The 139,218-nt window shown below is 59.0% G+C and overlaps 2 protein-coding genes across 3 annotated transcripts; both read left to right on the plus strand.

Annotated features, from left to right (window-relative positions):
- Positions 1–10,921: 10,921 nt before the first annotated feature.
- Positions 10,922–98,827, plus strand: PAX7 (paired box 7; the record flags this gene model as incomplete). 2 transcript variants are annotated; one of them, XM_079147153.1, is made up of 9 exons in its annotated part: positions 10,922–11,006; positions 13,514–13,749; positions 14,314–14,443; positions 15,273–15,407; positions 58,672–58,871; positions 64,512–64,677; positions 65,486–65,685; positions 91,876–92,122; positions 98,596–98,827. In XM_079147153.1, 9 exons carry the CDS (start codon positions 10,922–10,924, stop codon positions 98,709–98,711), a joined length of 1,515 nt encoding a protein of 504 aa, XP_079003279.1. In that variant the 3' UTR covers positions 98,712–98,827. The 2 variants fall into 2 exon arrangements, with proteins under 2 accessions (XP_079003279.1, XP_079003280.1); XM_079147154.1 differs by having other exon boundaries at positions 15,279–15,407.
- A 20,127-nt stretch (positions 98,828–118,954) lies between these two features.
- On the plus strand, positions 118,955–119,455 carry LOC306641592 (mitochondrial import inner membrane translocase subunit Tim8 B-like). Its single transcript, XM_079106735.1, has one exon. The coding sequence runs from the start codon at positions 118,977–118,979 to the stop codon at positions 119,226–119,228; it is 252 nt and encodes an 83-aa protein (XP_078962861.1). The 5' UTR covers positions 118,955–118,976; the 3' UTR covers positions 119,229–119,455.
- Positions 119,456–139,218: the final 19,763 nt, after the last annotated feature.

Consider the following 139,218-nt stretch of genomic DNA (forward strand, 5'->3'; position numbering starts at 1 on the left):
AGAGCTGGGGATGTGGCCCAGTGGTAAAATGCCCTGGATTCAATCCCTGATACCAAAAAAAAAAAGAAAAGAAAAAGAAAAAAACCCAGCCCCTAGGGTTGGGCTAGGTGCAGCTCAGAGGTAGAGCATTTGCTGAGCATGTGCAGGGCCTTGGATTCCATCCCCAGCACTGGAAATAAAAAAGAAAGGAAGGAAGGAAAAAGAAAGAAAGGTAAAGAAACAAGAACACAGACCCTGGAGCCAGCCGTCCTGACCTTGGTTTCTGCCAGTTTCTCGTTCAGGGCTGAGACGTGTTCCTTAACCTCTCAATGCCTGGGTCTTCCTCCAGACGATTAGGATGACAGCATCGTGCTCCTCTCCATCGGCGGTGGGGGTGTTGAGCTAACCTGATAGGGCGTTCAGGACGTTTCCAGTGTCTCGAGAGGCTGAGGCAGGAGGGTCTGGAGTTCAAAACCAGCCTCAGCAACTTAGCAAGACCCTGTCTCTAAATAAAATATTAAAAAATATCTGGGGATGTTGCTTGGTGGTTAGGCACCCCTGGGTTCAATCCCTGGTACCAAAAAATAAGAAAGAAAGAAATGTTTATCTTATCCAGTTTTCCCTACTACCAAAACAAAATCATGACGCACTTATACCCTGGCACTTTTGCGTGACAGATTCCTAGACACACAAAACAAGATGCCAAGGATGGTTCCAAACATTTCTACAGCTCTTGAAAAATACTTTCCAAATTGCCCTTCAGAAAGCTGGTCCCAATTTACTCTGCCACAAATGGTACACACGAGTCAAAGTTTCCAGAACCCTCAGCAATTCCGATGGTATCGTTTTCCCCCTGTGACTTCCACTCTGATGACTGACCATCATTAGATTTTCTTAGATGTCTAATAAGACTGAGTTTTTCATATGCCTCCGGGTCCCAGTACATCTCTCCTAATTGCCTGTCCATGCACTTGGCCCCGCAGGCGTTGGTCGTCCTTATTGATTTGTGAGAGCTCTTTACATAGCGAGGATGGTAATTCTTTGCAGCAGAGATATTGAAAGTGTTTTCTCCAATTTGCAGTTTGCTCTCTGTTTTGTTTTTGGCGGGCTTCTTTCCCCTTGCATGCCACTCTCAGGACCCTTTGGTAACCCAGCAAGGGAGCCTCCTCCCATCCCAGCCTCCATCCTGCCCGCTCCACCAGCCAGGGGCCCCTTTCAGTTCCCAGCCTGGGGCACTCCCTTTGATTTACTGCCCCCTGCTTATGAAAAGCTCCCGACTGGAAAGTGGTCTATCAGGTCTTTCCAGAAGTCTGAAATAACCCCAGGTCCACTGGACTCCTACCCCTGCTGGCTGCCTCACAGGCCACAGGTCACAGGTCATTACGCCCCAGTGACCCCCCCAAAGGAATAACTCAAGCCCCCTGGTGATAGCAGTCGATGCCAGCCAACTGGTTTGGCTGCTTGCTTCTCTACGTTTCCCTGATAATTTTTGGAGGAATGTAGGTTATAGCCCAGGACTGCAGGGAGGAAATAATACTCAATTGAGGAGACGTGATAAGAGCCGCCCTCTCTGCGCCCTGTGAAGTGCCGGCCGCTGTCCATGCATTATCTCTCCGGCAATTCCCACCGTTGCTTTTAAAAGAGGAAATGGAAGTTCAGAGAGGTTAAGTGACTTGCCCCAGGAAACCCAGCTCCTGAGGATGGAAACCAAGATTAATATTTAGCTTGTCAGGTTTCCCAGCCCGAGCCCTCGGGCTGAGCCCCGCTCACTGGGTTTAACCCTCCCCCGGCTTTGCTCTGAGGCACCAGAAAACCTCTTTGTGACTCCAGTCTCCAGTTTTCCTTCACGGGGAAATAATCATAGCCAACACCATGTGGAGGCCAGAATCAAGTTTTTAGAAGATGGACCTGCGGCGCTGGATGGAAGGGCAGATTCGCAGAAGGTGGCCACTCACTTGTGCTCACCTCCGCACGTGTCAATCACGCTGGCAGGATGGATGGGCACCCCTGCCTGCCTCCCCACCTCGCTCATCCACCTAACAAGTGATCAGCTTTCTGGCCCCAGGGGGGCGGGGTGGTGTCTGTGACCTCAGGGAGCTCACGCTAATGCACACGCGAGCACACGCGTGCACATGTGAGCCCACGCGTGCATTCCGTTCCCTTTGAGCGTCTTTACTTCTTGACTTGTAACCTCTTGACTCTCCAGGTTTCAGAGACACAAGGCCCCCAGGCTCATGTGAAGCCAGGTCCCCAGCAAATCTGCATCACCTGGTCCTGGTGGGCAAGCGCATGGCCCTGCCCTTTCAGAATGTGGCAGCCAGAGCTGCCTCCCTGACTCCCCCCAGAGCACTCTGCAGAGGCAAAACATGCCCACCACGATTCACCCGGATCTGCCCTGCAAATCAGACCCTCAGCCAGCCCTCGCTGGGTCAGTGAGGACGAATCTTGCAACTGTTATGTTGGGCAAGCAAGCGTGTAAATATGTAGTCAAAATGCAGAAGCAGGTCCGTTAGCCTCCCATGTCGGCTGTAATGAATTATGACAAACCTGGTGGCTTCAAACAACAGAACCCAGCTGGGTATGGTGGCCCACACCTGTCATCCCAGCCACTCGGGAGGCTGAGGCAGGAGGATTGAAAGTTGGAGGCCAGCCTCAGCAACTTAGCGAGACTGTCTTGAAGTAAAAGGAGTTGGTGATGCAGGTCAGTGGAAGACTGTGCAAGGCCCTGGGCTCAATCCCAATGCTGAAAAAAAAAAAAAAACTAATAATAATAGCAATAGTAATAATAATAATAATAAATGAAATGGAGGTCGGAAGTCCTGGGTTACTACCGCTGGGTCAAAATCGAGGTGCGGGCGGGTGACCTCTCCCGGCAGTCCTCTCCTCTTTGGCCTCTGGTGGCGCTGGCGTTGCTGCATGGAGGGCCAGCTCCCTCCAGGCTCATCCACGGACACAGCACCGCTCGCCCGCTGTGTGCGACACGTCCCTTTCTCTCTGAGGAAGGCACCCGTGGTGGCACGCAGGGCCACCCAACGTGCATGACCACCCGTGCGATCCGTGACCCAGTCCCACGTGTGATCACACTTCTGCATCTCAAGGGAACAGTTACACGCTCCAGAGATGAAGACCTGATATTTTAGGACACGTTTTCGGCCACTACCGAATATGCAGAAGGGCTGGCTGCCAAGTCAGGGGTCACAGTTGCTCCTGGGAGAAGAGAGACCACCTGGGGGCGGGGACATCACTGTGTGGATAAATCCTTAATAATCTTGGAACATTATTGAAATAAATCAGTAACTCTGGGGCGCTGGGGATTGGACCCAGGGCCTGAGCGCATGCTACACCACTGAGCCACATCCTCCGGTCCCTAATTTCTGTCTCCCCCCCCCCTTTTTTTTTTATTTTAAGACCTGCCCCCTCCTAGTTGTATGAACCTAGGCAATTGCTTCACACCTCTGGACCTTTATCTTTTTTTGTTTGTTTGTTTTTGGTACCAGGTATCGAACCCAAGGGCACTCACTCCACCACCGAGCCACATCCCCGGCCCTTATGTTTTTTTATTTTGAGATAGGGTCTGGCTAAGTTGCCTACAGCCTCACTAAGTTGCTGAGGCTGGCCTTGAACTTGTGATCCTCCTGCCTCGGCCTCCAGGCGTGCGCCCTGTGCCGGGCTAGGGACCTTTATCATCTGATCCCTAATAGGGATACTGGTTCCTACTTCACATGAGGATCAAATAATAAGAGGCAGGTACAGAAGCTTGCGGAGGCTCTGGCTCGTTGAAAATGCTGACTCGCCACTATTACTATCGAAACTGTCACGGCTACCTCTTTGGAAGTGAGGAGCGTCTTGTGCAATGCATGGCGTGTGCCCATGTGCACACACACGCCCTTACACCCTTCCTGGGCGGTAGGACTCAGTGTCCCAGCTCCAGAGTCCTGGTTTCTGAAACTCAGCCTGGAGAGGGGGTGAAGACGACAATGGGGGGGGGGGGGGCTCTGCAAGGGCACTTTTGATCTGCTCTAACTACCACTATAGAGAATTAGATGGAATTCATTTTATGATGAAGGAATTAATGGTTATGGAGAGAATCGGGTCCAGGTGGAAGACCTGAATCCAAAGAAGGGAATAAAGCCTTGAAATTCAAATGAAAAATTACTATATAAGCATAAAGGAAACCTATTTTACACCTGTAAGACTGAATGTATAAATATGAACCAGCAGTTCCCTCTGGGAAATGGGGATTGTGCTTTTAATTCACCTAGACAAATATGCGCTGGCTTCTCCCTGCCGCCCATACATTTCAATGAAGACCTGACCTGCCAGGAGCTCCCGAGCTCCCTCCCACGGCCCCTTCCCCGGGGCTATGCACCCTGGCCAGGCGAAAGTCCCCGGGGATGGCCAGAACCCCCAGAAAGCAGGGGCCCCCCTGAAGCTGCAAACTCTAAAAGAGGTCATTTCAAAGGCTCTCTCCCTCCCCGCTCCCCACACTGACACTCTCTGGTCCTAGATCCCCCTCCCCAGGACTCCTGTGGCACAGCAGAGACTCCCACTGTCCTGGCCCCCCTCAGTTTCATCCCTTCATTCAGCAGCCCCTCCTGAGCGCCCACCAGGTGCCAGTCTCTGTGCCAAGGGGAACCAAGGCTCTTTGCAAGAGAAGAAAGAGGGCAGGCTTTGGAGTCAGAGAGGCCTGTGCCCAAGCCCTTCCCGTCATCTGACTGCATTCTGAGCTCAGTCGGGTCAGCCCCTGCGCCTCCCAGGTCAGCCGGGTCTCTCCTCTGCAGCACAGCGGGCGACAGGCACTTCCAACGGTACAGGTCAAAGAGGAGGGTGGTCAGCCAACAGGGCTCTTTCCTGAGCACCTCTTCGTTCTATAGCTGAGGACAGCCCTGGCACTGCAGAGGTGAGTGGCCAGGCTCAGTGCCCCCCGCAGAAAAGCACAAAGCAGCGCAGCACGTGCATGCGAGCAACGCCAACTGCCGGCCAGGCGCTAGGCTGGATGTTTTCACACCCTCTGTGAAGACAGTACTGACTCCATGTTTGGGGTTCTGTTTGAGCCTGCCAGTAACCTTGGCCCCCAGAGGACACACAAAGGTTCACACAGCAAACTGCTGCCGAGCCCAGGTCTTCCCTCCTTTTCCCAAATCCAGATATGCGTTTATGCTGGGACCACTCACTATTTCTCGCCGGCGAACATTTATTGAGCATCTACTAGGGCACTTAGGGCACAGTGATGAACGCAGAATGAGCATCCTTGTCCTTTGCTCCAGTGCCCTCCCTACCGAGTGGTCCGTGACCGAGAAGGGGCAGGAGCAGGAGCCCTGGGGACCAACTGGAACCCAATTCCATCAGCTTCCCCTTGACAGCGAGCCAATCTGAGGTGGAGAGCAGGCAGCGTTTGATCTTTTCATCCTCATTCCAGTCCCGCCCCACGCCCCAGAGAAGCCTGGGGGGCTGGAGGGAAGTTCGTCCGGGCTTGTGGGACTTTCCTGGAACTTGTGCACAGCCTGAGCGGCAGGCCTGCGGGTGCTGGGCACCTGTGGCCCGCTTTGATTCCTTTAATGAACACGCTGCCGGTTCCGTAGATGCTCTGCTGTGATAAAGCGCCGTCCAAGGGCAACGCGAAGAACCCGTGAGTGCTGCTGGACTCGGTGCAGATAGAACTTGGACTGTGATCTAACGGGCGGAGCAGCAGCCTTGTGGGATGTGACACTTGGTCTACTGTGCCGCTGCGGGAGTCTGGGAGGAGGCCTCCCTCAGGGCTCTGAAGGGCAAGGGCGCCAAGAAACTGAAACCCCACTGCACACGCCCCACCTAGGCTGGAGCTCACCAGCCCGCTGCTGTGTGCACGCCCATGCGTGTAGACACGCTCGCACGTGGCCTCGAGGTGCCCCTGCACACAGTTGCCTGCATCCTGCCCCGTTCTCTTTAGGCTGCTGGGACCAGATGGGGCCACTCTCCTGTTCCTGAGAAGGCCTTTTCCCGCTCCAGACAGGAAGGGAGGGAAGGAAAACCAGGCTCGGGCAGAGAAGAAAGATGTGCACAGATACTGGGGACCTCCTGCAAAGCAGCCTGGACCCCGGCTCTGAAAACCAGGCAGAGCAGTGAGCCAGAGAGGGAAGAACTCAGGAGGAGGAGGTCGGCAGTCCCCCAAGGCCCAGGTGGGCAGGAGAGGCTTCCTGGCACCTCCTGGTTCCCCTCAAAGACTCAGCACCCCTCACCCTTATTTCTAGAAACCCAGGAGGCAAAAGGGCCAGTCTGAGAACAAGGAGGAGGAGTAAAAAATGGAAGAGAACACTGAGGGAGGAAGGGGAAGAGGGGGAAGGAGGAGAGGGGGAGGACGTTCAGGAGGAGAAAGAAGAGGGAAGAAAAGAAAGGGACGAGGAGGAGGGAGCGGGAGGAGGGAGGAGAGTGGAGAGAGAGCAGGAGGGGAGGCGGGAGGCCAGGAAGAAAGAGGAAATGGAAGAGGAGGAAGAGAAAGGCCCAGGAGAGGCGAAGGAGGAGAGCAGTCAGGGCGGAGGAGGCCGGAGTGGGGGGCCTGCGCCCTGGCCTTCTCCACCTGGAGACCTGGGGCCCCAAGAGCACCACTTTATTTTTCTGGGAAAGATAAAAATGTCAAGAGAGAAAACCACTCTCTCCCTTTCCTTCCCGCTCAGGTCTGGGCAGGTATTTGGAAGCCCCTCTTGGAGAGTCCCACCTCCTCCTAGGGGAAGGGAGCGGGCCGGGGTCTTACTGGAGGACACCTCTCCCACCGCAGCCTGGGACTCCCGCCGGAGGACTCGCAGGAGCCTGCAGAGGGCTCTTTGTTCGTGGATAGTCCTCTCTCGGCCACTCCACCCCCTGCTCTGGCCTTATCAAACATTTGAGGACTGAACTGTCCATTTGTCCAACGCCCAGCCCCTCCCAGCAGAGCAGAGCTGGCCAGAACCTCAGAAAATGCAAAAAAACAAACAAACAAAAAAAAAACAAAAAAACCCCCTGGTGCTCAAAGTGGATTTATCGACTTTAAAGAAAGATTTATTGGAGAATTGCTTTCAAAAAGTGCTCACTGCCCAGGGTCTGGAGTGGACTGTTCTCTCCCTTGGGCAGGGGTGGAGGCCCTCGCCACTTGGGGGCAGGGAGAAGGGAGCCCCTTTGGCCTCCTACCCACGCACAACCTGGGAGGGAGCCGCAGAGGCCAGGTCTCCCCAGCTGGACTCAGCCTGGCGTCTGGCTCGCCAATCCCGGGCCTGTTCCCGCCGCCTCTTCCCTTTAATTGGGGTTGGAGGACCCCACTGGGAAACTTGGGGAGAAGACTTTCTGTCAGTGCTGTTTCTTTTTAAAAAGAGAAAAGGTGTGTGTGTGCGCAAGATTTCACACCAGCCCAGGAAAAGTGGAGGCACACCTGAAGGGTCAAGCCAGGCAGCACTGGCAGGGCAGGGATGCGGGGGGCCGGGCAACCTGGCAGCCCAGAGACGTGCCTGCGGAGCAGGGCGAGTGGAGGAGGACCTGTCCTGAGGTCTCTGCCCCACCCCAGCTGAACCCAAGGACTGTCCCGGGGATTCAGCTCTGAGTTCCAGCCCACAGAGCAATGGCGGCCTGAAATACCTCAGGAAACCATGGAGATGGGGAGGCGGCAGAGGAGGCTGCCAGAGAGCACGGGCTGGGGAGGAAAGAGGAGACCACAGACAGACTTTGGGGGGCAAAGAAGGAAAAAGGCAGAGAAGGAAAAAGAGTGTGTGAGACGCAGAAAGGGAGGGAGGGGGGCGGGCGGGACACAGATGGACAGAGGGAGGGAGCGCAGGGGGCCGGAGGGGCAGCTTCCCCAGCAGGTCCGCTCACAGCCCAGGCAGAAGCCCCTCGGAGCCTCAGGGGCGGCTGGAGGCTCGGGAGTTGATTGATGGCCCTGTGGGGAGAGGGTTTGGGCAGGCGGGCCAGGGAGGGCCACTGTGGGGGAGCGCCTCCCCAGCCGGCTGCAGGCCCGTCCCCAGGTGAACCCCCCTTTCCCCTGCGGGATGTGAAATCGCCATTTCACCCGCCACACTTCTTAATTGTTGCAAAAATCATTTGTGAAATTGGTCTCCAACAGGCGAGAACCGCCACGCTCATTCCGACAGACAAGCCCGCTTCCTCCCCCTGCCCAGGGCCCGGAGCCCCAGCCGCCGAACGCAGGGCCGCGAGGCCAGCGCGGGCCCAGGAGTCTGCCCCTGGCCTGGGTCGCCACAGGGCCCGGCGCCGTTCCCTCTGCGGAAGGAGGGGGATCTCCTCGAGGGCCAGGTGACCTGGGCGCAAGAGAGTTCCGAGGACCCTGTACCAGGGACCCGAGGTGCGCACGCCACTGGGAGCCGCGCTGGCCACCGCCAGCACAGGGAACGGAGCCTCCAGGTGCACTCGCCAGGCCCTTCTGCTGACAAACTGGTCAAAACACACACTCACACCTTGCTTTTCAACCCAGGCAGAAGCAACCCGGATGTGACCCCAGAACGCAAACACAGAGTCTCACTGAGAAACCCACATTGACTCAGACGGACCCCAAACAGACCTAGTAAACCCATCTGCCCCCGACACGCCCCTGCAGAAGCCGCACTGCCCACAAGCCCAGGGCCACTCCACAATGGAGCAGGTGCCTTAAACGTGCCAGGCAGGCAGGGAGCCGGAGCTGGGCAGCTGGGCGGATGGCTATGAGATGTGGTACTGGAGGGTATTCTGGGTACGGATACATTGTACATGTGCAGGTGCCCACGTGTGTCTGCATAAGCAAATCCACCTCTACTGGCAAGGCCAGCCCCCCAGTAAGTTCCCATCCTCCCTGACGCATTAGGGCTTCAAGCTTTCTCTGCATCCCCATAACTCAGGCAGCCCCCTAAGCAAAACACCCTGGCGACCCCTGTTCAGTTCTGAGAGCTTGAGTTCAACAAGTATTTTTGAGCAGGGTCCTATTCCCAGGAAGCCCCCCCAAAGTCTGAGAAGCCCCTAGTGCGAGGAAAAGGGGCCTGTCACTTGCTGAGAGGGGCAAAGGTCACAGGTGAGGAGAGGGAAGGGGAAGAGAGGGCTCTGGGCCAGCCTATAGAGAGCCCCCAGGCCAAGACGAAGCTGACCCCACGGCGGGAGAGGGCAGGCGGGGCGAGTTCCAGGGCGGGGTTATTTTTTTGCACATGGCCTCCAGCGCTGGGCCAGAGACGCTTTTCCCCTGGGAGACAAAAGGACTGCATTTGTGGCGTCCTGCCCTGCTGGGAGGGCGTTTCCCCCCATCCATGTCCTGAGGCTGGGGCCACTGGTCACTCAGGCCTCAGAGAGTGCAGAACTGTGGGGCCTCTGGTCACTTCTCCAACTCTGGACCATCTACTCGCGGCTCGCCCCCAACCCCCCAGCAGAGGAGCTCAGAGTTGGTACCAAGTTCTGACGTTCCCTCCCCGGCATCCCACCCCGTTTGGAGTCCCAGATCCACAGCACAGCCATACTGCACAACCTGGGAACACCGGATGAACTGCCCACTCTAAAGAGATCCTAGGTTGTGGTCTGGGGGTTTAAGGAGGAGGGTAGGTCCTCCCAGCCCCCCCACGGGTATGGGCCAGGTTGAAGAGGAAGAGATTCGTCCCCAACTCTGGGCAGACCCAGTTTTTCAAGCATTAAACCCAGATACAGTCACTGGGCTTCTTAGAGACGCAGCAGCCAGGCAAGGACTGGGCACCAGGGCTCTGACATTATTTTTCACAGAGTCATAATCCCTCCCTTGATGACACCCGAGCTATTTCCCAGTAAGTCCAACTCGAGGAAATTTCAGAGCGTGTAAGATGAGGAAGGAGACATGAAATACAGCGGACTCTACCCTGTGAGGCCAGAGTAAAGGAGACAATCCAGGGAAGCGCCCAACCGGAGGCGCGTTCCCATAGAGCCAGGACCGCAGAAAGCAGCGGTGGGCGACCAGAGGCTGGGGACCCGGCCGATCCGGCCCATTCATCAAAGGGAGACACTTGGACAAAGTTGCCCCCTCCCCTTTCCCCCAACCCCCAGCTCCCCGGGCTCTGCTCTGTTTTCACGGGCAGTTCAAATTCTCCCCCCAAAATGAGGTCGAGTCGAGGATTAGAAGAGAGAAAAAAATATTCGTTGGCGATTTCTTTTCGTTATTGGTCCTCCACTGCCTTCCGTCCTGGCCCCCTTCGCTCCTCATGAATAAAAGAAAAGTCCGAACCTATCAGATCTGTCGGCGGCCTTTCCTCCTCCTCCTCCTCCTCCTCCTCCTCCTCCTCCTCCAGTTGAGCACTTTGGCACAACTTACCCAGCTGATCACTCGCGCCCCCTCGCTTTTCTTCTTCTAGTCCCCGACCCCGTCACTCCCGGTCGCCTCCCCTCAAGCCCCGAGACCCGGGGGGCGCTAGCTCTCTCCTCAAGTCTTCCCGGGGACCGGAGCGCGAGGGAGCCCGTGCGCAGGGGGTGGAGAAAGGCACGGGGAGGCGGGAGGGAGCCGGGGAGAGCAGAACTATATAAATAAATAGGAAAGAGAAATCCACTCCGCAGCCTCTGGGCTCAGGAACTTTGGCGCCCCCGAGCGCGAGAGCCGGTCGCTGGCCAGTCCGAGGCCGGGGCCCGGGATCCGGCCGCGTCCCCCAGTCCCCTCCGCCGCCGGGCCTGGTCGCCCAGTTCTGCCTGGCGCATCGGCGCGCACAACTTCTGGCCGAGCCTCGCCGGCGGAGGCGGACTTGGGGTTGGAGTGTTTGTTTGTTTGAACTTCCTCGTCGCCACCTTCCTCCCCAGCCTCCGCCCCCACCGCGCCCCCCTCCCCAGCTTCGGGACGCGGCGGGCTGCAGCGGGGTGGGGGGCGGGGTGGGGAGCGTGCGGAGGGAGGAGGAAGAGGTTAAAAAAAAAGGAGGAGGAGGAGGAGGGAAGAAAGATCGCAGCAGGGGTAAAGGGAGCGGACGGGAAGCGATTTTTGCCGACTCTGGATTCGTCCCCGGCGTGCGCAAGAATGGCGGCCCTTCCCGGCGCGGTACCCAGGATGATGCGACCGGCTCCGGGGCAGAACTATCCCCGCACCGGCTTCCCTCTGGAAGGTAAGAGCGCCCGGGCTTGCCTGGCCTGCCTCCTCTGCCCGCAACTCAAGCTCCTTGGAGGTGGCAGTCTCCTGGGGGTGGCGGCGGCGCGGGCAGGAGCAGGGGCTCCGCTCCCCGTCTGGGTTCAAGTCGGGGCGCGGGACCCAGGAAGTTTCGGGGGCTGACACTTGTCGGTTTCTGCGTGGGTCTCACTGACCCGCGGCCTGGGCTTCACAGGGTCGCGGACGGCCGGCCTTTACCCGCAGGGTGGGACTCCCGGTGGATCTCAGCCCCTTGTAACTTCGGGGCTCCGGAGACTGCAGGGCTTGCCGCCCGCTTGCCACTCTTCGGACACTGCTTGCCCGGGAGTTTTCCAGCTCTCGGCGCCGCCGGCCCCGGTTTTCTACTCTCGTTTTCAATTGTCCCTTCCGCTACCGGGACGGTCTTCCAATCCCTTTTATTTCGAAATGCCAACAACGTGCGGTACTTGGTGTCCCCGCGGAGGCTCTCCGCTTCTTCCAAAGCAACTCTTCGGCACTCCTGCTTTGGGGCCTGCCAACCAATTAATTTGAGCTCATAAATAGTAACGCTATTTTCTCCCCAAAACTTTTCACTCGGGCTTCCGAACTCTGCAAATCTCCCGGGAGAGAACCTCAAGACAGCGAGCCGGCGCGGCCATGCGCGGCCCGGGGCAAAGTGCTCATTTCCAACGTGCCCTTCCCGACTCCATCCAGCCGCCGGGGAGAGCCGAGAGGATGGGCGGCGACGGGGCTCCCGGCTGAGAAAGGGCTGGGGGCGCCCGGCGGAGGCCCTTCTCCGCATTTTTTGTTCTGTCCTTTTTAAACTAAGGAAGAGCTTCAACCTGTCACTGGGGGATCATTTGGCTCCTGGGGGTGGGCAGCCCAGGGTGTCTTAGGGAAGTCGTTAGACGCACGGGCGACTTTTATTTTTTAATCACTCTTCCTGTGATTGTATGAGCCCCTTGTGCGTGAGGAAGGGGAGAGCAGGCAGGGAGCGGGTGGGCGGGCGGGCAGCCTGCGATCTGGGGAGGGGGGCCCCTCGGGCAGAGAGAAGGCGCCGGGGCCCTGAATTAGACCGAGGCGAAGAGAGCGGCTCCGTGATCAAGTGCGCGCGAGCAGCCACGCAGGCGGGAGGGCGCGCCAGCCCGGGGATTTGCCGCGGCACTCTGCTGTAGCGAATGCAAGTAAAACAGGCTGCCGCGGACGCGCGGCGGATTAGAACAATATTTGCCCAACATGACGCAGAATACTGAGAAGAGCCGAGTGCCGGTCGCTAAAGAGGCTCTTGAATATAAAGTTGGGCGCTCGAGAGCTCTCCAGCGCTAATGGCATATCCCGCCACGGAGACCGAGTGACTCTGACTTGGCGACGCACGATTTCTGATTAAATCCGAGGGTGGCTTCAGACACCTACTTTTACAAAGAGAGGTGGGGGGCCCGGGAGAGCGAGGGAGGGGGCGGTAGGAACAGCCCTGCAGCCGGGCCTCTCCTCGCCCCCTCCCTTCCAATTATACCGTCAGCTCCCTCCACTCCGGCGGCTGTGAAATCGTTCTAATCTTCCAGATCTCCGCAGCCGCCGAGTCCCCAAATTGGGGGGATCGAGGCCGGATTAGTGCACCGGGTGTCCCCCAACCTTCTGTGAGAAAATCGTGTAGACTTTGCATTAAGGCGACCCGTGCCTGCCGTTCTCCTTCCCCAGAACACGCGGGGGTGTCTGCCTTGCTGGTTCCCAAAGTCACCCGCACCCTTGGGACTGTGGCCCATCTGTGTTCAGGCAGAGTCTGCAGGAACAGTTCATGGGTTTCTGAGACCAAGTGGGATATTCTGGCTCTTGCTGGCAGTGGCGGGTGTCCCCAAACAAGGGGAATCCCCCAAGGGACAGCCAGGTGCCTCTGGAGCCAGAACCTACCGCACTGTGTCATAGCCCCTGGGCTGCTCAGCCAGGGGTAGGGCAGGTTGCTGCCCAGCTGTAAATGCTGGTCATCAACCAGCCCTTCTAACCGCCAATAAAGTGGCTCAGTCATGACTCCTGGGAGCACAGAACTGATCCGATGGCCACAGCTCATCAGTTACTGGCCTCTCTGAGAGGAAGGCAGACCAGTGGCCCAAGCCATGGCCTGGGGGATAGAGAGCCATTGCCCCAGAGATCCCTAGAGGGCCACCAGGCTTATTCCTCTGCAGTCCCTCTGCCTCTCTGGGCTCCTCAGGGGCAGTCAAACTGGCCAGGTGTGTCTCATTCCCTTCGGCCGAGGCTGGAGTGTGTGGGGGACACAGCGTTATGGAGGCACTTGCAGTCGTGACCCCTGCCTCCATCCCTGCAGGTCCCCCCTCAGCTTCATGACAGCTCTTTCCCCACCTCCAGGCCACCTGAGCTGCTCTGAATGTGAGGGGATCCCGGGTCAGGGGTCTTGGGCGCAAGCAACCCTGCGTCCTTTGGGGAGTGCGGTTGGGCTCGGCTCCTCCCTGTCCTCACCAGGGTCTCTGTGTTCTCATCTCCCTCCTTCTCCAGTGTCCACCCCGCTTGGCCAAGGCCGAGTCAATCAGCTTGGTGGGGTCTTCATCAACGGGCGACCCCTGCCTAACCACATCCGCCACAAGATTGTGGAGATGGCCCATCACGGCATCCGGCCCTGTGTCATCTCCCGCCAGCTGCGCGTCTCCCATGGCTGTGTCTCCAAGATTCTCTGCCGCTACCAGGAGACCGGGTCCATCAGGCCTGGGGCCATCGGCGGCAGCAAGCCCAGAGTGAGTGTCTGTGCCACAGAGGCTGGCAGCGGGCCTTCCCATGGCCCGGGACCCTGGCTGCCACCCCTCGCAGTACTCAAGTGTGACATCCAGCAGCCTCTGTGCTTCCCCTGGGAAGTACGGTGGGAGAGTGTCCCCAGCCCCCAGCCAAGTCCCCATTATTTCCCCATTATTTGAATTTCTCGGGGGTGGGAATAACTGTGGTCTAGATTGTCCCAGACTTTGAGGCTAATAAGCTATCTCTGGACTGTCCCTGCAACTGACCCAAGTCTCTGCTGGCACCCCAAACCAGGGGACATCTCTCAGTCTTTCTGAGATGGTGAGGGGAGGTCCTGGGGGTCCTAATTAGGTTCTGTTCTATTACCTCTCCCTGCCCCCCCGCCCCAGCTGCCATTCTGGGAGCCAGGAACTAATTTCTTGAAAGAATAGAGCCAGTCTTTGAAGGGGAACATGGTGACCAAAGCCACCAGCCTGGCCTGGGGCTCTTGGGAGGTTGGTATTAAAAGTCTCTCCCCTCCCCCACCCCATCTGTCCACTCCTGCTCTCCCACCTCCACCTCTGAAGCAGGTGGCGACTCCGGATGTGGAGAAAAAGATCGAGGAGTACAAGAGGGAGAACCCGGGCATGTTCAGCTGGGAGATCCGGGACCGGCTGCTGAAGGACGGCCACTGTGACCGCAGCACCGTGCCCTCAGGTGAGAAGGCAGCTGAGCCGGCAGACCTTGCCCTCAGTCATGCGTGGGGACAAGGAGAGAAAGAGCAGGGAGTGATGGTTCCCAGGGACCTTTGAGCAGAGTCGGGAGTAAGAGGGAGCAAGAAGGCAGAGGAGAGCAACGAGGAGCCCGACAGAAAGGAGCTGAGCAGAGGAGAAAGTTAGGAGAGGAGAGAGGGAAGGAAGAAAGCGAGGAAGGAGAAGGAAAGGCAGGCAGGCAGGTGGGGAGGGAGGGAGGGGGGAGAGAGGGCCAGAAGTTAACCCCGGGAGCTCCCTTGGCACTTTCTGGAAGTGGCCCAGAGGAGAGACCTACCCCAGGAGGGTTGATGTCCAAGGTCTTTCCTGGACTCCTTTCCCCAAAGCATTTCCATTCTGTTGCTGCCACCAACCACCAGTGACTCCCACATTCAGAGGCCCCAAACCATCATAACAGGGAAAGTTGGTGTGTGTGTGTGTGTGTGTGTGTGTGTGTGTCCATGTGCATTCAGGCATGCAGCGCCAGGACACACCTGAACCTGGGCAAAGCAGCAGCAGGGGTTGGGGACACTCCACGGAGGCCCTGTGGCAATGGGTGTGGACTGGAGTGCATCCAGGGTGTGCAGTAGGGTGGGATGTGTATGGGAAGGCACCCGCTGGCTGCCTCAGGTGTGGCAAGGGTCCCTAAGTGGGTGGTTCTTTGAGTGGGTGCAAATGCTAACTGCCTTCTGGAGGGGTGTGTGAGTGAGGGGGTCCCCGACTTCTCCCAGGTCAGGCCCCGCAGCCTCCTTTGCCCCAACAACTTATACTCGCTCTTTGGCCTTTGAATTTCTGAGGTTTAGTGAGTTCGATTAGCCGCGTGCTCAGAATCAAGTTCGGGAAGAAAGAGGAGGAGGACGAAGGGGACAAGAAGGAGGACGATGGCGAGAAGAAGGCCAAACACAGTATCGATGGCATTCTGGGCGACAAAGGTAGGAAACCGCCAGGGCTTCGCGACACCGGAGCCGCATTTTCCCACGCTCCTCATGCGGGCTCCTGGCTCGCTCCCGCTGCCCCCGGTACCGCGGACACAACTCGTGCAGTCGGCAGCCCGGGCCTTTCGTGCTGTGCGGAGAGCGCCCCCTCCGTGCGCCCCCGGGCCGGGCGGGTTGCAGAGCCCGCGTCTCCTCCGCCAGGCACCGGGCTGCTGGCAGGAGCGCCGTGCGCCGCGTCTGTGCAGCCCCTGCGCGCGGGGTCTGCCCTGGTCGGTCGGTGCGTCCTCCGGGGCCGGTGTTTGGGCTGCTAGTCCCGGTGTTGATCAATTATTTATAGGAAACTTGGGGAAGGCGGGGAGGGGCGAGGAAGGAGGAGCTGGCCCGCGGCTCCCTAAATGAATTTGTTAACCAGACCCGCACACGTCTCTAAACGGTCCCTTGAAACCCCGCCTGACAGTTGACTGACCGCTGCAATCAATAAAAATTAGCGAGGGCGGCCGCCTGACTCAGCCTGCGTCGCCAAGGCACAGTGGCGGGCGCAAGGGTGCTTTCCTCTCCGGCGTTCGCGGGTGGGGCGGGGAGTTGAGGCCAAGTTCCCAGATGTCCTCCCGGGCGGGGGCATTCAGGCGCCGCACACCCTCTCCCCACCTTGGCAAGACTTGGGCGCGGGCTGGAGTCTGCACAGCGCCCAGCGTTGCCCTGCGATCCGCGGAAGGCGTTTTCTCTTTCAAGCGCCTGCACTCCCGGGGAAGGGGATTGTGCTTTTGTTACTGAAGGGAGAAGTTTCCGAGGAGGAAGGGACAGACTGCCCGGCGCCCCCTCCCTCGCAGTCCTCCGGGAGACTCGGTCTGTGTGCATGGAGAGGGGCGGAGGGAGAAGTGGAAATGGAAGACCCAGAGCCACAAAGACTGATCTGGGGGAAGAAGGGGCCCCCAAACACACGCAGGGAGTCGCAGGCAGAGAATCGGAAAGACAGTGGTCGGAGGAACCTGCGAAACCAGCCTCTGGGAAAAGTGGGCGAGCAGTTTTGTGGCGTCTCCTTCCACAGGTTTCTGCCGGGCGCCCCTCTCGGCGCCTTCCGGGCGCTCCAGGCCCAGGCCTCCCTCCAGTTCTTGTTGTCCCTCCCAACCTTGAAGATGAACTTCACAAAGCCCGCTTCCAAAGACAACTCCCAGCGAGGGAGGCCCAGCCCCCACCGGCCCAGGCCTAGGGGGAAGGATTGGGGGGCGGGCAGCCCGTGTGAGAGCTTCTGTGCCGGGGAAGGGGCGGGCTATTGACATTCAGGGCCCCGAGTGGAGCCGCAGTCCCGCCCGGGACAAAGGGCGAGGGAAGAAAGGGAGCGAGCTGAGCGCGGCACCCCGCTGCGCCGGGCCTGCCGAGGGGCCCGGATCTGCCGGAGAAGGCAGCCCTGCACTCTAAGTAGCCCCTGGCTTGACAAGACCCCCGCCCCAGACCCCTAGGACCCCTGCGGGGGGGGGGACCCCGTGCTTACTTTAGTTCCTTTTGGAAAGACTATTTGGACCTTTTTACAGGAGTGGGGGTCTGGGGAATGGTCCTTCCCAAATATCCCACCCCTGACACTTCTCTGAGAGTCATCCCAGGGAGAAGTGGAGGGGGGGTCTGGATTTATCTGGAAAGACTTCAGGGGCCGGGTCTGTCTGTGTCTGTCAGGGGTATTTCCAATTCAGTCTGTGAGGAAGTACAAATAGGTAAATTTTCTCTGAGAGAGAAGGAAAAAAGGAAAGGGGAAAGAGAGAGAAGGGGAAGGGACCCATGGGGTTCCTTGGACCCCAGGGAATCTGGGGACTTCCAGAGCTGGTCTGGGCTTATGAAACCAGTGAGCAGGCCACTTCGCTGGAGAGAGGTTTTCCCGTAGAAAAGCCAGGAAACTCTGAGTCTCCAGGGGTCACAAGAACAGCCTGGTGGCTCCAGATGGGGAGGCTGAGGACACAGGTGCGGCGTCTCAGAGGAGCTGCCCAAGCGGAATGACCTCACGGGGCGGGCCTGCGTCCAGAAAGCCCTCAGTGTTTGAGTGATGATGGGCGCGGGAGACACTGTGATGTGCTGGATGGTCCCCGAGCCTCTGCATCTCTCTCCATGTGACTGTTCATCCGCCCACGTTGGGGTCCAAATGCCTTGGCGCTTGTGTCTGTGCCAGTGGGTTCTACCGGTGTGCAGGGTGACCTACACGGTGTCCATGGGCTTTTGATGGAGCAGAGGAGAGGCCACTGTCTATCCATCTCTGGACAAATTGTATCGGTTTCCTGTTCGAGTGTGGGGTGGTCAGCAGGCATCCTGACGCACCCCTCGCCTCCCTCCCAGACCCTCGACATCAGTGTCATGGCCAAGTTAAAGGTGGGGAAAAAAAAAAAAAAAAAAAAAAAAAAACCAGCCTCTACCCCAGCTGTCCAGGGCAAGAGAGGCAGAGAGTCCCCACGGGCAGAGCAGGGGGAGGGGTGCACACCCACAACTTTGTTTTTTGGCTTCTTGGTCTTGACAAATGCTTTCTCCGGGGGTTGCCCCTCTCGTGGCAGGGAGCCGCCAAAGAAGGGGTTTAAGAGCTCTCTTCTTTAAGCGCTAAAGAGAGATCCCTCCCTGAGTCCGTTTTTCCCTATCGTCCGCTTGGCATTTAATAATGTTAAGACTTATTAGAGCTGGTAATGAAAACTGGGGCTGTTGAATAGGAAACTGTGTTGGAGAGGGGTGTAATAGCTTCCAGGCATGGTAAGAAACTATTTATCCGCAATCAGTCCTCACTCTCAGAGTTTGAAGCACAAACGTTAAGTTGAAGGGTTTTAAAGCAGATTAAATTGAGCTTTTATTTCTGTGCACTTTCATCTCTGAACGGCTCACTCCTGCTCCCCTTGGGCTGATATTCATGAGACTGCTCATGTTTTTTTTTTTTTTTTTTTTTTCCTTTTTGCTCTCATCCTTGTTAAGACTAAGTTATTAGGATTGTTGCTTGTGTGAATTCTCAGACCACTGCCGATAGGTGCTCCGGCCCAGTTCTGCTCACCTGTACCCTACCTCCTCCCTGCCCCCATCCACTTAGGCTTGCTCCTCTGCACCCCTTTCTCCAAGGATCAGGGGGTAGGCAGGCCAGGGAGCCAACAGGAAGAAGGTCTGAGGAGCAAAGAGGCAGAAAAAAAAAAAAAAAAATCCTAGAATCTGGTCTGGAGAGATTCTAGTGAGGAACTTGATAGGGGCTTGCCTCTCTTAGGAGCTGGGTCAGGGCGAAGGAATCAGCAATAATGTACACAACAATAGCAACAGAAACCCACCGCAACCCTAAAGCCTCGGCACAAGTTGAAGCTGCAGTTGACCAGATCGGACACCAGGCTCCACTTTAGTCTCCTGGACCCCAAGCCCAATGAGGTTACAATGAACATGAAACGCTGAAGAAAGTTCCAGGAGTTGTTCTCCTGTGGCCAGAAAAACACTCTGGAAGTCAAGAGTCCCCTAGGAGAATTTGCAGATTTTCTGGGTCTGAAAGATCATCGTGGGAGGGGTGGGGGGTGGTCCCCGGGAGGGAGGGAGGCCAGATTTGGTTTTCTTGGCCTTTCTCCTTAATTTCTTTTTAAGGCAGTAAACGTACAGGTGCGGAGTGCGAAGGGACGGTGGAAGATGGGGAAGGAGGGGAGAGCCGGAGTGTGGGTTTTAGACACTTGTAAAGGGAGGTGGGAAACAATTTAATTTGGCAGCAGCGATAGCGCTAATGCGGTTTTCGGTGGTTTGCTACAGTGGAGGAAGCTGTTTTGATTGTGTGTACAAGGACCTGCCAAATTTAATTAGGCTCCGGGGGAGCGAATGAATAGGGGAAGGGGGGCACGGCTCCCCATAGCCCACACTCCCCCCCTCCTGGGCTTCACACCTGGAAGGGACATTGTTGAGGGTGTAGGTGAAGACGCCGAGAGGGAGGGGTCCGGGAGGGAGCCGGGCCTCGGAAGAGGGGGCGAGGGAGGGGCCGCAGAGCGTCCATTTATCAGGAAACAATCTGCATTGATTTAAACCAACAAGTTCTCTCCTCTGTAAATGTGTGTTTAGAGAAAGGTAATTGACACTCCACCAAATCAAAGGATTACCCCGGGTTGGCAATCTAATCAAACAGAGTCCAGGCGGGATTTGAAGCTGTTCAGAGTGGGATCAGCTTCGCATAATGGGGGCTCCGAGGAAGATGGGAGGGTGTCAGGCAATTCCCCGGCTTTAGGCTGCGCTCGGCGGTGGATATTCCGAGGCCAGAGGGAAAGAGGGAGGGGGCCCGGGAGGCCCGGCGGCCGGGGCGGGGGTGGGGCGGGAGGGCTGCGCAGCGCGGCGCGTCCCGGGGGGGGGGGGCCCCCGGCGAGGGGCGAGCCCACACTGGGCCGCCAAGGCTCCCCCTTTTCTTCCCTCCATCCCCCCAACCGGAGAAGAGGGGGCGGGAGGGAGCTGCGACTAGCGAAGAACAACGGCGCGGAGATAACTATTACAAAGGCGAACACTGGCGCTCGCGCGCGCAGCCCCAGAACCCGCGGTAAATAAACAAAGTCGGCAAACTGCGCGCCAGATAAACTCGCGCCTAAATCGAGTGTGACGGGCAAGGGGAGAAGAGACAGAGGAGATAAGCTTGGAGGGGGAACGAACGAGCATAATCTAATAGAAGACGTTTAGAAAACAAACTTTAAACAAGGGCGAACAGGCGAGCGGCGCGTAATTATCCGCCCCCGAGTGCGGGGAAGCCGTCGGGGAACCGCGAGGGGGCGGCGGGCCTGCGGGCCGCCGAGGCGCTGTGCTGGGGGGTGCCCTTGGCACTCCACGGGGACCCCGGAGAGGGTCCCCCGGGCGCGCCAGGAGAGGGGCTCGGCTCCCCGGGGGAGGCTCGGGCGCAGCCCCCGTCTCCGATGGCAGGCGCGTCGGAAGGAGCGGGTCCCCCGCCGCGAGGGCGCGCGGGCTTTGTGTTCACCTCGGGGCACGCACCGCCACACACCGGCTGTTTCAAGGCGTTTGTACCTAAAAGACTCGTGTGCACGGCGCAGCAGTTAAAGGAATTAGATATTTACCAGTTTGAAATAAGCCTGGCTAAGAAGAGAGGAGAGAGACATTGAAAAGATGAGGCTGGGGGAAGACTTCAAACGAATTCATCATTTGGAATGGTGGAAGGGAGATTTACCAGACAGTATTGGGAAGTTATTTAGATATTAATAACACATTTTCCTGAGGCGCGACCACGGCAGCCATCTGCGCTGCTCTCCGAGCTATTTGGCTGGGTAAAATATGGGCGTCTCAAATGTTGGGACGAGATAACGCAATCAGGCTAACCCCGGTCCTAAGACTGCATCGCGGCGTTAAACCCGGATTAACCTCCCCCACCCTGGCCGCCCCCTCCCCTTCGCAGCTTTCCAAATTTTCAGTGGAATTTACATGGAGGGATTTAAAAGCACATATAACAGTAGACTTAAAGCAGTAAGGTGATTATTTGGGCCTTTTTTTCTTTCCTTAAGGAATGTTTTTCTGAAAATGATAGTTGTCACACACTCTAAAAAATAATATTATGTAAAACGTATTTTTAATAGAGAGACGGGGGCTGAGCAAATGAAATTTCCTTGCAGGTGACCTCTTTGGAGTTCCTGTTTAGCTTTATTTTATCACTATCAACAAAGTCGACAGAGGCTTCATTTTGTAGTCCCCGGAAGGGTATCTGAGGATAGAAACATGAAATGGACCAAGTCCTGGCTTTGGCCCTGGAAGCGCCTGGTCTAAGCCCGACACGATTCATCCCGCAGAAGGGACAATGCCTGGCTAGGGAAGCGTTCCTGCACAGGGGGGAGACCCCAAAAGGAAGGTCCTTCAGGGGCTCTAGGGCCTTGAAGGCCATGACTAAGGGGGAGCACATTCCAGGAATTCCAGAAAAATAGCTCTTCTTCCCTCCCACTCTAGACTAATGGGGTAATTAGGAAGCAGAGTCGAGGACGGGGGTTTGAGCTTATGGAAGGCTGGGGTGCCCCTCAGGTTCTGCCGTCCTGGCCCTTCGCTCTGCTTCTCCCCCTCCCCCTCCCCCCCCCCCTCCGGCTGAAAGAGGAAAAGGTGGAAATGGGGTCAGCACTTTCTGACCTGCTCTGGAGGGATTGGCCCCACTGGGGTCGGGCAGGGGAGGGAGGGAACTCGCCTTTCCAAATCGAATCAAGGCAGAACGGTGACCTAAGGGGGAAACTTCGCCATTAATAGATAGATCTCTCCCAAACTTCAAACAAAGTGGGGTGGGGGAGAGGTGAGGCCGGGAAGGGGTCCGGAGAAAGCGCAAGGGGACTCCTAGCCTGCGGAGGGGAGGGGCTTGAGGAGGAAGAGAGGGGTCGAGGGCAAAGGGGAGGTGGGGGCCAAAGGAAGGGGTGTGGGGACGGGTGCAAAGGCGGGGTGGGCCGCAGATGCAACTGCAGCCCCTGGGGAGCGGAAAATCCTCCACCCGCCACTGCAGCCTGCGAGGGGTGAGGGGAAGTCGCGTGCGCCCCAACCCAGCTCCGAAGCCCCCAGTGGCATTCCTGGCAGCTAAGCTGAGTCAGGGTGCGTCGTAAGGCGCCGGGAGGCCGCGGCCGGGCTCTGCATGCCTGCTGCGATGCGGCGACCCGGGTCCCCGCGTCTGCGGGTCAGTTGAGGGATCCCTCAGTGACTTGGCCGCCGGGACCCTAGCGCAGCGCTGGGCTTGAGCCCGGGCGCAGACTGAGGGAGGGGTGGGAAGAGGCGGTGGAGACAGGGGGCCACCGGGGTGGGATGAATGTCCGAGAGGACGCGCATCAGCAGAGACCCCAGCGAGCGCCGGGCGCGGGAGAGGAGAACGTGCCCCGAGCTCTGCTCGAGGACTCGGCGAGGCCAGGGGCGCTGCGCGACGGCGAGGAAGACAAAGGGACGCGGAGTCACCGAAAGGCTGGCCCCGGGCCGGGCGGATCGGGAGAGACAGGGCCGTGGAGCGGAGCCGCAGGAGCGCGCGGGCGGAGAGGGCGAGCGGCGGGGAAGGCGGAGGCGGGGAGCCGGGCCGCCCTTTTGATCCTCCGCCGCTTCTCCTTATCAGAAGCGCTTTCGGTGACACCCGCACAAAGGCAGTTCATCATATTACAGCGCGGCCCGGCGGCTCGCTGCCATCCCGCCGCTTAATTAGAGGCGGGCGCGCTGGGCCGGCGGGGCGGGCGGGAGGCCGACGGGGAGCCGGGCGCCCGGCAGGGCCGCCCGCGCGCCTGGCGGTGTCGGACGCGGAGCCAGGGGGCGGGGACCCTCATTCAGAGCGTCGCTAAATAAACACGCCAGCCCGGGTTTCGCTGCCGGGAGAGGGAGGCTCCGCCGCCTTCCGGTGTAGCAACCGCCCCTTCTAAGTTCTCGGCTTCGAGAAGGGGCGGCGCTCAGGCCACTGTCCCCGCTCCCAGACTGCGCGTGGGTAAGGGTGAGGCGACACCCCAGCCCACTCGTGCTGCCTTGGGTCCGGCTACCCGCGTGTTCGATTCCCTTGTTGGACCGTCTACACTCCCGGTCTTCGTCTAAACCCGGGTGTCGGGGCTGGAGGGCCCCCGAGGGACCCCGCAGGAACCAAGTGCACAGTTCGCGAGGGGGTACTGTCCATCTGCCCCCACTCACTCATGTGGTAATTTTTCACTCAGCCTCTCTGGGTCTGTTTCCTCCCCTGAACAGAAAACGAGGCTAAGAGAAGGTTTTTGTCCTGGGGGGGGCTTGGGATTCTGCAGTCCCTTGGGAATCCGGTAACCGCCTAAAAAAGGAAAACAAACTCCTCCCTTCACACACATCCATGGGGCCAGAATTTTGCATACACTATAAAGAGGTCCCTGGGCTTCTTGAGGCCACACCTCAGTTCTGAACCCACAGCTGCCTGGTTCTCCAGGCCTCCAGTGTTCTCTGGGAATTTCTGATTCCCGGAGTCCAGTCCCCATGGAGATGGGTGCGGGCTGGGAGTCCGCTCTATGTCAGTGCTGCGGCCTCCCCTTTCCAAAATAGGCATCCAGTTCCACCCCCACCCCTCTCCATTTGGTGGTTGAAAGGATCCTTTCTGAGACATTTGATGAGCACACATGCTCTCTCCCCTTTTGTCCAAAAGAGAGAAGAGAAAGAAAATTTCCTTCTGGAGATGAATATATGTGAATCACTTCGTTCATTCTAAAGATTTTGTTGAGCACCTACTAGGTGCCAGACATTGTATTAAGCGCCCAGGTTTCTGTCCTCAGGAAGTTCTGAGCCAGTTGGTGGAGATGGTAAGCCCACAAATAAACATGTATTTCCGTGCATGTGTTCCTTTTGAGTTTACCTGGATCTCCCTGGGTGCCTGCTTCCTTTCCAGGCTGCCTGAGTGTGTGTCTGGGTGTGTGTGTGTGTTGGTTCAGGTCTGGGAGCAAGCACAACAGTAGGGTGTGTTTGGCGCTGGAGCTGAATTAGGTGGGCAGCCCCAAGCCAGAGGCACCGCCAGACTCTGTCTAGCAGAGCTGCTGGTCGCAGGGAGAGACCAGAAGCCCTGGCCCAGCTGGCCTCCCAAGCCTCATGCCTTTACTGCGCTCTTTGTCTGACTTTGCAAAAAGACCAGAGATCAAAAAGGCCCTGGGACAGACAGAAGAGGGGCGGGGCGGTAGGGCAAGAATTAGCTTGGAAAACTCCACCCTGAACTTTCTGGGGTGCAGTCCCTGGGATCCAGCCCCTGCAGAGCTGCTGCTGAGTGGGCAGGCTGCCGTTCTGCCCGGCCTTCTCCGTGGTCCTAAGAGGGTGACAGGTGGAGAGCCATCGCTGTGGCTTCGGGTTCGAATCAGACCTTGGTTGGAGAGAGCAACATTTGGGAGACACTGCGGGGTGTGTGTGGGTGGTGTGGCGTGTGTGCCTTTGTGGAGACTTGGGTTGGGATCAGGCCTTCTGCTTCCCTGAAAACTTTTTAAAAGTCCACACAGATTTATCTGGGCTGCGTAGACAGGGGAGTGGATTTAAGCTGGAGTTCGCCTAGTTTTGTTTCCATGGCCTCCTGGTTCCCCGCCCAGACCTTCGGAAGCACCTCTGTGGCCAGGCTCTCCTGGAACCGGGTACCCCACTCTGGCGGGTCTGCCTGGCCACTCGCTTTAGCCCTGTCCGCTTGGCATTAAGGCCCCCCTCCTGCGCCCTCATCCACCGCTTTTCCTCCTCTGCTGGGCTTCTTGAGCTCGGATTTGCCCTTCGAGGGGCCAGAATCCAGCAGAAAAAAGAAATCCCAATGGAGGTGGGCGGGGAAGGGGCGCCGCGGGAAGAAATCCTTTTCTTCTGCTTTTTGACCTCCCCCACCCCCGCGGGCCAGTCCCCGTTCCTCTATGGCTCCTGCTGCCGCAGATGCCAAAATTCAAGGTGTCTGCTGCTCCCACTTGGGCGACAGGGGAAGACTGAATCAGTGCAGAATCTCGGCATTTGGGGGGTTTGTTGGAGGTGCTTGAGTGAACCCCAGGAAAAGGAGTCTGGAACTCTCTTGCATAAATGGGCTCCCTATTGCCTTCTGTTCCGAGGACACCAAGAGGTTCAGTTGGAACCCTCAGAGAAGCACAGGACCAGGGACACTGCTGCAAAAGGCCCTTGGCGTCCCCCCCTCCCTAAAGACCCCTGTTATTCCTTTGGAGCTAGGCGGTGGGTTTGAACCCGGGGCCCAGCCTCTTGCGTGGAGTCTTGCCTCCGTTGCCCCCAGTGCCCGAGCCTCAGTTTCCCTATCCGAGTAGTGGGAGTGAGAGCCCTGGGGCCTCCCGGGCCAGCTGTCACGGACAGGCCTGCGGGTGGAGGCTGCGGAGGGAGGCCCGAGGGCGGGGCCTCCTCCCCGCCGCCCCCTCGCGCGTCCCCGCTCGCGCCTCAATGGCCACTTTAGAAATACAAACAACTTTAGAAATAAAGTAACCAAACCCGAAAGGGGCTTTGAAGGGGCGAATGCCTGGTGGCGCTTTCCTACGGTGTGGGCCAGGCCCCGGCCTAATCCCGCTTTCATTTCCACCGACGGCCGCGGGGGAAGCGCTCCCGGCCGCCCGGCCCCTCAGGAGGCTGATTAGGCCACAAAGAGCCCCCATTATTCCGAGAAGAAGACCGGGGGCGGCGGCGCGGGGGGAGCGGCCCGCCCGCGCCCGCTGTTGACTTAGGGGATGAAGTCAAGAGCCCGCACGCGGGGGCGGCGGCGACACCGCGGACGCACAAAACCCACAACAAACCCCAGCTCCACAGGGGCAGCCAGGCCCGGCTGGGGGCCTGGGCCGCGGGGGGAGGGGCCAAAGGAGCTGGGCGTGCGCCCCTGTCGCCTAGAGTCGGTGGCTTTGGAGGCAGGGGGTGGGTAAAGCCACCGAAGCAGAGTCACTGCTACGTACTGCGTGGCTAGGGCACCAGACTGCCCCTCAGGCCTTCTCTTCCTCCTTTGTGGGCCCAGGAAGTGGGTTACAGAGGTCTGGCAAAGCCACCCCAGCTGTGGCCACCTGCCGATCAGTGATCAGCCTCTCCTCTGAGATGCTGCAAAGCAAATTTCTGAAGGTGGGGGTGGGTGAAGGAGAAAGAGTATAGGGTGCTGGAGCCTGAAAGATCTGGGTAACTTTAAGTGGGGTACTCTGAGACCCTCAGTGTCCTCTTCTGCAAAATGGGCCTATGGATGGCCATCTCAAAGTAGGCTGGGAAGGGTAAAGGATATAGTGACAAAATATACAGGACAAATTGGGAGGCTGGATAAATACCACTCCCCAACCCCCTCGGCCTCCCTTTTTCCTCAGAAGTTTTTCTTTGAATGTAGAGGCATTTTCCCTAGGACCTGAGGAATCACGGGGCTTTGGGACAATGGGGTTGTAAGTGACCACCAAATATATGCCTGCGGAGGCAGGGGCAGAGGCTCCGCCATGCCCAGGTGAATGGCATCCCTCCTGTCTCAAGCCTGAGAGAAGTACGTGGCTCTGGAGGATCTTCCCAGTCTGCAGAGGGCCAAGGGAGGAAGGCGGACAGAGCCAGTCCTTGGGGCTCAACAGACACTGTCAGATGTGGTCAGAACTTCTTCCAGGTGTAAAGGAGGCAGGTGAGGCCATGACACAGCCCCCAGCCCACCGAACTGGCTCCCATTGTGTAGGCCCAGACGAGGACGAGGAGGCTTTGCAGACCTCAGACTTCCTCTGGTCACTCACAGCTATTTGTGAAGCCCCTCGCTTGGGCAGGCTGTGCTGGGAAGGAGCCCCCAGAGTTCAAGCTGTAGACTCATCGAGGGCCAGTTAAGGAGTTAGGACTTACAGGGCAGTGGGGAGCAATGGAAGGCTTTCAGTAGAGAATGTTCTGGAAGGTGTGAAGCTTGGTGCTGAGACCCAGGAGCAGAGAGAGGCACAGTGGGGCGAGGGTGGGGAGGATGAGCTCAGGCGTGCGGGCGATGGAGAGGGGGAAGGAGCCTCACCCCCGTCGCCTCTCCCTCTCGTGGGGCGCTCAGGGTTGCAGAGCCCATGACCAGCTTGGGATCCCAGCGGGTGGAGTCAGACTGGAACAGGGTTTAGAGGAAAAAGTGGATCCTGCGGGTGTGACAGGAATGAGCCCCAGGTGGGGCAGGGTCACCAGGGCCATGGATGGTGGCCCTGGGAGAGGATGTCCCCTGGCATGGGTGCAATGAGGCCTGACCCACCCCTGCAGTCCCTCTGCCTTGTGGTCCCATTTCACAGAAGGAAAAACCAAGGCACAGAGTCAGCCCCGGGTAGCAGAGAGAGGAGGCTGCTGGATCCCTTAGGTACCTTTACCTAAGGGGGCTGAAGGGCACCAGCTCCTCCTCCTGCCAGACCTTGGACAGCTGCTGTCCCCAGCACCCGCTCCCGTTCCTCATGAACCCTGGATCCTGAGTCCCAGGCCGGCACCCCCACACCCCCGTGAGCACCTGCTGGGATCTTGGACTTGATAGGCCACACCACGGACTTGACCCTGAAAGGTCTGTTCCCACCCTCAGAAGAGTAAGGAAAACGGAGCCTCAGGGCAAGCGGCCCAGATCGCGCTGAGCCGGATGCAGGTCCCTGCGTCTGTGGCCCAGGCGGGGGAGGCCCTGGGCGAGCACTGACTGCTGTGGGATTCTGGATGTGCCCCCTCTTTTCCTCGGGTTCTCGGTCCCTTTGTCTGAACAATGGCAAGGCAGGCTCAGCCTGGGCTTCCAAACTCTTGCGTGGAGATTGGGGTTCTGGGCCGAGGCTTCAGGGTGTTCCTTGCTCTGCTAGCCTGGCAGAGGAAGAAGTCAGAACCATTTAGAGGCGGGCGCTGTGCTGGAGGAGCGGGACCCTCCCACCCAGGCCACTGGGGAGGAGGACAGGGGAAGCTGTTTACACCCGCTGGAATCAGAGCCCCAGGCTGTGGTTATTGGTCTTCAGAGATAAGGTGATAGTGCTTATCTGGTGACAAATGATTCTCCTCCTCTTCTATTCCCCTGATTAGGGAACTTTCTCTCCTGGTGGGAAGTCGCTTTGCTACGACAGGCAGGACTGGTCTCCAGACCCTGCCATTGACCTGTTGAGTCTCTGCCTAGCTTGCTGTGTGACCAGGGGAGGCAGTTACCCTCTCTGTGCTTCACTGGGATGGGGAGACGCGACGGGTTGCATGGCCGGGTGCAGTGCTGTCCTGGGTTGGTGCTGGAAGGAGGATTTAATGCAGAATTTGGGAGCCGGAAAGACCCTGGAGCCACCTGGCTGCTTTTGTAAAACATAAGCTCCGGGACACTTTCTGGATTTGGGACATCTGAGTGCAGTGGCATTTGTGTAAGCGGCCCAGGTCATTTGATGACCACCTTGTTTTCCAGATGGGGAAACTGAGGCCGAGAGAGGGGAAGGAATTTATTACCTGTTGCACAGCAGTTTAAAAGCAGGGTTAGCGCAGGGACCCACCTCCAGGTGGTCAGCCCAGGCACCCTGAGTGGAACACTCCTCCAGAGGCACTGGGTCCTTCACCTCTTATTACTGTCACTTGCCCCTGTCGAGAGTCTGAGCTGCCAGGGTACCAGGCCAGACCTCCTCTGCCCTGTCCCGCTGTCCTAGGCACTCAGCTCTGCTGAGAGGTACCCCAGATTCGGAACCGGTGCCTCCCTGCACTACCCCTGCCGTGGCTCCTGGGAGCGGGTCAAGTCCTTGCTCCCGGTCTTACTTTTTCCATCCAGCCAATGGGACTCGATCAAAAGTGGCAAATGAGTTCATCCACAGAAAGGATGCCAGGACACAGGAAGTTCGTGATGATAACGAGGCAGAGGCCAGAAAGTAACCAGTGTGGGGAGGACTGTCCACAAGGGTTTGGAAGGGGAGAATTTCCCAACTCGGGTGCACACTCTTTCATCAGGCGACTCAAAAAATATAGATGCATAGATTTTCCCCCCGTGCTCTGGAAAGGTTTGTGGCAAAGTAATATGTGCTGGCGAAATTCCAAATAATATGAAAGTATATCAAATTAAAATGTAAGGCTTCATCTCTCTTCTCGGCAATGACCTTGCTGAGTTTGGGGGCACAGCTGCCCAAATGTATATGTTCGTCTCTGTGCCCCCGATCCAGATCTAGATGCATGTGTAAAGCAAAGCATCACATCGGCTTCCCCGGGGCCATAGGTGCTTTAAGGGGTGACCATGAACCCCAGGACTGAAGTCCCCGTCGGGATCTTCTTCTGCTTATGTGCACCTGTCCCTGAAGGGGGATCTTTAGTTCTGCCTGAATCTCCCAGAGCTCAGGGCCTCCCAAAAGGTCAAGCATCCTGCGTCAGAAGATTCACAGGTGTCTGTCCTCCCAGGCCCCCGCCTCCCGCCGCCTCCCCTCCCTCCAGGCCCCCTAGCGCCTCCCCTCCTCTCTGTGCACCTGCTTGGGCTTCCGGCCTCCTGGGCTTCAAAGCAGCAGGCTGGGCTTTACCTGCCTGCCTCCCAGGAAAGCGGCTTGGTTTGAAAGGGGAAATGGCATTCAGGCACTTAATTAGACCCAGGACAAGAATGGAGGCCGGCTCTCGGGTCAGGCCGGGGATTGTGGGGATTAACACCCAGGTAAACACATCAAGGCTCATGGCTTCTGGCAGGAGGCGGCAAGAGGACCCGGGGCAGCAGCAAGGCTGGGCCCTCTGGGCCAGTAGCCTGGGACTCACATTCCGGAGGGGGAAGGGGTGTGTGCTGCGGGGCTGGTCGCCTCCACCTGTAACCTCAGCTGTCACCCTCCCCGCCCCACCCACTTGGCCCAGGAAGATGCAGTTAGAACTAGCATTTTCTTCCCACAGCAACATGTATTGAGCACCTACTGTGTGCAGGTTACCAGCCCAAGGGCTGGAAGCACAGGCGTGGCAGGCTGCACAGGGCTCCCACACTGGGGAAGGCAGACGACCTGAGGAAGACACTTCCGGAAGGTGGACAGGGGTTCGGAGAACACACATGGCAAAACCATGATAGGAAGCAGGAAGCAGGAAGCAGGAAGTGACTGACGGCGGTGGTGCTAGCCATCAGGGAGGCCTGCCTGGAGGAAGAGCTATCTGACTTGAGGCTTGGAGGGTAGCAGCAGCAGCCATTTATGGAAAACGTCCACCACTTAGGACAAAAGCCAGCTGAGAGCCGAGTGTGGCCAAGCCTGGGTTACTCACTCGACAGGGATGAAGCCCTGAAGGAGGGGTTGCTGAGAAGCCCATTTATAGAGACGGAAACTGAGTCGCAGAGAATGGCCACGACCCTTTGGTCACCTCCAGGCGGAACGGTGTCGCTGGAAACCGGTGTTGACCGCCTGCCTGCCTCTTGCCACGCATCAGGAATGGGCAGGGGCTGTGTGTGTGCTCCGTGCCCTGGCCCCTGGGTGTCCCGCACCCCATTTTGCAGATGGAAGCAGAGTTCAGAGAGGCTCCCTCGGTTGCCACAGTCAGGAAGGGGTGGACCTGGGAGTCGAATCCAGGTGACTGGCTCTTGGGAGGCATCTGACTTTGGAATACCCTCTGCCAACTCACAGGGTCCTGTGTCCCTGGAGGTGGCTTCCCTGTCCCCTCCAGGGGAAAAGCTTATGTTTCAGGGACGATCATCCGGAGCCTTTGCTGATTCCTTTCCCTAACGGGGTCCCGGTCATTGGTTTGGGGCTTGCGTCTGGAATCACTGAGGAGCCCGCTGGCCTGGGAGCATGCTGGCAGGTGATGTCCCAGAGCCTGCTGGCTCTCTGTGCGAATCTCCTTGTGACTGTCCTAAGTGCACGCGGCTACTGCTGGACGGGGTTGGGGTGTGCAGAGGCGTGAGGTGTGGACTGTCACGTGGGGGTATCTGGACGTGTTGCTGCAGAACAAGGGACCTGCACTCGTGTGACTTGGTCGATTCTGATACATCAGGATGCAGGTCGGTGGTTGGTCATGGCTCAGAAAGAATCTACCCCCATTTCACAGATAGGCAACTGAGGCTTCGGGGCCTGGTGGCAGCCGGGAAGCCATCTAGCTCCTAAGTGACTGAGCCCGAAGGAAAACCAAGGCTGCCTTCAGAGTCCGGCCCCTTTCCTTGCTCCCCAGGGAAGGTTTCAGGGACAACAAAAGGTTTAAATGTCAGCGTGCGGTGCCGCCGCTGTCGTCACGGGGCCTGGCGGACGTGTGCGCGGTCACATGCGCGCCCCCTCCTCGCTCTGGCGTGTCAGCCCCCGGCCCAGCCCCGTCGCACGAGGGCCTTTCTTTCTCCGCTTTGCAAATACGCCAAAGATTAACGCCCGCAGCTGGCTGCCGCCGAACAATGGCGAGACCTAGGAAGTGGGAGCTGCCACCGAGCCCCGCGCCGGGAGGGGCGGCCCGACTCGGGACCCGCCCCTCCCCCACGCCGTCGCGCTGGCCCCGAGCAGGACCGAGTCCCCGGGAATCCACACCAGCAGCGCCGAGTGGGAGCGGGCAGGGCGCCCTCTCCCAGGGGGAAGAGGCCAATCCGTAGTCTCGGCTGGGGGACGGAGCTGGGGCCCCAATCCCAGCTGGGTACGGACCCGCCAGTGCTCCAGCTCAGTTCTCCACATCGGAGGACAAAACCCCAAGTGATCAAGCAAAAGGAAGCTCCCCAGGCAGGACCAGCCTCCTTCCCAAACCTCCACTCTGGCCTCCTCCTGTGAGTGGCAGGTGCCACTGCAGAACGGTCACCTGCTACCTGGGCTAGTGGAGAAGAAGCAGCCAAAACAGGAGTGACCTGGAAGGTCACTTGCAGGACTGTGATAATGAGAGGTGGGACTGGGGGTGTAGCTCAAGGTGGAGCAAGAGCCTGGTTACTATCTCCAGCACCAGGGGGTGGGGACAGAGAGAGAGAGAGAACTTCCATCTGGAAGGGGTCAGCTCCACACAGCAAACTTGGACTTACTGAGGATTCACCCTGGTCCCCTGATCCCTGCAACCTTGGGAATGCACAGGTTTTAGTAACCCTGTTGTGCAGATGAGGAAACCGAGGCTGGGTAAGGGAAGTCCCTTGCGCCGGATCGCAGGGCTAGAGTGAGGCAGGAGAGGCGTTGGAATCTGGGCCTCCCTGGCTTTGGGTCCAGGACATGTCAATCCCAGGTGGCTTGGGAGGGGCTGATCAAGGGGAGAACAAGTCTTGCTTGGCACATGCCTATAATGCCAGGTGACATGCACTCCTAGGCCAGAGCCACACGTCTTCTTTAATCCGGGCTTGAGGCTTCTTCATTTTAACCCTGCTGTTTGTCTGGAGCTGGTCGGGGTTTCTGCAAACTCCTTCTCAATTTTTCTCCTCATTCACTGCAAGAAAATAGAGTGTGGTGTCCGTGGAAGCCCATGGAACCACCTTCTAGCAGCCAGAAGCCGGTCTCCCTGGACTCCACTTGCCACGGTCAGTAACAAGGGCTATGGCCGGTCCCAGCCCGTGACTGCAGAGCTGAGAAATGCAGGTGGCGAGTCCCCTCCGCAGATGAAGCCACTTAATTACCACGCAATCAATATGCAAACAAGTGCCAAACTGGGTTTGAATCAAATTTCTCATTGGGGACTCAGTGGGGGAGGAGAGTCCAGCGGAGGGGGAGCCCTCGGGGGTGGGCTGGCAGGGAGCTGGCGGCAGGACCAAGAGAGGGGCTCCAGTGGGGAACCAGGCAGCGGAGGGATGCTCGGAGGTCCCTGGAGTCCCCGGTGTCTGGCGTGGGGCCCAGCTCTCATGGAGGGGAGCCGGGTCGGTGGCTCCAGGCTGCCGTCCTCGAGAAGGGCTTCCAGGCCTGTCAGAGAAGTCTGGCGGCCTCCACTAATTCATTTGACTCGGAAATCTCAACTTGACCAGGCTCCCCCTCCCCTCTTTAAAACAAACTCATTAAACTTGTCAACACTCATTAGGCCTGTAAAACATTGAACTCGGGCCACTGGGGAGACTGGAGAGGGTGTGTGTGCGCGTGCGTGCGTGTCAGGGCGTGCGCTGAACCAGGCCCTGGGAGACCCATCTCTGAGGCTTGGCGGGGCAGGACGCTCTGGATCCTTCTCCCGCTTCCCTCCCACCTGCCTCTCACCAGGGCAGCTCGCTGGGGTGAGGCACGGGCCCTGGAGGTGACTGCAGTGTGAATTTGGCTTTGGCCGCCTGGCTCTCTGAGGCCACTCGTGTCTTCTCTTTTTCTGTGGCTCGGTTTGGGTGTTATACTGAGAGGCCCATCTCGCCGGGCCTTTGGGACCCGTGCCTACGGACAGCGAGTGGAAAGCTGTTTACCTGCGATGCCTGGTGCGTTTAGGAGTGCGACCTCGGGTACCTGTTTTTTTAAGAGTCGGCTTAGTTTATCTTCGAAATTTGGATCTGGTAAGACTTGAGTTTGATGTCTCTGAGTCTCAGTTTCCCCAAGTAAAATAAAGTGTTGAGTTAAAAAAAATAGATTTGCAGTGCGAAGTGAGTTCACAGAATCATGGAAACCAGTGTGTTCTCTTACCCGTTGGAGTATTAGGAATAGCCTTTCTTTATGGTCCCTCCCATCGACCCACTCCCAAAGGTCACCTTGGCATTCAGGGAATTTGGGGCATATGTTCAGATTCCACGGCTTTGGCAAGGAGTATTTAGAGGGGAAACCTTCTTACAAACCCATGCCAAGTTAAGGGGGGTGAGGAGGGAGAGGGGCTGGACATTGAAACCCAGTGCAGCCCAAGGCGGAAGGCCCTAGGGGGGTCTTAGAAGAAGTCTCCTTTTAAAAAGGAAACACCGGGGGCTGGATGCAGTGCTGCACATCTGTAATCCCAGCTACTTGGGAGGCTGAGGCAGGAGGATTCCAAGTTGGAGGCCAACCTCAGCAGTTTAGCAAGACCTTGTCTCAAAATAAAAAAAAAAAAAGCTAAACAGAACCGAGGGTGTAGCTCAATGGTGGGGCGTCCTGGGGTTCAACCCCCAGTACTGAAAAAAGAAGGGGCAACTGGAGCCGGGCTGGGGATGTGGCTCAGGGGTGGAGCACTTGCCTAGCATGAAGGCCCTGAGTTTGATCCCTGGCCCCCAGAAAACTATAAATAGGTGGGGAAAAGCTACCTGGAGGAAAATCGTCTGCTACCCCGTAACCTGCATAAAGAGCCACCTCCCGTTTCAAAGAACAGCCTGATGTGGAAGAAATCTGTGATCCAACAGGAGAAGCTCAGGAAGGTTCCCGCCGCGGGCTCTGGGCGCCTGGCTTTCCTCCTCCGAGCCTCCCCTCTGCCAGAGCCTCCAGAGCGGTGAACAGGCTCCCTGCCTCCCGCTGGCCGCACCGAGGCCCGGGCTCCAGAAGGCCCAGGGGCGCGTAAATGGAGGCAGAATTCAGGGACCCGATGAATAGCGGTTTTGTCTGGGTTCCCTTTTAGGATTTGTGGTGCGTCCTTTTCCCTTTAAAGTGGGGTGTCCACAGCCCCTGGCTCTTTCTCTCTCTCTCCCCTTCCCCCTCTTATTGAGAATGCCCCCTTAAAAAAAAAAAAAGCCTTCTGCTTTCTCTCCTCTCTGAAAATGAGAACATCAGCTATTGAAGTGGATTGATGAACTCTCCCCAAAAGTTTATTAAGGGAGGTCAGACAAAGGGCCCAAGGCCTGCAGGCAACTGAGCAGTCAGTATATATACTGGGCCCTTTTGTCCCCCCAGGGCCGACGCATGAATACCTCTCAATGGCCCTCTTCAGAGTGACAAGATCAAGCCAGACAACGGCTTGTTAAAAGGAACTGCAGCGAGTTCTTTCTGCAGCCAGAGTGCAGCCCGCTCCGCCTGCATTAATGTACAGCTGCAGCCGCAGGAAGAATCGGCTGGAATTCTGTTGGTTTTGTGTGGGTTTTTCTTTTTTCTGAAATACACCCTTCCTCTCCTCGGCCCTCCCCGCCCGCGCCCCGCCTCCCCCCTCCTCCCCAGCAGGGCCCTGCCGCCATATGTTGCTGAGACAGCCCGCTGTGGCTTGGAGGGACCTCAGGGTGAGCCTTGTTGGAGGAGAGGATGGGGTTCCAGGCCGCTGTCCCTCCCGGTCCATCCTCATGATAACAGCCCCATCCTTGGACACTTGCTGGCACGCGCGAGGGGCCGAATAGGGACTAAGCGTGTCATCGTCCCTGCGTGTTTGACATGAACACAGGGACCTCCGGCCCTGCGTTACGGGTGAGACCCCGTTGGGCCGTGCCTCCAGGCAGGCTGGCTCCTGAGCTGTGGTCCCGTTTTCCAGCTGTGTGTCAGTGGCTGAGGCCAGAACTCCATCTTAGCCCAGGCTGCAAGGTGGCTTCGCCTGGGCTGGCCAGAGCTGGTCAGCTCAGAGTGGAGGGGCGGTGGCCTGGTGGAAGCCTGGCCCCAGGCGCGTGGTGGGAGACCTGACCGTGCCGATGGGCAGGGAGCGGTCTGGGGCGCGTCCTTCCTAAATTATCAGTGTGAAGGCAGCGGGTGCTCTGGTCAGACTTGCCCAGCGAGGGAAGAGTCCAGAATTCCCTGCACTCTGCTGGGGAGTGTGTGTGCACACACGTGTATGTGTGTGCATGTATGTACGTGTGTGTACATGTATATGTGCACACAGACTCCCAGTTCTGGTGACTCTTTCTGTTTCTTCTGTTCCCAACTGGTAATTTCTTTGAGGACAAGGACCAGTGAAGTGCACTTTTTTTTGGTACCAGGGATGCCACACCCCAGATCTTTTCATTTTTATTTGGAGAAAATCCCTAGGTTGCTTAGGGCTTCAATAGGTTGCTGAGGCTGGCTTTGAACCTGTGATCCTCCTGCCTCAGCCTCCAGAGTAACTGGGATGACAGGCGTGTGGCACCCGCTAGTTAACTGCACTTTATTCTGTTTTCGTCCACCTGGCTTCAGTGCCAGGACAATATCGTGTGCAGACTAGGCTCTCGATAAGAGTTCCTCACTTCTAGAACTTTCCTGGGACACAGGAGCAGCGAGGGGAGGGAGCACCCCAGCCTCTACCAAGGGTGGAAGTCTTCCCTCATTTCCGGTTTTTATCCCCTCGACACACCCACAGCTGTCTTAATTCGGGTACCAAGGGGGCCTGAGAGGGGAGCGTCCCAGGGACTGGGTCGGAGGACCTGCCCGTGGTGCGCCCTCACCTGCCTGGCCACCCTCCTCCTGGCAGTGCCAGGCTGGGCAGCTGTGCCCATCTTCCTGGTGTTTGCCGCTGGGGAAGGAAGAGGAGTGGAGGGGAAGGAGCCAACCGCAGCCTGAGGGGGGAGCCCTGCCTCTGGGTCCTGGCCACCTCCCTCTCGGGGTGCCCACTCCCCCCATGGTGCCTGGTTTTTTCTGGGTTGAGCACAAGATTCTCGGGTCCCAGAAAAGCCCTTGGCCCCAGGGAGGGCCGGCTGTGCTAAGCCCTGGGACTCGGACATCACCTGTCAGTGGGACGGTCTCAACCTCCCCCTCTGTGGGAAGGGAAGGTCACCTGCAAAGGGACTTTGACAAGCAGCACCAGGAGGCCTTGCTTTGCTGAGGACGCGGCTCTGGGCTTGGCGCTGAGGGAGGGGGGACACGGACATGGGACTTGTCAGTGTCCAGGGCTGGGGCTGGTGCAGCTGGGCGGCTAGAGCTTTGGTCTTCGGAAGGGCCTCTGGCCTGGGGCCAGCGTCCAGCTTGGCGGAGGGAGCTGGGCTGTGGTTTAGACCAACCTGTGCTGGAATCCTGGCTCGCCCCTTGCTGGTGGGGTGATTGCGGCCTAGTGTCCCACTGTCCAGAACAAAGCGGGCCTCCAGCGAACGTCCAGCTGCTCTCCCGCCAGGCCCCGGAGTGTTTTCTGGCTGCAGGGCCAGAAACGAGGAGAGGAGAAAACGGAAAAGCCAGATGCTGTATCTCTCCGGAGAGACCAAGGCGGGACTCAGGCCGGGCGGGAGGCGGCAGAAAGACCCCTCCAGACGAGAGCTGATGTTCCGGGTGATTCAACTCGAACTTCCCCCAGGGAAGGGCTGTGACCCCTGACCCTAGTAACCTGCACTGAGCACGTTCAAAAAGCCCCTCCTAGCCCCAGAGAGCTGACCTGAGCCAGGACCAAGGCCAACGGGCCAGCAGGGCTATAAACCAGCCCGGGGCCTCGGGCTCAGGAATCCTGAGCGAAAAACCAGAGGGATCTGGGAGGTGGGGCCCTCCTGGCCTGTGGGATGGCAGGCGCAGGGACAATGGACAGGAGACGCACGGGCCCCTGTTTGAGTGGGGTGGACAACAGGCAAGCACACACCTCCATTTGGGGTGCCAGTTACCAGGGGGCCACAGGCTTATGGAGTGTCAGGCTTGGGGTCCCCGAGATGGAATGAGTTGGTCTTCATCTTACCTCATTTTCAGTGCCTCTGTGCAGAGACCTTCTGAACTGCACTGTCCCCTGGCCACCTGTGCCACCTCTGCCACCCTAACCCTGCCCCTGATGGGCCACAGCCCTCCGACTGGATGTCGGTCCCCCCATGGTCCCCGTGGGAAAGCAGAGGCTGAGGCAAGGACGTGGCCGACCCCCTGCTCCCTACAGGCCCCTCTGGAGGCCTGACCCTGGCCAGGCTCCTGTCCCAACTCAGCCTTTTTCCTTATTCTGCAGCCAGAGGCGAGAAACGGCCTCCGTGAGCCTCGTCCTTCTCCTCTGGGGAGGGTTCCATGGGCGGCTGCCCCTGTGCACACAGGTCCCAGAACCTGGGTGTGGGGCCACCTTGCCCTGTGGCTGCACACAGCGCAGGGCTCCCGCGCTGGGCCTGGCCTTTGAAGCTGAGCGCGGCCCCTTATTACCGCAATTAATTACCCGGGGACAATGGCAGGAGGCCCTGCCCTCTGCCCTTGCCTTCAAGTGGCAGGGGGTGGGCGGGGGCACGGGAGGGGAGGCTGCCTGTTTGTTTACGGGCACAGGGGGCTTTATTGGCTTCACACTCCAGCCTGTTTGGAAATCAAAGAGCATCTCCAGGGAGGAGGCGAAGCCATGGGCTTGGATCTGGGAGGCGGCTTTATTTATTTTTTGGCCCTAAACCCGGCACGACCAGGTCTCCGCCTGCACCCGTGTTCTCAGGGCTGATCTGAGCTTCACCGGGGACAGGTGTGCATTCGGAGGCCAAGACGGTAACTCCCCCGGCAGGCTTGGGGGCAGGGACAGGGAGCTTGGGCATCCTGAAGCCTGGGACAGCGCTTCGGTGTCTTCAGTGAGCCTAGAGATGACCTCTGGCCAGGAAGCTCTCAGGGCTGCTCGTTGGTGGCCTCCTGTTAGGGCCCTTTGTGACGCACCGGAGTCGCAGGTCACTCATTCGTTCAATCCGTCCACCTACCACCCCTGCGCGTGACAGTCTGCAGGTGGGGTCAGATGGCCGGTTTCCGCACCCCGAAACATTTTATCGGTGCTTTCTGTCGGACGGATGACACGCCTGATGTGAAAAAGGAATTCGAATGCTCAGGGCACGCAGAAGGTAAAGGTCTGTCTCCCGTTACCTGCGCCCCAGAGTTTAAAGACAGCGGACAATTCCAGAGCTGGGTTTTCTAGATGTTTTTCCAGAGAGAAGCTTCTACACCCGTTTGCCGTCCTAGCCTCCTCTGGAGGCTGGGAGAGAGGCTGCTCCCTCTTTGACATCTCCCCTGGCTGCGTGCGATCCATTGCTGGCGTCACAGTGCTCCGAGGGGTGGGGACAGATGCGCCCAGCCCCACCTCCTCACCTGGCCTGTTACTCAGGGAGCTTCCGCTACCCCTATCTTACAGACAGTAAGACTGAGGGGCCGGAGAAAGAGCATGATCTCTTCACGTCTCCTGCCAGCCGCAATTTGAATTCAGAATATCTGATTCTAAATCTTCTAGAACATTCTCGGGACACTCAGGGAAATCAGCCCCATGCCACATTCAGAGAAAGGATTCTAAATAGGAACTCTAGCCCAACTTGCCACCGTACTGACATGCCCCCGGCAGGCAGGAGCAGTCTGGGACTTGAACATGGCCTTGCAGGTAAGGCCAGCAGTTATCAGCCTGGTCAAGATGGCTCCTCGGGGACACAGCACTCCTCGGCCTCCCCGCCGAGCACAGAGAAGGGAGGGAGACGTGGAAACATTAACCAGGAGGGATCCTGAGCTGCAGGTCTCCTTCCCAGTCCAGGATCTGAACCTGGGATGGGGTCTGGAGGCTGAAGCGACGTCAGCCCTGGGCGTGTCCATGCTGACCGCTCCCTCTCTCAGACGAGCAGCAGAAGCCCCAGGAAGGTGAAGGGACTCTCTCAAGGCCTCACAGCGAATGAGCGGCCGGACTTGGACAGACTGTCCTGCCGGAGACGCCCTCCCTCCCCTGAGGCCGTGGGGACTCACTCCTGGCCCCCAGCTCATGGCCACATCTGGGTTCTTCCCTCCCCACTGTTGAATGTCCTCCAAGCCTGGAGGACACAGGAGGGATGGTCAAGAGACAGCCAGCGACCCAGGAAAGAGCTGCTTCCGTGAGCCAGCCGTGCCAGGCGGCCAGCACTTGACAGGTCACTCGGCTGCTGGACGCTGCGGTCCTCACCCCCAGGAGCACCCCACAGCCCCTCCTCTGCAGTGGGGGCTCCCAGGCTCAGTCGTGCCGACCCCTCAGTAAGTGATGCAGTGCTGGACCTGCCGGGTGGGGCTTTGGCCATCTAGTCCTACCCCCATTTTGAAAAAACAAAGAAATTGAGGCCCTGGGGAGCCAAGGCCAGACCTCCATCCTGGGCCTTCTCCTAGAGGGAGCCCCAGCTCCCAGGGGAAGCACGGCAGTGTGCGGCTCTCCAGGAGCCTGCTGGCTTTGAAGGGGCTCCGTGGGGGTGCTACACGTCCGTTCCATGGACTCTCCGTGGTAGCGGAGGGTGATGGCAAGGCCTGCCAGGCTCTGGAGTCGGCTGGACCGGAGTTAGAATCCTGAGCGCTGTGTGTCCTTAGGAAAATGACAGCAGCTCTCTGAGCTTCAGCTTCCTTATGGGCCACCTGAGCTCCATTACAGGTGTGTGGCCCACCCACAGAAGGTGAGGGACAGACGAGGCAGGCCTGGCCTGGGGCTCGAGAGATGCAGGCTTGTGCAGAAAGAGTGACATTTTGCTGTCAAAGAAGGAGAGCAAGGAGGGGGGTCCCTGGTGGCTCCTTCCCAGGCTGTGCCAGTGCGGGCGTCCTGTCTCAGATCATCGTGAAGTCACCTGGAATCACCTTGGGGTCCAGGACCTAAGACCAAGGCTGGCCTCGGGTCTGTCATGACACCTCCCCACATGGTGGTCAGGCTGTGGGCTCGGAGAGGCTCCCAGCGTCTACTCCCCAGCCCCTGAGTCCAGGCGGTGCCGGCTGGTACTGTGGGAAGGGCTGGGAGGGGAAAGGGCAGTGGCCCAGGGTGACCGTGAAGTTGTCTGGCCTGTCACAGAGCCCAGGTGCTCCCCCATTTCCGGGCAAAGTCCTGGGGGCTCAGCCCTTCGCCCCGGAGGTGTGTGGCAATGGCTCACCCAAGACAGGCTTTCAAAGTCAGCTGGAAACCCAGGAGGCCACAGCTGGAGGGCCTCTCAGAGTTCCCAGAGCAAACAAGCTTTTGGCAAGTTCGAAGCAAAGGAAACAGGATTGAATTTCCCCTCCTCACCTGGGGAAAATTCCAGACTGTTGGCTGGTGGGGGCTCCAGGGGAACGCGGCTCCACTGCGGGCTGGGGGCGGGGTCCTTGGGGGTAACTGAGAAAGCCCCTCAGACATTCCATAGCTCCCCATGGCAGCTGAGGGCTTGGCTTAGGGCTACCAAGACCTTTGGTCTGACTTCATTCCCTCCTGCTGCAGATCAGTAGGTGGCCCGCCCTGGCTCAGCAGCTGAGCCGAGGAGTCAGGTTCCAGTCTTAACCCTACCACAGCTAGCTGTGCATGCTGCTTTACCTCTCTGTGCTTTTCCCCATCTGTCAAGTCGGGGGGGAATGAAGATTCCCACCTCAAAGGCCCTTGGTCAGTGTGAATTCTGGGGGAGGGAAGGGGGGTGGCTGGGGACTGAGCTTCGCCTGCACCGTCAGACCCATCAGACCCGCCCAGGAAGAAAGGATGCTTGGCGCGCACACACCCTCATAAAGGGGCCCTGTCCCGGGAAGCCAGACCCACAGCCGACCGTGGAGCAGAAGGGGCCAGTTCCCCAGGATGGATACCGAGGACGCGTCCGAGGGGTGGAGGTCAGACGTAAGAAACGTCTTCTCTCTGAAGTCAGAGTCGGGATGGGGAGGGATGGAGATTTGAGGACCTTGCAGAGAACTCTAAGAAGGCAGTGGAGGCAGGGGGATGCTGGGAATGATCTGCAGGTGAACTGCTCTTTACTCCATGCGCTCTGGCCCCTGTCCTCTGGGGCTGGGGTCCCGTGCCTGAGCCAGTCCAGGCAGCACAGGGCTCTGGAAGGCCAGCCTTGCCTTTCTTCCTTCGTCCAATGCCAGTGGACAGACGCCCCCCTCCACTGCAGCCTCCCCTCCCCCTGAGAGCCCGGATCCCCCAGCAGCCTCCCGAGCCACCGCTCTGGAGCTGCCTGGGAGCGGGAGAACTCTCAGCCAATCTCAGGAGCCCGGACAGAGCGGCTCTCGCCCTTGTGGCACAGAGATCCATGTCAGGGGACTTTTAGGAACCGCAGGGCCGAGCTGCCCCCAGACTCAGAAACCACACGGGGCAGCAGGGCACATTATTTCTCAGAGCTCCCCAGGTAACGCCAGCAAGCAGCCGGGGCCGGGAGTCAGAGCTGCAGATGCCCCAGCCACACAGGTGCCTGAGCCACACCTTCTGAGCTTCAGCCTCTTTGCTTGCAAAAAGCAGGGACTGTGGGAGTCACCTCATAGCCGCCAGGCAGATTAGAAGGGAGACCAGGGTGAGAGAGCACCTGGCACCTAGTAGGTGCTCAGTAAATGCTTGCTCAGCGTAATAGTGGCTCCCATCCTTGGAGGCCTACCAGGTACCAAGGACTCTGCATACGTTTACATAAACTTTTCTCTGGATCCCGTGATTCCCCGGCTTGGCCTATCTTCCCCCAGGAGGGCTCTGCCTTCGGGTGAGTCTGGTTGGTTTGGGCAAGCGGGTGTGTCTGGAGCCCTGGTGTAAGACCCGGTTGGTTCCTGTTTGGGCACATCTTAGGTAACCCTCAGCAAACAGTGACTCAGCGCAGACCTGGCATCCTCAGGTTTCTCCCTGACCGACGCGTTGGAGCCTCTGGGACAAGGCAAGGGCCTGGGTCAGCTTTCCTGGGGGACCTTGGGCAGGGTCTCCTTCCCTGTCTCCCTGCATGCCCCTCAGCCTCCTGGGTGCTGGGCTCAGAGATGAGGCCAGGGCACCTAGCGGAACCCAACTTGGCTTCTCTCCCCCGTGTCCAGAGAGCCCTCAGGCTGGGGTGTCGCCATTTCCGCTCAGGGTGGGGCCGGGAGGAACCCAAGGCATCTTGAGTCCCAGAGTTGATGTTCTGAGGCTGTGGTCTTGGGTGCTTGGCCAGGGTTCCCTGGCCAGTGCAGTCGGCCACCCTCCACCCCACGGTGACACACCAAGTGTCTGGACGGAGGCTTGGGCCCCAGCACCCTCTCTGATCTGCTGTGTGACCTCTAGGGAAGTCACATCCCCTCTCTGTGCTCAGTCTCCTCATCTGTAAGACAAGGAGTTGGGACTAAGTTTGTTCCCAGCTGGAACAGACTGGGATGCAGAGAGAAGGTCTCAGACCCTGAGCCCAAAGGAAGCCATCTCCCCAGAAAGGCAGGTCCCCGCTCTGCTGTATAGCGGCTCTGAGTGGTGGTGGTCTGCACTTCTTCACGGGGAAATCCTGAGCAGAGTGGGGGGCGCAGGAGTGGGTTCCTGCGCCTTCCCGCGCCCCGGCCTGGGAGACAGTCGGGGGCTAAAGGAGACAGTCAGCCGTGGCTGGGTGCCCGGCAGGCCGCGGTGGTTGTCAGAGTGGTTACCTGCGCGGTGAGCTGAGGTCCCTCACGTTTCCACCACCTCAGGAGAGTGGGGGCCAGAGATAAGGGGGCGGCAGGTGGCCTACGTTGGCCCTGCTCAGGGCGCCAGGAACAGGGTGCGCTCTCCTGAGCGCCCGGGCCGGGGACCGTCCCTCCGCACCCACGTAGCCCAGGCCTCGCCCACCTGTCCCCACCAACCTCCCCTCCATCTCTGTCCCCTTAGGTCGGAGTGCTCAGCCCTAACTCAGGGACCCTGGGACTTTGGGTCCAGCTCTGCAGCCCAAGGCGTCCTGCTGTCTGTGTGTCCATCCGTCACAGGGGAACGCGCTCTGGGTTGGCCCTGGGGCCGGGGGGCAGGTGCCAGGCAGCAGGCAGGGGCTGCAGCTGTGCAGAGGACAGACGGACAGACAGCGGGCCGCTGTGCAGCACCAAGCCACCTGGTCCTGGTCCCATCAGGCTCCACTTAGGAGGATGTGCCTGAAGTGAGCGGCCGGCAGGGCGGGGGCGCCTTCAGAAGTGGAAATGGGACCCATTTGTTTGTGATTTACTCTCTGACACTAACGGGAACCCGATGGGCCAGTAAAGCCTTGGGCTCGCCGGTGCCGGCCTCAAAGGTGCTGGAGCCCGCCCAGTTCTCTGCAGGCAAAGGACTCAAAGCGGAGCGGCTGCAGGGCCCGGCGGGGGCACCGAGGCAGGGGCTGCGCTCGCGGGGTAGAGGAAGACCAGGAGACTAGAACATTCCGCTCACGGGGCAGCAGCCAGGGGCCGGGGAGGACAGACCCCACGTTCCATTTCCCTGGAGAGAAGGCCGGGTGCTCGGGAGGCAGGCTGATTTTGCGGGGCGCAGCCCGTGCGATGAGCCCCCTCCAGACGTTGCGAGCTGTTCAAGAGGAGAGGAGAAGAGAAATCACCAAGTCAGCTCGCCTTTAGCAAAACTCCACAATGGACGCTTATTTCCAGGGCAATCTAATTAGAGGACGGGGCCGAGCCCAGGTGGGGACGGAGCCAGAGGTTGGGGCTGGGAGGCCCCATGGGCTGGGCAGGAGGAGGCCTGTGAGGTCAAGGGTGGACCTGGGGACTGTTTCCTTCGCGGGCCAGGGAGGGCTTGTGGGCCTATTATTTATTTATTTTTGTAGTAGGACCCAGGGGTGCTCTGCCACCGAGCCACATCCCCAGCCCCTTTTTATGTTTTACTTTGAAACAGGGTCTCACTAAGTTCCTGAGGCTGGCCTCCAACTTGCAATCCTCCTGCCTCAGCCTCCCAAGTCACTGAGATTACAGGCAAACGCCACCACGCCCGTCCCCTTTTCCTCATTTAAAAACAGGCCGAAGTTCCTTGCTGGCAGAGTCCACAGGAAGAAGAGAGGGAGGGTGTGGCCGAGCAGGACAGTACCAGGCACTCTGGGTAATTTCTGTTCTGCCACACTTGGGAGGTGACCACCTGGGCACCTGCCCATCCCCTCCCCTCCAGACTCTCCCTCCTCCTCTCACTTCTGCCCCCCTGAACCTGGCCACCAGGTCCCCAGCCTCCTGGAACGACAGGTCTGCCTCCTTATCCCCTGTCCTCTTACAGAAAACAGCAACTTTTTAAAATTCAGAGACATGGTACAGAAAATAATTGTCCCCAGAATCATAAGCACACACACGAGGTGGTACAGAGTAGGCAGTGTGGACTGGGGTAAGAAGAGGAGGAGGCTGGGAGCGTCAAGGCACCAGCGTAGCGTGTTCTACAGTTTCAGGCCCTGAGTTCATGCAGGGAAATGAAGTGGCCAAGGGGTCTAGATTCAAGTCCTGATGCTGCAACCTAGAGCTGTGTGGCCTGGGGTAAGTCACTGACCCTCTCTGGTCTCCTCCTTAGAACTAGGTTGATATCAGTGCCTGAGGAGACACATGGAAGGCTTGGCACCTGGCATGGTCAAGGCCACCGTCCACCCTGATCTCACTCTTCCCGCTCCTCCCCCAGCCCTCACCTGCAGTTCCTTAAATAAACGAAAGGCTCTTGCCCCCAGATACCTCGAAGCATGGTTTTTGCTCTCCGAGAACCGTGTGTCTTTGGATTCCACCAGCCCGCAGTTATTTTAATGTAACTGTAACCTATGGCTCGCCACATTTTGGGAAAATAACATCATTTATTCTATCAAGATCAGCAAACCCGGCTCAGGGCAATAATTGCTGCAGGGTGCGAGTAACAGATTTTATTTTTATTGATCAAAAAAAAATTTTTTTTATCAAAAATACATCAAACTAGAAAAGGCGTAAGCAGCAGGAGCAAATTGGATTTTAACTCCTTTAAAAAGAGTGGCTCCCCTGCAGCAGCCCATTTCCAGAGACGCCGGGCTCTGCAGGGAGAGGCTCAAAGTCCGGGGGGCGGTGAGGATCCCCATCAGGAAGACGCGCACTTGCATCTGGGGGCCTCTGACTGGATGCAGATGGGGCCTCGGTGGAGCGTCCGTGCGTGGGTTTACAGAGGCCGATCTCCAGACCTCTTGGAACTGTTCAGCTGGCTTGCTGGGGCTTTCAGCGTGTGGCCAGGTGTCTGGTGCCGCATAAATACATCTCTAATGAGATTATCGCGCACGACGATGCTGACATACTCACCAACAATCACGCTGGCTTGAAGAGCAGGCTGGGGTAGGCATCTGTTGGAACAGTGCAAGTTTTCACACAGATCTGGGCATGGGGAAAGAGGCCATCCGCTCCTTCATCCATGCCATAAATGTGTGTTGAGTGTCAGCCAGGTCTTCCTCTGGGAAGTGGGAATGAAGCAGCAAAGAAAACAAAACAAACAAACAAAAAATTTTTCTATAATCTCAGCAGCTTGGGAGGCTAAGACAGGAGGATTGCAAGTTTGAGGCCAGCCTCCACAATTTAGTGAGACCCTGTCTCAAAGAAGAAAAAAAAAAAAAAAGGATTGGGGAAGCAGTAGCACAGCACCCCCGGGACCAACCCCCAGTACCGAACCGATCGATCAATCAAGATGCTTGTCCTCATGGAGCAGAAACATCGTCCCTCCGCGTTTAGCTGGGAGGCTGGAAGACCGTTGGTGGAGGAGACTGTGTCAGGTGTGGCCCCAGCTTCAGCCTTTGAAGGTCACTCTCTTCGTGTAGGAACAGCTCTTGCCCCTTGCCAATACCAGCGACGCCTCTGGCTGCTGAGCATGGAGGACGGGCGTGGGGACCCGGAGGGGACTTAGGTAAGAGAGGTGGAGAGAAGGGGTGAGGAGAGGGGCAGGTGGGCGCCAGGCCGGGCCTCTGCTCAGGCCTCCTGGCCTCCTGGGCATCGCCAATCTGGTGACACAGCCACGGGCACCCCAGAGGAAGTCCAGCCAAGTTGTCCCTGCTGAGCCTCGTAGAGTGCGGAGCATCTGGGCTTGGTGTGCGGGGCTGGGGGCTTGGCTCTCCCTTCTTGTCTCCGTCTCTGTTCTGACAGCGGGGGAGAAGCACGGCAGGCTTCCCCTGGACTCTTGTTCCCTCTTTGCTGAGTAGCACGGGTTTGCCTGCTTTTCTTGCTAGTTTCTTCTGCATTTCCATAAAACAGTGGTCCCCAAAGGGTGGCCTAGCGATGCGCACCCGCAAGTCCCAGCAGCTGGGGAGGCCAAGGCAGGAGGATGGCAAGTTTGAGGCTGACCTTGGCAATTTAGTGAGACCTTGTCTCAAAAACTAAAAAGAGCTGGGGGTGTGACTCGGTGGCTGAGCACCCCTGGGTTCAATCCTAGCAAAAAAGGAAAAGAATTGAAGTGTGTCCCCAGCAGCACCAAGAGCAGCCTCAGCCCTTGGAGCTTGTTGGACACCAACTTCCCAGGCCCCACCGACTGAGCCAGAAACTCCCACCGGGGCCCGCAGCCTGCTGTCAGCAGGCCACGGTGACGGAGATGCCCGGAAAGCTCGGGAGCCGCGGGCTGGCGCAGGCACGTCGCTCACCTGGGTTTGGAGGAGACTCTGCTGCTTAGTGTCCAGCAAGTCTCCACACCTTTCCAAGCGCTCCGGGAGGAGCACCCGCCTGTGACACGGTGACCAAGGATTCTGTGGAAGGAGGGAACGTGGGTGGAGTTCCTGGCACATAGTAGACCCTCAATGAACGTCGGCTTCCTTTCTTCCCTCTGTTACTGCTTTACGGGACAGAAGCCAACCAGGAACAGCAGCCGGGAGTGTTGACCAGGCACATGCTGGGCACCTTTGCCAGCTTGGGGAGCAGCACAATGGCAGCATCTTAGAATTAACTACAAAATCCTCAGACGTTAGAGCCCAAGGGGGACCATTTAGTTCCACTCTGTGTTTATAGATGAAGAGACTGAGGCTCAGAGAGGCCATGTACCCAGCCCAGGTGACTGCACCACAGAGCCGTCCTCTCTCCTTGTACCCGCTTGTGACCGCCCTGCCCTGCCCCGTGGGTTCCATCGGGATTCAGGGCTGGGAAGCCCCACAGGAGCCCTTAGCTGCTTCCTGCAAGCAGCTTTTGAAGCCAGAGCTGGTGAATCGTCCCTCCGCTGTCCCTCTGTGGCGGGCTGGGGACCTGGCCCCAGCACATGTTCAACGCCAGCTCTGGAGTTTCGAGTTAACATGTCGAAGACGTGACCCCAAGTTCAAACCTTCCTTTCACTTCCTCCCACAGTGGTTTTTTGTGGGGGCAGGCACCTGGGAGGGGCAGGGACCATGGGGCCCAGGGATGGTGGTCACCCACCTCCCCGGCTGTTCCCCGCCTCCCAGCCACGGGCCTGGTCCACGCCAGAGTCTGCTGGGGACCAAGTTTTCCAGGGCGGGGCGACGCCCGACGCAGCGCGTGACAGTGATTAAGAAATAAGCCATCGTCTGGCTAAGTGGCCGCCATGGTCCAGCGCCTCGGAATCACCATTAGCTCGCGCCCCTCGGGCCGTAGAATCTCTCGTTTTCTGCTTTCCACCGGCCCCCCAGCCTCGCCGTCCTTTATTTATACATTCGTCCTCAAACAATGGCAGTGGCTCCTTCCCAGAGTGTTGCAAATCAGAAATTTGTCCACATTTTTCCACCACCTTCCACTGCGGGCCGCCTCTGCCTGGGAACGCCCAGTCAGGCCAGCTGCAGTGGGCCAGGCGGCCCAGATGGACAGGGACACGGCAGGACCGGCTGCTGGGGAGGGAGGTCAGAGGGGGCGGCGGAGGACGCGCCTTGAAAGGACTCGCTGCCCGCTGCCCGGCCAGCAGTCTGGGAGGGAGGGGCTCCTCTGGGAGGGAGAGGGACTCGGGGACGAGGGGAAGCAGGCGGGGCCCAGGCGGGATGTGAGGGCAAGGGGCGAGTCCCCCCACGGAACCCACCATCTCAGGGGGCCCGGCCGCCCCCAGGCCCATCAGCGGTCCTTTCTTCTGCAACCGGCATTCACTGAAGCCAGCCCTACTGTGCGCAGGGTACTGGGCTCTGGAGGTGAAATTACGAATACCGCGGGTCCCCCGGGCCCCCTCCCAGGTTGGTCGAGAGACCCAGGGATCCCTTCTTTTCAGGGGTGGGGAAAATGGAACTCAGAGAAGGGCTTGGGCAAGGCACATAGCAAATTGGGGGTGAAGCCAGAAACAGATTTCAGGGGACCCTGGAACCAGCTCACAGCTTCCTGGGGACCCTCTCCAGTTCTCCAGTGAGTCTTTTAAGTTTTTAAGATGCAGGTGAACGTTCAGTGGACACATAGCAGCTGTTCCTGTTTGGGGCACACGCGGCGTTTCGGCACAGGTGTGAGTGTGCCGAGGTCAGATCTGACCACGTGCGGGGACTGGACCCAGGGGCACTGGACCACTGAGCCCCAGCCCTCTCTTCTTTTTTTTTTTTTTTTTTTTATTTTGAGAAACGGTCTCTCTATGTTGCTGCGGCTGGCCTCAAACTTGCCATCCTCCTGCCTCAGCCTCCCGAGTAGCTGGGAGTTCATGGGCACACTGGTTCCGTGGGCTTTTGTCATTTCTTTGCACCAGCACATTCAGAAGGCTCTGCACAGGCTCTTTGGACATTGTCAGTCACCCGTGGTCGCCCAGGGGCACCCTCCTGTGCAGCAGAGCCCTGGGAGCTGGCCCTCCCACCCACTGTCCCCTCTCCGTCCTCCCTCGCCTGGGAGGCAGTGGGAGCTGACCCTAACTCCAGCCAGGGCCTTTGCTGGGGTGGGTACGGAGGTGACCACATTGCAGTGAGTGGGCCTCCCTGGAAAAGCTCTCCTTCCCGGGAAGAGGCAGGGCCACGTGTTAGCCGCCTTGCCCCCGTGACGAGGGACATGGCGGGCCTTTCCCACCCGCTGCTGGACTTGCCCACTCCCTGAGCGTGGTTCCCCACGGTGGGGCAGGAAGCTGGGCTGCAGCTTCGTTTCTGGGTGTGGGCGCTTGTGGGATGTCCACACCTCCGTGGCAACAGAGCTGAGGCATCAGAGTTTCCTGGGGGCCTGTTGGCAAAAGGGAGCATGAATGGGAAGGAGGCAGAAATGAGTCCTGCGGGAACGCGAGCAGCTGGAACCTGGGAGAGAGGCCGTGGCCCCGGGGGCCGCTCTGTCTGTCGTGACCACGGTTTCTTCATTTAACTGATGACTGCAGATCCTATTAGGGACTTGTTCTGGAACATTCTAGAATGTTCTTAATTTCAGGAACCACAGAAGTGCTCCCAGTTGCTCTACCCTGGAGTAACACCCAGGATAATAGGAGGAATACAGTTCCCAGCCTCCAGGAAGCCCCAGCTGTCCTGGAAAGGCACGGTCTCCATGCCAGGTGTCCCCCGATTGACGGGGGAGACGCAGTTCCCAGCTCAAGAAGTTTGAGTGAGCCTCTTGCAACCAGGTGCTGAGGAGTGTTGGGCAGACACCTCTCCTCCAAGGCTGGGGGTGGATGTCCAGGCTGAGCAGCAGCAGGAAGGTCAAGGCCGGGGCGGGACCGGCGTTCTCTGAACGGCAGTCACAGAGAGCTTCGTGGACGAGGCAGACTTCAAGGCCAGGTCGGGAGGACAGGGGAGCTGGAAGTGGCGTGGGGCATCGCCCAGGCTGCAGGCCAGTACCAGGGCCTGTCTGGCCGGTGCTGGGGGACCTGGGATGTCCACCAGCTGGGCCAGCTGCCTGGCTCCGTTGTCTCTGCCACTCACCCCTATAGAGTCTCAGTGTCCTCACCTGAAAATGGGCCAAGAGCAACCCTGGGCTTAGCTCTAGCGAGACCCAGGAAGGGACGCCGTGAGGCCAACACATCTGCCCTGTGGATGCAGGTTCTCCCGGGCCCTTGGTAGGAGCCCAGCCTTGAGGAGGAGGCCGTGGTGACCACAGGGCCCTGTCTTCCAAGCACAGCCGACCCCAGCTTTCTGCCCTGGGGTTGGAGGGCGAGAGGGGGACAGGGACAGCCCTTTCCCCGCCTCCTCTTGGCTGCAGCCTCGGGAGGAAGGAGGGGAGCTGGGAGAAGCCACAGGCGTGACTTCCCAGCTCGGCCCTGGGGCGGTGGCTTCCCCTTGCCCCCGGCCACCCCGCACCCACTTCCCGAGGGTCCACCCCCCGTGGTCCTTCAGTGCCCTCCCACCTGCAGCTTCTGTGCCGGGTTGTGTCGCTTACCTGAGACCCTCCCCCTGCTCCTCTCTGCGGGTGCCATTGGACCTGGGCCCTTCCCCTGGGGACGGGATGGTGTGGCCGGGTTGGGGCCGTGCCTGTGCCAGGGCAGGATAGGGAAGGCGACCAGGAGACGCGCCCGCCGCTCATTCGTCCTTCACCTCCGTGTTTCCTGCCAGGCAAGTGTCCTCGTTGGGCAGATCCAGCTCTTATCTTCTAGAGGTGCCGACTGGAACGTCGGTCACAATGGCAGATGCCGTTTACTGGGCACCTACTGTGTGACTCTGATCTCCAGGCAGGACGACTGTGAGGTGGAGACTAAGGTTTCCGCGGTGTGTGGAGCGGCTTCCTCGGAGCGTGGCCCGGGCGCCTCCGCACCTCCCCAGGCCCCCGTCCTGTCAGCAGGCACCGGGAGGCCCCGAGGGTGAGGGAGGACAAGGGACCTGCCCAGGGTCCTGTGGCAGGCTGGAGACTGAGCAGGATGTGCCAGCTGCCCCCGCCAGGCTTCGTTCTGAGAGGTCAGGCTGGCCTGGTCAGCCTGGCCCCTGTCACCAACCGTCGGGAGCTCGGCCTCTGCCCAGGTTTCTCTCTTCCCCTCCTCCTTGCCCCGAGCACCACCCTCACTTTGGAAATGACCAGAACGGGGCTCAGGAGTTCAAGAACATGTCCAGCTCCTGTGGCCAGTGGGAGGCAGGCCCAGATTGAAACCTGTCCCTCTAACCTTAGCTACTGTCCTTCCCGTCTCTCCCCAGTGTTGCTCAGCTGCCCTGACCACAGCCTATGCCACAGGCCCAGGTGGGCAAGGTCTTCAGGTGCCAGGGTGGTGCCCTCTACTGGGCCTGGCCCCAGCCACGGCTCCCTGCTTGCCCGGTGACTCGGGGAGCGAATGATTAAAATAACCCAGGGAAGCAGGGAGTGAAATGGGCGATTGTTTGCAAGATGATCTCAATGCCGTAGGAAGCGTGCAGGCGATTTTGAACTGAGCTCCACGTAGTAGGCTTGTTCCTGCTCCAAATAGCCTCCCTTTCCAGACTCCACAGCCGTTGCCATGGGGTGAAGAGACCAAGTTGGAAGGGCCCTCAGGACGTCTTCTGCCTCAACCAATGACTTAGGCGGGTGAACCTTAGATATGAATTCTTCTCCATTCCTGGTCAGGCCTTCCCTGACCAAGTGTCCTGTCCTTGACACCCATCTCTTCTCTCCCATCTGTGCTTAGTTCACAACTCAGTGCAGAAAAGCCAGCTCTAGATGTGTCCCGAGAAAACGTGACTCTGAGTTCTGGCTACATAACTACACAGTACCACTTTAAGCAGTACTACTTCCTTATTCCTAGGTCCCTTCCTTCCTGGCAGGAACATATAAACAGCGCCCTCTAGCGCCTGAGATCAGCACCAAGGGCCATGATCCTACAGCACCCCAGGGCCCCACATTTTGTGGTTCGAATTGTCTACCTAGGATTCGGAACTTAAATCTGCAGCCCGAAGGCCCGGGGTCTGCTTAGAGGTCCTGGGGTCCTTCAGAGGCCAGAAGGGCGGGTTTCACCCTTTGCCAGCTAAGAAGCCCCTTGAGAAAGGAGCAGGAAGTGGCCCCTGCTGGGTCCTCAGTGGATAGGCCGGGGGCAGGGCTGCCTGCGGGGCTCAGAAGTGGGTGGAGGTCCCACTCAGAACCTAGAGAAGGATCCAGCCCGTGACGGGGGTCCCGGCTTGTCCCGGCTTGAGCTTTGGCTCTCTTCTCTGGGGCCAGCGGGTTGGCCGTGTTGCCTTGACCCGGGGTTGGAGATAATGGAGTCCCCAGATGCCTGGTGGACACAGAACATTCCGGCTCTTCCATACGTGCCTGGGGAGCGGGCAGGGGAGGGGCCGTGGGGCCACTGAGGGCAGCAGCGCCGGGGGAGTTGATGGAGATTCCTTCTGCCAAAGATGGCTCTCCAGGGGCCCCTGTAGCCCTCCTGCCACTCATGAGCCCCCTGCTCCCTTCTCCCCCTGGCCTGGGACCCCCACCTGGTGCCAGAGCTGTGCAGCCTGCATGGGGCAGGGTGCCTGGCTGGGGTCCTGGGGTCCCTGTGACCAGGACAAGAGGGCGTGTGTCTGGGGGTGTCAAGTAGGGCCAGGGATGGGAGCTGAGCGGGGTCCACCTGGCCTCCCCTCCACGCCTCTGCCCTGCGTGTCCAGAATAGGGCTGGACCACTGTCACCTTTGAAGCTCCAGCACTGGGGACAGAGTAGGTGCCACATGTGAATGAGCCAGGCGTGGACAGCTTTGCTCTGCCTCGGCAACGGGAGCACAGAGGCCGGCGCCTCAGAGCGGATGGAGGAGGGCGTCCCCGGGAAGCTCGGGTCCCCAGCACGACTCTGTGTCCGAAGGACACTAACTCAGTCCGTCACTCATTCGCTCATTCATGCGGGAATTACGTAGGGGCCCCTCTGTGAAAAGCACAGGAGGTTCAGCCAGGATCACGAAGCCGGCGAGAAACCCACCCTGGAGGGGAGGCAGGGGGTGGCAGTTGGTGGCAGAGTGTTGGGGACAGACAGTTAAATACTCAGCATGTGCAGCTGTGCCACATGCTGGGGAGAGGAGCGCGGATCCCTTTGTGGTCCACGGTGTGGAGGCCACAGAACCCGCGGAGTCAGGAGCCGCACCCCGGCCTCTGAGCTCCTGGCTGGGCCGGCTGCAGGCCGCAGGAGCTGGCTGGGGCCAGAGCGGCCGAGGAAGGTGCTGAGGCAGAGGCCACAGCCCGGGCGGGCAGAGGCCTGTAGTTGCGGGACAGGGCCCGGCTACGGGTGTGGACTGAGCGCCCAGGGGAGGAAAGGGCGTTAGGGGTGTGTGGCTGTGCCCAGTGCTGAGGTGGGCGCCCAAGAGAAGGGAAGACGCGGGCCCTGGGAGGTAGCGGAGCTGGCCCCCGCCTCTGGGCCCCCTGGCCCCGGCCCTGGTTCCGCAGACAGGACCCAGCCGGCTGGTTACAGCTGAGCAGTTCTGGTGGAGGGGCCGGGAGGGCGCCTGCCGGGCCTCCAGCTGAGCTGTAAATGACTTTTCCATTTTCCGAGGCCCGCGCCCAGGCCTGCTTGGTATTCAGGGAGGCCGGCCCGCACTCGCCGGCTCTCGGCTCTGCCCGAATTACTTGATTAAAACGCATATCAACCATTATGTGATTCGTTTCTGTGCCGCACGCAGCTCGGCGCCGGGCCTATGTTAAAGTGCAATGAGGGCCAGGCTGGAGGGCGTCCGCCATGGGAGGCAGAGAGCAGGACCCCAGCCTCGCAGCCAGTGCTGGCCTCCATGACCTGGGGCGACAGGGCCAGGGAGATGGGCACCTCGCTCCTGCCTGTTTCCTCCAGCAAAAGAGAGAGGAGGGGAGCGGTGGGCAGCAACCTCCCCGGTCCTCAGGATCAGAAATGGAATTTTCCGTTACCTAGGGACCTGGTGGTAGCTGAGTCTGTCTCAGGGCTGGGAGTGCTGGGTCCTGGGTCTTCTTGCCAGCCTGGGACCCCACTGAGCACCTGTAAACGTTGCTGACCGGCCACCTGGACCCTTCGGGTGGTCTAGAGGGACGGCACTGGGACAGTGAAGCAGTGTGCGGACTGTGGTGTGCTGGGCCACGCGGGTGATAACGCACAGTGTGACGTGAGTCCTAAAGGAACTCCCGCCGTGCTCATGAGCAAGCCGGGCTGAGCCCGGGGACCTCCCAGCCGTGACCAGCACACCCACAGCTGGCCAGTGCCTTGATTGACGGGCGAGCCGGGGGAGCCAGGGCCCTGAGCGCCAGCGGGATGGGCCCAGGAAGCCTCGCCGGGTTGGCTGCCCTGAGCTGGCTGCCCAGGTGAGCCGGATGCCACGCCGCGGCCCAGGTGGCCCGCCAGGCAGAGGGAGCTGCCTGGCTTTTTCATCTCAGGAGGCCAGAGCAGGACAGAGAAGCCCGTGGCTCACAGTGTCCAGACGCCGGGTAGTGGTCTCCTGGGCTGGCAGAGCCCAGGCTTCCTGGCCCACCCGGCCGTCGGTGGCAGGTTCCCAAAGGTGGACGGGGGCTTGCAAGGAGGCAGTGGTGGGGGAGAGCCCACTGTCCACCTGCTGGCTTCGACCTGGCCTGGGCTGCACTCCGCCCTGACCCCCACTGGCTCCTGCCCACACTCAGTCTTTCCAAGCTGAACAGCCCGCCTGGCCCTTGTTCTGTCCTCAGGCTGCTCTGTGGCTTTCGTGAGTCACCGGGCTGTCCTGCTGTCCGATGCCTGTCCCGTGCCCCGGTCAGTCTGAGCCACTGAACTGGAAGATCTCCAGGATGAGGTGCTGCCTCCTGCGTCAGACTGGCAGCTCCCTGGCAGACGCTGCCCTTGCCCTCGGGGAGGCCCGAGGGGGAGGCCCGAGGTGACCGTTTCCTCCTTGCCCCACAGGGGCAGAGACGGGATCCGGGCACCTGACTGTGGCCCCGGCCGTGCCCGCCTCTGGGGCCACCTTCAGACCAGCGCCTGGCCCTGGGGACAGGGCACTGCACAGCTGCTGGAGAGGCTGGGCTGACCAGGAGGCCGCTCCCTGCCGCCGCCCCAACCTGCTGTCTGTCTAACGAATGCGCCCGCATGTCCGCTCCCCGTGCACCCCGCCCACGCTGGCCTCGGGCGACTCGCATTTGGTGCTGGAGGACTCGGCGCAGGTTCTCTCTGTGGCCAATTCCACTTAATCCTGTTGATTGATTTACCTCAGAGGCTAAAGGGGTCCTGGGGGGGCGGGAAGCTGAGGCGAGGCAGGCTCATGGCGGGCCTGGGGCTCTTTGTCCCGCCCTGCTTTGGCCGTGGTGCGCCTCCCCGCTTCCCGCCATCACCCTCCTTGTCACTGATCACAATCTGCCTGTGCCCTTTCTGTTCCAAATCACTCTCGAAGGCCCCAGTCCTCTGCACCTCCAGAGCCTCCGGAGTGGCATGCGGGGATGCGCTTTTGCCCTCATTTTTACAGCTGAGAAAACTGACGTCCAGAGACAGGAAGAGACTTGTCCAAGGTCACACAGCAAGGGAAAGACAGACCAGGATCCAGTTTTCGGGTCCCCAAGACCCGGCCTCCTGTCTAGACCAAGACTGTCACACTCCCTCCTGATCCGTCACTTCCTCCCCATCCTTCTCCAGGAATAGAACGTGGTCCTATGGGGGCTGTGTGGCCTCCTTAGAGTACTGAACCTCTCTGAGCCTTGGTTTTGCTATTTTTACAAGAGCCAATTGTTCCAGCATCACAGACCTGTCATGAGACCAGCACAGAGAAGCCTCCCCGCCTTGAGTGGGGGTCTCTTGCAGGGGGTGAAGTCACAGACAGATTGTGGTCTCATTCTCAAGATGTCTCTGCATCTCTGTGGGCGGAGGACAGTCTCGCTCTCCTTCTCAGCATCCCAAGGGTTGTTATGGCAACACCCCCATCCAAGAGGATCATTCGAGATCCTTTCCAAGGCGGAAACGTGTGGGCCTTGCTTTGCCTCCCTCAGTCGGGCTCCTGTCTGCTGCCTCCCTGGCTCCATGGATCCCCAGGTCCCTGCTGAACAAGGGATGGGGAGGCGGGGGACAGGGGACCAGAGCCAGAGGCCCGCGGTGCGCCTAGACCCCCTGGAGAACGGGGCCTGGGATGGGGCCGCAGCACTGAGCCCAGGGCGGTGGAAGGAGGCCCCTTGAACTCGGTGCCTCCGCCTGAGGCAGGTGTGGGTCGTCTGCTGACAGGGTCACAGTTTGGGGCCTGGCCTGGCAGCTGTTGTCATTTCCTTAATATTTAACCTTATACGGAAACGCCTTCCAAGCCCCGTTCAAGGAAGCCGATGCTCCCGACAAGGGAGCAGGGGTGTCCTTTCCTGTAAATGGACGGGAGCCCCAACTGGCTCTGGATCCTTCAGTTCCAACGAGAGTGTCCCGGCGGGCAGCTCTGAGCCCGAGGCCGCCCTGCCCGTTACGAAGGGGAAGCAGGTGTGGTGTCTAGGCCGGGCAGCCACCAGCCACCCGTGGCTCTGCAGCTTCAAGTCAGAATCAAATACAGGGGAAAACTGAGCTCTCCAGTGGCACGAGGCGGTTTCACGGGCCCCACGCCACGGGTGGCAGGGCCGCCCCACTGGACAGCGTGGGTGGAGAACGTTCCCAGCACCACCCAAGGCTCTGTGCAGGGTGCTGCTCTGGAGGTGGACAGACGCATCAGACCGGTGTCCTCCAGGACGGGACTGCCTCCTCCCTCAGCTGAGCCGCCTGGCTGGCCTCCTGGCTCTCAGGACAACCTCTGGGCCTGGGTTTTGCTTCTGGCAACCCTGATCCCTGTCCTGAGCTCGAGTGTCCCTCTGGGGTGCCCTGCCCCTTGCCAACACCAGCCCTCCGTCAGAGGCCCCAGCGGCCTGCTCTCCTTGTGTCCATCAGAGACGCGAGGTCGTGCCGTGAGTTTCAGGAAGGAGTCCTCGGGATTAGCTGTCTCTGCTCGAGCCCCCGGCCAGCTGTGCCCACCGAGGTCTGCTCTCAGCGACAGAGGGGGCTGGCCGCTGGCAGCAGGCTGTAAAGGGCAGGGGAGGGGCTCAGCTCTGCCCAGGTCTGCCCCTGGCGGCTAAGGGAGGACTGGCTGGCCTTGGGGGCCCTGGTGCACGGCGCGATGTCACAGCTGGGAACAGCCTGGCAGTGGTCAATAAAGTGAGGGCGACTTCCCAACTGATGAGCTAACAGGACGGAGAGAAGGGACCCCAGGGCCGAGGGCACTGCCAAGACCAGCCGGGCCTCCAGGCGTGCCCCACACCCCGCTCCCCGCGCTCCTGCAGGGACAGCGCCGTGAGGAGCTGCCCACAGTGCCCTTCAGCAGGCGAGGCCTTTGCAGCCGTCCCCTCCCTCCTCTGGACCTCTGAGGGGCTGCGTTCGCCTCTGCTTCCGTTGAGTGTGTGTGGAGGTTGGCTCCGCGTGGGTCGCCTGGACGTTGCTTGGCGGAAGGGCGTGACTTGGTGTTGGTGAGCAGGTCGGGACAGCAGTCTGAGGGTCGGTGGACCCTGGCAGTCTGGACACTTTGCTCTGCTGTCCCGTGACTCAGCCTCTCCCGCCTGTAATGTGGGCCCCTGACGCCAGGCTCCCCCACGTTGTCTCAGGCTCTGGGCTCGGGGATGGCGTCCCACCTGTCCATCCGGGCACAGAGCAGATGCTCAGTAAACACCCTGGGGAAGGAATGAATAAAAACCCAGGTGCCTCCTGGAATTCCAAAGATGGAGGAAGAAGGGACAGGGTGGTGTGGCGCCGGAAGGCAAAGAGGAAAGGAGAGAGCAGGAGTGGGCGCAGGAAGAGGGTCAGTGGCTCTCCTTGGCCTCCACCTTCCTTCCTGCTCGCTGCTTCCTTCTTTCACTGGCCCCTCCCCCATGCTCTCCACAGGCCTCCTAGTGGGGTGGGTAGAGATTCCGAGCCCTGCCCAGGGACCTCCCTCCTAGTGCCCACTTGACAGCGTCAGAAATGGGCAAGTGGCAGGGGATCACTGGGGGTGGGGAGCCAGTTCGGTCTCAGCCCCAACAGTTGAGAAGCTTGATCAAGCCCTTCCTGCAACCTCCCCAGACTAGAACTGGGGCAGAAATGGATTCCTGGCCTCACAGTCCCTTCCAGTGCCGGGGAGCAAGCTGGCTCCAGCTTCCCGGCTCTCTTTGCACAGGAAACAAAAGCCTTCGCCTACCCCCAGGCTCCAGGGTGGAAATTAGTCGGAGTTAAGAGGTGCAGGCCATGGCCTGACCAAGACCACCCCTGTGAGGTCACCTCCTCCAGGCTGGGAGGTCACTCGGAGATCTTGGCATGTCGCAGGAAGGGCCTGTCTGTGGAAGTCACACTGTGCAGACATTTCATGCTACATATGGGGAAACTGAGGCCCAGGGGATGTGAGCCTTCCCAGGGTCCCGGGCATTTCATAGCAGAGCCAGGCAGGAGTCTGAGTCCCCCAGGTCCCTGCAGTGCACGGGGGCTCCTCCTCTCTCTCCCTGGCCTTCTCTTCGTGTTTGCAATATTTCCACCAAATCCAACAACATTCTGGTTGAAATGATCATCACTTAAATTCAGATATAGCCAAAACTCCGCCGTCCCACCCCCGGGGTTGGCGTCTGCCGGCTTGGTTACCGGGTTGTGCGTGCTTTTCCAAAAGCGGCGTCCATCTCCACACGCTGGTTTGTACCTTGCTTTTTACTTAGAGTTGGGTTTTTGAGGTAATGATAATATGCAGTGAAAGCCTCCCTTTCTTGAAGAATATAGTTCTATGAATTTTGACAAGTGCATTTCGCCATGAAACGGCCCCCTGAGTCTTATGTCATGGGAATCCCTCCGTGGGAGTGGAAATAATCTAAATGCCCAACTATGGGGGATCAGCTTTAAAATAAAGGAGGAGGGATGGTTTTGCCAGAGAGTGCTGGCTGTCTCCTAGGGCGGGGGACGGAGCTCGTTTCCATAGACACTGTGGGGTCAGCTCCCCTGTGCCTGGGAGGGACCTGGTCCTCAGTGAGGGTTCAGAGCTGGGCCCGGGCTTGGCGCCCTGCTCCCAGACCCGCACCTCCGTCTCAGCCCCACTCCCTCCTCCTCCGGGCTCCAGGGAACCGGCTGGATGAGGGCTCGGATGTGGAGTCGGAACCCGACCTCCCGCTGAAGCGCAAGCAGCGGCGCAGCCGGACCACGTTCACGGCCGAGCAGCTGGAGGAGCTGGAGAAGGCCTTCGAGAGGACCCACTACCCCGACATCTACACCCGCGAGGAGCTGGCGCAGAGGACCAAGCTGACGGAGGCGCGCGTGCAGGTGAGGGCGGGCCAGCGCCGGGCCCAGAGGGTCAGGCCAGGGTGGGCCGCGGGCGAAGCAGGGGTTTGATGCCACCAGCACCTGAGGCAGAGGTGGTGGAGGCCCCAGGGAAGGGGGCTGGAGGGACAGAGAGAGAGAAGGAAAGGAAGAGGGAGCACGGGAAGGAGGAAGGAGGGCACAGGTCCTCCAAGGGGAGCCCAGGAGGGGATTTCTGAGCAGGCCTGGCTCCCGCGGGTGGGTAATGAGTTTCCTGTATGGGAAGCACCCAAGAGGCTGGGCAGGGCAGGGCAGGGAGACCCCAGACCTGGAACGTCCCCTCCTGGCCTTCCAGGGAGGGTGGGGAGGGGGCTCATCTCCCAGGCCCACAGTGGGCTCCAGTGCCGGGGCCCAGAGGCCAGGCTGGACAGGGCTAAGGCTGGTGGAGGAGGCAGAGGACAGCCCGGCGGGACCATTCCAGGGCCACGCTCTGCATGGACGGAGCGGTGGGCCTCAGAGAGCTGCCCCAAACTACTTGCTGGGGCTGCAACCAGCCAGGGGACAGCGTTCCTTGGTCACCCACGGGGTGCCAGCTGCAGTGCCCACGGCTTCTCACATGCGGCCTGGGGGAACCTAGACAGCTCGCGGGGCGGGCAGAGTCACACAGCCCCCAGCCGGAGGGACAGAAGCAGGCCCAGAGAGCTGGACCCCGCTGAGCTGGGCCTGGCTGGCGCCAAGGCCCTGGACCTTCCCATGCGCAGGAAGACAGTGACTCAGACCTGGATTTGAAAGCACTAGGGAGAGGGAGGCTCGGACGCTCTGGCGTTGAGCCCTCCAGGAACTGCGCTGCCCCCGCCCCCAGCCGACCCCCAGAGCGGGGCCTCTGGCTGCCCGCAGCTCCCCGCATGCCCTCCCCTCCCACCGGGCGACACCCGAGCCGCCGGCCCCAGCTCGGCCCTCCTCTGATCCCTGCAGCTGTTTCGGGCGCATTCCTGGGTGCCTGCTCATTCCCACGTCTGGGCTGGGGCTGCTCCCGCCACCTTGAAGCCTGTCTGCTCCTTGTGAAACTTCCTGGCTGTCAGGACAGTGCTTTTATTGGCCCAGGGGACCTAGAAGCAGGTGTCACTCAAGGCCCAAGGAGGGAGGGGGTCTGGGAACAGAGGCGTGCAGCCCGGGCGGGAGCCCAGGCAAATCCTGTGCGGGTCAACTCCCTGCTGCCCCGGCTGCCCGCAGCCCCCGCTGCACGCAGGGTCTCCCTCCACAGGCTGTGGCTCCCAGGCCAGGGCACGGTGTCCCTCCTCAGCCCCAGGGATTTCTTAGCAGGGGAAGGAAACAAAAATGTTGAGTGTTTTAAGAATGAACAAAGGCTGACCCAACACCGCAAAAAAAAAAAGAAATCAAGACCGTTTATCCTGGAGAGAGACTTGAAGCAGGGGCTGCTCTGAGCCCAGAGAGTGGTGGGACCAGGGACAGGAGGGCACCCCCTCAGTCCCGCGGGAAGGTCCACAGGAAGAGAGCTCGGGAGCCCCCGGGTCCTGCTGCTGATCCGCTGTGACACCTCCAGCAGGCCATTTCCTTTCCAGAGACTCAGTTTCCATCTGTAAATAGGGGATGGAGCTCAGACCTCGTGGAGCTGCGGGTTCTCACTTACTGACCATAGGGACGCCAGTGAGGCGGTGAGATCTCATCTCCAGAAATGCTCGAGCAAAGCACAAGGCCCAGCGGGTCAGGGAACCTTAGGAAGGGGATCCCTGGTGCCGGGAACGGGCTGCGACCTCTGCCGAGGCCCCTCAGCAAGCACTGCTTAGATTCTGAGCGACTGTTTTTGGTTCCAGGGACTGAACCCAGAGGTGCTTTACCTCTGAGCCACCTTCCCAGGCCTTTTTATTTTTTATTTTGAGACAGAGTCTTGCTGAATTGCTGAGGGTTTCCACAAGTGGCTGAGGCTGACCTCAACTTGGAGATCCTCCTGCCTCAGCCTCCTAGTCCCTGAGATTATAGGCGTGCCCCTTGCCGAGGCTTGGCTCTGTGCTTTTGAGGTGTTGGTCTCTGATCCTAAATCCGTGGTTCTGGGATTTTGCAATCCAATCACGTCTCCTCTCAGTGGCTCTGGGAAACAGGCAGGTGAGTGGACTGATTCAGGGTGGGTCGGCATCAGAAGCCTCAGGGCGGATTCCAGCTCCATCACTTCCTCTCTTCGCCTTGGTCTCTTCATCTGCAAAATGGAGGCAATAGTAGTAGGGTCAGACTTGTTCTGGGATTAAATGATTAAATGCAAAAAACAAAAAAATCTATTAAGAAATGCCTGGCATACAGAGGGGCTGTATCGTGAAGACCCCACCTGCTCTGGGCATCCAGCACTGGCTGCCCCTGCGTCTCCGTCTGTCCCTCCGGCCATCAGTGAGTGAGAACGCTCTGCCAGGTGCTGATCTAGGCTTTGGGATTCCACAGGGGAGCTGTTGGGAAAGCCCTCTGGCTCCCTCCAGCTTTGCCCTGCCAGGAGTCAGGAGCCCCCCACCCCTTGAAACCTGCTGGGCTCTGTGACCAGCAGGAAGTCCGAGCCACAGGAAGGTGGGAAGCGGGTGTCAGCCAGGGGAACACGGGCCAAGGGACCAGGATGCCTTCTCTGAGGAAATTTCCATTTTTAAGCCCCTGGAGGCCAGACCCCAACCTTGCCCACATCTTCCGTGGGGGCGAACAGATCAGTTGTCACAATCCTGAGCTTGCCCATTTCTTCTGGAAACAGAGGCCGAGGGGCTGCAGGGTCCCAGGGTCACCCCACAGTCTGTCCCATGCCCACCTGTGAAGACATCCTGACCCTCAGGGAAGAACAGGGGCAGTCGGGCACAGCGCCGTGCACGGTGGCCTGATTCAGAACCCTGCCACCGGCTCCTGTTTTTCTGAACAGAAATCCCACTTCGGGGGCCCCGGCAGGTCAGCAGCCTGCACGGGCTCTTTCCACGGCCCCAGAGTGAGTTCACGGTGTGCCTCTGACTCGCCAGGCAGACCATGCCCCCTCTGCAGCTCTGCACCACCCCAGGAACCCCGGGAGGCGGGGGCCATCCTCTGCCCATGCTGCAGACGGAAACACCGAGCTTCAGCCCAGGGACACCACTTCCCAGAGACCCAGAAGGGGCCGTGCTGGCTCGGGTCTCTCTGTCAGCTTTTTTCCTCTGGGCGACATTAAGAGACAGAGCAGGTGAAATTCAACTCTGCAAAAGAAGGTGCCTACTGTGCCCACTCCCAGGACTAGGTATTGGGAGAAGAATCCAAAGTGAAAAATTGGGGCTGGGAGTGCAGCTCAGCGGCAGAGCAGGTGCCTAGCATGCACGAGGCCCCAGGGGTCCACCTCCAGCGCCACAGGGAAAGGAACAAGAATAATCAAACCGCCAGCCCTGCCTCCAAAGGGCTCGGCCCATCAGGGACTCCGGCCTGTAAGTGGGCACCTTGTACTTGACGCTGGCCAGGGGTCCTTCTGGCTCAGCTGTCCCCGTGCGTCCCCAGCAGACAGAGCCAGGGGTTGTAAGTCACCAATACCTGCCTGCCTCACTCACCCGAGGCCCAGAGGGGCCTCACAGGCAGCCGATTATAAAAACGGAGGCGCAGATAGATAGCGGGCCTCCCCGCTTAGCTGGGGTTAGGGGCAAGCTCCAAACCAGGCGGTGGGCTCCGGGGTGCCCCCTCTCATCCCTCAGCCACCCTTGTTGGGAAGCGGGGAGCCCGGCAGGATGGAGGTGTCCCGGGGACACGGGGCAGGCCCTCTCCTCCGACGGTCCTCCTGGGTCCTGAGGGCCAGGTGGGAAGCCCGCCTCTGCCCTCACAGCACCTGCGGGGCACCTGCCTGAGCTCGCCACTCAGAAAAGCCTGTGGGTCCTGCGCCAGGCAGAGGGCAGCTGGAGGACCAGGACCCGGCCTGCTCATCACGCTCCTCCGTGTCTGGCTGGGCACAGGGCCGAGTCCCCATGAAGGTTTGGGATGTAAAGAAGGGAAAGGGAGGAAAGGAAAAGGGAGGCGGAGAAGGTCAGGGGCGGGAGGAGGAAGGTGCTCCCACTTCACTCTTTATTTGTGGAGAAGATGGGCCATGTGGGGAGCAGCCCCCCGTGATAGGCCAGGACCCTGCAGCCTGAAGGTTAGCCATCCTCCCGCCATGTCCCAGGCTCTTGCCACGGTCACCTCATCCACAGTGTCACTTACTTGAGCAAAATCAACACATTTTAAAATAGAAGCATCTTTTCCGTTAAGAGAAACCTCGTCCAACAGAGGCACGGGGAAGGCCGAGCACCACGGAAGGCTCCCGCGTGCTGGACTAGCCAGGAGGGACGAGGAGCAGGATGAGGACGCTTAGCCCCAGACCCAGACCTTCCCTTCCCCAAGGCGGAAGGCCCAGGGAAGTGGGTGGGCAATGGAGGCAGGGTCGCTTCCTGACCTGGACGCCTCTCCCACTTGGCCAGGTGGTCCAGGTGCGCCCTCCCGGATTCACCAACTTCATCCAGGGTCCCCACCCTTCCCCGGAGGCTGGAGCCAGGAGACAGTGCCCTTGCTTGCGGGGTTCAGAGCAGCCCTGCTGGCAGGTGCAGCCCAGCCCCAGGGGCCCCTGGGGATGTCCGGGTGCCCGCGAGGCTGGGGAGCCGCGGGACTTGGTTTCGCTCGGGAGGCAGCTGCTTACTCTCCAACCCGGCTGTGCCGCCTCCTCTCTGGGAAGCCTAAGTGGGTCCGAGCCCACGCTTCTCCCCGTGGAGGACTAGAAAAGACGGGCCACGCGGGGCACACAGGCACCCTCCCCGGCTGAGGCTCCCTCCCGGCAGACGTTTGGGGCTTGAGATGACCCCTTACCAGGGGAAGTGAGATCTCCTCCCCACTGGGGGGTCTCCAGCCGAGTCCTGCAGCCCAGCCCCAGCGAAGACCCGCCAGAGCCGGCTGCCCTCCTGTCCAGCCGCTCATCCTTCATTCTGTGAATGTCTGTTCAGCACCGCCCAGGGGAGGCCGGAGCCCTCCTGCGCCCACCTCAGATGCGAAGATGAGGGAGTCCTCGTAAGAGGGGCGGAGCTGAAGGCGGAGGAGCCAGCGGCAGGAGGGGCACTCAGGGGAGGGGGCAGCAGGTGCAGAGCCCGGAGGGCGGAAAAGAGCCCCCGAAGCAGCCTGTCACTCGCTCATTCTTTCTGTGTCCTAGAGGGTTGCAAACCCAGGTAAGCAGGCTCTAGAGCCAGACCCATTGAGTCGGAACCTAGATCGCTTGCACGCATGTGGCCCTGGGCAAGCTACGTGACCTCTCTGAGCCTCCGTTTCCCCTGCTGACACGGCAAGGGCGGCAGGCAGGCTGGGGGCCACCCTCGGGGCCGGAGCCACCGCAGGGCATGAGCACCGGCCTGGGAGTCACACTGGTCCGAGCCAGACCCGCCTGTCATGGCCAGCTCACTCATTTGCCCTGGTCTCAGTTTCCCCATCTTTTTAAAACGGTGACGATGCTGACTCTTCACTGGCTGTGGGGACAGAAGGGCGACCTGCTATGAAGTCATTCTGCAGACCATCCAGTGCTGCTTGACAGGGTCTTTCCTTCCCTGGAGGAAGACACCGGCTGGGCCTGGGCTGGAGGATGCTGGCTGGGGCGGGGACAGGGTCCCGCTGTGTCGGCCGGTGGTCTTCATCCTCCGCTCTCCACCCCAGGTCTGGTTCAGCAACCGCCGTGCCCGTTGGCGCAAACAGGCAGGAGCCAACCAGCTGGCAGCCTTCAACCACCTCCTGCCGGGGGGCTTCCCGCCCACGGGCATGCCCACGCTGCCCCCGTACCAGCTGCCGGACTCCACCTACCCCACCACCACCATCTCCCAAGGTGAGCATCCGGCCCGCCCCTGCCCTCCCCGGCCACCTGCCCCTCAGTCCTCACGCGGTTGCCCTTTTTGTGACCACTTGGTGCTTCCTTGCGGACAAACTGTTAAGCCAGAAAAGAGGCCGCCCTGCCCTTGAAATTCCCTGCTCCCGAGCCACGGAGCATCCAGGAGGGCTCTGGGCCCTTTTGGAAGAGAGCTTCTCAAACTCTCCTCCACCACGGATCTGGGAGCGCTACCTGCGGGCCTGAGACTGCATTTCCACAAGGGCTGCACAGAGGGACCCCGACAGACTCATGTGGCTGCCCAACAGCTGGAACAGAAATGGCCCCAGCATCAAGCCATTTAAACCCTGGTCCCTCCACCCGCTGGCCTTGTCATCTTGCATGAGTCCCCAGCCCACCGAGCCTGGTGTCTTCGTCTGAAAAACAGGAATCGCGTTCTTGCCTTGAACTGGCGTGTGGCCAAAGCTCACAATATGCCAACAGGCCAAGTCCAAGCAGAGCAGAGTCCCACAGAGGGGTGACTTTTGGCCCAGCTGACATTTATGGAACACCTGCTGGGTACCTAGCAGCAAGACCAGCATGCAGTTGCAGAGAGAATGTCTAGAAGTGAAAGGTGTCAGTTGAGACTTGGTCCCTCCCTAGTGTCCCTTCCCAAATCACCTGAGGAGGTGGCCGCCTCCCCTCAGGGAAGAAAACTCGGCTAGAGAGGCTGGAGGCCAGCGTTCCTCATAGGAAGCTCTTTCCTGCCCTCAGGGGCACAGCCTCCAGGGCAAGGTCACCTGCTCAGGACTCTGGGGTCTCTCCACAGATGGGGGCAGCACTGTGCACCGGCCCCAGCCCCTCCCACCGTCCACCATGCACCAGGGTGGCCTGGCTGCGGCTGCGGCCGCTGATACCAGCTCTGCCTATGGAGCCCGCCACAGCTTCTCCAGTTACTCCGACAGCTTCATGAACCCGGGGGCCCCCTCCAACCACATGAACCCCGTCAGCAACGGCCTGTCTCCTCAGGTAGGTGGCCTCCCTGCTCTGTCCAGTCACAGCGCCAGACAGCAGCCTGCGGGTGCTCTGGTTGACCCAGGTTGGTCACTGGTCTCCGTGAAGCCCCTGGCTCTTGGGAACCTTGAGCTTAAACGGCAGATGGCCTGTCCCCTCCACCCCCATGTTGGACGAGCTGTGTCCTTGGCGCTGGGTGGTCTTCCGCAAGCTGCACGCCTGGACGTGGAGAAAGGGCTCCCAGCGTCTTGCCGTCCAGAACCAGGAAGAGTGCTCATGGACTTGCCCTGGGCCTGCCCCCAGGCCCCGTGCCTGCAGGAGGCTGGCTGGGGCCGGGTTTTGTCCTAGCCCCAGGAGTCCTCCTGGGCTTCACCTGGGGCCACATCTACTGCCCTTCACCCGGAGTGACCTCCTGGGAGGCAGGACATCTGTGGGTGGAGAGAATTGCCCGTGAGGATGGGCACCCGGAGCTGCACTCTGATTGGGTCTCAGAACTCTGTTCACTCGTGTGTGATTGGTTGCTGAGAGGTCATAGGACCTGCGTTGGATGAAGTCAGAAAGATGGCTCTGGGCTCTGGTGGCTTTTGGTGGCTTTGAGGAACAGGACTCCTGGAGGCCAGAGGTCCCAGTGAGTCTGAGGCACCGATGGAGATCCCTGGGGGGAAGGGATGAGGCCCGCCTGGTTTTCTATCTCACCTGCTGGGTCCCCCAACCCCTGTCTGTGGGGAGCATCTGCAAACTGATCTCAACAGCTGTTGTGGGGAAAGGTTCAGGCCCTGGGGTGAGTTGAAATCCCTGCTGTGCCGCGCAGGGTGACCTCGGGCTGGTGTGCGTCTGCAAGCCCTGGTTTGTCCTCCGTTACACAGAGTCTGTTACTAACCTGCTAACCAGTTCAAGCACCTAGTACAGCCAAAAGAAGGGCCAAGTAAATATTAGTGGATTTGCTGTCCCGTTGCCTGGACAGTGTAATCGATATGAGAAACCTGTCCTCCATCTCAAAGGGAAAATTTTAAAAGTCAAAAGGGGTCCATTGCCTCCTGCAGGTCACAGCATCCAGCTTTGTGTCAATAAATCCATCCCATTGTATCGATAAAGTTTTATTGGAACACAGCCATGTTTATCGCTTTACGGCTGCTTTAATGCCGTGATGGTGGAGTTGCTGAGTTTCCAAAGAGAGCAGAGCCTGCAGAAACTAAAGTGCTTTCTGGCTACACAGAAGAATATTGCAATTCCCTGGTCTAAAATATTCCCAAGAATATTAATTTTCTGCTCTTCTGGGTTTATTCCCAATTGTCTCTATTGATGTGTGTAGCTGAGGGTTGATTGTGTTTCAGTTCCATCCCTTACTTGTGGGGAAGACCTAGAGCAGGTCCTTCCCCCTCTCTATGCCTTGATTTGCTCATCCACGAAATGGGAACGATGCTGGTACCCACCTCCTAGGGTCATTGAGGATGGAATGAGGTGACCAGCCTGGCACACCGTGAGTGCTCAGTAAACGTAAGCAGGCACATGCAGAACCCCTAGCTGTGACTCACCAAGCTTCTCGGGGGCCCACGACGAGGGGCGGTGCCATTGACTTGGCTGAACTGGTCAGCCCCGTGGCCGGTCCTGCCAGGCCTCCGGGTGATCAGGACCCTGCACATGCCCACAGCCTGCAGGCCAGAACCCTCCCCCCACCAATGAACTAACTTGACCTCTTCAAGTCTCAAGGTCATGACCTTGGCCTCATTAGTGCGGAGGACTAACTGGCCAGGCTAACCTGCCAGAGCTGGGACAGGAGGTGGACAAAACAGGATCCTAGAGTTTGCAGAGCAAAGATGCGGCAGAGAGCAGAGGTGTCTGTGGCCCAGAACGTGGTCCAGGCCTGGCCCCGGGGGCCAGAACCAGTTTGGAGGAGCATCCTTGGAAAGCTGAAGAGGGACCTGGAGATAATGGGGAGCAGCAGCCTCCATTTGCAGATGGCAGGGACACGTTGGCTGGGCCAGGGCTGAGCCAGGGCATCCAAGTCCCTGGCCACCCGACCAGGTGGGCTGAGCTCCTCCTCGGAGCAGGACTGCTGTCAGAGCAGAGGACCTGCTAGCTCACAAGGGTCCCTGGGGTTGGGGATGGGCTTGAGGGTGACGAGGGAGAGGAGGAGAAGCCAGCTCCTGGTGCTAGCACTGGACCACGGGGAAGCTTCTCGACTCAGGGCTGAAGGCTTTGGGGCAAGGGCTCGTTTTCCATCCCGTCCTGGAAACTCCCCCTCTGCCTACTGAGAGGAAGATTAACGGAAGAGGCTCGGGAGACTCGCCCATCCTGGGGCTGAGAGGCTGGGGTCATGGTGAGGAGACCCACCCAGGGTTCCCACCAAAGGTGTGAAGACAGATGGAGGGTCTGACAGGGGCAGAGGGGGCCGGGGTGAACAGCTGCGGGGGCGGGGCGGCACTCGGCAGCAGCGAGGGCAGCGGGGTGTGTGAGTGTGTGTGCGCGCGCGCGTGCACGTGCGCCGGCTGGTTCAGCCCTGAATACTTCCTGAAAGACCTGAAAGACGGGTCGCAGGTAGCGTGGGGCAGGGGGTGCGTGTCCAAGACCAAAGTTCCCGGCAGTTCAAAGCCCGACTCCGGGACTGCGCCCTCCCCTGTCTGAGCAGGCAGAGTTGACACCACCGCTCATCTCTGGGGTCTTGGGACCAGTGGGGTTGGGGGTTCTTCACCCAGCAGGGGTCTATACGGGGAGATCATTTATAGGGACAAATTGACCCAATGTCCCCCACCCCCGCCACAGGGGGTGGTTTGTGCATCTCGCCTGGGCAGGGAGAGAGTGGGCTTTCCACCTGGGCTGGGGGTCAGCACAGCCCCCACGACCCAGGGTTGTGGGTCCCGCCACTGTGACCTGGGTGGGGTCTTTGCCCTTGAAACCAGAAGGAGTTTCTGTTCTTACAAACGCCAGTGGGGGTGCATCGGGCTCTCAAGCACCTGGTCAGACCTGGGACAGGCCAGCTCTTCACCCTGGTGACTTGAGGCTACCTGTGGGGAAGACCCCTCTTCCCACCAGTTCATCTGGGTCCCTTGTCACCAGGCAGCCAGGGATGCAGGCACCACAGGGCCCCGGGACTCCCTGGGACACAGCCCAGCAGAATTCCACAGAAAAGCCGTCTTCTTATCTGAGTTCTGCGCCTGCGTCCTGGGCAAATAAGAGGACAGAGTTTACCGATTGCTGTCCTATGCCAGGCATGGTCCCCGCACCCTGCTAACCGCTCAGCCTGTGTGCTGCTGGCTCAGCTTGGAGGAGGGATGTGGCCAGAACGCCAAGGCTCAGGTTAAGGGCCAGTGGCAGAGCCGAGTGGGTGGGCAGAGCCTTCCTTGAGAATTGGGTCCCTTGGTGTCCCCAGCTGCAACCCCAGCCTTGTAGGATCAGGGGCTGAGCTTGGCCCAGGAGGTCCCCAGCTTTGTGCACTGTGTCCTTCTGAAGAGGAGTGGGGGAATGCCCAGGGGCCTCATTCCCGATGGCTTGTCCAGGCGAGGACCCGGCCCCAGCCCCAGCCCGAGGGAACTTGGGAAATGACTCCTAGAAAGCAGCTCGGGAGTTGGGAACAAAAGTCACCTCCATAAGGTGAATACACAGGACCCCGAGAGCTGCCCTTGGTGGCTTCGTGCCAGCCCTGTCTAGGATGGCAAGCAGAGGGTGCAGAACGAGGACCCCAGCCTGTCCCGTGGGATCCCAGCGTGGCGGGGAGATAGCCCGTCCTCAGAAGCTTGTGGTCAGGTGGTCGGCAGAGATGGACCTCTGTCCTTAGGCGCCCTGGCCTGAGAGCAGAGCACAGTGCCCTCTGGAGAGGTCCCTGAGACGGTGGAGGCAGGCGTCCTGAGGTCAGCGGGAGCTGAGGTCTTACTGGCCCAGCTCCCAAGCTCAGAATCAGAAGCAAACTTCTGCCATCTCCAGGGTCCTTTGGAGCTGGACGTTACAGGTGGGCTGCCCTGTGCTGGGGCCTCTCCGGGTGCTGAGTCATATGTCCCTGGGGTGCAAGGCTCTGTGAAAGGTTCTAAAAAGTGGCGGCTGGGATAGGAACAGGGTGACTCCAGGGCCCGCTATGCTATACGGCGTCTGCTCCGAAAGGCTGGTCCCGTAGTCCTACAGGGAAGTCGAAGTCCAAGGCCACAGGGGCCTTGGGGCAGTCGAGGTGGAACCCTGTCCCCAAACCCCTTCTTCCCCAGCCGTTTTGAGTGGTCGACTCTATGTCAGAGTTGGAAGTGGAAACCAAGGCCCGAGAGGGCTCAGCTTCCAGACGTTTGCTCCAGGTCACACCTTGTGTTGGCGGCCCCCAGCTCTGGAGCCCTGGTCAGGGGGTCCTGCCACCGTCAGGGAAGGAGCCTCGGCTGTGGCGCCTGGTGCTCCCTCCTGAGGCCCCAGGCGTCTCCTCCAGCCCCCTCAGGAGCTCAAGGAGCCTGTGGAAGGGAGTTACGTAGTCACCATCCCCGCTGCACTGAGCTTCGAAAAATGCCCTCTGAGTGCGCAGCCAAGCCCGGGCCCGGTGCCACCCGCCACAGACCCAGCCTCCCTGTCCCTCCCTCCTTGACGCTCACTCTCCCCCCCACCCCCGGCACATGATAATGGGGGAGATGGGGCTGGGGGCCGCTCAGTGGTGGAGATCCGCTTGGCACGGGTGAGGCCCTGGGTTTGGTCCCCAGTGCCACAAACAATTTAAAAACCACAGTGACAGTCACCTTGGGGTGGATGCTTATGGCAGACCAGGCACAGGCGGGCGAAAGGCTGAGCCCGCGTCCACGGCCACAGGTATCACGTGACCCTCATTTTACAGGTGGAGAAACTGCTTTATCCAGGGTCTTCCGTCCATCTATAAACAACCTATCTGTGGAGTCACGTGCCAGGCTCTGTGGAAGGTTCTAGAACGTGGCAGAGCTGGGCTGCAAACAGGCTGCTCCAGAGCCTGCCAGGCTTTCCTGTGTCTGCCCTGAGGCTGGTCCCATAGTCCACGTGGGGAGGCTGAGGGCCCAGGCCATGGGAGCAGTTGATGGCAGAAGCAGGTTCAGAGCCCGTGTCCCCAAACCGGTTCCTGCCGAGGGCACTAGGGAGGCGGCTCCAGGCACTGCTTCTGTGGCTCCTGACTGGGGGCTCCTGCCGGCTTCTCGGTAGCTGCCTTCCTGGCAACCTCGGGGCCACCAGGGGAGCCACCCAGCAAGGACAGACACTCCCTCAACGAACACCTGCTGGGTGGCAGAGCCCATGAAAGGACCTCACCTGCGTGAAGTCGTTCGCTCCCCACAGCAACTCTCCACATGCTCAGAGAGGTCAAGTAACTTGTGGAAGGCCACAGAGCTGCTGAGTGGAACAGAGAGGGTTTTAACTGAGATCTGCCTGACCCGCGAACGTCCCCCCCGACCCTCAGCAGGACAAGGCAGTCTCTGCTCTCGGGAACCAGGCCTGGCCCTGGGTGAGCACCGGAGACTCCCTCTGCCTCTCTCTCCTCTCACTTCCTCTTTGTTCCCCCGCCCCTTTATTGGCGACATTGCGTTTATAATAAGCATTTAAAATGAGTCTTGCTGGACCAGGGACGGGGAAGGAGGAGGGAGCAGGAGATTTGTCGGCAGGAAGATGGGGAGGGGGATCGTGGAGTGTTAAATAGCCCAGAATTTTTAAAAAACTGATGCAAATCACTAGTAGGAGAGAAAATTATGTGCAATTACGTCCTGATATTGGAAGGTTTTGCCTGGCCCAGGCAACAAGATCTCATTAGCAAGCAGAAAATAAGATTGAAATGGTGTGTGAAAGAGCCGAGAAATGAATTTGAATGCTGCGTTTGTCCACAATTACCCCCTCCTTCACACACGTTTTATTGCAATTTTTTTATTATTCTTAATCTCTCCATTCCTCAAAGCAGATTGGGGACATCCTGGCATTACCGGGGCATCGGGAGGAGGTGTGGAGGATTTCCTGCCCCCGTGAAAGGAGACCCTTCTCGCGCACATTTTCCAAGGTTGGGTTTTGGAGGGATCAGAATTCATTTCTCCGGCTTAGCAGGTTGTAGGAACACAGGGCTTTAACCCCAGCGCGCTCCTCTGCGCCCGCCCAGCCTGCCCTCTCCTCCCTTCCCGGGCGGGCGACTCCTCTGCCGCCCGCTTCCTTCCCTTGGCCTTCTCGGGCTCTCTTTCTGACTTTCTCTTTCTTGGGAGGCCTCTCCCTTGGGGACCATGTGAAGAAGAAAGCCTGGGGTGGCAGAAATTGCAAGGCCTTTGCCAACGAGAAGCCCTGAGTTGGAGTCCTGGTTTTCCCACTTACTAAGTTGCTGTGTGACCCTGGGTAGCTTGCTTAACCTCTCTGGGCTTCATTTACCTCCTCTGAAAGCAGGCACCAGACTCCCTACCTCTCAGGGGTGCTGTGAGGACTGACAAACTTGAGGAAAGTGCCTGGCACATAGTAGGTGCTCAATAAATCTGCATTCTCCACCCCCCCCCATTCCATCTGTGCCTTGGTCACTGACACCCCTCTCGCCTGTCCCCTCCCCTCTCTGCTTTACCCCTTTGGTTGGCAGGGAAATGCCTGTGTTGGGTCTCCATCTAGGACGACGCAGGGTGTTCGGTTGACCCAGTCTGGGTACAAGTGACCTCCCCTCTGCAGAAAGCACAGGAGACGCGACCTCTCGCCGCCTCAGGTCCCCAGGGAAGGATGGGGCGACTCAGAGGGAGATGTGAGCTCTGAGTGGTTTTTTCCCAGGATGAGGGGAACGCTGAGTCACCCCACCCCGCCCCTGTTTCTCAGGGTGACCGGCAGTGTTGGTGTGGGTCAGGGGTCAGCCGTGGAAAGGGCCAGGACTCTGTGGCAGGATCTTCTTGGACCTGAGGCATGGATGAGCTCACCCCTCCGCCTCCACCGAGGCGGGTCCCCCGAGCCCCGTGGCTCATCCATGCCTCAGGGGACACCCCATGAGAGAGTGGGCAGCAGCCACATCCGGTTCCCCAGGTGTCCCTCCATCAGGCTGTGGCAGATGTGGTGGTGGTGGGGGAGCCGGGCTGTGACAGGGTAAGGTGAAAGACAGCGGGGAGGGTAGACACGGAAAAGAACGTCACTTGGCCTCAGGTCCAGAGGTCCTGGCACCCCGGGGCCTCCCCAGCCCTGGAGGGACAGCCCCCGCCGGGCTCCTGCTCCCACGCCACCGCCCTTCGTCCATGGCTGCCCCCCTGGGGCCTGAGCCAGCTACTTCCCGCTGTCAGCAGCTCCCCAGCCCACTCACCTGCCCCTGTCCATCAGGCCCCATGGAAACCGCCTGTCCGGTCTCTGCCCTTCTCACCCTTTCCCTGGGTGGAGAGGCAGGGAGGGGCAGGGAGCTCTCGCCCAAACCAGGGTCTGGAACCTTCCAGGCTGCCAGGGAGGGGGAAGCCAGGCTGTGGCAGGCTGTGCTGGGACGGGGGCCTGGCTGATGGCCTACTCCCAGGGGGACACTGGAGTCTCTTATCGTCACAGGGGGAGGAGAGCTGGCCAGCAGTCTACTCCCCCTCCGGAGCAGATTCTGAGTCTGAAGCAGAGTCCAGAGCTGAAGGTACCCCTGGGGGGCCACTCCAGTGCCCACCCGGGAACACGCGTGTCCTCGAGCAGGTGTGGCGGAGCTTGGCTCTGCTCGGCCCTCTGCAGAGTAAGTCCTTCCGTCTGTCTGGGCATAAACAAGCCATGGGAGCAGCCTGCTCTGGGTGACCAGATGTTTCCAGGCCTCTCTGTCATCAAGGTCTTAGGCAGGACCCCAGGGCGGCCCTGTGCTACTCAGCACAGGATTTATTTTGGTGACACATGTAATTCCCAGGGTCTGGCACATAGTAGGCCACCAACAGCTGTTGGTCAACCCCCAGCACCGTTCAGGCCTGATGGGACCCAGCTGGGGTGGGTTCCAGGGGACCCTGGGGCTCTGGACGGTGGCTGAGCAGCCTTGGGACTCGCAGATCTCACTGCCTTGGGAACACAGCACCTGGGAAACTGGCCACCTCCGCTCTGCCAGGTGTTTCCAGGGAGACCACACCTTCCCCACAAAGAGCAATCAGAGAATTGCCCGGGACACTTCATTGTAATTACTGGTCACACAGGAAGAGCAGAGGAAGTCCGGAGGAGGGAGGACGTGGGCAGAGAAGGTGACCTGGACGAGGGCTGAAGGGGAGATGTGACTTGCTCAGGAGAAAATCAAGGAACGGGCAGGAGATGGGCACAACCTGGGCAGTGGCCAAGGGCCAGCCAAGGGCTGAGGCCTTCGTAGCTCGGGGCACTGGACATAGCACAGTAGCCACACACACCAGGCCTCCAAGCCTAGCCCCTCTCCTTTTTGGCTGAGTGATCGCAGGCAGGCCAGGGAGCTCTCCCAGCCTCAGTTTCCTCATCTGCGAAACAGAGTTAGGGAAAGAGAGCCTACGCCGGGACTCACCCCGGCTGTGCTTTGCAGACAGAAGAGCTTTCCCCGTCTGCTTCTCCCCGCCCTGAACGGAAGCTGAACTGCTGAGGTCTTGTTTTTTCTTTGACTTTTTCGGGCTGGGAGGGTCCAGCACAGGCCTAGCATGCTCTCCGGTAGGGAATTCAGTTCTGCCCTGGTTCTGCCTCTGATCTGCTGTGGGATCTTGGTAGATGGCTCCAGACTCGGGCCTGTTTCCCCATCTGTGCAAAGAAAGAGACCAACCCCGCTGGTGATCCTGCAGCTCTCCCACAGGAGCCCCGGCCCTAGCTCTCTGGGCTGCCAGGCGTCCCAGCAGGCCAGGGGTTTAGCCATGGGGACCTGCCTGGCTTGGTGGGAAAGAATGCAAATAGCGGATTTGTCCTTCTTTCTGATTAGCACTGGGGCTCAGGACGAGGCAGTCCCGGCAGATAGAGGGAAAGAAAATGAGGGAGATTAGCAATTAATACTGCGGGCAGACTTGGAGCTTCGCGGGCCCGTCTCAGGGTCCCTGGTGGGAGGGAGGCTGCCAGGATGGCTGAGCAGCTGGACCTCGGAGGCCGGGCAGGACCCCAGCTAGGAGAGGCAGAGGTGACTTTGTGGGCTCCATAGGGCCGTGTCCCTGCCCCCAAGCCTCTGCACCTGAGCTCCCCGGGACTCCTCTGCCACCCGTTCTCACCTTGAACCCAGCACCCCCCTGTTCTTTAAGACTTGGCTCTTCCTGGAAGCCTTCCCTCACCCCTTTAGTGGGCTAGCTGTGCTTCCCCAGGGGAATTTATCACACTTTATCAGTATATGAAAATTACCTGTGTTGCGAGACAAGTACTGCTAAATAAATAATAACACTGGGTAAATTTTTCCAATGCTCACCTAGCCATTACATGGATTATCTCATTTCATCATGATAACACCCCTTAGGGAGGGCCTGGGATTATTTCTGCTCTACAAATGGGTAGATGGAGGCGCGGAACAGTTTAAATAATTCATCCAGGGAAAGTTGCTAACAGAGCCAGGGCCAGGACTTGAACCCAGCCTGCCTGGCCTGGGAGACCAGCACCTGTCATTGAAATGGTCTGCTTCCTGCTGCTGGTGAGGTCTTCAGGGCCCCAAATGTGACTCTGATCTCAGCTGATCCTAGTGCCCTCCAGAGGCAGGAGAGCAGAGGCAGGACCAAGGGATTGGGGTCTGTTTGGGGGTGGGCGGGGCATCTCCAGCCACTTTCTACCTGTGTGACTAATCGGGTTCTTCTCTGATCCCGCTTCTCCCTCCATGAAGTGGGCTAAGAATAGTTCCACCCACAGGCCCCCCGGGAGCGGTAGCGCGGTCATGCCTGAGGGTCTGGGCATGCTGCTTCTGGTCTATTGGCAGATGCAGGGCTCTGAGGCGCTGGCAGGGGCCATGACCAGCCCAAGGTCACAGCGAGCAGTGCAGGACGGGGCCACAGCCCTACTGTTGCAGGACGCCCCCAACCCCCACACCTGAGCTGTTTCTTCTGGGCTCCTTCCCATCCCTTCCTAGGCTCCCACCCTGCCCCAGCCACAGCCCCAAGGCTCCCCTTTCTCCAGAGCCTCACCCCAACTGTGAGCATCTCTCCAGCATCTTCACCAGTGGGGGCAGGTGTCCAGCCACCCTGGGAATTCTGTTGAGGGTGTGGGGGAGGCGAGGGGCAGAGGAGGCTACTGGCATTGCTGGAGACCCCAGGAAGGGCAGGCCTGCTCCTGGCCCCAGTCGCTCCCCCATGGAGCCGGCAGGTTCTTGGGAGGGGGCTGGCCTGCCCCACCCAGCCTCCCGCTCCTCCAGTCCTTCCTGCCTCCCTTTCTCCTGGGCTCAGCTGATGGGAGGCTCACGGTTCTCCCTGCCCTCCTTCCCACCCTCCTCTTCCCCAGTTCCCCCTCCGCCTTGGCACCTGGCCCTTGGCACCCAGGCGCACACCTCCTGGCAGACAGGACCGTCCCATCCCCCTTCCTCTCCCCCAGGGTCCTGTGGTCCCCTCCCCGCCTTTCCAGCGCTGTCGCCCCTTCCCTCCCACACCCGCACGGTCCTCCTCTCCTACCCGGCTCACTGTCGCTCACCGTCGCTCACCTCTGTCCTCCCTCCGCAGCCTCCCCTCCCCCCGCCCTGCCCCCTCTCCGCGTCCCCGCAGTCCCTGGGACCCGCGCTCGCGGTCCGGGCGGGCAGGGACGCAGGGACAGGGGCGCGGGGACAGGGGCGCGGGGCGGATCCGCGGCCGCCCCTCCCCTCGCGCTCCGCCACCGCCGCCGCCGCCACCGCGCCTTTGATCCATGGCCCGAGGCCGCCTGACAGTGGAAAATGCGGGGAGACAAAACCACTCAGTCAAAGTGATTCCCAACAACTGTCTCCCCGAGATAAGGACGCGCTCGGGCTCGGCGGCCTGCTTAATTCCCGCGGCCCGGGCCGGATCGCGCCGCTGGCCGCGCACGGCGCACGTGGGCCAGGGGACCTGCCTGCGCCGGCGGGTCGCACAGGGCTGGGGACCCAGGCGAGGGCACAGTGCGGGAGCGAGGTTGAGGGGCGTCCTTGTCATCTCGGGCTTGTCCCCACTCCATCCAGCCATTCCAACCCCCTGGCCTAGGAACTTGCCTCCTTACTCTAGAACATTCTAACCCTCCCCTCTCCTACTCACTCCACTTTCCCTGAACCCCTAGTCTGGGCGGCCACACCCGCTGTCCCCCAGGAGAGCAGCGTGGCCTCTGAGCCTATCTTTCTGGATACTTCTCTCTCCCGCTGAACCAAGGTCCAGGCCAGCTGGGTCCCCATCGCACAGCCCAGCATGTAGTAGAGTCCAGTCGACTGCAGTGCATCTATACCCAGACCAGCCCTGGACACTGAGCACTCCAGGGGCCTACACCTGACCCCTGCCTCCAGAAACAGTTTTGTTGGGCAAGAGATGACCAGGAGCCAGAGCCCCCCGGAGAGGAGGGCCTGCCCAGCTAAGCTAGAGTCTGCCCCAGCCCCCTCCCCAGGGCGGGCCAGCCTGACAAAACTGGACAGGTGGCTCAAGGCCAGTCTTTGCTCTGGGACCCCTGTCCCGGGCAAGTGGGGATTAGACGTGGGCAGATGGGATAATGCGAGGTGAAGCCAAGGAGGAGCCCCAGCAAAATCGCTCTGCCCCGCGTGAGGCTCTTGAGACGGTAGGAGTCAGTGTGGGTGCAGAGGGCACAGGAGGCGGGACTCGGCTGAGGGGCAGAATCCACGCCCCTGTCAAAGCCTGGGCCCGCGGGTCCTTGGCAGGGCGGGGAGGCTGGATCAGTACCAGCAGTTCTCCCACCCCAGCCTCTGCTGACACGGGGTGACCAGGGATGCCTGCCCTAGGACAGGGGAATCTGCCACCCCCAGAAGCACCAGCCTAGCAGACCTCCCCCTCGTCTGCCTCCTGTGGGTGGAGCTGGAGCCGGATCAGGGTCCCCTAGGCCAGTGTGTCGGGGATCCCTGTAAACCTTGACCCCCTTTCCCTTGGAAAGCAACTCCAGGAGGGGTCTGGTCTAAACTGAGCCAAGATTCCCCTCCCAAGTGCCCTCCGAGCTGGGAGACACCCTGGAAAGTCACCTCCTGCCTCGTTTTACAAACAGAGACACAGCCCACCTTCTCGGCTGAGTCCTCTTGGGGTGTTGGGACTTTTTTGGGGGCTGGGGGAGGCGTCGGCCTGGGTTTAGGGTGACTCGTAGCGTGTGTGTCGGAGAGCAGGCAGCTAGCGCGGACAGGCCGGGAGATGAAGCAGCACCTCCAGAGACAGGAGGCGCCTTCGGTGGTCGAGGGAGGCCCGCCTGCCCTGCTCCTGCCCCTCCATCCTTCTGGGCTGTCAGGGGCCAGAGGGGAGCAGGAGAGCTCAGGGCTCAACCGCCCAGGCCTGTGGGCTGCCCCGTGCAGCTGGCCTGAGGCCCAGTGAATGCGACCCTCTCACCAGACCAGGGCCTCTGACGGGCGGCATCAGAGGATTAAGGTCCCATGAGGACCCTGGCAAGTGTCTTATCACAAAGGGGACATGTCCAGGCTGAAATTGAGACATGATGCCCAGGGGCGGAAGTTCCTGAGCCTCCTCCCCAGGGGCCTTTCCTTTCCTGGCCATGGGTAATGCTCCCCCAGAACGCTGGCATCCCCCGCAGCCCTGGGTGTCCACCTCCTCTCAGCCTCTCCAGATCTCTGGGCTAAAGCAGCTGACCCAGTGGGGCTTGGACTCCACTTCACCCCCAGGATGGCCTCCGCTCATAACAGTCGTGACACACGGCGTTCGTACAGAACTTGGTGGGGACAGGCGCTTGTGCTTCCCTGAGCGCTTTGCTCTTCACTGAGACCTCAGGGCCGGAGTCCTCATGCCTCCTGAGCAGATTCAGAGGAGAAGCCCAAGGTCACCAGCGAGGGGCAGTGTCAGAGCCCCAGATCCTGGTCTGCCCAGGGACTAGGTGCCCTCCTTCCTGGGCTGCCAGGTCAGGAGGGACTGGACTAGACCCCTACTGTTCTAGGTCTGGTCTACACGTGGCAAGACCCCGCGGATGGGGTCTCATGGGGATAGCCAGCCCTTACTACCCGGCCCCAGCTCCCAGATGCCCTGTAATCTCCCCGCAGTGACTCCAAGTGCATCACCCTGGACAGCAGAGGACAGTGACAGGAAGGCACCTGGACAAGAGCCCATAGCCCCTCAAAGACCAGGGCAAAGTGTCTGGGGAGCAAGAGAATGGCCGAGGGTTCCTCCAGTCCTGCAGTCCCCAAGCGTGCTGGCCCCTGGCTGCACCAGCCTGCACACCTGGCCCCTGGCAGGCTCTGCCGGACACTCTCATTCCTGGGTTCCTTCCAGAGGGACCTCCTGCAGGAGGCGGTGGGGGGCGAAGGGGCACGAGGATGTCCAGACAGACAGAGACCTGGCTCATGAGATGCTGGGAGAGAAGGGTCAGGGAAAAGGAGGGACGGAAAGAGCCGTGGAGAGGGAGGGGGGAGGCACACAGACAGAGGGGGCAGAGGCGGAGAGAGGCAGAGAGCGGCGCCGCGGGAGAAGGGGGCCCAGAGAGAAAGGGCAGGGCAATGGGGACTCCTGGGATGGGGACGCAGGCCTGGCTCTGCAGTCGGCAGACCCAAATTGCAATTCCAGCCCCACCGGCTCCCAGCTGTGTGGCATCAGGTTGCCCATCAACAGGGGCAGTGATAGCAGAAAGTCCCTTTGTCCCCAGTGACTGTGGCAACCCGCCCACAGCTTCTCTCCATGCTCCCTGCAGCCCCCCTCCCACCCTCAATCCAGAGGTTCGTCCATGGTGGGGACCTTCTCCCAGGCCGCCCTGGCCTCCTGGTGTGGTGGTGACTGGTCCTGGAGCCCGGGGGCCTGGGGTGGGACTCGGGGTGAGAAGTTCCCGCCCTTTGGCCAAGTGTTTCCCTTTAGTTCCAGATGCCACCCTGACAGGTGCTTCCCGTGATTAATGTCCCCAACCCTTGGCCTGGGACCAGCTCCTCCTCTCCAGGCCAGAGCTGGCTGGTGGGTGGGCAGTAGAAGGACAGAGGCTTCCAGAATCCCCTCCTGGTCCCTCCCTCTTGCTGGACCTCCCCTGGTCACCTCAGTTGACCATGGATGAGTCTCCCTCAAGCCTCTGTCTTCCTGGCTGGGTGGTGTGGTAGCAGCCCTGCGGTCACGGTCAGGAGGCTGCATCCGCCCAGCGCCCAGAGCCCCTTGGGGCAAAGCAGAGAGGCTGCTGGGGCATCTGGGAGCCCACACAGCCCTCACAGGAGCGTCACTAATGCCCATGGGGCATGGGACAACTTCAGCTCTGTGGCAGAGGAGGGAACCCCGGATTGCTGGAAGTAGAGCCAGAATCAGGGCCTTGGTTGGTTTAGAGGATTGCTATCCAAGTTGGGGACCATGATTGGAGTTATAATTGGTCTAGTTGAACTGGAAAGTATCGTTTAACTTATTTACCAGCTGTGTGGTCTTGGGCAAGTGCCTTGACCTCTCTGTGTCTCAGTTTCCTCATCTATCCTATGTGGATGACGGCAGTACCTACTGTCTAGGATTGTTGTGAGGAGGACGTGGGTTGAGCCTGCAGTGCTCAGGACATACCCTGGTGCAGATCAACGCTGAAGAAATGTCAGCTAGGCTTATGAACGGCCGAATATGGAAGAGTGCCAGCAGGGCCGTAAAATGGGGGTGCAGGGGGAGCTGGGGAGCCAGATAGTAGTTGGGGGCATGCAGCGTAGGACGGGGTGGGGGTACTCCGTTCCAGTTCCTTCTCCACCTTGCCCAGCCCCTTCCTGGATAATCGGCCCCCGAGAGAGGGAACCGCTATCTCCTGGCATCTCCCTGCCCAGGGACTGAAAGGAGACACTGTCGCTGAGCCCAGCGCTACCCCAGCCTCTTGTTTGTTTGCAACGTCAGTGCCGTGGGCGGCTTTTGCTAATTTTGTAGCTGCCTTTATCAAATGGGGATTCACAGGCGCTTTATCCTTGATAAGTGGATTAGCTGGTGAGCTAAACAAGAAGGTGCGGCGCGCGGGGCGCTCCGGAGAAGGTATTTGTTTCCTGAAGAATGGAGCCTGCGTTCCCTGCTCTGTGCGGAGGCGGAGGCGGGCAGGGCGTGGAAGTAGCTGAAAGGCCGTCCGCGCTCCCTCTCTGGGGCCTGGGGAGCCCTAACTGGCTGCAGGAGCAGGAGGGGCAGGCAGGAGCCTGGTAGGAAGAGTGTGGACCGCGGGGCCAGCTCCGGGCCTCAAGCCTCCTCCGCCCTGGCTGCCCCATCCTCCTCCTCTCCTCGCCTTTCCTCTCTCTGCCTTTCCTTCCCTTCCTCCCGGACCCCTCGGGGCCTCCTGCTAAGCACTGGGAGGACAGACAAGGTGAAGTCACACAAGAGTCCTGCTCTGGTGGACCGCATGGTCCGGTCGGACAAAACCACACCGACCAGTCCTCGGCCCCCCACGTGGCGGCAAGAGGCACATCTGATCGGAAGGTCCCCAAGTGTCTCCTTACTCTCAGTGACTTCTGAGGAACGCTTCCCTGGGCTTCTGAAACTTCCCTCCAGTCACCCCTGATGAGAGTTGAGGTGTGCCCGTGAGGCCCTGGGCTGGGGTGCCTCACAGAGCCGCGTGCGTTATCTTTAAACGGCACCTGGACTTGGCGTTCCTCGCCTCTGTGGAGCCGGACGTGCTGAGTAACAGTGTGACAGATGGGCACTGTGTCCGGTCGATGCGCTCTCTCCAGGAAGTCCCACCATGTTTACCTTGTGACTGGGCATGGTCTCTGGTGACCAACGGGATGTTGGGACTTGGGGGTGGGGAGGGAAGGTGACTGAGACATCCGTCTGGAGTCTGGGACATGGTCATGCACAGAACCAGGGAATGCAGGGGACGCACCTGGATCAAGAGTGGTGCTTTGAAGGTCAAGGCCAGGAGGCAGTCACCAGGATGCCGGGGTAGAAGTCAGGGCAGGGGTGTGGCCTCCAGGGCGTTTCTCTGCAGAGACCCAGAGATGGAAACAGATGTGCAGGGCAGAGGCGAGAGAGGGTGGGACAAGGCTGGTCCCATCGTCCCCCATGGTGGGCTCAGAACGTGCTGCAGAAGGACATGAACGTTTCATTCTTCTCTTTTATTTTCAATGTGAGTGGCCAGGTCCCGAGGTCCCTGCCCAGGGCTGCAGCAGGAATCTGGCTGGGGACCCAGGATCCAAGAGAAAGAAAGCGAGGCACAGAGCTTGGCGGTCCTCAGCTGGTCCTTAGCCGTGCCTGTCCTCGGCGCGGGCCTCCAGCTGAGTGTGATTTTGCTATTTATTTACATGTAATTATTGCTATGAGGTGCAGATATTAACGCTGTCAAGAGCAATTTGCTCTGACATTTTTCACTCGCTCAGTGCCCCCCGCCACTCTCGACGGGGCCCAGGGCTCTCCCAGCTCAGCCACCGCGCACTCGGTGGCCCGGCCGGGAACCACCCAGCCGGCAAGGAGTGGCGTCGGCGAGCTCACCCGGCTCCTCTGCAAACTCATTAAGCTTCGAAATTGAATTTGGTCGGGGAGAGGGCTGGCTGGGCCCCGCTGCACGGCCCAGGCTGGCCCGGCTTCTTGCTCTCCTTCCACAGAGAAAACTGGACAGGGGCCCAGTGTGCTGGGGCCCAGGCCAGCAGCAGAGGCTGGCAGAGCGCAGCAGGGACAGCTGTGAGGACAGTGGAGGGTCCTTGTCAGAGAGGGGCATGCACACGTACCCACGACGGCCACTGTGCGAGGGATGGGTGTGGCGGCTCATGCTCTGCACCCATTACCTGGTCACTCCACGGGAACACTCAGTGACCCTACCATTGAGGGACATCATGCAGATGGACAGCCGTACCCACTTAGGAAGGAGAGTTCCTATGGAGCCGGTCAGGTGACTTAGTCACCCTGTAGGGGACAGTACCACAGAGGCAGGAAAAGGTGCTGAGCTCATCCTGCAGAGAGTCCCTCAAAAGGGAGTGGACTTTATTATTATTTTTTAAAATATTTTTTAGATGTTGATAGGCCTCTTATTTTACTCGTTTATTTATCTGTGGTGCTGGGGATCGAACCCAGTGCCTCACTCACGCTAGGCAAGCGCTCTGCCCCTGAGCCACAACCCCAGTCCCAAGGGAAGGGTCTTCAGATTCGTACCTTCTGAGTTCAAATTCCAGCCCCGCCACTCACTGACGGGGTCAGTTGAGCAAAATGTGCAGCTTCCTGGAGCCTCAGTTTCCCTATCTCTAGAATGGATCAGGCTTCCCATGACACCAGGTTTCTGTGGATCTAAGATGATCTGCTGCCGACTCACTCTTGATCTTCTCAGAAGGTGTCAACAGGAGCTTCACAAAGGTACCCAGCCAGGTGGTCATCACAGGGCACCACGGTGCGAAGGGCATCCGGAGTTCAACATTAAAATGTCCTTCTTGGAACTGACCCTCGTCTGGCTTCGTGGGGAGGAGCGGCGGGCCAGGCGGCCTGCACGCCATAGCTGCTTAATACCTGGGGCTGTGGCCATGTCCGGGCCGCCTCTCAGCACCAGGGCCGAGGCCAAGGTGCGTCTGTCCCTGGAGTGGGCAGAGGCTGAGCTGTCACGGCCACGAGTCCTTAACACACTGTGATACGTGCCAGCTTGTCTGCACAGGTACTAACGAGGCCTCCCTGCCACCACTCAGTCCCTGCCACTGTCAATCTGCATCCCCGTCTCTGGCACTGATGGAGGGGGACCCCCAGGCCAGGGGGGCCTGAGAGCCCAGGCCTCCCATCCTCCTCCAGAGTCAAGGAGGCCCGTCCCTCCCCCTCCTCCCCTCAGCTCGGCCAATTAGGCCCCTGACACCTGGAGCTGATGACAAACTGTTTCTGTCACTTGCTCTCTGTCTTTCATTAGGGCTGCTGAGGAGGGGGAGCAGGAAAGGGAGGGGAGGAGATGGCATCTTTCATGCTTAGTAAGGCCAGATACATTAATTACAAAACGGCCATTTGCCGCGTGAAAGTGTGCTAATTAAATTTATGCAATCATTATCTTTAAATAGTCATATCTTTCCCAGGATCGGCCCCTTCTTCCCAGCCCGGCAGCTCCAGGCAGCGAGCGAGCGGCTCTCTAATCCCCGACCAGCGCCGCTTATCGCACCATCAGAGATGGTCTCCGAGTCCCCCTGCTCCCCGCCACCCCCAGCACCTCCGGGGCCTGGAGCCCGGGGACCATCCTGGCACTGATGCCGAAGGATCCGCCCAGGGTGGGTGCAGCCGAAATCCCCACCTAGGTTTTCTGGATGCATCTGGATGTTTCCAGATACCTAGAGTGCCGTCCTGTCCAGCACTGGGAATTGTGTGTGTGTGTGTGTGTGTGTGTGTGTGTGTGTGTGGGTGTGTGTGTCTTTGACTTCATGGACAACGGGTGCACCCCACCCTGCCCACCTCCAGACTGTCTTTGGATAGAAGCGTCCAAGGACCGCAGGGCGCAGGCTCTGCCCAGCCTCCGAGAGGGGAGAGCGCCACCTGCCCCACCTGGTGTTATTTCTTTGCAACCAACTGCGCAAGCGCGGTGCTGGAGATAAAGCAGATAGTTTGCTCACTCAGCAAGTGTTCCTTGGACACCTACTGTGTGCCAGGCACCAGGAATGAGACACCAGGTCTGTCCCCAAGCAGCTTCTGGCCTGAGCCAGGATATCATGGCCCCAGGACAATGTGGAGCAAGAGCCATGTGGGGGCATTGTGCCCCAGAGCGCATGCGTGTAGGGCTTCGTGGGTGCAGCAGTGCCCAGGGCCAGAGGCACCACACCCAGGCAGAGGGTTGGGTTGGGCAGCAGTGGGGTTGGAAGTTGCCTCTGGGTCAGGCCGCACCCCAGGGGGGCTACTGCTTGGCCTTCCGGCATCTCCCTCCACGTTAGGAGGTTCTCGGCAACGTCTTAGCTGGATCCCTCCCGCAGCTGCACAAGGGGCCTTCCCACCCAGCCAGCTCTCCTCCTCTCACGGCCTGCCTCGGGAGTCCTTCCTGTCGGGCAGGTCCCCCTGCAGGGGCACCCAAGAGAGACCCTGGCGGGGGGACCACCAGGTCCCTGACGCAGCCAGTGATCTGGTGCTCACCAAGGGCCCTGCCCAGCCTGCTCCTTTGGTGAGAGGGCCTTCTAAGGGACAAGCAGGACATGTGCCCTACCCTGGTGCACACACACAACAGACACACTGTGTGCTACACGTAAGCACACACGTAAGTCCTGCGTGCACACACTTGGCACTCGCCTGCTCGCACCTGCGCACACACCTGGTGCGCACATGCATACACACTGTTGGTAGTAAAGAAGACCCAGGCGAGGTGTGTGGGACGGGCGGTCAGGGGTCAAGGGCCCTGCTGCCATCCGGCCACTCCCCCGGGGTAATCCTAGGCAGGCCTCAGTTTCCTCGTCTGCAGAGTGGCGCGAAGCCTCTCTGTGCTCCCAGGGAATGCTTTGCAAACTGTAGGGCGCTGTGCTCACTCCAGAGGAGGCAGAGCAGCTGAAACACCTCCGTGGAAGCTGGCGGGGGGCTCCGGGAGGAGTGGGGGAGACAGCTTGCCTCCCGCCCTGGTCCTGGTCCCGGCTGGTGGGGCCGCTGTGAGGGCCGTGGGCGGGTGGGGGTGGGGGTGGCAGGGATGGCCGGGGAAGGGGGCGGGCGGCAGCCCTGGGGAAATCTTGTTTGGAAGCTCCAAGTCAGCACCCGCAGCCTATTACTGCTGTCCACAGGGGGCAGGGAGGGAGCAGATCCTCTTAGCAGAGAACCGCCAGGGAGAGGGCGAGGGGCTGGCCGCTGCCTGGGTGGGTGATTTCTCACTTGCACTAATCCCAGCGTGGAGCTGGGACAGGCAGGGGGCCAGTGGGAGTGCGCATGCGCGCGTGTGTGTGTACATGTGTGTGCACATGCACAAGATGTGTGTCTGCATCCGTGGGCACTGGAGGAGGGTGTGTCGGCCCGTGTGCGAGTGAGCCGTGAGCGCGGCTTTGGGAGGCTGCAGCCGGTGGGCTGACCTGCAGGTCTGATCGCCTCGCTGTGTGTTCCCACCTGGTGTCCGTGTGTCTCTGTGCTTGCCTGTGCCTCTCCTGCTCTGCCAGCACAGGTGTGCGTGGGAATGACAAGTGACAGCCCCTTCAATCACCTGGGGACCTTTAAAAAGTATCCTGGTGCCCCAAACCCCGGTGCTTCCCATGGGCAGCCAGGGTGCAGAGCCAGTGGTCGAGGGGACAGAGTGGAGCGGCCTGTCCTGCTTCCCACCCTTGACCTGTCCGAGTTGGACTCAGGGCTCAGACCCTCAGGAAGCAGGGCCAGTTGTGGGTGGGGACTCCTAGGTCCCCCTGGCCTGGGGATGGCTCTTGGCCCCTCAGGACATTTCTGTGCAATTCAGACGCGCTTGCATTCCTTTGCTGGTGAGCTGCATCCTGACGTGGGAGCAGGCTGTCCCCAGATGGCCCCTTGCCACTCAGGGAAGCTGAGGGGACCAGCCAGCAGGATAGTGACCAGGGCTGGAGCTGGATCTGAGGCCCAGAGGAAAGCCTCGCGTGCCAAGTCGGCGGGCGTTTTGCACCCAACACAAGGCAGAGACAGGAGGGAGGGACGGGCAGGAAGGCCCAGGGGGCTGTGGCAGGGTCTGCTTGCTGCGAGACTCAGCCGGACACCCCTCCCCATCCAGCCGGGACCTCCAGGTGGCCTCCGGGGTTTCAGGCGAGTGCGTGGCGGGTGTGCGCGTGCACTGAGGATAGGTGTGCAGGGGAGGACTGTTGCATCCACTCCCCAGGGCTTTGAAGGGACGTGGCTTGGTCACTGGGACCAGGGGCGTGTTGAGCTGTCCCTTGCTCCGGGTCCGACGTGGCCTGGGCTCTGTGTGGTGTTGTGCGGGAGCGCCTGTGGATCTCAGGCATGGCTAGGTGGCAGCTGGGGGTGTCTCAGCCTCGCCATCAGGACCCGGGCCTGCTGGTGCCACTTGCCTGCCGCAGTCGCACACGTGCAGCCGCGGCGTCTTGTTGGAGGGACCCTGGGCCGCCCTGTTCTGGGTGGTGGCAGAACTCTCCTGAGGGTGGACCCGCATCTCCTCCAGAAGGTGCCCCTGGGGAGCGGAGGTGGCAAAGATGGGTCCCGACGGGAAGCGTGGAGGGGAGCCAGCAGGCAGGGGAGAGCTGGGTTTCTGGGGACCAGCTGCGCGCCAGGCGCCCTCTGAGCAGCCCGTGGGCAGCCGCGGTTATCACTGCCCCACTGTAGAGATGAGAAGACCGAGGCAGGCCAGCGGGTAGAGACATGCCGGGGTCAGCACCAGCTGCGCCACCCTGGCCTGCAGACTACAGGGAGCCCCCCGCCCAGCACCAACTGACCAAGGGCCTCATGGGAACCGCCACGGCGTCCCTCTCAGGCCCCAGGGCCCCCTCTAGCAGTGGGGGGCTCCCTGACTGGCAGCCGATCTGGGCCCTTGCCCTGGTGGAGGCCGCCCCAGCCGCCGGGGCCTTGCCTCCCCAGGCTGGGGCCCCGCGCCTCCTCGGCCCTGCACCCTAGCACGGCCCCCATCCACCCACCCAGCTCCTGCCACGGAGCGGGACGGTGGCGATGGCCCTTCTAATTGCAGCCGCGCTCCAGAGCGGCGTTGGGTTATCACAGAGGGTGCAGACCTCCAGCTCAGCCTCCTCGTCCCAGGCCCTCGGGGCCGGCTCAGGAACGGAGGGAATTAATTACATTTTTCCCATCCCCTTCTTTTAAAGTAGGGGAGCGCGCCAGCTCGTCCCGGGGGAGGGGTGGTGAGCTGAGACTGTGGAAGGGGGGTGCCCACCCCCGAAACCAGCAGGCCTCTCCCCAGCGGGCGGAAGGGAGGGTGAGGCTGGCCCCTTATTGATTTAGTCTGGTCCAGGCTGGGACTGATTTGGAGCAGAGGGAGAGGAAGGGGCTGGGGGCTGGGGGGCCTCTGGCGGGCGGGGGAGGCGGAGGGGGGAAAAGGAGAGGAAGGGATGGCTGTCAGTCAGCCTGACGGACAGCCCTGAGATTTGCCTTCAGATAAAACCTTACAGATGTGGAGGTCGGTATTGATTTTGAGTTAGTAACGGTAACGTACCAAGAAGTAATACATTAGCGAAAGCAAGGTCACCGAGAAAGAGTCAAACCCACCCGGGGAGAGGCCTCGGCATTCTTGAGGGGGGTGGATTACCGCATCAGGCCGGGACTTCCTCAAGTTCAAAAGTTTGCTGGCCCCAGACCTCAGCCGGGCCCCTCACCGTGGGCAAAATGCTTCCTGCCTCAGCGGGCGCAGAAGGACTTCCAGAGGTCCCCAGGCGAGCCGGAGGCCGGGAGAGGGCCTCCCGGGCCGGTGGGGCTTGGAGCAGCTCTGCTCAGCCCCCAGTGAGAAAGAGCAGAACCGAGCATCGAGGAGGCCTGGGTGCAGATCCGCTTGGCCGCTCCTGCAGTTGATCTCAGGTGGGTCTTCTTACTTCCCCGTGCCTCAGTTTCCCCATCTGCAGAATGGGGGCAGTAATGGCCCATTTGCTTGAGGAGCCTCTGAAGTGACCACAGCGGGGCCGGGCCTCCTCAGCAGCACCCCTCCCTCCTCTTCACTTGGGTCCCGTCCCATTTGCTTGGAAGCTGCTCTGCCTGGAAACAGGGGGGTGGATGAAATGGAAGCCCTTTGATCCGCAGGCCTCCGGGGACTCTGGGAGAGACTGAGCCGATAGCTCACATCCCCCATTCACACCTACCCCAGATGTGGATTTGATTTGATGTTCCAGGGCAAATCCCATTGAGCAAATCCCATTACAGGCAAAGCTCCCTGGGCCCAAGCTGTTTCTGAGCTGCCTGTTAACGGCCAGGGTCCAAGGCCTTCTGAGCCACTGGGCACCACACAAACCCCTCCTGACAAAGGACTGCAGGACGCCTCGCAGCTCCCAGGATTTTTCTTCTCAACTTGACCTTCTTGCTATTTCTCACACCTGCTAGGTGTGTTCCCGCCCCAGGGCCTTTGCACTTGCAGATGCCCCTGCCTGGAAAGCTCATCTGCACATCTTCCCGTGGCTAGTTCTTTTGGGTCTTGTCGGATATCCCCTCATGGGCGTGGTGGGGGGGTCTTCCTGACTCCCCACGACCACCACATGCCATTCTTTGTCCTTCACAGCATTTACTAGGATCAGAAATTAGGTTCTTTATCTGCCCACTCGATTGTTTTCAGTCTCCCTCAGCAGGGCATAGAATTGGCATCGCTCATTGCTCTGTCCCCAGTGGCTGGCTTGGTGCCTGGTACATCATAGGTGCTCACTGAATACACGTGAATTCCACAGAGCTCTCCCCAGAGCGTGGCGTGTAGCTGGCACAGTGCAGGCTGGGAGGGGCGGAGGTGGTCTGAATGCATTCCATCCTGCCCTCCCGGATGCGCCACCTTCCCTAGAGCCCAGCCCAGGCAGCACCGAGACATGTTTGTTGAATGACTACAGGAAGGAAGCCGCACACGGTCTGGCGCTGCTGGGATGTGAGGCACAGGTTAGGAGGCAGGGAGGACGTGGATGGGCAGCCCCGGGTCAGATCCCAAGAAGCCTTTGTGGGAGGTTCTGGGGAGCCACCGGTCACACCTGAGTGGCGTGATCAGCTCGGTGGCAGTCAGGTCTTTGTCCTACGGGGAGAGTCACAGCCCCCAGCCTGTTCCCAGGCAGCCCATGCTCTCCAATCCCCATTCCTCCTCTCCCTGGGGTCCCTTCAACGGGAGGGAGCCAGGCCCTGTGTGGGGTGGGACGGGGACGGGGGATGAATTCATTCGTTCTCTTTCCTCCTTCATTCCTTCCTGGGGAGGGGGGACGCAGGAATTGATCCAGAGCCTCACACGTACCAAGCAAGCACACGACCACACGGCTGCATCCCCAACCCAAGACCATTCCGTGTATATTTGCTTTTATTTTCAAAAAAAGCAAAGGGGCGGAAGCCAGGGCTCAGGCAGGCCAGGCCCCTGCTCCCCCGCTGAGCTCAGCCTGCAGCCAGGATGCTGAGGTCTCCACGTGAACCTGAAAGACAGCCTGGCAGAGAATGGGTCTCCCAGCCCGGGCAGTTTCAGGGCCTGCCCGGAACCCCCTTCTCCCCTCCCGCCTCCCGCGGCAAACCCTGGGGCCAGAGGATTCCCTCCTCACTGTCCGAAAGCCACCCACGGCCCAGCGCAGACACCTCACGTGACGCCTGGTGCCCCACTGGCCACCCTGCCATGGCGAGGACCTGGGGAGCCGCGTCCCTGCAGTGGGAGGCCTCGTCTCCCCAAAACACATCTCCCAAGCGGACCTGAGGGCAAGCCTCCCCGCCTCCCTCCCGCTTGGGGACCCAGAGACACGTGCATCCTTGACATCTCAGTGGGGCCACCAGTCCATCTGCCTAGGTCCCCGCAGCTGTGGTGGAGGCCAGGCGGCCAGGCTGCAGCCCCAGCAGTGCCCTGGCTCTGGCTCTGGGAGAGGGGACGAGGGACCTGGTGGAGGCTGCTGGGCACACAGAGGAAGAACCCGGGGGCCTGTGCTCATGGAACCTGGGCCTTGAGAGTCAGTCCTGACACCTTGCCGCCCAGCTGGGGCAGGTGCACCTGGGCTGCCCGCCCGTAGACCTGCTGTGATTTCTGGGCAGCCACAGCCCTCTGCGGGTCCCAGTCTTTCCATCTGTGAGGTGGGCATCCTGGCTCTGCCCCACACTCTCTATGGGGCTCTGGGTTGGGCAGTCAGGTGGTCAGTGATGAGAGGAGGGAGGGAGGAGGCCTGCAGGGGTCGGCCCATGTCACGCCAAGGTCAGTGCAAGTTCCAGGCTGAGACCACTTCATCCTCGAGCTACCTTCACGCCAGGGACCGCCATCACCCCTCTCCCTGCGGACTGGAGATGGTCACAGCAGTTGAGGGACACCCTGAGGTTCCACAGGCAGTAAGTGGAGACATTCTGATCCTGGCTGACCCCAGAAATCCCGCCTCCGCCGCGCCCTGACCACACCTCTGCACCTGTAGGCAGGTGCCCTCTGCCTACTCCTCTGCTGCCCGCAGCCTGCGTTCCCCGGAAGCAAGGTCACAGGACGACAGAGGACAGGGTCGTGCATGTGCTTCTGCTGGTGACTAGCAGAACTGTCCCCACCTGGCACCCTCCCTCTCCAAAGGGGTGGCTTTGGCAGGAGGTCACTGGGGTCCTGGGCCCTGGGTGGGGTCCCCAGGACCTGTCTCCTCCTGTGGTCTGCCCTTGCACCTCCTTCTGCTGTCCCTCCAGGGCACTTTGCAGCAGGTGCGCCTGCCCAGAAGCCCTCCTGGACTTCCGAGCTGGTGGGACACCCTCCATGTGCTCCTCGGCCCCCGAGCTAGCTCAGTCAAGTCCCTCAGTGCTCCAGTGCCTTGGTGGTCTTTGTGTGTTGTGTCCTCAACCAGGCCTGGCCCTTCTCCGTCCACTCCCCAGCCCAGGGCAGGGGCCAGGACTGTCTCCTCCGAAATTCAGAACTCTGAGGACTGGGCCAGTTGCCATTGGTGCCTGTTTGTTGAATGAACAAGTGAACGCCCCAGTATCCCCACAGCAGGGTCTTTAAGCTGAGCTTCTGCAGACAGGCCTCACAGGTCAGCGCTGACGGGAGGTCCCAGTTGCTAAACCGGGCCGAGTAGCGGGGGGATGACGGTCCCAGACATCAGGAAGCTGCTGGAATCACCACAGGGCACCTGGGAAGCTAGTTAAGCACTGGCTGCTGGGCCACACCCGCCTGCAATCCCAGCCACCTGGGAGACCGAGGATCGCAGGTTCAAGGGCAGCCTGGGTGACTCAGTGAGCCCGTCTCTGAAGGAAATAAAAAGAGCCGAGATGCAGCTCAGAGGCAGAGCTGAGGCTCAGCCCCCGGTAACCCTGCCCCCGCGGAAAATGAAATCAAAGCTGGCCGCGTGCTTAGGCCTCGTCGGGGCGGGGAACTCAGAGCCAGAGCCCAGCGAGCCGAGCGCGGAGAAGGGTGGAGCCGGGCAGATAGCCCTGCTCTGGGGGGTCGGGATGGGGAGGCGCAGGGCTGGACCAGGAGAGGCTCCCACCGATGGGAGAGACCGCCCTCCGTTAGTCCGTCCGTTCACTCACACATCCCTCATTCCTTCAGCAGCCGGGCCTGGGGTGACCCCTGGAGCCAGGCCGTGGGGACACAGAGGTGAACCAGGGCCTGCTCTGCCCTCGGCTCTCCTAGGGGAAGGAGGACCCGTGAGCAGGACTTGGGCAGGAGAAGCTCTAGAGTCGAGCCCCTGGCCCCGAATGCAGGCAGGCCAGGCGAAGGAGGAGCCGGGAGCTGCGGGGGCCTCAGAGGGCTGCTCCAGAACAGCCGCCCGGGCCGCCAGGCCAGGCCCGCGTCCTGGTGGCCCGGCCCCACGCTGCCTCTCTCCCGCAGGTGATGAGCATCCTGAGCAACCCCAGCGCCGTGCCTCCGCAGCCGCAGGCTGACTTCTCCATCTCCCCGCTGCACGGAGGCCTGGACTCCGCCTCCTCCATCTCGGCCAGCTGCAGCCAGCGGGCCGACTCCATCAAGCCCGGAGACAGCCTGCCCACCTCCCAGTCCTACTGCCCGCCCACCTACAGCACCACTGGCTACAGCGTGGACCCCGTGGCTGGCTACCAGTACGGCCAGTACGGCCAGAGTGAGTGCCCCCCGCTTATCTCTAGAGGGCCGTGAGGTGGGGGGATGGTGCCCATTTCACAGATGAGGAAACCGAGGTCCAGAAAGGACGCAGAGTTGGTCTAAATGATTGAGCCCAGTTGTCTCCTGGCCAGGCCTCTGTCCGACTCCTGCGGAAACCTGATACGAGCCACGTGGCTTTTCTAGCAGTTGCATCTTCAAACATAAGAAGTGAAATTATCTTTACTAGCTTATTTTATTTAGCCCAGGATATCCAAAAGATGACCATTTCAAATTGTAATCCATATAAAATGACTAACCAGGTATTTCACGTTCTCTCTTCAGTGCTGTTTTTAATATCTAGGGTGTGTTTTACCCGTATGGCCCGTTTTATTTTATATTTCATGGCCCCTTTGGATTCGGACACTAAACTTCCATCACAAACACTCAGTCCAGGGCTGGGGATGTGGCTCAGGGTTAGAGCACTTATCTTGCCTGCGTGAGGTCCTGCAAAAAAGAAAAAAAGAAAGAAAGAAAGACTCTATCCATATGTAAGTTCATGAAGCTCACAACAGAGGAAGTAGATTTATACACTTAAGTTGCTTCAGATAGACTTGTAAGTTTTCCAACCATGAAATAACTAAATTGAAGATCAGTTTTTAAATTTAAATTAGATAAAACTGAATAAATATCTGAAATTTGGCTTCCTGGCTGTGCTAGGCACAGTCCAAGTGCCCGGTGGCCAGCATGTGACTGGTGGTGGCACAGTGTGAGACCCTGCTCCTCACCGTCCCAGACTGGGGCCGCTGCCTTGGATCCCTCGCATCCAACCTGACCCTCAGCCTCGATGTCCCCAAACTGCGTGGTCCCCCTGCCCACCAGCTGCCATCCTCTCAGCACCTTATCTTGAGACAGGGGCAGGAGACTCTCAGACCAAAGCTGGGAGGGCGGACCTGGCCACAGTCTCTGGCTGCCCGACGGGGCCCAGATGGGACGGGGTCAGAGGTCACCTGGCCCCCTCCTGCCCGACCTCCGGGCAAAGGCCTCACCTGCTGGTGTCAAACTAATCAGAAGGGCGCAGGGAGGGCGGGCGAGGCCCGGGCCCCAGGGCACCCTGTCCACCCCGCCTGGCCCGCTCACCAGCCCCTGCCCCGCCCACCCCTCTCCCAGGCCTTGGTCTGTGCGGCCAAACGAAGACCAGCTGCCTCGGCCTCGCCCTGCCAGCTGTGCCCGTGGGCCCTTCCCGTGTGCGACATGCTCCCTCCTCCGTGCACACGCGTTGGCGTGAATGTGGACGCGGCACACAGATGTCCCAATTGGGGTTTGCGTGCACGTGTCACGTCCGGCACTTCCACACTCACGCCGAGCAGGCTTTGCAGACAGTGAGCTGTGTCTGTGTAACGGGGTGAGGGCCCATGGGACCTGTGCCTGGGACTGCACTCGGGGCTTCGGGTGACCACATGGCGTGTACGTGGCGTGTCTGTGGGTCCGTGCACGCTGACACGTGTGCACCAAGGCACGTGCATCTAGTGCCAGAAATGCAGGTGTGTGTCCCAGGGTGTGTCCAGGTGTGTGCATCGCGTAATGAGCAGACGGTGCAGCTTACACACGTGTGTTGCTGCTTTGAGTCCGTGTGTGTTTGGCGTGTGCACAAGCGTGTGGTGTGTCTATGTGCGTAACGTGTGTGTGCGCGCGTGCTCGCGAGTAGAGGGAACTCGTGTGCACCGAGTGCTTCCAGAGGGGCCCTGGCGACCCCCTGACCCAGCTGCGTGTTCCTGCTCAGAGCGGGACACATGCTCCTGATAAAGCGCCAGCCTGCGGCAGGCGTTAGTCACACCCGGAGCCCGTGCCCTGCTCCGGGGGCGCCTGCCCGACTCGGAAATAGAATTAACCCCAAAGTCAGCGCGGGGTAGCGGGGGAGGGGATCAAAGGGGAAGGGGCCCGGGAGGCGAGAAAGAAGCCGGTCCCCTTCCCTCTCCTTTCTCTCCTCCCTGCCCACCCCGTTCTGCTGCAGTTCCCTGTTGGGTCCTCCAGGGAGGCTTGGAGCTCCTGTGGGCCACCTTCTCCAGCCCCACAACGGGAGCCCAGCACAGCCCCACCCACTGCTGCCAGTCGACGTGGGCTCTTGGCTCTTGGAGCCTCAGTCTTCCCACCTGTGAAATGGGGGCTGGGATGTGGCCCACTGTCTTCAAGTGTGCCTGGTGCTTCCTTCCCCTCGCCCTTGGCTTCCTGGGCAGACTCCCTGGGTTCCACACTGGGCTGCCCCAAGTCCACAGGCCTCCAAACACCCCTGTGGCCGTGCTCCCATGGTGTGCATTAAGAGTCACACCGCGGGGCTTCTGTGTGCAGGCTCGCCTGTCACCCCTTACACCTGCCTGGGCATCAGGCCAGCCATGGGGCACCGGGTGAGCGGCCTGTTCCTCATTCATGTGCTTCTCAAAGCAATTTGTCCTCAACTTACAAATTTAAAAGCTAGGTTCAGAGAGGCTCAGTAGCTTTCCCAAGGCCTCACAGCAGGGGAATGGTGGATTCAGTGTCTCCTGACTTCAGCCTCCCGCAGAGCCACCAGCTCGTATGAGATGCTCAGTGAATGACACATACTAGACCTTCCTGTGCACCGTTCATACAGCTTCACGCACACCCAGAGATCCTATCGCATCCCCATTGTGTCTACACACTGACTCAAGACATAGATATACAGTGGTGTGGGAGGAAGGAACAGGGACCGTTTATTGAGCATCTACTGTGGCCTGCATTCCGTCCCCTCAGCCACCCTGTGCTGTACGTGGCTATTTCCTTTGCACGGGTGAGGAAATGACACCCCAGAGAGGTAATCTGCCCGGGGTCACCAGGGGTGATCCCGGTGTGCACTGCCCTGCCTGCCCGTCTCTGGAGGGTCACTCCAGGTGTGTGTGGAACACACATGTGGCCTCACTCCCAGGCAGCTGAGTCCCCTCTGAGGCCTCCCACCTTCCCAGGGCCTCTGTCGCATCTTCCTTTCCTGCTCTGGCCATTGTCCGTCCGTCGATCTGTCTCTCCCCGTCCCTGGAGGGAGCGGGGCCAGGGCCAGAGATGGGGCACGCGGCAGATTAATCTGGCCCTGGCGTTCCCAGAGGCCAGGCCTGGACTAATGATGGGGCTGATGGAACGCAGAAGTGTGGAGAGAATTTTAATAGATCTGACAAGTCTAATAAGAATTCGTGTCTGGAAGGGTCCTCCTCTGGGGCTGCGGCTGACCAGCGCTGACGGCTGATATTTGTTTACTGGTTGGCATTGCCGCCCCTCTCCTGCCAACGCCTGATTAATCTAATTTGAGATGTTCAGAGCCCAGGCGCGGGCGCGGGGCAGGGGACGGGAGCCATGGAGAGACAGAGGGACAGGGAGGGCCATGACAGAGGCCCTAATGAGGAATGTCACAGTCCTGCCCTCGCCGGCCCCCTGCCTCCACCCCAGGGAGAGGCAGGCTCTGCAGGACGTTGGGTGCCCTTGAAGTCGGCTGGGACCAGTGAGTGTGGCTTCCTGGTCTTCCCTTGGCCACCTCCACGGGGCCTGGGCAAGTCCCTTCTGTGTGCGGGCCAAGCGCCAGCAGCCCGGAGAAGTGAGCGGAGAGAGTGGTAGAGCACACTTGGCACCCCACCGGCTCCTCCGCGTCACACGCTGTGTGGGACTGTGGACCAGCGACGTCTGTGCCTGTCTCCACCTTTATGGATGAACACGATCACACCAGATGCAAAGAGCTGTCGAGAAAATCAAACCAGGCCGGGATGCAGCTCAGCGGCGGCGCACCCGCCGGGCACCGGGAAGCCCTGGGTTCAGGCCCCAGCACCGAAAAAAATAAGCGAATGGGATCGTGTTCACCCAGCACGTGTGGAACACGGGGCGGTAGGAGCAGCGGTCTGTGGCAAGGGGACAGGCCACCCAACTTGGCCGTGTGCCCAATGTCACTGACATTGCTGGGGTAGGCGTGGGACCCGCGTGAGTCTTGGGTGGAGAGGGCCCCACACGCAGGGTGCTGGCGTGTGGCGTGTTTGGGGAGCTGGCGTTGACTGCCTGGGTTTGCAGCCTGGCTTCGTGACTTATGAGCTGTGTGACCTTGCAGGTTGGTCACACAGGACCTTGGTTCCGATGTCTGGAAGGGGCTCTTCATCCAGCAACCTCGTAGAGCTGGTGTGGGAATTCAGTGTCCAAAGAGCCTGTGGGGCCCTGAGCAGCTCCAGCAGGGCCCAAGCTTACCTATCACCTGCTGAGACTGCGTCCCTCTGACGGGGCACCCAGCTAGGGGAGACGGCAGGTCTCTGCAGGGCCAGACTTGGGAGTACCACTCCCCATCCAGAGTAGGGCAGGGGCAGGTCCAGGGCCGGCCAGGCTGGCCACAGCCACCTCTGCTCTGCCACCCGGGAGCCTGGAGGCCGGCTGCACCTGGAAGCTCCCTCAGCCCCTGGATGGGCACACCTTCCTTACCACGCACCTTGGAGCCTGGCAAGCCGAGGGGCACAGGGCCAGACACTCCAGAGGGACTCAAGGGCCCTTGTGTATCTTTTAGGAATCGGGGCCTTGGCCTGGGTCCTCTGTGACCAGTGTCTGAGGGCGTCACCTCATGTGACCCTCCCCGCAGCACCTTGAGCTGGCTGGAACTTAAAGACAGGGACACAGGCCCAGAGAGGATTTGCCTAAAGCCACAGGAGCAGGAGGTGGCCACCTCTTTTGTCCCCACTTTCCTTCTTGCCCCGACCAAGGCCACACGTACTCACCAAGTCCCAGCCCAGGATCCCATGCACTGGGCAGCAGCGGCGGGCTCACATCACGGTGGACGCGGCCCCAGCCGACCGTTCCTAGGTGTCTCCTTTAGCCTCCGTGTTGTAGCAAATAGCCCCATTTTATAGACAAGGGCACTGAGGCTCAGGTGGGTGAGGTATTATGCCCCAAAATCAGCAGGTGCAGGGTTTGAACCTGGGTCACTGGACCACAGGGCGATACAGCCTCCAGCAGCTATTGCTTCTGTCCCCCTGGCCCCCTGACCTTCCCCTCGGCCATGTCCATCACCTCCCCTCCCCCACCTGCCCTAGGCAGCAGCCCCCATCCTGGGGAAACGTAGTGTCCCAGTGTCCCCTGGTGGGCAGGTGCCAGAGCGGTGTTGGGCCGGGCCTTGGGCTCCTAGTGAGGTACTCTCTCTCACCTTTTCCTCGCCTCTGGATCCTAGAGGTCCCGGGGCATTGGACTGGCCACAGATGTAACATCTGGCTTGCGGGGCAGCATCTCTGGGCTCCTGGTGGCCACCTGCCCATCAGATCCCTTGGTCAGGCCTGATTTCTGCTCTAGCCTTAATGAGTGCAGGCCAGACGGAGTGCACTGCCGTGTAGGCTGCACACTGACACAGGTGGACACGTGGACCTGGCTCAGTGACTCTGCTGCACAAGCCCAGCCGTTGCCTGTCATCTACTTGCGAAGGTGTGCCTGACTCATGTGGCGGGTACGAGCACCAGCGTCCCTCTCGCGTGAGCCTTCACACAGCCTCATTACTGCTTTGTGGAGACTGTCACTCATGGTTCACACACACACGAGTGTGTGCCACACACACACACACACGCACACACGCACACTCTCAGACTCGTCCAGCTCCTCTGCATGACCAGAGGCTCCTGGTCTTGGCTCCCTGCACTTGGGGCCCTGGCTCCTCCTTCCGCATGGGCCCCTCAGCTCACCCACAATAGTCACCTTGGTGTTTGTGTGAGGTCTTGCTGTGCTTCATCTGGGAGCTGGGCTCAGGGTTCAGAGCAGGAAGAAGGACCTTGCCCTCGTGACCAATGGGACTCAGTGGCACTCGCTGGCCATCTGCCACAGCTGGGGTATGTTGAGGGCTTGTCATTCTTCCCTTGACACTGTGGAGACCCTCTGTACTTCTTTCCCTACGCGACCTACAAGAAAGCTATGAACGTAATAAATGTTAGGTAAATGTGTGCTGAGTGTTGGAGAGGAGGCGGGGGCAAAAGCTTCATGAAGAGATGGAAGGAGGGAGGAGGGAAAGAAGGAAGGCTAGGATGGATGGATAGATGGACAAGGGTGGATGGGCGGATGGATAGAGGGATGGATAGATGAGCAGGTGAGATATGTAGATGAATGGGTGGATGAATGGATGAATGGATAGATGGATGGATGAGTGGATGGATAAGTGGATGGGTAGATGGATATGTGAATGGGTGGATAGGTGACTGATGGATAGATGAGTGGATGGGTGGATGGGCAAAGGATGGATGGATGGATATTTGGAGAGGTAAATAGATGGGTGGATGGAAGGACGGGTGAGTGAATGGATAGATGGATGGGTAGATAGATGAATGGATGAGTGGATAAGTGGGTGGGTGACTGGATGGGTAGATGAGTGGATGGATGGATGGAGAGAGGGAAGGAGGGAGGGATGGATGGATGGATGGACTAAATGGAAGGAGAGAAGGAAAGAACCTCAATTTCTAGGAGTTTCTCTCTCTTTATTTCTAGCTGCTGTTGATTACCTGGCCAAAAACGTGAGCCTGTCCACACAGCGTCGCATGAAGCTTGGGGAGCACTCTGCTGTGTTGGGACTCCTGCCTGTGGAAACTGGTCAAGCCTACTAGGGCTCCCAGGGCGACTTGCCCCAGCCCGAGGCCCAGCCCCTCCCTTCCTGGCCCTTGAGCCTCTTGCCTCCATCCCTCCGCATCCCCCAGGGGCCACAGGAGGCCAGGAAAGGAGCCCGTTCCCTTCTCATAGGCAGCCTCTGGAGATGTGCAGCCCATTCATCAGTCACCTGTGATAGGGACCCTAAGTGACCCGTTGGCGTTCCCTCCAGAAGAGTTGTGGTCAACCTGCAGTGCTCAGATCTACTGTGACCTCCGTAGCCCAGCGTGGAGACTGAGGCTCGTTCTGAACAGGGCACCCCAGCCCCAGTGGGGGACAGTGCCTGAGATGAGACCCTGGGGCCTTTGGACCTTCTGCAGTGGGGATGCCCTAGCCAGAGGTACAGGTGAAGCTCATGGTCACTCTGTCAGCTACCAGTGCTGGGAACCCACCCGCCAAGATGGCTCTTTGGCTCAGCATCGGAATCCACAGGTCTTTTCTCCTCAGGACACTGGAACTCCAGCAGAGGGGACCCTGGGGTCTTCCCAAGGGAGTCAGCAGGGTGACAGTGTTGGCCGCACCCAGGAATTCAGAGGGCTTTGGACGCTCCCCAGGCGGCCCTGATGCATCTTGGGAACTACCGCGGAGGAGACTGGGAGGGGAGAGGCTTGACCAGGGGCTGGTCCACCTCTGCAGGCCGCGTCTGCCGGCCCAGCTACCAGGACCCATCACAGGCATCAGGAGGCAGGGGGCTCTTCAACCAAGCCCAGGTTCAACCATGCCCACCATGTGGGAGTCCGGAAGCAGTTCAGCTTCCTCCTCAGCTGGATGGGAGGGACAGAGAGGGGAAGTCACCGGGAAAGAGGTGCAAGGTGGCCCAGAAGGGACTTTCCTGACCAGCATCCTTCCGTCCGCGGGCCAGCCATGGAGGCCCAATGCTCCAGCTCTGGGCCTCACATCCACAGCCCTGGAGTCCAGATCCCCCTCAGAGACGGAGCCCACCCGCACCTGCCCTGCCATGGGAGAGGCCTCCATCTCCCCACCATGGGCCCCTGGGTGCTGCTGAAGTGCAGGACTTTGGCCAGAGCTGTGGAGGACGTTCTTGGATTGGGCAGGGGTGGCCTGCCCTCCAGAGAAGTCTCCCAAGTCCCCTTGGCGTTCTGGTGGAGGCATGTCCCCGTCCCACCCGGAATGGTATCTTTCAATGCTGGTTTGGTCCTGGCCAAGAAGCCTCTGTCTCCTGATGGGGCACAGCTGACTTGGGCACATGTAGCCAGTTTTTCGAGCCACAGGCCTGGGCAGAGGAAGATGCCGAAGGTTCCAGAGAAGAGGAAAACGCGCCTTCCTTCCTTTTGGCCCTTCAGCGGCTTCCTCAGGCTCCATTCTCCTAAGAGCCGGGCCTTCGGTTCACATGGCTGACTCTCCTCCCAGGGAGTGCCTCACCCTTCACCTGCTCATCGTCACCACCACGGGTACACTCTGCTCAGATCACCTCTATCAAGTGCTGCCGGCTACAGGACACTTGTGATAGGAGGCACAGCAAGGAATCCACAAGCACTGGACCCATTAGCTTGTCCCCACCTGGGCACGTGAGGCCACCTGTTGGCTCAATCCCAGCCTCTTGCCCTCAGCCAACAAGACATTCCTAGATGGCAGGGATGCTGCTTTGGGAGCTCACCTGAGGTCCTTCCTTCTGGGGAGCCAAACTGACGAGAAGCTAGGACAGTTGTCTGCATGAACATCACCTGGAGGACACATACTCACCTGTTTCTCTTCTTCAGAACTGATCACACCAAGCCAGTCCTGGGCCATGACCAGGATGGCTCATACCTGTGGTTTAGAGCAACCTATTAATCACTGGGGACAAATAGGCTCTTTGGTAGCAGTGGACACCCAGATGGCAGTGGCCCATCAAGTTCAACCAAGGTTTCAACTGGAGCATCCACTGGAAGAGACTTTGGGTTCTTCAAGCTCTGGACAAAAGGGAAGATCTTGTCCCTTAGAAGTGCAGTCCATGCTGTTGTAGCTGTCACAGCTGGAAGGCAACTCGAATGACCAACCCCATCTTCATCCACATTCCCTAAATGGTCAATCCTTTCCGGGAGGCCCGGCTCAGAACACGTCTGAGTCTCTTTATATCCTTTGTGACTCAGGAGTAGGGATCTCAGGCAGGTGACATCAAAACTGTCCAGCCCAACACCAGGAGTGGCATTCCAGTGCTAGGACCAATTCCAATGATCTGCCCCATGGTAAAACGAAACCAAGACCTGCTTGGGAATAAACCGAATGATTTGTCATTACATCCAACACCTCTGAAGTTCTCCCAAGCTACCGTCTTGGTAGAAAATGTTACTGGTTTTCTGAGGGACCCTTAACCCCCAACAGATGTTCCCTAAAACCCCACGTATTCATGTGTCTAGCCAACCCAGTCTGTAAAATTTGATCTTGTGTTGGCGGCTCCCAACTTCACCAAGAATATGATATTGGTTGGACAAGAGGCACGAAGCTTCAATCCCTTGGGGTGGACCACAGCCTAGAAAGACCCTTGAAATCCAGTGGCCAGGCCAGCCCAGATACAACTCCCACCCATCCCTGTAAATAGAGTCCATAGCAAAAGAAGAGATGTCTCCTCCAACCATCCCAAGTAGCTATTGGTCCTACCTATGGGGGCCCCTCTCCTGAGCTCATTGTATATTAGTTGGAAACGTGGTGATGTGCTGTTTGTTTATAGGAAGTTGACTTTTTATATATAAATATATATACTAAAAAAAAAGGAAAGAAACCCCCCACAGTGTGTGTCGTGCTAGTGCCAGGGACCATCTGTAGGGATATATCTGCATATCGTGTGTTTCAAATTATGCATTCCAGCTCTCTCGGGCTCTTTCATTTCTGTTGCTTTGTTTTTTCACTTGGTATTTCTCTCTTGCTATGAAGAAAAAAAAAAAAAGTGATGTGTAAGAACCAAGCTATGCTTTTATACTCTTATTTTTTGCTTGATTCACTTTTGCTGCTCTTTTGCCAGAGGAACCTGAAAGAGCAGAGGAAACAGAGAAATAGGGGAAGAAGAGAAGAAGAGAGAAGGATGCAGAAAGAGGAGGGGTGTCCAGAAGACAGACGAAAGGTCAGGTTTCCAATCTGACCGTGGCTGGAGACAGGATAGGTCCTGGACTTTGAGCATTCCGCCAAAAATCCAATGTTTTGGATGGAGCTGGTGAAACATTCTGAGATTTGGATCCTGGACCTTGGCCAGGAACTCCACGTTTGCCAATTCAAAACTTCCTCTGGATCCTCTCTCCGGCTGATGTTCTTATCAAGCTCCTGAATGTATCTTTCCGTATTGGATGCTTTGGGGGTACACAGGTCTTCTCTCCTCCCCTCCTACAGAAGCACCAAACCAAGACCAAATGGGCGCATTCCAGCCGCCATCTTGAATGGCTCCAAGACACCGTGTATGTAATGCTTCTCCTGTCGATTTTGACATGGCCAACCCCCTGACCTGGGAAATTGCCACATCATACGCTAGATCATTCCTCCTTCCTGTAACTGCAACACCGTTGCTCCCATGTCTGACTCACACCTGTTTTCCTCCACATGGAAGAGTGTGTGTGTGCGCGTGAGGGTGTGAGTGGGGTGTGCGCGTGTGTGTGAGGGTGTGTGTTTAAATATAATCGCACCATAATTTATTCAGCTATATGGAATAGTAGACTAGAAAGAAAAACTGGTATTTGCTTTAACTACCTGCTGCTTGTAAGCGCTGCCTCTGTAACTCAGGCGTAACTGTTATACATTAAAAAAAATTAAAAGCATTTTGAAGGTTCCGAGTACTCCATGGATTGCCATTGGGCGGCTGGGGACTGAGGGGTTTCAGGGAAGCCTTTTCATCTAATCCAGAAGGTCAAGGTGGGAACTGGGCCTCTCTTGCAGCCCACAGAGTCCCCCAGTGAAAAGCGGCTACAAGTATGCAGTTGGTGCCTAATCAATACCTGATTAGCGGAGGTAGCTGCTGGAGTGGCTCTCTGAGCTCACGCAAGCGTGCAGTGGTGGAGAAGGAGGGGAACTCCAGTTCCCTGCCCCAGATGAACTTCCTGTTGCTAAGCGTAGAACCTTCTGGAGTTCTCTCCCAGGATGTAGGATGGAGAGGCGGAGGAGCGCTAGGAAACTGACGTGTCACCTGACACAGGGATTTTTCAGGCAGGTGGCCTGCTGATGGAGGAGCCTGGAAGGGAGTGGAGGGCGGTGGGAGGGCAAGAGGGGCCAAGAGGGGCTCTAACCCGAGCCGGCGTCAACCTGGGTGGGCACTGTGGCCGTCAGCCCGGCCGTGAGCCGGGGGTGGCCTTCTGTGCCCTCTCGGTCATTGGCTGCTGGCTGCCCTGGGGATGTGGGTGGCTGAGTAGAGGGCTCACGTGTCCCGCCTCGCTGACGGAAGTGGCCCCGTGGGTCGAGGGAGTTCTGCAGAGAAGGGAGCAGCCACCAGCCTGTAGCAACATTTCAGGGACATGAGCACTGTCCCAGTAGAGGGGACCTGGGCAGGGACCAGCAGTGTCCACACCGTCCTGTTCTCCTGGCCCCGAACTGGGGTATGCACGCTTTCCAGGGTCCTGGTTTCCCTGATGGTCTTCTAAACAGGAAGAGGGCAGGTGGGCAGTTTTGGAGAGAGCTCATATATAAGGAATTGACACAAGGCCAAAGGTCCTGTTGACCTTGGTCGGTGGGCGCAGGCCTGGTTCTCCAGGGCAGGGTCGAGAGGGAGGCTGGGTTTTCCCAGACTCTGAGACCAGCCAAAGGCTACGACCCCCTCCTCCACTCAGAGTCCCTGCCAGCCCCCTAAAGTTCCCAGCAGCAACCCATGCTCCCAACTTGGACCCATCCCATGTCTGCCCTCCCTCCCTCCCCAGCCAGGCCACCGTCACTGAGCCAGGAAGATACAGGAGAGTCGAGAGCCACCAAGCTCCGCCCCAGCTCTGCGTTACTCTCGGTGCCGCGGAGACACTTTTCTCCTCTTGGACCCATTTCCAGACATCTTTAGGAAGCAGGCCAATAACCTGCAGGGCTCCTCCCGTTATGTCTCGATCGCCTGAGCCAGCGGGGCTGAGGGCCCCCGCGGCTGAGCGCCGGGAGCTGTCCACCACCGTGCCCCGGAGTGCCCACCGAGCCCTTTTCAGGAACTTGCCCGGGAACGGGGGAAAGATGAGGGATAGACATGCAGACCAGCGGCTTTGCCACAGGACGCTGCGGACGGTGTCCTCCCGGCTCCAATGTCACACCGTCCTTATGGTGGATGAGCCTCCAGGTTTTCCTGGGGGGACGTGTGCCGGTGAGGGAAGAGGCTCCTGGGAGAGCAGAGGATGGAGCCACTGAGCCGGGAGGGACACACCAGGCAGAGGCAGTCCCACCTGTTGTGGTGGAGTCAGGAGCATCTGGTCCTCCCGGAACAGAGGATCCTTTTCCTTCCTCTGGTCAGAAGCTTGCTGTCCGAGTGGGACTCGCCCCAGAGGCAGCAGGAAGTGCGGCCGAGAGCTCCCATCCTGCCCCCAGAAAGGATCAAAGTGCACTTCCTCTGGTCAAGTCCCACCTTTGATCCCTTTGGTCAGCAGGTCATGTCCCTTCAGCTGTCCCGACCTTCACATGGGAATAAAGACTGCTCCCTGTGTCACGACAGAATTCGGCGGCCACCGAGCCCACGCCTGGATGGTTCCGGGCTCGCTTCCTCTGGCCCCAGCTGTCCCCCCCTGTTGTTCCAGTCCCGTGTCTGTGGCTGGACCAGGATCCTCAGCCTGGGTTTGCAGAGTGGAGCTTCCTTCGGCTACAGCTCTGGGGGCTGGGAGTCCAAGAGCAGGGCTGCCTGTCGTCCTGCGAGGACTCCTGGGTGGTAGCAAGGCAGAGTGCTGGGGGGAGGGACAGAGCCAGCGTGCCAGGTGGGCTCCCTTCTCACGAAGACACTCAAGCCATGGTGGGGGCGTAAAGGCCCCCAGCTCACACTCCCTGTGACTTGTGAACCTGGGGGTGGAGTTTGCCACCGGTGAACTTCGGGAGACGCCCTCGCCCTACAGCCCGTGGGAGAATGGGATCGGGCCAGCGTTGTGGCCCCGGTACCCAGAGGAAAGAGGTGCATGTGCCCGAACTGGACCCCGCTCTCACCCTCCCCTGGCCAGAGCCAGTCCTGTGGCCACGCTGCACGTCTGAGGGAGCAGGGAGGTGAAGTCCCCTGTGCCTGAGAGGTGGGGTTGGGGCTCAGCCCTCAGGACTGCCCCCTCCCACCCGCCACAGAGCGTTGTTACGAGCCCACAGGAGGCCCGGATGCAGAGGGGAGGCACTTGCTGCCCTCCCGGATGGCCCTGGGCAGGGTGGGTGGGTGGGTGGGAGACCACTGAGAACTGCCCACACAGTGGGGACGCCTGCCTCATGGCCCTGTGGGGGTCCAGCCAGCTTTGGTCAAATCCTCGGGAGGTGGGACCGCAACGCTTAAGGTATCGGGAAGGAGATCAAGGGTCCAGAGGTAAAGGTGGCCAGGTCACACTGCAATGCCAAGGCACCAGGGAGGTGGAGCAGGGTCCTGTCTGAGGGTGGGTGCCCACAGGAGCCTGGCAGGCTGCCTTTGGCCATCTGGCTGGCACCTGGGAGTCTACCCAGGGTCAGAGAGTCCTGCAGGCCACCCTCCTCTGCGGTGGTGGGACACCAGCAGGCAGCCACAGCGCAGGGCCCTGCCCAGAATTCATTCCACACGCTTCCCCTGGACAGACGCTGACAGTCCTGCACCGTGTCTGGAGCCGCGGGCTCCACCACCCTGACGAGGTGGGCGTGGCGGGTCCCAGGACACATGAGGAAATGAACCCAGCGAGTGAGTCTTTGTCCCCACCTTGAAATGGGAGGAATGGAGATTGAAGTTCAGAGCCACGTGGTACCAACACAACACCCTGTGCATTCATTGTACCAGGCCCCCTCCCGGTGCAGAGGTAGGTCCGCGTGAACCAGGAGGACACGCCCTGGAAAGCAGATCACCTGCCGGCTCTGCCACGACGATGCCTTGTGACAAACCACGTGAGCACTCGGTGGCTTACGGCAGGCAGCCATCCCACACTCACGGGTTTGCAGGCTGCTGCACTTGGGCTGGTCAGGGTCGGCTGCAGGTCCGCATCTGGCCAGGGTGACCGGAAAAGCCCTGGCCCTGGTCACTGTCACCTTACACAAGACCCCGTCACGGCAGCCTGGAGCGAGGCCCCCCTGCTGGCTGAGCGGAGCGAGCTGCTACGTTGGGAGCGGACCCTGCACTTGGAGGGGAGGACACCATCTAGGAGCCAGGAGTGACCCGTGTCCAGCAGCCAGCAAGAAAGTGGGGTAGTCACTCCTCCAACCACAAGGAGCTGAACGCCACCCAGGCCAGCAAGCCCGGAAACATTCTCCCCTAGTCCAGCTTCCTGATGAGCTCCCAGCCCCTGCCCACCCCTGGACTTCAGCCTGGGGACCCCTCCACAGGGGCCGAGCCACGCTGGGCAGGACTTCTGACCTGCAGAGACTGAGGGACATGTGGGTGGTGTTCGAATCCATTGAGTTTGTCCTGCAGCAGGAGAAAACGCACACAGGTAGCTGAGCTCCAAGCTGCGGGTAAGACCATGTCTGTTCTAGGGCCCGGGAGGAGGGCAGCGCCACGGCCCCCGTTACAAACGACCAGGGTTCAAAGGGCACTGTGGGTCCCATTTGTTTCAATATGGACTTCAGGCTTCTCTTGTCAGACCTACTGACTTTCCAAGGCCAAGGCAAGTCTCATGGCCAAGCTCAAAGTCGAGAATTGGGGAAGTACATTCCACCCACCTTGAGACCCAGAAAGGGGGTGGATGCCTGATTGTATTACAGAGGAGCAAAGAACTGAGGCTGAGTATTTGGGAAATTGAGAAAAAATAATCCTCTGTCCCGTGGGAAGTTGCTTACTAATAAGCAGTTATCTCCAGGGTGGGCTTGAAGCCCATGAAGCGCCCTTCCCCAGCCCTGTCAAACTGGCTCACAGGCCTCCAAGAGAGGGAACTGGGATCAAGGAGGAGCAAGGGTGTATGAACTTGGAGATGAGGTTTGTGGGTCACCAGGAGCAGTGCTGGACGTTTGCACAGCAGCAGGAATATTCCAGGCAGAGGGCTTAGTAAGGGCTGGGGTAGAAGCATCTGGTTTCCCGAGAACCTGGTGCTGGGCCATTCACACCTGGCCCCTTGATCTCTCCCTCCTTTATGAAGCCAGTGCTTCAGCTGCCCAGTCTGTAGGGACAGGCATCCTCTGTGTCGAGGGCTTTAGGTACACAATTTGCCTACAACTTTAAGATAGCAGACTGTAAAGTCAGAGAGCTACCGGACCACCCGGTGGCAGGTGGTTTCCATCCTGAAACCACCATGGGGTGATCTTGCACAAGAGTTATAAACCTCTCTGGGGACTCAACTTGCCCATCAGCTATAAACTGGCATGATGGCACCAACCTCCAAGGTGGATGTGGGATTAAATGTGACCGTGGAATTAAGAAACTGTATCAGCTTTCTTTAGTCTTGTTTCACAAACATGCTTGATCCTTGGACCTTTCCCTGTAGGAATACTTGCTAACAGTTTAGGGAAGTTCATGGAGCTTCCTAGAAGCCCATGGAAAATAGGAAACTTGATGAGTTACACAAATATTGATGTCCATGAGAAAATAAGAAACTTGCTAACAGAAGTGTCTTGCCAAAGAGGAAACTATTTGATATGATAAATGACAGCTTAAGAATAAACTCCTATAATAAGTGTAATCAGAAAAATGAGAGATTACACTCCATTTATGTGTGCTCTATCAAAATGTGTAAATGCATTCTACTGTCATGTACAACTAATTAGGACAAATTAAAAAATTAAAAAGAAAAGAATAAATTTGTGAAGTATATAAAGACGTATAGTGAAGACTGTTTCTTACAAAGGTTTTCTGGTGGCAGGTGAGGAGGGGAGACAACAGGATATGCTCTAGACACAGTTCCTTGATAACTTCACTTGATATAAGGATCATTTGGGACTATCTAGAGAAGGAAGACAATACCTTTAAGAAAATCTCTGCCTTATAAGGTCTATATCTAGACCTTTTACGTTTAATGTAATAAGTGATGCGATTAGATTTAGGCTTGTCATTTTACATTTTTCTGTTTGTAAACTCTTTTTGTTTCTCTGTTCCCTTTATGATGACTTCTTTTGAGTTACTTTAATATATTTTAATGTTTTCTTAGCCATCGATTGGCATTTGGGCTATACCTATTTATATTATTTTTTAATGATAGGTCTAAGGATATAATAAACATACCTAACTTTTCACCATCTACTTAGAATTAATATTTTACCTAAAAGTACAAAATAAAATATAAATGCTCTATGACACTCAATGTTATAGTCACCGTTGTATTAATGCACATATACCAATTCCTCTCAGACAATTGTATACTTTTCAGTCATGTTTTAAAGAACTTAAAAAATAATCTGTTATATTTAAGAAGATATCTAACATTTCTTTTACTCTGTCTTTATTCCTAAAGTTCCAAGTTTCCCTCTGGGATCAGTTTCCTTCAGCCAGAAGAACTTGTTAAACTTTCTATGATCAGGAATTCCTATGATCAGGAATTCTTTTTTTTTTTTTTTTTTCACCCAAGAATGTCTCTTTTGCCTTGATCTCTGAAGGATATTTTTCTACAGAGAAGACTGTGGGCAGATAGCTCTTTTCTTTAGAAGTGGTGTTCCAATATCTTTGAGCTTCATGGTTTCTGATAACATATCTGCGGTCATTTGTACCGCAGTTATGTTATGGAACATGTATTTTTCCCCTCTGACAGCTTTAAAATTTTTCTTTCATTGTCAAAAGTTTGCTTTGATTATATTTGCACATTTGGGGGGGTCATCTTGAATATTTCTGTCTTTTCAATAAGTCTGGGAAATTTTCAGCTATTAGTTTTATAAAGTATTTTTCTGTCTCTTTCTTAGTCTTCCTAGTCTGGGATTTCAATGGTATCATGTCAGATATTTTCTTAGGTTCACACAGTTCTCTGAGCCTCTGTTCATTTTTTAAAAATCAATTTTCTCTGTTCTTCAGATTAGACAATTTGTCTTAATCTGTCCTCCAGTTCAATGACTCTTCTCCATTATCTCTCTCCTGCTATTAAGCTCATCAGTGAATTTTTGAAACATTTCTGATATTGTATGTTTCAGTTATAAAATTTCCATCTTGTTCTTTTCCATAACTTCTGTTTCCATACCAAGAATCTCTACCTTTTCATCCTTTCAAAGACTAAACACCTGTACCTCACAGAATATGGTTCTAATAGCCACATTAAGGTCTTGGATCATTCCAGCACCTGATTCATTACAGGGTTAGCATCTGTCAATTGTCTTTCCCTTCAGAATTGGTTAAGAATTTCCACTTTTTAGGCTATCAAGTAATTTTAGACTTTCTGAAAAGTATGTCATGAAACTCTGGATCCTGTTAAAATTCTCTGGAGAATGGGAGTTTTGTTTATTTGTTTGTTTTGTTATGATTTTCACTTAGCAGACCCAGGAGGGATCCAAAGGCAAAGTTTTCAGTTGTCCTTGGCCTATGGGTTCATGGAGAGTGGGGTCTCTTCCAGGGATGACATGGGACAGTGCACAGTGTTGTCACCAGGGGTGGTCACCTTGGCCATGACAGACTGCCTGTGGGGCTGACCTTTACTCTCTGGATCCTCTGCAGGTTTTGCAGTATTGTCTTATTAACTAGGATAGGCTTGGTTCTGCTGCAGAGGTGGATGATCCCTGTTTTAGTCAGATTTTTTGTCTGTTTGGTTTGTTTTGTTTGCTACTGCAGCCAAAAGACCTGACAAGAACAATTAGAGGAGGAAAAGTTTATTGGGGGCTCTTGGTTTCAGAGGTCTCGGTCCATAGGTGGCTGAGTCCTTTGCTCTGGGCCTGAGGCGAGGCAGAACCTCACGGTGGAAGAAGTGGGGGTGGAAAGTGGCTCAGGCTATCACTTCAGGAAGCAGAGTCACCACTCACCAGGGACAAACCACATGCCCCAAAGGCATGCTCCCAATGCCCCGCCTCCTCCACCACACCCCACCTGCCTCCAGTTACCACTCAGTGAACTCCCGTCAGGGGGTTAACTCACTGACCGGGTGAAGGTTCTCACAGCCCAGTGGTTTCTCCTCCACACCTTCTGGCATTGTCTCACCCATGAGCTTTGGGGGGCACCTCACATCCAAGCCACAACAACCCTCAAATCTCAGGCCCCCCCAACACAATTAAGGGCTTTTGTTTATTTTCCTCCACGATGTTCCCACACCAGTTGGAACGTGTGGCCTCTGAGGTCACTGTCTAGGGAAGAGAGGGAAGTGAGGCACACTTGACAAGTACAAGTGTCATTTCCTTCTCAGGTCACTAGCCAGACCTGGTCATGTGACTCCAGCTTACTATTTATTTATTTATTTATTTATTTATTTATTTATTTATGGTTCCAGGGATTGAACCCAGGGCACTCAATTTATGGTTTATTTATGGTTTATTTATGGTTTCAGGGATTGAAAGGGCTGGCACATCCCCAGCCCTTTCTATTTTTTATTTAGAGTCAAGGTCTCACCGAGTTGTTTAGGGCCTCACTACATTGCTGAGGCTGACTTAGAACTCGAGTCCTCCTGCCTCAGCCTCCCAAGTGGCTGGGATTACAGGCATGTGCCCCTGAACCTGGTTCTGCAGTTTATTACGGCAAGGGAGGCTGGGAGGTACAGGACAGGGCATGGGATACTTGTCGGGTGGAAGCCCAGTCCCCAGGTAACCTCCCTCTGAGCACAAGTCAATCTTCATCCCTTCCCAGGCACCGAGCAGGCATGGCCTTGTCCATCCACACCCCACACCCAGCCAGAATTCCTGGACAGTTTCCAAAACTCCATACCCATTCCTGGGTCTGGGAACACTGAAATAGTCCAACCTGCCCAGACTTTGGATGAGGAAGAGGGACCCACCTAGAGAGTACAGGGAGAAGAGAGGAGGAAGCTGAAGTCTTCAGTAGGACTTCACTGGCAGCTCAGCCACCAGGAATTCCAGATGATACTTTGTCACGGCTGTCACTGAGGGCCGTGCAGAGTGGCATAGCCCCAGAGTCCTTCATGGGTAATGGGAACTCTGCCTTCGTCCTGCTCTGTGGATAATTCAGGGTAGCATCTCTCCAGGGCCACCGCAGGCTTAGGGCTGTGGGCTGTCCATCTGGACTAAGGGTGGACCAAGGATAGCACTAAGGTGAGGTCTGGGGACAGGTGGAGTCCTTCAGGGAAGTAGTGAGGTTCTCGTGGTGCTGGAAAGACGCCCTCTAGGGACGTGGTCCTTACTCAGTGCACGTGCTGACGCTGCTCCCTGGATTCTCTCCCCTGATCCTCAAGACACCCTGGGAATTGAAAGCGGTCATCTTCGGTTTTCTGAGAAGAGGCGGAGTCTACCCTAGATAACGGCAGGGGTGCAAAGCCGGCCTTGGTGTCTACACTTTGAAAAACCTCATCAGATGAAGTCTCACTAGAGCAAGGACACGGCCCTCACCGGCTCCGTCCGTTAGAAACTCACCGCCAATCTCGTTCATCCGCACGGCGGCCCACCTCCCCTCCACATCCACAGGAGGAAGAGCCTGGCATGGGGTGGCGTCCATGCTGTTTTTTGGTGTGAATAAGGGAGCCGCCCCTAAGCACCCCCTGAGTCAAAGATATGTTTACGAGTCTCCAGAGGACAGCCAGCCATGGCGGGAAGGGGGCTCCACCAGTTGCCATGGCCACAGGACACTCAGTGAACTCAGGACATCCCGTGAGCCTCGGTCTCCTCCAGAACACCATGACTCAAGAAATTGCTGGGACTGAACACAGGCGCATGCTAGGCAGAGTCTGGCTGTGGCCGGGTGTTCTGCCAGGTGCATGTCCTTGGGTAACTCGCTCATGGATTTGAGCCTCAGTCTCCTCATCTGTAAAATGGGTAAAAATAGTACCTGCCCCAAGGGGCAGATAAAAGGGGGAGTCTATGCTAAATTTGGGCGCCAGGCACTTAGTAGGTGCTCACTGATAGTCGATTCCTAATGAGTTGCTGATCATCGGAAGCCTGCTATGTGGAAAAGTGCCAGATAGGACAAGCACTGTCACGTGTAAGACAGGACAGTTCTGGATCAGGCTAGCTTCAGAGGAGAGTAACAGTTCTTGGTCCCTGCCCCCTGGGGATGTTTAACCCTGGCTAGAGACAGTTCAGTGTCATATGGGCGGGTGGGCTGCTCCTGGCTCCTGGTGAGCAGCAGCCATGCATGCTGTGAACTATCCTACAAAGCCCAGGACGGTCTCTACAACATAGTTATCTGACCCCAAATCTTAGCACCAAGATTGAGAAACCCTCGGTTAGAGGGGGCCACAGAGGGCTGGTCCCATTACAGAGGCTACTTAGACTGAGCACCCAGGCATACAAGGCTGTGTCCAGAGGCACCGAATAAACAGAATATCCCCATCTTGACCACAGAAGCAGTTGATCTGGTTCTCTCTGGAAGACAGCTCCATGTGGCAGGATGCCCGCTTTCAGTTGGGCACATTTTGTCGTATACAGAGTGTCCTCTCCAAGCCTGGCGGCTGGTCTGAGGGTCGGGGGGAGGGGTCTGCTAACGAGGGTCCCTGATGCATCCCAGGTAGCACGTCGGCAGCAGCGGGGTGTGTGCCTGGCCCCAACCTGCAGGCACCCACAGAACAGGGGCACAGGGAAGGCTCAAGGGCTCCGGAACCAGAGGTGCGGCTGTGGAAATCCTGGCTCTCGGGCTGGGATGTCGCTCAGCGAGAGGGAGCTTTTGGGTTCCATCCCCAGACAGCAGAAAACAAAACAACAAATCCTGGTCTCAGTGGCTGCTGGGCGGCTTCCACAAAGGACCTAACCCCGTCAAGGCTCAGTTTGCTCATCTGTGAGTGAGCACAGCAGGGACTGTTTCAGAGGCCCCAGGAGAGAGCCCACGAGTGCCACCAGCTGCGTCCCTGGGGTGCGGGGCAGTCCAAAGTCGGGAGTCCCTCTGTTAATCCTCAGCACAGGCCGTTTCTTCTACACTGATCCATTCATGCACTTTTCCACTCACTCACTCATTCATTCACTCACTCATTCACTCACTCACTCATTGTTTCACTCACTCATTGATTCACTCACTCATTCACTCACTCACTCATTGATTCACTCACTCACTCAGTCATCCATTCACTCATTCACCCACTCACTCATTGCTTCACTCATTCACTCACTCATTGATTCACTCACTCATTCACTCACTCACTCATTGATTCACTCACTCACTCAGTCATCCATTCACTCACTCACTCACTCACTCACTCACTCATTGATTCACTCACTCACTCACTCACTCACTCATTGATTCACTCACTCACTCATTCACTCACTCAGTCATCCATCCACTCACTCACTCATTCATTCACTCATTCATTCACTCACTCAGTCATCCATCCACTCACTCACTCACTCACTCACTCATTCGTGATAGGAGATTGGAAGGTTGGACTGGGCAGTGTCCAGATGATGGAGGCCCCTGGAACCTGGCACAGAGCTTAGACTTTGATTTGTTCTTTCTAAGAACAAAGGAGCATCACCTAGGGTCTTCAGTGCTGTGAGTTACATTAGAGAAAGAGTGTCTGAGACTAGCCTGTGGGCAGGCCGGAGGCACCGCAGGGAGCCAGGGACCAGTGACAGTGGTGACCCAGATGAGTGGTGGCAGTGGCGGGTCCAGCAACGGGTGGGACAAGGAGCCGGCAGGTCTTGCTGGAGCGCTAGGAGCGGGAAGGGAGTGCATGGAAGGGGCCTGGGCTCTGGGTCTGGACCGTGGGCAGACCCGGGGCCTTCCCTGAGCTCATAGGACCAGGGAAGGAGCCAGTGGGAAGCAGGGAGCTGGGAATGGAGACCCAACCGGTCTGTCCCGGGTGTCAGAGCTGAGAAGGCCGAGGAGCTGCCCCAGGGGGGGACGCTGGTGGCTGGTGAGCCTGCCGCCTGCAGCCCTGGAGGGGCTGGTGGTTCCTGGTTGGTGTGATCGTGCAGAGAGCGAGTGACATAGAGGAGAGGCAAAGAGAGCCGGGGACGGCCCTTCAGAGTTCAGACGCTGACGGGGCTCAGCAAGCAGTCTGCAGCCACAGCTAGGACCGGCGGGGAGCAGGAGAAAGGCTCAGGAGCAGGCAGGGACGAGGCGGTGACCTGGCACGTGGTCCGTCCCTCAGCAAAGCCTGGAGGTCTGCGCAGGACACCCTGCCATCGGCAAGTGCAGCTGGTGACGCACACTCGCTGGAAGGTTGACGAGGGAGCGTCGCTCGGCCCTGCCTGCGCTGTGCCCGGCTCCCCTGCCCTGTTAGCCGCGTGCCCTAGAGTCCCGCCAGGTGCTCCTGGTGGCACTGCTGGGAGGCCTCTTCCTGGGCCCCGCTGGCTCTCAGGGCCCGGGACCCTCCCTGGGCCCTGCCTGCCCCAGGTGGGAAATCGGGAGCAGTTCCGGAAGCTCTGGGTACCTGCAGTTCCTCCCTGTGTTGCGCGGGGCTGCGGAGGGGCGGGGCAGACTCAGGATCAGACTTAGGACTCCCCTCTGCCCACCCCAGAGCCCTCGGTCTTCCGAGATGGGATGGCATTTCCGGGAGCAGGAGTGAGCTGAAGGGACATCAAGACCAGGCCACCGGATGCCCTGGGCATTGCCTCCTGCCTTCAAGCCCGTGGAGAGCACAGGTTCTCAGACCTGGCTGCTGAGTGCTACAGGCAGGGCGAACAGCAGCGTCCAGGCCCTGCCCCGGCCCCAGCCGCCTAAGTCAGGACCACTGGGAACAGAGCCCAGTATCAACATCGTTATTGCTGTTATTATTATTGGTCCCCATTTGGTTCCGACACCCACCAGTATTGACAGCCAGTGGGGAAACTGGGGCCCTGGGACTCTGACCCTAACCCTCTTCTAACCCTGAGCCCCTCCAGACAGACAGAAGCCTGGTGCACCCTCCCCATCTGTCGTAGATCTCCGGAGAGGGAGCGCGGTGGGCATGGAGAGCCTGGGATTGGCATTAACTCATCTGGGTTCCTTCTTAGCCATGTGACCTGGGGCAAGTTGTCCCAGCCTGAATCCTGGGAAAGGTAAGTCCTTAAGTAGCAGTTGTACAACTCTCCCGTCGCCAGGAACTGTTGGGCACAGCAGCCCTTGAATCACGCCCCCTCCCCACAGTCAAGGGAGGGGGACAGCACTGGTACCATCCTGTGGTTGGGGACACCGGGGCTCAGAGGGGAAGTCACGCTGCAAACATGCTCAGCTAGGGTCGGGCTGCAGCCCCTTCCTTTTCTACTGACAAAGGGGCCAGGGGTTAGGGTCTGGGACAGCTGCTTCTGGGTGGCAGGCCCTATCTCAGGAGAGGTTTGGAAATTGTTGGTCAAGTGAGCAAGACAAAGGTGGGGAGGAGAAGCCACTATGCGGGCCCTACAGTGACCACAGACTCCACTCGGGACGGAGAGGAAGAGGTTCACCACTCGGGCAGGAACTTGCTAGCTGTCCGTCCCTGGCGTAGGGTACACATGGCCATGTCTCTGCTTATCTTTTCTTTTTACTTGGATACTGGGGATTGAACCCAGGGGCACTCAACCACTGAGCCACACCCCAGCCCTATTTTGTATTTTATTTAGAGACAGGGTCTCCCTGAGATGCTTACCACCTTACTTTTGCTGAGGCTGACTTTGAACTCACGATCCTCCTGCCTCAGCCTCCTGAGCCACTGGGATTACAGGCGTGCGCCACCGCGCCTAACGGTCATGCCTCTGGTTGGAGGGGACCCATTTTACCAATGGAATGCTGAGGTCCAGAGTCAGTGAGGTGACAAGAGTCTCTACCTCCTGGTCCAGAGCCCCTTCTGACATACCAGAGTTTTAAAAAAAAAAAAAAAAAAATCATGGAGTTTTTTAGAAAACTCCAGGTAACATTTCTTTGGAGAAAACAAAATCCAATTCTGGTTTTTGCCCCAAAGTAAAAGTCCGCACCCTTGATGAATAGGCACCAGGCGTAGGCGGGGCATATGGCATCTACCACATCAGCACCAGGTGGCTGACTTTCTTCCTGACAGCCAGACTTCCCTGAGGCCCCGTGCTGGATGGCGAGTTAAGGGCTCTGCTTGTGTTATCTCAGAGGTGGGCCAGCTTTCCCATAAAGGCCCAGGTGGCAAAATTTGCGACCCGGAGGGCTACCTAGACCGTTACAGCTACTCAACTCCACCACTGCTGCGGGGGAGTGGCCACGTGGGGACCCAGGAGCGGGTCATCAGCCAGTAGAAATTTCTCCATGAGTCCATAAATTTCAGTCCATGACTTTCATATAACTTTACCTCACAAGATATCCTTCTTTACTTTTTTCAACTGTTAAAAAAATGCAAAAACCACTCTCAGCTCCTGAGCCTGGCATTTGCAGAAACAACCCTACAATGCAGATTTTGTTGTCTCCCCAATTGAAAGATGAGGAAACCGTCCCAGAAAAGCTCAGGCATTCCCGTGGGGTCTCGGAGTCATTGTGGTCACAAACTAGGGGCCGGTGTGGGCCGCCGAGCTCTGGAGGCGGGTTCTTCACTCCAGGGGCGCAGAAGCTTCGCTTGGAGAAGTCGAGCCTCTGACTTTAGATCTGGGGGAAGCTGAGGCCCAGAGAAGGATCAAGGCCACAACCTCCGGGGGTGGGGACACACAGGGAGACAGGCTCAGAGCCCTGCCCTGCCCCCGGCAGCCCGGGGCTCATCCTCCGACCTGCTCCTCTATCCCCGCTAACGGTCATCTCTCAGCAGATCTGGACATGCTGACAGGAGTGTGGCCTTGTCCGAGGTGGGTGCAGGGGCCCGGGAGTGGGAGGGGGCAGAGGGGCCGCAGCGTCCCCACACACGCACACACGACGGCTTCCATTCCCTGAGATGTCCACCTGCTTTTAGGAATATAAGTGGATTTGTAACAAGCATTGCAACTGCATATAAGGCATTCAGACATGGAGACAATTTTACTAGATAATAGACTATCATGCAGGATACAATTTAAATTAAAAAATGCAATTTTCACCTTGAAATGAACAAATGATTACAATTTCTATACAAATTAAGGCATTCAGCTTCTCTTTCAGTAGTGGCACCAGCCCATGAAATATGACATAATTACCATGAAATACATTTTCAAATATTTTGATTTTTGTCCGCCGCTTTTTAAAAAACATAGGCCGCCTCCTAGGTCTCTGAGTGTGTGTTGGCATTTCCCACCTTCTGGGAAAAACACATTAAAAAGAAAAGCCAAAGTCCCCAAGACGAGCTGGCCCCCCTCGCTGCCCTCCCCGTCTCCTCACCCCTCTGAGTTCCCTGGCCTCCCCCTCCCCCTCCCTTGGCTCAGAGATAAAATTGAAAAAAGGCAGACGGAGGAGAGGGGACGCAGGCGACCCGCTCCAAAGCCTGAGATTTATCTAAGTTGCTACGCTTATCTGCAGAATCACATCTGCTGGTATCTCCAACCAACCCGCCTCCCACTCCCCCTGGAAATGGCTCCCCCCGGCCCCCGGCGCTCCCCCTACCCGGCATTCCCCCCCCATCTTCACTCTGATTTTTTAATTATTTCCCATTCTGTTGTCTCTTGGTGGCTGGAGATGAGAGGATGAGCAGCCACCGCCTGGGCCTTGATCCAGCCTCGTGGAACTTTGGGGTTCAGAAGGAGTGGATGAGCGGTGGCTGTCGGGGGTCATAGCTCCCTGGGTGGACTTCTCTGTCCATACCAAGCTGGGTGACATTGGCAAAGGTCATTCCTACTGCCCTCCTCCTCCTCCTGTGTCTATCAGCCCGCCATCTTGAATCCCATCCCCCGGTCTGAGCTTGGAGAGGCCTCTGGGTCAATAGACCTGCATCCAAACAACCTAAAAGTAGACCCAGGACTTCTCCCTTGGTTCTGGTCTTGGTTCTGAGCCACCTGTTCCATCCTATTGTCTGCTAGGACCTCCCAGTTCCCCGGAGATTGTCCTCAGGACTGGACTTCAATCTATAGTTTGTTCTCTGTCCCTCTCTGGGCTATCCATGTCCTCTTGACCCTCCTCAGGGGTCATTCTGGCCCTTCCTGTGGGTCTAGAGTGACCTGGTCGGAATTTGCCCCCACTCAGCTTAGCCTTCCCCCCTCTTGGGGACGTCAAAGGAGCGGGAAGAAGACGCGGGTGGTGTCGCCCCCCTTACGATGCTTCCCGCCAGCCACCTTGCTTCTCTGGGCAATTTTTCTTTCATCTCCAAAAGTTCCAACTGCTTCCATCTGGTCCCATCTTGCAACTGCCTTGCAGGGAGAACCCCACTCAAGGGACTCACTCAACATCCTACGGGGGAAACAGCCAGGAGTTCCAGACCAAGGCAGGGAACCCCCAAGGAGGTTGCACACCGCGGCCATGTCTTCCTGCGGCTTGCTTGGAAGGTGCGTCAAGGGGATTTGTAAACTTGGACCCCACCCTCTTCCTCTGACCCCGTCCACCCCTGCAGCTCACCCTAGGGAACCAGGGCCAGGTGGAAACTGGGTTATTCTCCTGCTCAGAAAATAAAGCAGATCAGATTACATTTTTATGTCTCTATGTTTTATTCCACAGTGAAGCCCACCACTGTGTCATCAGCAAGCACCAATAAAAAACTAAAAGACAAAATTTGTGAGAATAAGCCATATATCAGTACACTTTTGAAATGTTATTAAAATATCGTCTGCTATTTAAAAAAAAAGAAGAAGAAAAGAAAGCAAGAGAGCATGCCCTGGTAGAAAGGGAGCAGGTTTTAGGATGAGATGCTCAGCATTCCAGAAGCAGATCTTCCAGGCTGACCAAGTCACTCTGTCCCTGGGCCTCAGCCTTCCGTCCATGAGAGGGAGGGTTTGTCCTGCGGGGAGGCCTGAGGACTGGCTTTGCCTGAGCGTGGCAGACCTTCAGCACTGAGTGTCCCTGTCTTGCTCTGGCTCCCAGCTTGCTAAGGGATTCTGAGGTCTTAAAAAAAAAAAATCCTTCCAGGTAGTTCATCAGGCAAAACCCAAACTCACAGAAGTCCATCACTTACAAACTCATGGACATTTGGGTGAGTCAGGTGTCTCCACCTACAATGGACCCGGGGCACTGGAGGATGCATCTGAGCATCAGGGAGGGCATGGTGGGAGCTGAAGGGAAGCAGGCAGGAGAGAGAAGATGGCCATAAAAATGTCCGTCAGAGAGAGGCGGTCGTGCCCACAAGCGCACGTGCACGGGCTCTCGCCCGAACTTTCTGAATCTAATTCTGACAATGGCAGAGCTAGGGGAGGCAGATGAAGCAGAGTTACAGCGCCTGGTGGCCGCTGAACAGCAGAAGGCGCAGTTCACTGCACAGGTGCATCATTTCATGGAGCTGTGTTGGGATAAATGTGTGGCGAAGCCAGGGAATCGCCTGGACTCTCAAACTGAAAATTGTCTCTCTAGCTGTGTGGACCGCTTCGTTGACACTGCTCTTGCCATCACCAGTCGGTTTGCCCAGGTTGTACAGAAAGGAGGGCAGTAGGCCATCCCCTGGGAAGATGACAGAAGCAGCAAAGGACTTGTTATTAAGCAGATTGAAGTGCAGGTCGGGAAGAGTGGCCAACCCATTGTCAAGTCAGTATCAGGCTGTTACCAAGTTTGTTGGTGCTAAAAAGTAGTAACAGATCAAATATTCAAAAAGTGAAATTTTATTTATTTGGAATTCAGAAATTCCAGGTTGTTATCATACCAGTTATTCAATAAACACGAATCCTCCAAAAAAAAAAAATGTCCACCAGACATCCACTCTCTCAGCCACTGTGCCAAGGGCCTCTATCCCATTAATCCTCACAACAATATTATGACATTAATATTAACCTAATTTAACCAGTGGGAAAACTGAGTCACAGAAAGGTTATGTTATTTGCCCAAGTTGACACAGCCAGGAGGTGACAGAGCTGGGATTTGAACCCATGCTTCCTGGCTCTAAAAAAGACACTGTACTCAAGTGTTCTAGGTAGACCAGATGGCCAGGTTTTCCCAATTATTTATTTTCTTAGTAAAATGACATAATTGAATAGGATACAGCCTAGGAACAGAGTCCTGTCCATAGCCAGTGGGTTGGGTGTGACATGTTCGCAATTATCTCCAACCCAAGGCAGAGTTCACAGATGCCTGCACAGGAAGCCAAGTACCAAGCCCTGTGCTCAGAACACACCCCAGGAGCAGGTGAAGCGGCGGCGGTGGGGAGAGGGCCGCAGACACCCAGGTGCTCAGGCTCCACAAAGCCCGCACATGGCCTGGCATTGGATCTCCACATCCTCCTCACCTGCTAGACTAAGGGACCAATCTGAAGTCACTGGCCTTCACCTCCAAGAAAGAAGAAAGGAAGCCCAAGAGTCGGTCCCCAGGGCCACAGCCCACCCCAAACCCACACCTATTTAACTGGCTACACTTTTACATTTTTGCAGTGCTGGGGATTGAACCCAGGGCCTCGTGCGTGCTAGGCAAGCGTCTACCACTGAGCTGCACCCCCAGTCAAAATGGTGGAAAATTTTAAAGCTTATAATCATATGTAAACTTTGCATTCTGATCCCAGATGCATGCAGTATTATAAAACTGTGCCAATTGGGTTCTGAATTTCCCGCCTAAAAATCCTGTCCAAAAGCAGGGCTGCCAACCCTCAGAAAAGTCCTATGTAGTTTTCCTGTAACTTTTTGTGTCTACAGACTCGGTGAAAGTTCAGGTCCTCTTCCATAGCCGGTTCCAAGCCAAAGGTCTTCAAGGTTAATGTCTCATATTTTCCCAGAGATTCGTGTTAACAACCTGGCTTTGGGCCGCTGTCACCTGTAATGAGGACATTATTCTAACGCTCTGCCCTGCCTCCTTCCAGTGCCCAGGCTGTCCAGTCCCAGGCTGACCGCGGAAGCCCCCCAGTCCTCAGTCCACCTGTTCCCAGTGTCTGGTTCTAAGTCACTGACACGGGCTCAGACCAGCTGTCCCTTTTCTCTTGGAGAGCATGTATGCTGGGCAATTCCCTCTGTCCTGCCTGCACCCCCATGAGACTTGATTGGAGGTAGGGCAATTGGTGGTCCTGGAAACAGAGGGAAATGGCAGCCAGGGACGTCATCTGAGATCCTGTTACGCAGTGTAACTGGGGTTTAGCGACCATCGCCGGAGCTGGGCGCTTCCCGAGTCCTCCGCATGCTTTGCACAGGTGAACCCTCAAGCCATCCCTACGGGCTAGTGCTTCATTCCCATTGTACGAAGGAGAAGACCAAGGCTCAGGGAGGGCCAGTGAGTGCCCCCAATCCCCCAACCATCCCCCATGGCTGCTTGACCCCAGTTCCATTCTCCCTGGAACCCATGAGTGCAGACGGGAGGGCGGGGAAGGGAGGCTGGCCTCCCAAGTGAGACGCAGCAATGATCAGACGTCGACTGAGTGACGCGTTGAGCGAGGGAGCAGAGACCACCAGCCAGTGCTCAGAGGGTGAAGGTCACCCCGTCTTGAGCTAACGGGTGCTTGGAAGGACTGAGATCTTCCGGAGATCACTTGCTGCAAGTGCCGGGGGACGCCGGTGGTGGGAGGGAGCGGCTGGGCCCGGGTCTGCAGCTGGGGGCCGGCTTCCTCCCCCACCACCCGCCTGCACCCTGGCCTGGCATCCCAAGGCCTCGGAGGGACATTGGCACCAGCTTATGATGGCCTTGGATTCGGGGACCTCGGAGATGCTTTAGGGAAAACAAATGTGAACGTTGGGCCTCGCGGGTGAAAACCCATCTGTTTCAAAGGCAGGATTTGCTAAACCACGTCTTAAAAGAAAGCTGAGTCCAGGCGACGGGGCGGGCGGGCTGGAGGTCACAGCCCTCCCGCCTGTCACTGGCCAAGGGTCCCACTCCTGGAAATCCAAGTCTCTGGGAAAATCCTGCAATGGGCAAAGCTCTCTCCCTGGGGACACCCCGAGTAGCATGGAGCAGCCCCGAGTCCGGCAACAGGAGGAGGACTCCAGAGACAGGGTGCTCTCCGCAGGAGGCCACTCCGCAGCCATTAAACAGGTCGGCGGGAGCCTAGCGTCCTGGGGACGGGACGGATGGCCCAGGACAGAAACCCTGGCTCCGTGACCTGACCTCAAACATGCTGGAGCACGCAGAACGGGGAGAAGCTCCCTGGAAGTCGCCCCGGAGCAGGAATCGGGCCTTTCCTTTCTCATCCCCAAACCGTGGCTCTATCGCCTTGACAACTCGAAGCTCACTGAACGGGAGAAGGCAGACGAGCAAGGTTGTCAAGGGAGCCGGGAGGGAAGGCGGGCGCTGGACCATCGCCCTGGCCGAGGACATCGCCCCACGGAAGCTGCTTCTGCTGGAGGAAGAGATTTAACAAAATCCCCCAAACTTCAAGCCCAAACGTGGCCACTGAGAACCCAGGAAAGTTCCCGAGGGCAAGCGCTGCCCATCCGTCCCTGGGATGCTCCAGGAAGACACCCAGGCTGTTTGGTGGCCCTGCGCCCCTCTGTCCCACAGGACAATGGGGCACATATTTCAAGGCCCCCATTCACAAGCCCTGGTACTGCCATTGCTAAGTAGAAGGTTCTGGTTTCAACAGGGACCAGAGTGGCCTGCGGCGATCCTCACGCGCTGGCCCAGGACAGGGCAAGAGGTCTTCCTGATTCTGGTCACAGCAGCCACCAAGTATTGACAGCCTCCTGTGCGTCAGGCACAGAGCGAGCCCTTGACATTCGTGACCTATTCCACCCGGGCCACCGCTCAGAAGACGGTGTTCGGAGAGGTGCCACGGAGGTCCTTCCGGCAAGTGGTGGGACCACCGTGAAGCGGGTCTCTGTGACCTTCCCGCCTCCTGGCACGGCTCCCCAGGCGGGAGGTGGGAGCCAAGCAGACCCTGCTCGCCCAAGCGCCTTGCTCCCGCGCTGTGGCTTAGGCGGGAGCGCACACACCATCCGCTGTTCACCCAGAATGAGCTCCAAGATCAACAGGTGGCTGAAGAAAATAAAAGGATAAAGCCTGAAACCGTACACCGCGTTCGTGTGTGAAAGGAAAAAAGAGAATAAACCCGTGTTTGCACAGGCGTTTACAGCCATCTCTGGAAGGCGCAGGAGAAGCTGGTTTCGTGGGCCACCTCTAGGGAGGGGACAGGGACATGCCTTTGCCTTTGTCCTTTTGAATTCCTGAATCGTGTGAATGCATCCTCTTATTTGATGTATTTACATCAAATTTACGAATTTTAAAACTTTAAGAGAAGCAGAACACGTGGCCCTCGGGGATGCAGCCAAGAGGAAGCCGCCGGCCACCAGCACGTCAGGACAGGCTCCCGCCTGGCTCCGGAGCGGCGCTCGGGTTCACAGCGGCGGACTCTGTGCGCCAGGGCAGCTTCTGTGCACCACCAGACGGCACTTTACAGGGCCCCTGCGGGTGAGGTCACGATGTTCTGGGGCAGGGCTGTCTGGAGGAAAGAGGTCAAGAGCATTTGACTGACAAAGACTGTGAGGGAGGATTTTATTCTTTTGACAGGCAGAACGTGCCCCTTCGACATAGCAGAGCCAAGTGGGGTCCTGGGAGCAAGAGTGGACCACACATTCGCCTCCCTGACCTTGGAGCTCATGTTGTGTTCCATGGAGACAGGTGGTAAGCAACGGAAAAGTAAATATTAAGAATAGCGATTGCAGCTTGTGCTGCACCCAGGGAAAGGAGCAGAGGAGGGGAACAGGCTGCACTAAACGCCCTGAGGAGGCTGTATCTGCCATCCACCTCAATAATGCAGAGGAGGCAGCCCCCCGGAGGTCAGGAAAAGCATCCCAGACAGGCAACAGCAAGTGCAAAGGCCCTGAGGTGGAGTCCCTCAGAGCCAGAGATGGTGAGCCTCAAGGCAAGGACTCACTGCAGTGGGTGACTTGGCAAGTCATTCAACCTCTCCCACTTTAAATTCCTCCCTAGAAGCAGAATGAGAGTAGCTACCAAATTCCAAGTTTGACTGGGGGTCAAGTGCTGTGCTGAGCCCTAAGGAGCCTGTTATCCTCCTCCATTAACCTCATCAGAGATTCTCAAAGCACCCCACCAAGAGCCCTGCATCACTTGAGAAGTTGTGAGAAATGCAAATCACCAGTCAGGTGGGGTATCCCACACCAGTGACTCAGGAGGCTGAGGCAGGAGGATCTCAAGTTTGAATGAGGCCAGCCTCAGTAACTTAGCAAGACCCTGTCTCAAACTGAAAATATAAGAAGGGCTGGGGATGCAGCTCAGTCAGGGGCAGAGCACCCCTGCGTTCAGTCCCCAGTGCCAAAGAAAGAAAAAGAAAGGCAAAACATCCAGGCCCACCCTAGACGGAATGTGCCCCTCCAGGGAAGGGTCCTGCAGGCTGCTTTAACCAGACACCCACCCTGCCCAGGCTGCAGAGACCCACAGACCTGCATCCTCGCCACCTCCTCCTCTCCCCAGGCTCTTCTCCTGCACTGCTTCCTGAAATCACCTTTGACAAGCCTCTGAGGCCACAGGGAGCTCCCCCGCGCCTCCCAATGTCACCAGCATTAAGGGTCTGGAGTCCCCAGCCTTTGCCACACGCCTTCCGGGTCCTGCAGGCAGAGACCCTACCCCTGGAGCCTCAGGTAAGAACCTTCAACTCTCGGAGCCTCGGTTTCTGATGTTTAAAACACAGAGAGCATTCGGGAAAGGTGTCAACGTGCGTGAAGTTTGGAACACCTGCCAAGCAGCAGGCAGGAAACTCAGAAATGACGGTGCCTGGGTCCCATCCCCCACCCGCCTGCGCCTGCTTCCCTCCCTGCGCCTGGGCACCAGGCAGGCACCTGCCGACAACCACCTCCACCATTCCGCCCCTGCGGTGACTTCTCTCTGGAATGCTCTTCCTCTTCCCCAGCCCCCTCCACCTTGTGCCCCACTCCCTCCCTGCCAGCCTTCAACCCTGGGTGCTGGAAAGGCCTGGTTGATATTTGCCTTCCCTCCTGGGACATGCGTTCCATTGAAAGCAGAGCTGGGTCATATTTGTCTCCATATCCCCTGGACTTAATTTTTTTTGTTGGCATCAGATATTGAACCCAGGGGCACTCGACCACTGAGCCACGTCCCCAACCCAACCCTATTTTGTATTTTATTTAGAGGCAGGGTCTCACTGAGCTCCTTCGGGCCTAAGTTGCTGAGGCTGGCCTTGAACTCTTGATCCTCCTGCCTCAGCCTCCCGAGCCGTTGGGATGACAGGCGTGTGCCACCGCACCCGGCTCCAGCTCTGGCTCTGGTCCTTTCATAAACGTTTGTTAAGTGAAAACTAGGAATGAGTTGAATTATTTTTATTTTATTTTTTAATGAATTAGAGTTACAGGGATTGGCAAATACAGGTCTTTGAGACAAAAAGTGACATTCAGACTACGTCCACGTCAGTCTCGTGTACTGACTGTCCCCGAGCTGTGTTTCTGCAAGCACAGGTGTTTGTGGCGTGCGAGGGAGGGTGTGGGCAGCAGGACCCCACCGAGCAGCGCAAGCGACCGGGAAGACGCGCTCTGGCGGTGTGTGAAGGGCTCTCCTGGTCTCCAGTTCCCCACTGTCTTCGGGGGGCCGGGGGGTCCCTGCACTGGCTGGTGCTCTGTCCTCCCTGTCTAGCCCGGGACCTCCACCCTGGTTGGCTGAGTGTGGGCCACAACTCCATGGCAGGTAAGCTCTGGTGGGGGTTCCCGTGGGAGGGGCTGTCAGGACAAGAGCCACAGCCCCCCAGGGACAGCAGGGGAAGAGGAAGGTTAGCAGGCATGGGCAGAAGGAGAGAGAGGGGTGGCGAGTCTTCTGAACTTCATTCAACAGATTTATTGAGCATTTACTCTGTTCCGGGAGCTTGGAAGGGACTCCGAGACCCTCTGCTCTGGGTGGGGACACAGAGGCCCAGGCGGGGGAAGGCCCTTGCCTAGAGGCAGCTCGGGACTAGAACTGGGGTCTTAGCCCTCCGTCCAAGCTCAGAGTCCACACAGGGAGCAGAGGAGGGGTCACAACCAGAAGGCCCACCCTCACCTGGGGAGGGGAAGGTGCTTTCTGGAGGACAGGGGTTCCCGGGCTGGGTGTGTCTGTTTATCCTGCCACTGACCCTGGACCTGTTTCTGTCCTCTATCCCAGCAGTCCCTGCAGCTGTGCCTGCCCCCTCTGGCCCCCCAACTGTCACGGATTAGTCCAGGGACCCTGGGGACAGGGGAGGGAACATCTGGATCCTGTTAAGACCTAGCTGGGGGTGTGGGGGTGGGGATGCTAAGCCAGCAGACCAAGGGACCTAAATAAGTTTCAGAACCTCAGCAGGGTCCTGGCGTTGTGGGTGAGGGGCCAGGGGCCACAGATCCGGGCGGGGCAGGAAGGTGGGATCAGACAGACCAGAGGACCCTTCCTGAGCCGCTGGGGCCAGGCAGTCGCAGGATTATGGAATTAGTTCAGGAGGCCACGCCGGGCAGGGGCTGGCAAAGGTGGCCTCAGGCAGTGGCCCAGCCAAGCGGTCTCCACCTCCCTGGGGACACTGGGCACTGGGGGTTTAGCAGGAATATGGTTCGGTTTAGGGCCAGCCCTGCAGAACAGGACAAATCACATTCAGCTTGAAATTCCAGGCTGGTCACGGCTGCCCAGGTGAAGGCTGCGGACCGGATCGGCAGGGTGGCCTGAGGGGCTGAGCAGGGCGTGGTGGGCTCCCCGCCGCGGAGGGGCCCAGGGGCCTCACTGCTGCTCAGGCTGCTACCCAGCATGCCCTGCTCCGTGGGGGGGACTGGGAGGACCAGAAGGAAGCCGGCGGTGACCACCACTTTCAAACCCGGCCCAGGCCCTGCCTGGGCTCGGAGAGGCAGCCCGAGAGGGAAGGCGAGGAGCAGCTTCCTGCAAGAGCCGATGCTAAAGCTGGAGGAGGAGACCGGGCCAGGCCAGCTCGGCAGGACCCACACCAAGGGGGCGGGCGGCCGTGGGCCTGGTGGGTGCCAGGGCAGCGTGGGTGCCAGGGCAGCGTGGGCTTGCACCAGCTGCTGTCAGAATTCAGACGGGGCAGGGAGGTCCGGGTGTTCGTAAAGGCTCTGAACACCAGGCTCAGCGGGTCAGACTTCCTCTCACGAGTAATAGGGAGCCATGGAAGGTTCCTAAGGATGGCAGGGACGTGACTAGGGAAACATTATCGGAACAACCAGGGGAGCCCTCAGAATGGGTTAAAGAGAAAAGAGTGGACCCAGCAGGGCAGGCAAGCAAGGACCACGGTGTCCTGAACAGGAGACAGGACAGATACATCCATCACCAAGAGAAGGAAGTGAAATTACGATGATTATCAAAATTATAGAGCAGCGTTTTCTGGAAACTTCCAAGTGTTGGGCCTTATTCTGGGAGCATGCTCGGACGTGGCGTCATTACCACTTAATAAACAAAGAAACGGAGGGGACACCGGCTGGAAGGTCCCTGGCTGGGATCGAGGCACTTTTACCCCCGAGGCTGCCTCCCCCAGTGCAGAAGTCACAGCTGGCGAGGTCCAGGCCGAGGGCACTGGCACCTGGAGGGGCAGGGCTGGCCCCAAGGCACTGACCCAGACACCCCGTCCTTCCTGAGCCTTCCTGGACCAGGCCGCCCTCAGGGCACCGGACTCGGAGACACTCCGCGGAAGGCACGGGCATGGGACGAGCTTCCCGCAAAGTCCGCGTGAGACACGTCTCCTGCTGTGGGACAGGAGGACTGACGAGGACACTCTCCCCTTCCTGTCCTTTCTGTTCTAGGGACTGAGCCCAGAGGTGCTCCAGCACTGAGCTACATCCCAGCTCTTTAAAAAATACACACATCTTTATTTCGAGGCAGGACCGCAGACTGGCCTCAAACATATGATCCTCCTTCCTCAGCCTCTCTAGGGGCTGGGATTTTAAGAGTGTTCCCTGCACCCAGCTTCCCTCTGTTCCTTAATCTAGCAAGGTCTTCTAGCCAGGGTGGAATTTCAGGGACAAAAAGCAGATGCGGTGGTCGGGCGGAGGGTGCCACAGAAAGACAGTGCTAGATTACCATCAGGATCAGGTGCCCTGGGGTCACGCCTACCCAGGTTCCAGTCCAGGCTCTTCCTGGTACCAGTTGTATGCCACTTTGGGCAATTCACCTCTCTGAGCCTGTTTCCTTGTCTATAAAATAGAAATAATGAGAATAATGATGTCTTCTCAGGATTTTTGTTAGTATTACATGAAGTCTTAAAGGTAAAGCACTTAGCTCCAGGACTGGGACCTGGTAGGTAATATAAACCATCCTCAGGACAGAACCTGGGGACTGTCCCCAGTGACTGTGCAACACCGTGGGGGACGCCAATCAGTTCTGAGATGGTGGGGTGTTCTGCATTCCAGGGCGGGTGGAGGCGGTCAGGTATATGCCTGCCACCTGGGCCCAATGGGGCTGCAGGTATACTAGCATTCACATCTGGATCCCAGGCCAGTGCTTCTTGGGGGTCCAGGTAAAGATAGGAGTGGCAGTGTTGGCAGAGGTGGGGACAAGGGGGATGGCGTAGGTGAGGGCAGCAGTGGTGATGAGGTTAGGTGGTAGGGGCGCACCCCCTGAATCCTGCCACCTCTGCCCATACTTTTGTGTATAAAGGAAACAGTGCCACCGTGGCCCCGTTCAACACTCACAGGTGGGCACACTGGTCTCCCCTCACCCCATGAGGGGTGCTGAATCAGCCCCATTTTACTGCTGGGGGGGCCGAGGCCCAGAGAGGCTGAGTGGCTGGCCCACAACCCACAGCAACAAGCAGAAGCAGGCTCCAGCCCAGGTCTGTGTGACCACAGGGCCCTCCCAAGCCCCCAAGCCGCCCCAGCCCCTGGCTCACCCGAGGGTCCCGGCCACACTGCACGGACTTGGGGTAGAATTGCAGAGTGTCTTGCAGCATCCAGGGGGGTTCCAGAAAGAGGGGTTGGCTGGCGTCATGGGGAGGGTCTCGTGATACCCATCAGAAAAGCAGACCCGTCTGGGTCTAAGCACCTGCGGGCCAAAGTCAGACTCCTGTGCTTGGCTGCTGAGTGTCCCTGGGCTGGTGGCCTGTTTCTCTGTGGCTCTAGTCCCTCGCCCAGGGAAGGGGGCTCCAGGATCAGGCCGGGCTCTCAGGGGGTTCTGGGCCGTTGTAAATGTTGTTTAATGTTTGTGAATGTTTGCGTCTGATGGAGCCTGGCCAACAGCAGGCACCGAACAGGGCGTCCCAGGCCAGGCCCCCTGGCAGTCTGGCCTTCGGTGCTCAGGACCGGGTGGTGCTGGGAGGCAGAACCATCCCCTGGCTGGGGAAGGCCCGTCTGAGTCCAGGGACGCAGGCCGCCAGCAGGGGCCTTGCCCTCTCTAGGCTTAGGGTCCGTCACCCTCCACCCACAGGGAGCCCTGCTCCTCACGCTGCTCCCCACCCACGTCCAGGAGGCCCCCCGGCCCGAGAGCCCTGGGAGCCCCCGTGTGAGGCCACCGCTAACTCAGAGGCCGGAGAGGTGGACTCAGCCTGCAGTTCTGAGTCTGTGTCAGAGCTGTCGGCAGCCCAGCCTTGGGAGGACCATGGCCACCGGGCCTGATTAGGTGCTCTGTAAACGTTTCTGAGCGCCTGCTGTATACCAGACACTGTCCTTGGCGTTGGAGACCCAGCTGAAGGCTGAGTCCCCACTGGTACAGCCCCAGCATCCTGATGGGGCCATGATCGCCAACAAATCTGATTGTGTGACAGTCGGTCATGTGGGAGGGACAGACCTGGTGGAGGCAAGTCAAGTGGGCCATGGGGAGAGAGGAGGAGGGAATTTTGGGGGGAAAAAAGATGGTAGACATCTTTGCAAACGATTTTTAAAAAGCCCACCCTTTGGGTCTCCCCCTAGGCACCGGGGGAGGGAAGATGGAGCCCGGGAGATGTGAGGTGAACTCAGGAGAGTTCTGCTCGGGGAACATTCTGCAGAGCCTCTTCCCGGAAGCTTCCTGTACGCCGCCTGCCCGCGGGGCCTGGTCAAGCCTCTGGCAAAGGCCCACCTGCCAAGCCCTCTTCCTCAGCTGTGCGACGGGTCCCAAGCCCCGCCCGGCAGAGCGATTGGCACCTACGACTGTCACACAGCCCCGCCCTGTTCACTCAGCAGCATTGCTGAGCGCCTGCTGGATACACGGCGAGGCAGAAGCTGGAGACCCTCTCCTGGCCCAACTCTGCCACCTGCTTCACCCCCTGGGTGCCGGTGGTGCCCGGCCTCAGCAGCTGGGAGTCCCCAGGCGGGAAAGAGCAGCGGCTCCTTTAAGGCAGGTCCCAGCTGGGCGGCCTGGATATTGGAGAGGGACGAGACGAGGTGGCGGAGGAGGCGCGCGGCCAGCTGCGCCCGAGCGTCTCCTTATGTATTCATGAGCTGTGAGGAAAGGAAATAAAAGGATTCATTATCGCCAAAGTGTTACTAATGACACGTACCTGGAGCCGGGCACCTCTGGAAATCCAATGCGACACACTCGGGAGAGAGCGCAGTCCCGGCCCCGCGCGGCCCAGGGAGAGGGTCCCCTCCCGGCCCCGGCTCATTGCCATTCACTCGGGCGACATTTACAATTCTTCTGCCATTATGTCCGACCAGGGCCTCTGAGCCTCTGTCATGACCCGCACATTAGCTGAAAATTGGAAATTCCACAGCGTGGCTGTGGCAGGGCCCAGCCGCGGAGGGCGGGGACGCGGCCGGTGCGGACCCCCGGGCCGGGGCGGGGACAGGAGAAGGCCCCGCGCTGTGGCCATCCCCAAGGTGGTGGCCTGCCAGGCCAAGCCCAGCCCCAGGCCCAGGCCAGGCCCCAGCCCTCCCGGACCCTGGCCTGGGCCTCCCTGCCTCCAGATCCTCAGGAAAATCCTCCCCTTTGTTCCCTTCAAAGGGTGGGTGGCACTAGGAACAACCGCCCCCCAGAGACTCCAGCCCCATCTGGGCACCGGGTGGGAGGGAGCCAGGAGCGTCAGGTGAGCTTCGTCCCCGACCCTGGTCCCCCTCGACAGAGCGGAGACCCGGCTCGCAGGGCCGCTGGGGTCTGCCCCAGGTGGCAGAGGACAGGTGGGGCGGCTCCTCCTGCCCCAGGGTGACTCGGCCCTGGCACCGCCTGGCACCACCTGGCAAGTCCGAGCCCAGGCTGGCTCCTCCCAGCGCCTCTGCTCACTGACCCCAGACCCCGGGGCCCAGCTGTCCCACGTGGGCGCCTGTTTGGGGGGTCTTCGCGCTGCCCCCAGGTGGGTGTTCCCTGCCCCCTCTGAGCGTAGAGCCCCATGACTGTACAGTGAGCCCAAGGGCTGCATCTGTCCCTGGACTGGGGACTCGGAAGACGGGAGGCCTTCAGGAGGAGCGACCAATAGGATACAGTGCTTCAAATGGACAGTGGCCGGCTTTCCAACAGAGTGTCACCCGAGGAAAAAACAAACAGGCAGACTGACCCTGAGTCTGCTCGCGCCCTGTGTCGTTAGGGGTATTGGTTCTAGTAGCTTAGACCGCGCCCCTGCTGAGACACCCCCCTGCCAGCCTGAGGTGGACACGGCCCTCGTCCCTTACGCCCCCCGCAAGCAGACCTCAATATGACAAATCCTGAACAAAGAATGGCCCAACAAATAAATGACTGTCCGGCCCAGGCGGACTCTCGGGCACGTTGACACGGACCCATCGGCTCGCTGACCCTGAACTGGTCTGGCTCCACTCCCTCGGACACTCACACTGGACACGGTGGCGGGTCCAGCAGGTGAGGGGCGCAGGCCAGGCTGGGCCTCTTGCTGATCCCACCTTCCGCCTCCATCGGAAACGCAGTGGGCGCTGGGTCTGGCCTGGGGCGACCCTGCCACTTCCTTCACCCAATTCTGCTGGGAGGGCGTCAGGTGCTGCTCCAGAAGCTGAGGAACAGGACAGGCGGATCCCACACGGGCAGCGTCCAGTCTAGTCAGGGAGGCAGGAGACGCCAAGATGAGTAAGTCCAGGGCCTGGCGACCCCACACAGGAGGTTCAGGAGGGGCCGCGCCAGACCCCAGTGCTGGACACCAAGCAGCGGCCCCCGAGGGAGGGTTGGCTGGACGGGGCGGAGGGGCCCCCTGGGATGGAAGTGCTCCCCCTGACTGGGGTGGCAGCGCGGGCAGGTGGGCTTGTCAGCACCCCCCAAAGAGCACCTGCCAGGCCCGTGCCTCTGCGTGTCACCAAGGAAACCTCGGCAGAGTCTGAGCAAAACCCACGTGTGTGCGAAAGAGCTCGCGTGAGATTCGCTAAATGCCAAGGAGGAAAGAGAGGGGAAGCGCCTGGGGGGTCAGGATCTGAGCTGGGGCGTCCAGGCAGGGAGAAGAAGACAGAGGCAGGGCAGGAGAACAGGAGGGGCAGGCGGACAGGAGGGGCAGGAGGACAGAAGGGGCAGGAGGACAGGAGGGGGTGGACAGGAGAGGCAGAAGGCCAGGAGGGGCAGGAGGCCAGGAGGGGCAGGTGGACAGGAGGGGCAGGAGGACAGAAGGGGCAGGAGGACAGGAGGTGGGGTGGACAGGAGGGGCAGGAGGACAGGAGAGGCAGAAGGCCAGGAGGGGCAGGAGGCCAGGAGGGGCAGGTGGACAGGAGGGGCAGGAGGACAGGAGGGGGGTGGACAGGAGGGGCAGAAGGCCAGGAGGGGCAGGAGGACAGGAGGGGCAGGAGGACAGGAGGGGCAGGAGGACAGAAGGGGCAGGAGGACAGGAGGTGGGGTGGACAGGAGGGCAGGCGGACAGGAGAGGCAGAAGGCCAGGAGGGGCAGGAGGCCAGGAGGGGCAGGTGGACAGGAGGGGGGTGGACAGGAGGGGCAGAAGGCCAGGAGGGGCAGGAGGCCAGGAGGGGCAGGAGGACAGGAGGGGGGTGGACAGGAGGGGCAGAAGGCCAGGAGGGGGGTTGGACAGGAGGGTCAGGAGGACAGGAGGGGCAGGTGGACAGGAGGAGCAGGAGGACAGGAGGGGCAGGAGGACAGGAGGGTCAGGAGGACAGGAGAGTCAGGAGGACAGGAGGGTCAGGAGGACAGGAGGGGCAGGTGGACAGGAGGGGCAGGCGGACAGGAGAGGCAGAAGGCCAGGAGGGGCAGGTGGACAGGAGGGGCAGGAGGACAGGAGGGGGGTTGGACAGGAGGGTCAGGAGGACAGGAGGGGCAGGTGGACAGGAGGGGCAGGAGGACAGGAGGGGCAGGAGGACAGGAGGGTCAGGAGGACAGGAGGGGCAGGTGGACAGGAGGGGCAGGAGGACAGGAGGGGCAGGAGGACAGGAGGGGCAGGTGGACAGGAGGAGCAGGAGGACAGGAGGGGCAGGAGGACAGGAGGGTCAGGAGGACAGGAGGGGCAGGTGGACAGGAGGAGCAGGAGGACAGGAGGGTCAGGAGGACAGGAGGGGCAGGTGGACAGGAGGGGCAGGAGGACAGGAGGGTCAGGAGGACAGGAGGGTCAGGAGGACAGGAGGGGCAGGTGGACAGGAGGAGCAGGAGGACAGGAGGGGCAGGAGGACAGGAGGGTCAGGAGGACAGGAGGGGCAGGTGGACAGGAGGAGCAGGAGGACAGGAGGGGCAGGAGGACAGGAGGGTCAGGAGGACAGGAGGGGCAGGTGGACAGGAGGAGCAGGAGGACAGGAGGGGCAGGAGGACAGGAGGGGCAGGAGGACAGGAGGGCAGGAGGACAGGAGGGGCAGGTGGACAGGAGGGGGGGGCGGGAGAGGAGCCACGTGAAGAACCAGCGTGTGAGTGCAGGAAAACCAGGTCTTCCCAGAAAGGCTGGTTCCAGGGAACAGACACGGGCTTGCCTGGCGCTCACTTCCGAGTCTGGGGGCCTGGGGGGCAGCGGCAGCCTCCCGCGCAGCGCCTGGCTGGGACCTGGTCTGAGGAGACGTACCGTCCAGGTTCCGGAGTCCTGAGGCAGGCAGCCCAAGGGGCCGCTGTGCCCGTGGAGACAGGCCAGCCCCCCAGCCACCACATCCCTGCCAAGTCCCCACTGTCCCCTCCCCCGGCTGCCCGGACCCCCAGGAGGGGCCTGAGCGGTGGACGTGCCCTCTGACCCCTGCTCACAGCACACGGCCACTCCAGACGGGCCGCAGGGCTCCACGCACAGGGCCAGGCGCAGAATCTTGCTCTTGTGTTTTAGGCACGTCTTCGGGTTGCAGGACACGACGCCGCCTGCCTATTTATTTTACGCGGCGCCGAGGCTCCAACCCGGCCTCTCGCACGTGCTAGACGATCCCTCCACCACCGAGCCCCGGCCCAGCCCCACAGCAAGGTGGCCACGGCACAGAGCGTCCCCGTGATGGGGGGCAGGCAAAAATGCCTCCAACCGACCGGAGAGCTGACCTTAAAATCAATCCTGAATGAGAGTACAAGCGGCCCCCGGCCAAACGACGTCACCAAGACCGTGAGGCGGCAGCGCCCGGCCCGGGCATCCTGGCTTCTACGTGGCACAGGGTCCCACTGGAACATTTTCCTAGAAGTTTTTCTACAAATACATATGAAACAGACAAACCCACGAAAAAATAGCCTCAAGAGAATCGAACAGTCACTCCGTGCAAAGAAAAGGTACAAATGTGGCCGATCCCCAGGGGAGACCCTCGGCAGCACTGACCGTTCAGAAAGTGGGCCTGTGAGCGCGTCCCAGAGGGGAGGAGGCCAGCCCTGCGTGCGCCAGGGGCCTGGCACTCTGGCTGTCGGGGTGCACACGGGGCTGGAGACCCACAGTGCCCGGAGCTGAGCCGGGCCGCCCAGGCCCGGCAGCCCCTTAGCTACACGTCCAACGTGAGTCCCAGCCACCAGAAGGCCCCAGCCGCCAGGGACTCCACCCGGAATCCATCCACATGTCCCTCGACAGCAGAGGGACAGCAGTGGCAGCAGGATCCAGTGCCACCAAGCGGGAGAACAGCAGCCTGCAGAGAGGCCCACAGACTCAGAGGGCAACGTGCTGAGAGTCCATTGACTCCGGAAGTGGGGCAGTGGTGACCCCGCAGGGACCCCAGGGGCTCCAGGACCTGGCGACGTCGTTTCCGGACCCGGGTACTGGCTGCGCACGGGTGTCCACGGCTGGAAAGCTTCCCGCTGCGCGCTCGTCCCCGTGCTCGGGTCTGGGCCTAACTCACACTTCCGTGAGAAGTTCTTAGATATTTTAGAAAATGAAAGCCGGCTGCTTAGCGCACCAGCCCGAGGCCCCGTGATCGTCGGCCGCTGTCCGGGGTCCTTGTTCCTGAGCTTTCCATGACGATCGCTTCCTCGTGGCGAGGAGTGTTTTCTAAGAACAGCTTTCCCCTCTTTTCTGTGAAGCGTGGGAGCGGGGGAAGAGCGTGGGGTGGTCAGAAAGATCTTGGGACGCTTGTGACCCAGGAGGGGCAAATGCGTTCCCATCGCGTTACCCGTGCTTTGGGAATCCGACGAACCTCAGGGTCAAGCCCCTGGCACGGAGCGTGAAAGAAGCGAGGCTGGGTAGCTCCTCTAGACCTGGCTGCGCGCCTCCGGTGACGGGAACGCACGCCTGTGAAGCAGGCCAGGCCCTCCCTCGGCCCTCCAGCGAGCGGGCAGAATCCACCTCCTCCCACACCCCTGCTCCCGTTTCTCCATCCCTCTTCCAGCATCGACCTCCCTGGGGGCATGAGTCCCACCCCAGCCCCGGCCCCCACACCGCCCAAAGCCAGGGGCTGCTCTCCGCGAGGTCAGGGCTGGTTCGCTACCCGCCTCAGCCGGCTCCTCTTGGCTCCCATTTCCAGGGAGACCCTGGGCAGATCATAAAGAATGGGGCTCCCGGCTCACTGTGGGGCGGAGCCTGGTGGCAGGCAAAGACGTGCCTGCGGTGCTGGGTGGCCTGGGAGCTGGGGGGCACTGACACCCCCAGGTGGCATAGGAAGGGGTAGAGGAGACACCCCGCCAGGCCCGGGCTTGCTGGGGTGGCGGCAATCTCGCGTCCTAGGCCTGGGTGTTTGGGATCTCAACTAATCTTCGTGGCTGTGCTGCCACCGAGGAGGCTGAAGGGCTGCGTCTCTGGGCTCGGGACACGTGATCCTGACAAGCTGAAGGTGGGCTCCAGACCCTTGGCCATCTCAGGTAAGGGCAGCGTCCCCTCCATGAAGATGGGGTGTGGAGCGGGAAGAGGACACCCAGGAAGGCTTCCTGGAGGAGGTGGCCCCAGAGCCTGAATTCACCAACAGGCCGGATCACATACAAGTCGGACCGTGGCACTGCCCTGCCGCAGCCTGCCGAGCCAATCCTGTCTACACGACCCGGAGCCAGCCTGCCGGAGCCGGGCTGCAGGAATCCCAGGGCCGTCCCCAGTGACAGCCTGGGGAGCTAAAATCGCTTCTCTAACAACCGACCACAAATGACCAGGAATTGGTTAATAACGGGGGTTCTCTGATTTTCGTCCCTGTCTCCAACTTTGAACCAGCCAGAGAAGGAAACAGGGCCTCTGACCAAGGCCCTAGTACGCCGGGCCCCCATCAGCCGCTGCGGGCCCCACACCAGCACCTCCGCTCAGGGCACACCCAGGACTCTCCCGGCCGCCTGCCTTCGAGTCCGCCAAGACCCAAGTGGCCAGTGACAGTGGCTCAGTCCCTGCTACGGCAAGTTCAGAACAAAGCATGCTGCCTTCCCCACTTGGTGGGTCTCCTTGGGTCTCGGCAGGTGACATCTACCAGGTGGCCCCAGAGGGAGAGAGAAAGGTGGAAGAACACTGTTGGCACAGGCACAGAGGAGAACAGGAGCCGAGGCCACGGTGGGGCACGCACCAAGAAAACTCCTACTCAGCCGACAACGCCCGCTTGGTGAGGTCCCTCCACACAGAACCATGAATACTTTCGGGGTCCGCACAGCCCTGTGGACCTGCTCCACACGCCCACCCTGCAGCCCTGGAGACGCTCCCAACCCCAGGTGAGGGGCAAGCAGCCCTGTTGCCCGGATGGGACCCAAGGCCAATGAGCGGCTCCTGGGCACCAGCCGCCATGAGCGCCTGAAGCCTGCGCGGCCCTGCCCGCCCGCTGCCGGAGCCTCCCTGGCACGTGGGCCGTCTTTCCACTCGAGCCACCCGCTCCGCCATGATAACAGCGCAGACTGGCAGAGCGCTCTGATTTAATCAGGGCCGGACACAGCATCCCCTGCTGCCACCACTTGTACTGCCCGGGGCCCCGGATGCTCAGATTAATGCGCAGACGCCACAGACGCTGTTCTGCCGTGTTCCTCAGCTTCCCAGCCGGGCGCCAGCTTTGCCCAGACCCTGGGCTCAGGCCCCACGTCGGCTCCCAGAGGCTCCAGTCCTACCCCCTCGCCTCACCTAGACCAGTCCCCGCTTAGGGGTGGGGCGTGAGTGGGACACCCCAGGCCAGAGGAGGGGCCGAGGGGACCCAGTTCAGATGTTGGAATTCGCCCTGGGCCGAGCCTGGAGGGAGACAGACGTTAGCCTGTGGCAGAAACAGCGGCCCTCTGGCTGGGCCACGGACCCAGGGGACACGCAGGGGACACAGCAACTTCACCGCCACCCCATCTTCAATCCAACCAGCCATGTCTGACTCTACCTGGTGTCCGGCCCAGGGTGCTGCAGGAACCCCTCTGCCTTTAAGGCCGAGCCCCCTGGGCCTCGTGTTCCCACCTGAAGGACGGGCACCCATCCGCGCACGGACCCTGCCCAGGACAAGCGTGAGGATCCCAGAGAGCCGTCACTGTGACCGTGAAGGGCCAGCGGTGCCGAGCAGAGACCCGGCAGGACGCTGGGGCTGGGCTCGAGCCCCGTGCAGCCCCCCAGGCTGAGGCCTTAGGCACCTGCCCCCCAGCCTGTCCTCTCCGTGCAAAAAGAGGCAGAGAATAAAGAACCAGGCCCAGTCATGCAAGGCACCATTCCAGGCTCTTCAGAAGGGGGCTCCTCTGAGCCCCACAGTGCCACACGTCACCAGGAAAGAGACTGAGATCCAGTGACAGGCCCCAGGTCGCAGGGCGGTGGGCGCTGAGCCCGACGCGAAGGCATGTCGCCCGGCTCAGGAGACCACTGACGAGCCCTGGCTCCCGCCTCCCACCTGGCCCAGAGCGCCTGGCTCAGCCAGGCCCCGCCAAGCCGCTGGGTCTCAGCGGCCAGGGCTCGGCCCGTTGGGTGACGTCTTGGCGAGCGTCTTCATGTTCCTTGGTCGGTTTTCCGGATCAGGCAAGCGCCGTCCCAGGCTGTGGCCGCACCTCCTCCTCCGCACAGCGGGGCTGCACCCCCACCTCTCCGGGCCGCTGGGGCAGGGCAGGAGGGCGGGGCTCACCGTGGTCGCACACCTACCTGTCCTTGACCTCTGGCTCTCAGCTGACCTTGCTGGGCCAGCTGGCTACCCGGCCTTGCATGCCCGCAGGGCGGCTTTCTTCATTCGTCCTGGGGAATTGAATGCTCCTCTCCCCTGAGTCTCTGCATCCTGGTTGGCTGGACGGGCAGCCCGAGTGCTAGCGGTCCATCAATTAGCCAGGGCTTGGGACCCTGGGACCTGCGCCTGCCCGCAGCTGCCAGGCAGGCTTCCTGCGGGGCTTTCCTCCCCTCTGTCACATGGCCCCTCTTCCACATCCCTCCTGGCTCTCCTGGTTTCCACTTATACCACAGCTAAGCATGAATGAGTCCCCGCTCCCCAGAAAGTAGCAAGGGGGACCCAGAGGAAAAGTGGCTACCCAAGACCACCCGGCAAGCGTGGCTTTAGACCCAAGTCTTCTGACTCCTGCTTTCAGGTCCAACTTTTGCATGTACTGCCCCTCTTCCTGGAGTGCTCTCCCCATAGAGCTTTGTGTGGCTCCCTCTGTCTCCTTCCCAAATCACATCCTCTCCATCACAGTCCCACCCCCTCCCCAGGAGCTTCCCTGCCACCTCTCCAAGCGCACGGCCCGCTGATGAGGTACTCTTGTGACCCTCGGACCACCCGACTCAGCTTCTCAGCTGCCAGCCCCGTGAAGGCAGGGCTGTGACAGTCCAACAGGGCCCTTGGCCAGAGCTGGCCATCGGCACCTGGCATGTAGCCGCCTCAAGGAATCTTCACAGAGTGAATGAATGTGCGTCCATGAAGACCCACGCCTGGGCAGCGGGCCTCTCCTGTGGCCGTGGCAGCAGGATGCTGGGGACAAACAGGGCTGGCCGCACCCTTCCCCCAGCCCAGCTGGGGCTGCAGCCGCCTCTGATTAGGCTCTGATTAGCAGAGGCTCTCAGCCATCAGCTTCCATTAGTCGCGTCTGATTTTAGCTGGGAAGCCTGGCTGGTGGCCAAGAAGGTGTCTCCAGAGAGGCCAGAGGAGGAGGCGCTCGGGAGAGGCTCAGGACCCTCAGAGCTCCGGCGCAGAGGCTGGGTGGGAGGGCAGGGAGGCAGGAGCTAGGGGCCCAGTGGGGCCCCAGGGTGCCCAGCCGACCTCCCGCTCCTGCACCCTAACGGAGACTCTGCTGTCACCGCTCTGAGACCTTGGGAGAGTCACTTGCCCTCTCAGGGGCTCAACTCCCATGATGGGAAATGGGCAGGATGGACGTCTCAGGGGCTCCCCCAGCTCCGGGAGCCGAGCTTCCATCTGGCTGGTTCCCGCGTTCCCTGGATGCTCGGGGATCCTGCTCCCCCGACGCCTTTCCCACCCACT

This window comes from Sciurus vulgaris, assembly GCF_902686455.1.
Source record: "Sciurus vulgaris genome assembly, chromosome: 1".
NCBI lineage: Eukaryota > Metazoa > Chordata > Mammalia > Rodentia > Sciuridae > Sciurus > Sciurus vulgaris.

What these genes read in the sequence shown, in the direction of transcription:
- LOC306641592 (XM_079106735.1), top strand. Translation starts at nt 118,977, where the DNA reads ATGGCAGAGCTAGGGGAGGCAGATGAAGCAGAGTTACAGCGCCTGGTG.